The sequence below is a fragment of the Anabas testudineus genome, chromosome 13 (assembly GCF_900324465.2).
Source record: "Anabas testudineus chromosome 13, fAnaTes1.2, whole genome shotgun sequence".
Classification (NCBI taxonomy): domain Eukaryota; kingdom Metazoa; phylum Chordata; class Actinopteri; order Anabantiformes; family Anabantidae; genus Anabas; species Anabas testudineus.
The window spans coordinates 19,632,297-19,771,816 of NC_046622.1; the positions used below are offsets into that span (position 1 = coordinate 19,632,297).

Sequence of the window (139,520 nt, forward strand, 5' to 3'; positions counted from 1 at the left end):
TCAAAGTGAGTTTACCGGCCTGGAGCCCTGTGAGAGCACTGAAACATGATGTAAGTAACATCACCTGGGAAGGTCAGCTGGACTACACACAGTATCTTAAACAGAAAGTGTTTCAAAAGATGTGGAGGGATATAAAGGGACTGAAGGACTCAATGTGCTGCTCTCTTCTGCTTTCTGTAAAAACTGTCTGAGACAATTTTCCATCAATTTTCACTGTTTTGCCAAATAAAGATCCAGCAGTTAGTATTGCTATGACATTACAGTTTTTCTCAGTCGCTTTAGTACAATTCTCAGATCAGAATGAAATTCTCAAAACTATTTGTTCAGTCTTCACATCATGATGTCACTTGTGCACATCATATAAGCAGTTTCTCACTTCTTTGAACAAGTTGCAATTGCTTTGGTACGTCCATGCAAATGATTATGTACAATTCTCTGCTCTTTGCTACATTATCAATTGTTTATGTCATGTTGATCAAAATGTATTATATAGTTCACTGTGCAATAGTCTTACTCCTCAAAACACCTAGTCATTAGTTCATCGTATAAGTCATTAACTGCAAAATGGTTGACCAAGTTGTCATGATGTGACAAACATATTTCTATACATCTCCATTATATGTTTTTTTCTAAATCTGTCCTGAATTGGTAAATTGCTCTCAGGTGACTTGACTTCCTCTAACAAAGGTGCATCTCATTGACAATCAATGGGCAAGTATATACTGTATATGGCTGAAGCACAACACAATGCTCTATGTCTGACAATGGAAGGACAAGGAATTGCATACACAAATGACCCTCCTGGCTGCCATGGATGCAGCGTGTGATGACATCACAGCAGACGCCTGCAGAGGCTGGATAAGACACTCTAAAAGATTCTTTCCACGCTGCATTGCAAGAGAGGATATTCGCTGTGATGTGGATGAGAATTTGTGGCCTAACATACAGGAACGACAAGAGGTGTAGGAACACCACACCAATTCCTACTGCACTGCCTGTACTGTTTGCAGTGGGTTTTTTCTATGTTGGTATGACATGGCCTGTCACCAAATTACAATATAAACAATAAAAGTGTAAATGTGAATCTTGTCCAGTCTCTTGCAATCAAACAAAAAGGTGTAACTTACATTTTACAATAATTGTCATCAAAACTTTAGCCATAGTTTATATCAGAACCTCCCTCTAAAGTACACAGTTATATTGACAACATGACTAAGTAATTTGACTGTCTTGTTCGTAGACAATGACACAAGGACTTGACATTCTGATGGCACTGACATGTTCAATGACATAAAGACTTAGTTTTGAGAGATGAACTAAAGATTTTGAGCAAGTTACAGGCTTTTGCAAGAAATCCACAGTGTTTTGCTGTTTGTACAAATTGTTTTGAGAAATGCACACACATATTTGCAAACTTCAATTCTGATCTGAGAATTGTACTAAAGCGACTGAGAAAAACTGTAAGTTTGGTGGCCCAGTGGCCAAAACTGGTGCTGCAGCGACTATGAGTCCCTGGTGTGGAGCAAAAGTCAGACTCCCTGGATTTCAAAACTCAAAAAAGGAATTTTGACAGCTCGGGAAAATGGAAATGATGGAACAGATTTAGCAGGGAACCGGGCAGGAGGGACCATTAGGGCTTCATTAGGGACCACAATTAGTTTGAAATGAGTAAATTAAGAAAACACAAGGGAGTGATTCTAAAGATCTGAATTAAAAGCCAGAATGCCTGAATGATATTTGGTCTCAAAAGTGATTTCTCAGCAGTGCAAAATCCAACGTCTTGATAATTACAGTGCCCTGTTTCTTCATGCCATCGTTTTATTTTTGTGTCCTCTACGAGAGAATCGTACGAAGCGTCTGACTCGTGTGGTCTACTGCTTTAACCTTTGAGGCATGAGCTCATTTCTGTCACTGATGAGCTCATGCTGCAGTGTCTGTGTTTACTCATGGCCACGACTGCTTCTTAAAATAAATAAATAAAAACATCTGACCTAAAATTCCAATTTGATATTGCTAATGGTTTTAATCACACCTCAGTGGGTTTTATTAGTGATGTTACCCTGTATGCCCTCATGGCGTCATTGTTTTCGTGGAGGAAAGCCATTTTAAATCTTTTATTGTGGATGTCTTCGTCTTCAGCACGCTGCAGACTTTGATTATGTGATAGTGACTTCATACCACTGCGTCAGCCTTGTCAAAGCGCCATGTCCACATGTCCTGCGGGGTTTTTTCCAGAAAATCACATTTGGAGGACGAGAAAATTCCCTCTGTTTCGCTTTTATTATATGTCAGAAGTGCTGAGACACACTGACATGGTCGTGTGCGTCCTGTCCTTTTCTCCAAGTGTGCTTGGTACTCAGCAAGGGAAAAGCCAAAAAATAATACAGTGAAACAATCCCATTGTACAGGAGAAGACAAAAAACCTTATAACTCTGAGAAATAGAAAACCTGCTGAAACACAGGGACAGGATTTTAGCCTGAGAGGAAAACAATGTAAGCAGATGAGAGAGAAAAGGATGCTGCCAAATTTGTCAGCAGCAGACGTGGCACGTTGGGCAGAACTGTCATTCAGCGGTATTCTGGGCCGCTCAGGAACCGTGGATCTACAAGCGAGCCGAGAGGTGTGGGAGGGAGGGAGGACTGACAAGAGACGGAGAGCAGGGATCTATTCAGAGAGCCTCTCCGCGCTCTGACTGAGTGACAGGGCGGCAAAGTGTGCGAGACGGCTGTACGTTCAAGTGATTTGGAAGGACAGTAGTGTTGAGCACGTTGTGTGCTCGTGTCAAGCAGATGAGAGGTGTCAAACTCGCCTCTCGATGTGTGCGCGTGCATGTGTGTCAGTGCACTGTGGCAGGAATGAAAAGAACGACTGCGCCTGTCGCTCGAAATCCATTCGCACACATTCACATCTTTTTCATCTTTTTTTTTTTTTTGTGCCTGCATCAATAATAATCGGCATCAATACAATTCAATTCACAGCATTGTCACCAAAATGAAAGGGGGGGGGGGGGGGGTACAGAGAAATAGGGGAGAACATGCTATGAAGATTGCTAAAGAAACTGGGCTGGTAGAGGACTGAAATAGCCTTTGGCGCAGTATGACTAAGACTTTAATTGCAGAGGGACAGACATGTGGCCCTCTATTGTGCGTGTGTGTGTGCGTGTGTGTGTGTGCGTGTGTGTGTGCAAAGTGAAGCTGTTTCCTTATTCATATCCAATACAGCCATACAAAGATATTGCTTATCATGCAGTTTGAAAGAAAATTGTTTCAACACTGTGTCTTCCCTGCTCTACCTGTCAGTTGGTTTTCAGCTTGTACAAGTATGTGTGTGTGTGTGTGTGTGTGTGTGTGTGTGTGTGTGTGTGTGTGAGTTGTATCCTTACACAAAATCAAATCGTGTCACCAAACACCCCTACATTCCTGCTTCCTTTGTGTCTTTCACACTTTCTCTCCCACAAGTAACATGTTTTTTTTTTTTCCCGATGCGATCAGCACCACACGAGCGTCTTCTTCTGCCTCTTTCGCTCTCAACATCTGGCCTCTGCACATGAGATTTTCTGCCACCAGATGAGTCAAGCCCGAGCTGCAGGGTAAATGGCGAGACTGTTGTTGTATTGTGTGTATTTGTGAGTGGAAAAAACAGAGAGGTGTGAGCTTTGGGACTTGTGCCTTGGCTGTAGGAAATCCCAACAGTAAGTAATTATCTCTAATTGCAGCCAGCATATTGCTAATGGCTCTCAGTTGTTTCTGCTATTTACCTCAAATACAATGATGAATCAGTAGCTGCAGGGAAAACTGCAGTGAGGCAATGTTGCCGCAATATCAGGACTCATCAGTGAATCTGTCTTCACGTGGAACCGGTGAAAGAATATTCATTTTGTAGTTTTGGAGAAGCTCCATCACCTCGGTCCCTGCAGCAGTACGAAGACACTGCAGTGGAAAGTGAATGAGTTTGTCACTCTCTCACACACACACACACACACACACACACACACTTTTTCTCACGGTCACACATTCAACTGCAGACTCCACTCCATAGTTATTAGAGAGGAAGTGATGCTATCACCTCTTCCTGTTGGAGTGTTGGGTTTGTTGGTCCTTCTGGTGTGTTTGCAGTACATTCAGTACCAGTGTATGTGCTGGTATATGATGATGGGAATGAGAATGTTTTTATTGCTTTGTATTTATTGAGTCATTTGTGGACTGTGGTTTTATTTCTTTTTTTCATACAGCTAACAAGGCTAAAAAACAGATGCAAAGTGAGACTCAATGAGGATCCCACAGATTATGGATAATGTTGAATACCCATAAGCCCACCTGGCGGCACAGCTTAGCTGAAACAGCATCTACCTAAAGTGCTCTTCTATGCCCCAGGCAATGAACTTCTGTCCTCTGCAGAGCTAAAGCAGGTGTGGGGGTCACTGCACCATGTGAGGCAAGATGTCAGTATTATCTAATTAACAGGTTCGTTAAGCAGCTTCGAGAAAAGTAATCAGATGGGTTCAGCGGAGCGGGGGTGGGGGTGGTCGAGAGGGGTGGACTGGACTGGGGGTTCAGGACAACTCAGCAGCAGCAGCAGGTGGTGGGGTCGGCAGAATGGCGGGACACATGTACACAAATCAAATGTTATGAGTAGATTGTGGTGAAGAAAACAGGGTCTATACGTTTTATATGAACGTTTGAACTGTGCTGCCTGTGTGGCTCTAGATTTGGAATTAAATATATAAATTAATTAATGTATAACTGCAGCTTCTCCTGCATTGAAGCTTATGACCGTTCTGCACATTTGATTGCACTTGAATCCTTTCGCTGTTTTTTGTGGGTACAGATCTTAATGTATGCCTCCTGAGTGGAAAGATTTTCTTAAGAATCCATAGAGTCCCATTATCACACGGACTGTCAGCCCAACTGCACTTAAAATTACATAATTCACAGCAGCATAATAAGCTCCACGTGGGCTAAAATGAATTCCACCTTCAGATTCTGTCATTCTTAAAAGACAGTGCCGTTGATGTGCTGTCCTTCGTGTGTATTTCTATGTTGTACACCTTCAGAGCAGTTTCTTTTGTCGAGAGCTGATCGACAGTTTATGGACTCCAAAAGCAAGCAAGTTAAGGATCAGGTGGGCTGAAAAAATGCTAAATGTTCATGTTGTTTTGGGAGAAATGGTGCTTTTGATTTGGCATGCGATGACAGAAAGGTGCTCTAATAGGCTTATGGGAATTTGCTCAATCACAATCAATGAATCATCCTAAACTGCATGCTGCCTCGCTTGTGCTTTGCTATGTCCCTCTCGAAACATGCCATCTACTGGTTATAATTGGCATTATACTCTATTTCTAAACCATCCTCCTAATCTATCAAGACATTTCAGCCTTGACCTCCACATTTGATCCATTTCTGTTCTCCCCATTCATGCCCACTAGTGTCATGTCTCAATGTCACATCTACTGCAACATGCCATGCACGATGACATCATCATCCCGGGGCAAATAGCCAATGAGCTCCCTCAGGGGGGAGTCAATCGCGGGTCATCGCAATAATTCCAGCCAATCAGCACAAGCCAAAAGGCCTGTAACCATGGTGAATAGCCTGGGTTCAAATATGTGTATGTGTGGCAGAGGCCCCCTGTGTTGTTTCCATATGCACTTGTGTACATACACAGGCCCGCTGCATTAATGATCATATAGTGTGTGTGAGTATAAGTAAGAGGTGACCACCGGACATATATTAATGAGCTGTTGTCCAGGTTTGGTAACATATGGTGGATGCATTCATAATGTGCTCCATACATGTATTAGACGTGACGCCCTCCAGCATCTAAATGTATTTCTACACGTCCACGTTATGTACTCGCTTTTTTTCAGCTGTTGTAACTTATAGCGATGGTAATTACAGTCGTTAGCTCCCTGTATTGTTCTCCGAGAGGATGGATGAGGAGACGTGTGGGTGGCAGTGACGGGTGAGGGGAGGGGAGGCAAAGGACAGAAAACAGGGAGAAGGAGAAGTACACTGGGCTGTGAGTCAGAGGGAGAAAAAAAAAGAGGAGAGATGAGCGAGAGAAAGAGAGAGGTACACTGAGAAAAAGGTCAGCGTGTGGAGGGATTTTTATTTTACTATGTGAGAAGAAGCACAGGAATGTTGTGCTCATGCTCTCTCTCTCTCTCTCTCTCTTTCTCTCTCCCTCTGTTATGACTTTAATTTTCATATCTAGTTGGGGAGGGCTCGAGCAGGCCCAGAGGAAAACTGTGCTGCTCGCAATTGTCTCCTGGGAAGTAAAACACATTGCTATTGTGAGTGCACTGAAGTTTGCTTATTCTCCTGCCACAGGTTTGGAAGAGTTTCAGAGCCTGAACTGGGCTGTGTGTGACTGCCTTTAGCAGATGACGTGCAGTGGAAGCAGCTGGGAGTCTGGGGTCTTACCCAAAGTCTTTGCTCCTTATATGACTACACATTTAACAACATCTGTAGAGCTATCAACAACTACAACATTTAATCCACCTGGTGGTGTCAGTGCAGTGGTGGACAGGGCTCAGCATGGACCCTCTACCCCGTCTGCAGCTACTCAGCGGTCCACTGTGATCTGATGCTTGGTGCTTGAATTTTTTCACCTGTGGTGACCACTGTCTTCTTCACTGCTGGTATTAATGTTTTGGCTGATTTGATAATATTCTCATTTAAGAGTGTTTTGACTTTCAATCATGCAGATCATGACCACCTGAGTTCCATCTTTATTCAGCTCAGTGCCAATAATAGACAAACATCATTACATTTAAGATACATATTTATTGTTAAAGAACAGGAATTTCAAAATAAAGTACTGTTTAAGTCAAGCTAGAGCTTGGTATTTGGTATGTATGGTCACCTGTAAGAGATCCTTCATACAAAGACTGTGAAGGGGAAAAAAATGTTAAGATCTTAGAATATGATTAAAGTGAGTCAAGAAGACAAGACGTGATTTCTCAGGAGCTACATTTCAGACAGATGAAAAATTGATCAAACTCTCGTATCGGTGTTAAAACAAGCTTACCAGGAGAAACAGTCTAGACAAAGATAAGAGCTTCAGAATTTTCTTTTCCTATGGGCCTGACTCACAATGCACAGAGAGGCCCGACTCAACACGAACACCTATTAAACAGTGTAAACATTATAAACAGTGGGTTTCTGTGAACTGCGTTTGAGTCGTAATGGCAATTTGAATACAACATGTTGGTGGCTCAGCTTCTTGTTTCTCCTGCTTCCCCCGTTCATTCTTCTTTCTTTGCCACGCCACCATCATATTGAGGAATCATCTGACCACTACATTCCTGACTCCCGAGACTACACACTCTGCTTCAATCCCTATTGTCTGCGAGTGAGCTGAATTATATGCTGCACGTCTTTGCACACTCAGCAGCCACAGTCATCCAGACTTTTCAGATTACACAGCTCTGACTTCTGCTGGTGTTGGATGTGTTTTCTCTTACATTTAGTCATTTTGACTTTTGAAACTTTTATCCAAGCTCTTAATTCTCAATAACCCACAGAAACAGAACAAAGTTTTGTTTTTGTTTTTCATTTTAGCAAAGAAACGCTGCCCATTAAAAACTACTGATTCTCCAGATGATCCTGTCACTTCTGTTGCCATTAAATTGTGCTCCGAGCACTGCAAATGTAAGTCTGTTCACCCTCTTTTACAGAAATATCAGAAACCAAAATAAATAAAAAAAAAAAAACAGTGGAGGAATGTTTTACCTAAGGAACACTATCAGTATCATTGTATGTCATTTTCAAAATAAAATAAATCACATTATTTCATTCTAACTTTAATGGCACAGCTGGTAAAGGTGGATCTGATGAAAGTATTACAGGCCTAATATTGAAGTACCTACATGTATCAACAACAGTACAAGTGCAATGAGCGTTCTATGTTTGAGTGAAATGGCCCTTTAACAGTCCTAAAAGCAGTGAAAAAAGTTCCCACCTGAACTGAGGCAAAGAAAAATCCTGAAACTAGTTGACCTCGTTTGGAATAAGTATTTCAAACCCTTAAGTAAGAAACATGATACATGGGAATTGTTGCAGAGAAGTCACTTAATGCAAATGCCCTCAGTCCGTCCTCCTTTGACGTGGCATGTCGTAGCGTTTAGGGACGCTGAGGGGACGTCAATCGATGTGAGAGACATTGCGTGCTCTAAGACAACATGTTCCAGGAAGTACTTATTACATCTTTTATCTTTCTTTAGGATGAACGCATTGAACTTAGTGGCTGTTTCCAGTGGACCAAAACTGTGGAGAGGCGACAAACCTGCAGGGAGCACTGAGCTGCATTGCTATTCCGAGCCGGTCAGCAGGGGAGCGAGTGATTACCTGCAGCAGATAGCAGACATGACTCATTTGACGATAAACTAGAGCACTTAGATATGTAGACGCGATCTGGTGTCATGACTAAAACACAGTTCTGAGTCAGGAGGAGGGATGCAATCGTTGGCTTTTCCTTTCCTCTTCTGTTTTTTTATTTCTATTTGATTCATCCACTGGTTCCTGACACTCGTCTCTGTTTTCAGAAGAGCTCATCTCACGTGTTTGCTTTCACTAGAAATCTTATCATAGGCTGTGCAGGAAATGATGCAACAACACTAGTGTGTCAGGACATCTCTCCACCATACTCCACAGCCAACACCACCTCAGTTCACCTCAGTTCACTGACTCCTGACCTTAAAGAAGCAGAATTAAATGAAATTAAGGACTTTTCAATTATATTTTCTGTTCTGTCCCATTATTTCAGACAAGCAGTCCGCATCAACTGGAGGCCAGAGCTCAGTGTGTAGAATAATTGTGGTTTCTTTTTTGATTTACTGTCCTTCCCCTTTGTCTTCCCATTTTCATGATTCTGCTCCACAGAGATAATTTGTTTTGTTGCCTCCTCACAGTCAGGAGCATTGGGGTCTTACAGTGGGAGGTGAGTGTCTTGTCAGAGGAAACATGAGCAACATATACCTCCTTTAAACAATACAACAGGATAGGCACTTCCTCTAGAGAGCATAAAGAGGACGGATCACGGGGGTCGCACGAGGTCTGCATGACGGATACTAGCATTAAAATCATGATGGTGGCTGTTATGTAAATGTTCCTGATGAATGCAGTGGTGGTGATGACACTGATGCTGCTGCAGATTTATGTGGAACGATTTGAAGGAGTCATTTGGTAGTGTTGCATATACAGATGATAAACACATGGGCTCGCAGATGAGAATGGAACAGACGGGAATCATAACAGAATCAGAGCCAGTGTGTTTGCACATGCAATATTATAATATATATCACTTCTGTCCTCTCCAGAACTGGAGCCACACAACCTCCTCTCCATGATGGAGACCTGGGAACAGGTGAAGTACACAAACACACAGGAGGGCAGACACAGGACAATTAAAAAAGAACAGCTGACAGACAGTGTACATAGCGGATGTTCAACTTCTTCATATTTCCTCACTGTCTCGCTGCTTTCATGTGGCTGCTAATGATTTGCAAACACGACAATTGCGCCCCTTAGCGGTCAAATACGTTAAGCACCGGTGAGTCGGGCGGTGACGCACGATCCATCAGTTACTAACGCACTGCTCTGGCCCTGTTGTTTTCCAGTCCCTGTTGTTTTCACTCGTCCCTCCTCGTAAGATTATGTAAATTGTTATTGTTCTAATAAAGAAAAAAACAAAAGAACAGCCTGATCAGTGAATCTGACTGCTCAAAGCTGTCATCCACTGACTAATGCTCCAGGAACGAGAGGAACGGCTTTTACAGCCTATCTGTGGCCGTTTTGAAAAAAACATTTAGTCACACATGATTTCACCACAGTCACAAGTTGCACAACACTTTTCATATTGAAGCGGGAACTGAGAGCTGTAAATCATGGCGCTGTTTTTATTTATTTATTTATTTATTTTGATTGCAGTGGGTGGGTGACCAACATAGGCACAAACGTAGATGTTTTTATTTGCAAATCACTGCTCATCATCACAATAAAGACACTAACCATCAGTGCGCACTGGGCTGTTTTGATATGACAGTGCTGCGGTTTGTCCAGATGTTTTTTTGCTGCCACTGCCCCTCACACACTCTCGGCTGCTTCGGGATCATCTGGGTGAAGTCAGTAACTGCGTGTCTTTGCCAGAAACACACACTATTTATCACTCCGTTGTGTAGAGAAATCGCAATGGCGTCACAGACCACGCGATGGCGCACAATAGCAAACGGTCAGCTGTGTGCCAACAGTGTTTAAATAAATAAATAACATACAGATAATGAAATTATATAATCACTATAACGTGATGTAAAGTAAAACAACGCGTGTATTAATGAAAGTAGACTTTTTTTTTCATTCATCAGTCCAAAACAATTCTTGCTCCACTAAACTATTCCCCACATTGCGCAACTTTTTTTTTGATTTTCCACTCTAAATGAAATACGCCACCTGTTCCTCTATTACCGTAGCCTGCAGGTGAGTTCCTGGAAACACGGGCGCTGGTGCTGAAGCTCTCTTGTGGCCCTCCGTCCCTCCATCCATCCCTCCACCCCGGCCGCGCCTCCTCCCTCCTGCTCACACTAACTCCACAGCTGAGCCAGACGCGCGTCAGACGCGCTCTCCGTGGCGCACGCGAGTCTCCTCTCGAACACGGACAAGTTCAGTAAACTTCACTAGGTCATCTGCGCAGCTCCAGCTTTTGTTTCTACTAACTTTATTTTGGTTTCGATGACGTGCTGGATTAAAAGTGTCGACTTTTGTTCTCGCAGCGCAGGTACAATGACCGCATTCTGCTCCACAGCGACTGATTAGAAGTAAGTTGGACCCAACGCTTTGATCATTTAATCTACTGAAAAACCTTTTTCTTTCACAGCCGGATCGAGAATTCTCTGTCACACAGTTCATAAAGGTAAATTACTTATTTTTGAAGTAATACTTGCACGAATGTCCACAAACAGAACTGGGATGTGATGTGATACAGAGGATAAAAACAATAGTTAGTGTCTGAACTCAGTGACACAGACCATTGTTTCCCTTTTGGAATATTACAGTGGTTGCTCACAGCTAACAATATCTTATGAGCTTTGTGCTTGTAATTAGGGCATTTCACCAGAGTGAACATATACAAAAGGCTTGTCAGCTGCCTTCACTTCCTCAGAAGTGTAGAAGTGTAGTTCTTGAAGTGTAGCTGCCACTATCTGCACTGAATCTCTGTTAATGAGTAAACGTTGGGAACCTGGACACTGCACTGACCTCTCTGATACTGGTTGGTAATCCTCTCTTTGTGCTTATCTCTAGGGTTTTGAACAGTTCTCTACAGAGCTGCAGTGTTTGAACTGTGACCCGAGGTTACTCTGTGACAGATAAAGACGACAACACAAAAAGTGTTTCCGACCATGGATTTCGGCAATGATGTCGATCTGTCCAATAATAACATCACTCCTTTGTGGAAGCGCCGCACAGACAACTGCAAAAGCCCCCCGGACTCAAGGAAGCCTAAACCGCGACCTGTCAGTTATCACATGAACGGGGTCATGACGACAGACTTCCCTTTGGAGGACAACAAGTGTTCATTCACCCTGAGCCAGCCTCCTGAGAGAGTGGTGGTCACACCCCAGTGTCCAGACAGGAACACTGCGGTGTTGAAGCACGTTTTACACAAACCGGCCAGGAAATCCCGAATTGTTCGAAGCATCAGCATTGGGCACCTCTCCAATGGACGCTTCTCGCTGCCCAAATTTAGGTCTGAGGAGAGCAGATCTGCTACACTGGACAACAGAGTGTATAATGGAGATCGAACTGAGAAAACCAGCAACGGAGAGACAACAAGTCCTGAAAAGTGTCTCCAGGACCCTCAGAAACAAATTTCCAGTTCATTTACTCTAACCTCACAGAACGACCAAATAACATTTGGGGCGGATTCACCCTCTGAAGTAGGTCCTCTTAACCGTTCCTCTCCTGTCCTGTCTCCATGCACGCCAAATCACAACCACTACAACCACAATGAACTATCCTCGTCCACTTCCAGTCCATCTCCTCCAGCCTGTCATACCCCTACCCCCTCTCACAGCTCCACCTCGAGCGTCCTCTCCCTCTCTTCCCTCGCCTCCTCAGACCCCCCAACCCCACGCTCCCCATCACCAGTAGAGAGAGGGCAGGCGTTCCACAGGCAGTCCCCGTCGTCGCCTGCCTCCTCACAGGACACCAGACGTGCCTCTTCATCCTCTTCCATCTGCTCCCCTTCACCCTCTCCCTCTCTTTCCCCAGCTCCCTGTCCTTCCATTGTTCTCAGCACACACAGCCCTGCTGCCCTGAAGATGGGCACCCAGCAACTCATTCCCAAGGGTTTAGCATCTGATATCCGGCAGAGCAAGGTGGCTCCCTCGGGGCTGCTGGGATTAGGGGATCATTCCAAGCGAGCTTTGAAAGCCCTCAGTATGGTGGAGACAGGAGCCTACTTTTCCACAGGAGGGGGCCCCAGTGAGGGGAAAGAAGGGGAAAGTGAGAGCCCAGGGACACTCAGGAGAGGCCTGAGAAGTACGTCCTACAGGAGGGCAGTTGTGAGTGGAGTAGAGTTAGATGCGCCTTCGGTAGATTTCAGGGCCCATCGGGCTTCACAGCCTGTCATCAAAGCCCTGAATGGGGATATTCCAGATTCACCAGTCATCCCAGCAAGTCCTGCCACTCTAAGCCCCACTAGCCCTGGAACAAACAAACCTGTGAGCTCAAGAACCACAAAACCTGCTAGCCCGAGGATTCCAAAACTCCCTAGTCTCCGAACAGAAAAACCTACTGGGAAGAAAAAGGTGGGTAAAGCTGTTGGCGCGCTGACATACAGTACCTGACTGGCTTTATGCAGGAAAAAAGAAAAAAGAAGGTTATCAGTTATAGCTGCTCTAGCAGACTGATATTCCTCATCATCATAGTCCATCAGGTTAGGTTTATGTTTGATTACTTTACATGGGTTTAAAGTATCTGGAGGTAAAGTCCATATTGTAAAATTACAGCACAGGCTGAGTACTTTGGAACAAAGCAAGCGGTGGCAGTAGAAATTCCGACAAGGCCATACAAGGACAGTTAACAGGAGACATGACGTGATGTTAAACCATGCCCACGCATGCACACTTAGATACACAGTGGCACTGGATTTAGACAGGGGTCACTGAAGGAGGTCACCATGAGGGTAAAATAGTTATACAAGTCTGTGTGTGTGTGTGATTTATCCAAATCATTACATCAGTGCTGTGTTTGCCTTTCAGAGCCCAGATAAGAAGAAGGTTTTAACCATTCAGCGTACGTTTGACAGCGAAGGTGAGAAACACACTTCTCCCTTCATTTTATTTGATTTACTTTCCCCCCTCAGAGACAAATCAAAACATATCTTCCTTTTGAAACACAAAAATGTCATTTTAATGGATGTTCTTGCCTGAAAAATGTGTTTCAGAGGAGGAGCTATATCAGAACTACCAGGAGAAGGCCTTGCACAATGACTCCGATGAAGATGCGGATTCCAGACAACCCAAACCTGATAACGGCATCGTGGTGCAGTACAGACCCATACGCACCTCCTGGAGCCAGCTCAGTGTGGTCAGTCAGAAAACACGCACATATAGACAGGGCTGTGGTAGCTGGCGTTCTGCTTTGTGCATCATTCTCACTCTTTCCCGACATTACAAACGATCATACAGCACGTACTGTACGCTCAGTGCTGTGGCATCTTGGAATGCCAGCGCTCCGAAGAATGCTGTCGTATCCAGTTTGGCCACAGTCCATACCCATCCTCCCACTGTTTCTGCCTTCCTCGAACGCCTCGTTCTGTTTATCAGGGAGCACAGGAGCATTTTGTCTATCGCTCGGGTGGGCAGGGAGACAGTCAGCCCTACCCACAGGAAGTCTCCAAAGAACTGCTGGGCCTGCTCCCATTGAGTTGGCGAACTCTTCACACATGTCAGGCTACAAGTATGCTTAAAATGTTTCCTCTAGAGAGACATCCAGTGGCTTTGCGTTACACAATATAGTTAGGGCTCGAAATAAAGGGATGAATAGATTGATAGAATGATCTGATTTAATTTTCTACTTAGGCATTTGCTTCTGTTTGTTTACTCACTGAGAAAAGGACATGTGGGAGAAAAACAGGCCATAGTTCAGATGGAAGTCATTTGCTGCTAAGGTAATGATATTCACACACAAGATAATAAATGCAAAATTAGATTGAAACTAGAGAAATGATCTCTGGTTCTTTTTAAATTCTCGTGTATGTCAGAGAACACAGATGTGAATCAGATTATGCCGAGCTACGAAGAACTGAACTGAGCTTTTCCATCACAGCTGCTTTACAGCTGTGAATCAGCTGCGGCACGAACGCGTCTGCCCAAACACTACATCATGTGACAATGTGGAGAAAATGCGTGACGTGAAGCTGGCGGTAATTGAAGGATATTTCCAGCGAAGCTCAGAACCAGATATACAAGCTGTGCTCATGCGAGTCCTGTCCTTCCAACAAACCTCCCCTGGCTCAGCTCCTCCCTTCTCTCTCACTTACTCGGGAACACCTCTCGCCATTTGGGGTTTGATGACACGTCACATCCCAGAATTATCACATTTCCCGGATTCCCGCATGTATTTTCTCGGAAGGAGGTTTTGTTGCATTTCCAATGAGGAAACAGAGATTCAAGCTGCATAAAAAGGAAACACAAATTGATTTTGAATAATGAGGCAATTTAATTGTTTAATTCCAGTTACACCCAGAGAAACTGCAAAGCAGGGTAAAGTTCACTTGGCACAAATGAGAGTGAAACTTTTCAGCTCTATATTGATCGAGGAGATGACACGCAGCTCTTCCTCTCCTTCTTTTCACCATCACACATTTGTGCCTGTCTCTCTGACACCTCTGCTTGTGTGAGAGAAATACACCTTGAACTCTCTAACTCTGCAGCCTCGTTCCCAATAGTCAAAAAACAAACCAAAACATTCGAAACACAACTCTCCTGCACTTTCTCTGAGTCTTTCTCTCTTATCTGGCTTTAAATGTAAGGCTAAAATAATGGAAGTGTACAAAGGCTCATGATTTTATCAAAGCTGTCTCAGTCAAAATGTGGGTGTATGTGTGCTACTGTTCATGACATTTGCTCAGCGCCTCCTGCCAAATGTACTCGTACATGTATTTGTTTATCCGCTGGTTCCCGCAGGTTTGGCAGAAGGAAAACTAGGAGCGATAAATAATAAAATGTACGTATGTGTGGATGGAATAGAAAGGAAGAACCAAGAGATTTGTTTGGTCTGCCGGCGGGTTTGTTTGTTCTCAGTGTTTGCCCAAGGCTGCGGTGTAGATAGTAGAGAAAAAGGAAAGCTCCTCCAGGAGCAGTATCACTTCCCTGTGCCTTTATACCAAAACAGGATGAGAAGCTAGTGGAAGCAATGAAAGATGGGCTCTCTGGATTTCTGCCTACATGTGCCCCAGGTCATACTGCTTATATTTGGAGAAACGTGAGACGGAGGCATGTTGTTTTTTTGTTGTTTTTTTTAATTCAGCCTTACTTTCATTCTAACAGGCTGATTAATTCAGTGTGACACACCTAGTCCATTCCAACAGATTGCTTTCTTCCAGTGTTATTCAAATAGTTCTGGGCTAAATCTCGCCATGCACACACACACACACACACACTTCTTTTAATCACACACTTTTAGCAGCTGCCTGCTTTACTGTTTGCTGTCTTAATGTTTGTGCACAATTTACAAAGTCTGCACTCGCCGTGCACCTCTTCATTCAGTTAAGATCTTTTTTTTTTTTTGTTCAACAACAACTTCATCGACTCCCCGTTCAGGGTGGTATGCCAAGTGCTGCTGTCTTTGTGCTCAGGGACAACTGTTGCATACATGCAAAGAGCACCGGATCCTGGAAAAATGATGTAGTCAAACATGTTTTCATGACTTCTACGTTTGTTCTGATTTTCTTTTTTTCTGTTTAGGTAAAGAAAAATGGTCTCTCTGACCGTATGAGTCAGGAGGAACGCAAAAGACAAGAGGTAGGAGTCATATTTAATACTTTATATTTTCACTTCACAGTGAGCACTTTTTATTTATGAGCAACATGCACCAGTGAGAGACTCACCACACACTGAAACAGTAGAAAAGCTCATTTGGTGTCTGTAAACTCCAGTAGACCAATAAAAAAGCCATCAGAGAGCTCAGCAGGCTGCAGACTATTATGTCTTTAAAGCAAATGTGTTGTTAAGGGGAGGTTCTGCAACGCTGAATTGGTTGACAGATTGATGTTGGTGCTGTGATGTGCATGGGAGGCTCTTATTTAATAGCATGTCAGACACGATTGAAACCTGCAGGTATGTTAGATATGTTCATGTTGGAACCTTCCTCATACAGCAGCTTACTGTGTCAGGGCCGAGTGGGGTAAGTGTTAAACAAAGGACAGTTCTCTCACCATTCCTTTTTTCTCTCCTGCTCTCAATCAGGCCCTTTTTGAGTTGATCTCTTCAGAGCACTCTTATTTGCACAGTCTGGAGATCCTGATCCGCATGTTCAAGAACTCCGCAGAGCTCAGTGATGCCATGACCAAGACCGAACACCACCACCTCTTCTCCAACATCACAGACGTCTGCGAGGCCAGCCAAAAGTAAGTGTGTGTCGACTTTCGATTGTCTCTGTGTATGTTTATAGGACACTCTTTGCTATCAAGGACTTAACTACCTTTGGTTTTTGCACTCTTGTTGGTATTTTAGGGCTTCGCTAAGCCTGTGCGTCAGTGTTTGAGGTTTCTGGTTTTAACTAATGAGCTGGATCATTGTCTTATTGAACTGCATTTAACAGGCAATTGACTGCACTTATTCCACACGAGGTATGTCTGTAAACACTGTTTACTGTGTGTTGATACTGTTCTTTCAGCCCGACATTGTTTTCAGTGTTTGAGGGATTAGTCGTGGGCGGTACTCGGCTGTTTTCTGCTCTCGGGTGTATGTGAGGTTGCGTGGTGATAGGCAGGAAAAAAAAGAGCCGGGGAAGGAGCAGAGGGGCAAATTAAGTGAAAGAACAAAAGAGCAGTTTAACTATAATTATGGCTGCATTGATTATTTCTTCTCTGCCCGAGAGATAAAGGCAGGATGGATTTGTCAGGGTTGTTCTTAGTAACAGCCAAAATGTAAATAAAACTCTGAGTTCCACCTGTTACTTGATTTTTTTATAGTGCATGTCTGTGTACTGTTTGATGGCATTCATGCCCAGGTAACAATGAATGTTTAGGATTCCCCTCAAAATGATTAAACATTCATGTATGAGAGGCGTGTGTGCACCATTATTTCAACAAATAATTGACAGGGAAAGTTTCTGACCCGACCTGTTCTTTCCTGGCTTTAGCTGTGAAGGCACTTTGAAATATGACCCAATTTCTCCAGTGTTTTCCATGAGATCACGGTTTATTGTGAGGGAGGTTTCAAGATTATTAGTATTTTCTATATTATCATTCAGTATTTATCACAGTGACGGCATCAGGTATTTCTCCCAAGTCACTGAAAGCAGTGTAGTGGGCTTTGTAGTGCCCCCCCCCCCCCCACACACACACACCCCACACGCCCTTTGTGCAACTGTTCATGACATTTGCTCAATGATTCCATGTCAGGAATGCACCCCCACCCCCCCTCCACAGAGAGGAAGACCTCACCCCTTGCACACAGTGCATCACCTGCATGCGCGTTTGACTTTAGGAAGCAGCTTCTACAAACATGACTCGCGGCTTCGCGAGGCTCATTAGGCGCACTCGGATTGATCGGCACGGGCGGTATTTATACATTTATTTGGGCCTCGTTTGCTTTCAGTGAATGACACTATCTGTGAATTCCTCTACAATTCCTCACATTCCTGTGTTCAGATGTGCTGCAGCCCATCGCACTCCCCCCTTCTCATTCCTAGACCACACATTGATATGATACTTCACCCTCCCCACCTAAATACTTGAATAACTCTCACAGAAAACTGGGGGACATAGCTCTACTTGCACCTGCTCTGTATATGTAAATGTGTATAAGTATATGTATATGCATGATCTGTAATGCAGGACTGTAGTAGTAGAAGTATTTGTTATGCAGGTGTGTTTTCGATTGCATTTCACTTGCAGATTCTGAATATGACATACCTTATCATTAACATAACATACCTGAATACTAAAACTACAAACAGTGACAAATAGCATACACCTGCAGTATTTGTCATTCAGCTTTAACTGATTTGCTTCAGGAGGGAATGCAACCTGAGCTTGAGGATCCTTGACCTGTTAAAACCCCCAGTACGCCTTTAGGACGTGGGCCAGAGGACAAGGCAGTGTGTGTGTGTGTGTGTGTGTATGTGTGTGTGTGTGTGTCTTTTGTTATCCTGTGTAATGCGCCTCCTTTAGGAAGGTTATAGTTCAAACTATGAGGTCAGGCATGGACATGTAGTCATAGCACTGTGTGTGTGTGTGTGTGTGTGTGTGTGTGTGTGTGGTAGGAATGGGGTTGTGTAGGGGTACTGTAGGTGCTCTTGCAGATGAGCGTACGCTCATTCCAATTGGTCAAGGTCAGCGTCCTGTGCCTGTGTGTCCGTTTCCTGTTTGTCACCTCGGAGAGCACACGCAAAAACACTTATTCTCTTGAAGTTGGACATGTGGTGCGTCGTTAAAGCGGCCATCTGGTGGTGCTCAGGAAGGGGAAAAGCCTCTGTGTTATGGTTAATGGCGGGCTATGTCTATTTTAAGAGGCGGGGACCTGCACTGTAGTGACACTGCAGCAGGTTTTAGGAGAAAGGTGATGGCCCTTCCTGCCTTTGGATCTGTCTTTGTGTCCTATATCCTCACCACTGTTGCATGACTCATGCTTTGACGCGTCGGTCTCCAGCTGCAGCCATGTATGGTATGAATCCGTGACCCACTTACTAACGTGTTCATCCTGTCTTCAGGTTCTTTAAGGAACTGGAAGAAAGACACCAGCAGAACATAGTGATCGACGACATCAGCGACATCGTGTGCAGGCACGCTCAGTCCAGCTTCGACCCTTACATCACATACTGCTCCAACGAGGTCTATCAGCAGAGGACCCTGCAGAGGCTGGTGTGAGTGACCGAGCAAACGCACACAAACACATGTTCTTATCATATCTTTCGTGGATTTGATCCAAAGCGACTGTTCTGACACTTTGACCTCGCACTTCTCTGTGTATCATCAGTCGATCCACTTTCTGAACAAGCAGCCTCCCTTTCAGGTCCACGAATCCAGCTTTTAAGGAAGTGCTGACCAGGATAGAGGCCCACCCAGACTGCAGAAACCTCTCCATGATCTCCTTCCTCATCCTGCCCATGCAGAGAGTAACTCGTCTGCCCCTGCTTATGGATGTGAGTGTGTTCACGTAGGGTAGCTTTGAAATAACAAGACTTGCAGACTTGACTGACTCTACATAGTCATACAGCAGTCTTAACCAGTTCACCTTCTCCTCTTTCTACCTTTTTTAATGTTTTTTCTCCAGTTCTATGCTTCCTTTGGCACCACATTATTCTGTCCCTACTGTGCCTCCCCCCTCTTCCTCTCTCTTGTTCTACTTTCATCCCCTTCTCTCCAGTCTTCCCTCAGTGTATCTCGGGGGACTCTGGGGTTTATGCTTGTACACTCAGAGGCTTCTGGATCCTGAGAAAGTTTGGTTTCACTTCCATTTCTTCCCACAGCTTCCTTGAGGCATCAATATTTTATCAGGCTCTTTATCGAGTGTGGTGTGCAGTGGATTGTTGTGCAGTTCTTTTTGTGCATTCATTTGTTTTGCAGGTTTTTAGAGATATGATTTAGTGTAACTGATCTATGGTATGACTTTTTGTGTTGCAGACAATTTGTCAGAAGACACCTAAAGACTCGCCACAATATGAAGAATGTAAAAAGGCTTTACAAGCAGCCAGCAAGGTCAGTGGCTTCAAGGAGTCGGAAATGTTGTGCACAACTCATTAGGAATTTTATGTTGTTATATTTTCTTAAACCTCCATTGCATAATTCTTCTCTAGAGAATCCTAATGTAGCTATACTTCTTTAATGAGAGAAAATCACTTTTATTTCCCGTCTTTCTTTTACTTGATAAATTGGAGCTCATTAATTATTCACCTCTTTTCCAACAACATGAACTAGGTGCAAGTTGGGGACAGCAACAACAATTGTGCACTCACTCTCTTAACAAGTTGTTGTTAGTGGCTTTGCGAGCTAACATTTTTTCTTTTTGGATAATCCCACCCCCAGCCCCTGTCAGTAAGTACAAGCAAAGAGTTGGTGCTGTTCTCAAACCAGTTTCCTGGCTGAGAGCCGAGACCTTTAAAATGCAAAGAAGGCAAGATTAGGCACCAGCTCTGAATTAGCCTTGGTGGAAAAGAGGTAATTGTGATGAACAGACATTGTATGTGTGTATATTTATGTATGTGTGTGTGTGTGTGTGAGCAGGTGGTACGGAAGTGTAATGAAGGAGCTCGCACAATGGAGAGAACAGAAATGATGTACACCATCAACTCGCAGCTGGAGTTCAAGATCAAGGTATGGACATGGTGTCAGATGGTGTCAGATTGGTACAATGGTTGGTTTTGTAGCAAGAAAATAACAAACTCGTGCACTCACGTGCAGATGCAGTAACACGCAGAGTGCACTTCACTCACGTGCTGTGTATCTATATATGCATATTGCACACAAGGCTTGGCAGGCTCAAGTGTGTCTAAGTAGTATGGGAAATAGCTGTTGGCATGTTTGGGATTCACAGCTGGTCTAAGTACAGTATTCTGCATAGCCAGCTGTTCACACATGTACACACACCAGTTGTGACTTCCTGACCGCTTCGAGATTACAGACGTTTTTAAAAAGCCTTTACACTGAGTTAGAGTCTCCGTTCTTTTCTCATCCCATTATCTTTTGTTCTCTTCCAGCCGTTCCCACTGGTCTCGTCCTCCAGGTGGATGGTGAAGAGAGGAGAGCTGACCGCCTTCGTGGAGGAGAACAACATCTTTCTCAAGCGGACGTCACGGCAGCAGGTTTATTTCTTCCTCTTCAACGACGTCCTCATCGTCACCAGGAAGAAGAGGTGAGACGGCACGGTTCTCTCTAACTGTCCTTGGCGTGCAGGCTTTGCTCATAACTCATCTGTTCTGGCATGTTGATGGTGAAAGTGTAACCATAAGCCGCTGGCTGGCTGTATGTGAGTATATGACAGAGTTCATATAGTTCAGTTCTAAGAGCTGCAATGCAGGGCGTGTGACATTGTCCTCGTGTTTTAACACGTCGAGGGAACTGATTCTGTTTGGGCGAAAAATCCTGTCTTTGTTTATAGAATGAAGTGAAACTATTAAACTATATGAAACAGTGGCACAATTGCAGTTCGAAGGTATTATCAGGATTCCTGAGGTGGTCTTCTGTGCAAACACACTGGACCCCCACTCTATGTTTGTTATGCTAGACAGGTGCAGCTTTCTGAACCTGCTACAGCTTGGCATTATGAATCTGAGCTTGTTGTTATCAGTTTCCACATCTTCTGGTCCCATGAGTCATCTGGAGCTAATAGACCTACTCATTGTCAACAACGTCAGGGAATCTGGTTTTCCCCTCTCGTGTCTTTTCCTCTAGTTTTTGGCAACACCACGAAGCAAGAGGACTTGAAATGATTTGTTTTTTTTTATTTGCGTAAATGGGCACGTGCACTGGTGTGTCTGTCTCTTCCAAGAAGAAAGTGAATCCTTTCCCGTCCATCTCGCTCTGCGTCTGGAGCTGGTGGTCCTGACATTTGCAGACTCAGACTCCGGATTCAGAAAAAGAAAGGAAACATTCCATATGATATTTTTCTGGGAATTTGATCCAGGATGGCTGACTCCAGCAGCGTATGGTGCCAGGCCTGTGTTTGAATGAGGGATTTAAGAAAGGGAGTGCTCAAAAATGTGTGTGAGTGTGCGACTGAATGGGAGAAGCTGTTATAATATTGGTTTATGCTGCGGGGAGTGCTGGAGCCCCGCTGTGGCACGCTACTCTACTGCACTCCATCCGTAGTAATCAAAACAAAAACACGCCCGGGATACACGAGGCTAGCCAGGCACGGCCGGGTCACAAACCCTGCTAGACATAATGGTGTAATAGCTCTTTCCTTGTCATTATGACTAGCTTTCAAACAGCAAACCGTGCCTTGTGGTCGAACTCAACAGGGCAGCGCTCTTGGATCCTTTTGGGCATTTTGCAGAAAGCTTATATTGCATGAATAATACCATGAAAACCAGGCTGAAGGAGTGGAAGGAGGTGAAAGCCACAGAACTTACGCAGAGAAAAACATAAGTACAGTAATACTGTTACTGTTAGCCTGTGTAACTCGTGGGTGATATACAGTATATCTATTCTATAATGTTAGGATGCTCTCTGTGCAGCTGTCTGCCTAATGAGCAGCTATTTTGCTAATTGATGTCTATCTTTGTTTTTGGACTGCTTACTGGAGGAAATAAAAGACTTTAAGTTCTGGAAAACAGCAATAGATTTTTATAATAATAATTTGTTTTCTACTGTTTACCAATATTTAGTAGTTGCCAGTTAATCAGTTAATTAAAGAGCAACTTTAACTCAGTTAATTGGTCAATCTGCTCCTTCAGAAGTGGAGAAGAGATATTGTAACAAGCAAGTTGAGAATAAGTTGGTCTTTAATCAGGGAAATTACTGTGAAATTCAGAAAATCAACCTTTATCAGTCCACATACTTGTTCATGTGTGTGTTGTATATTACCCTTTGCTAATAATAAAAGTATGGGCAACATGAAGGTTTCACTAAGGTGCATTCGACTTAACAAATGTGCCTATTTGATCAACTCTGAACTGGATCCAAAGTGGAACCAGCCCCATGTCAGACCGGGCTTTTGTCACGCAGCAGGGGGAGAGTGTCGACCTGCTGCACTCTGGCTCACAGGAACACTTACATAACACCAGGTCCACACCAGCTGGCTCCTCTCTCATCTCCACGTCCCCCTTTTATTCCTGCGTGATGCTGGGCATCATCTAAACATTCACTGTTGTTGAGGTTTCCATCCCACCCTTTTCCTCCCCCCTCTTCTTTCTCCTTCTCCTTCCAGTAGTCACTGCCTTGTGGTTTTTTTTTTGTCCATCCTATATTTGTGCATGCATGTGTACAAGTCTATAGTCCAAACATGTTCTGTTCTAGTAATCTCTGGCTCCCTCTGTTTATTTGACTGTGCCGTAGTCTCAACACTCCTACTTTGCACCATAATCCTATCATGTGTTTGTGTGAGTGCATGCTCGACTTGGATTTGTGTTAGTTCTGCTTATGTGCTGAAGAACTGGTTGAGCACTGCTGTGATCTATCTCCAGCAGTCCAGCACAATTCGATTGTGTGTGTTTGCGTTTCTATGTAGATAGCTGGTGAGAAGGGCGCACTCTGATGTGCACAGGGATTCCTTTCTCCAGTTTTTCACACCTTTTCCCTATTTCAGCATGGGATTTCTCAGCTATCTATCATTCCTCTGTTTAGCAATAATCTGACACTGTACACCCATGTGTACACATGAGAAAACTCTTCCCACTAACACGCAGATTCCTCACCCATCCCAATCCCCGGTGTCACGTTAACAGCATTCCAGGCATTTTACCTTTAGGGCTGTCAGGACATAAAAAATGCTGATTGACCCTGAAAATCCAGCTAAGAATGTTTTATTTTAATTTGATCTCCAAACCATATCTGTGATGAATGTATTTTTTAATTTGTTTCCCTAGAGCTGGAGGAGAAGCCAGAGCCTGGCTCTGCAGCTTTGCAATTAACAGGCAGATATTACAGTGGTATCAGTTTTCTCAAAGACACAGTGTATTTTCCATCTCTGTCAGTCCCCTCCCGCTTTCATCTGCTTTTATCGGATTGTCTGCACTCTCTTTCCCTTCTAAGAAGAATTAGTTGTGGGTAACAGGCTGTAACTTGAGTGACCTGTGGACAATAAGGGCCGAGGGTAACAGTTAAACCCTGTTGATATCCTCCCAGCCGTGACTGGATTCTCAAACCACGTCCAGAGCTTGTGTGTCATAATAAAAGTGAGTCAGTAAGACATGGACGGATCCACAGTTCACTAATGTTTGTTTAATGGTAACCTTTGTCCCTGCTTGTGTGTGTGTGTGTGTGTGTGTGTGTGCGTGTGTGTGCACGCGTGGCTGTACTAATGCATATGCTGGCTTACAGTATCCTGCTCAGTAGCTTCTTCGCTTGGCTCCTGTTCCAGTTTCAGCTTGATAAAACACATGCGGGCTGGACTCGAGCTCCTGTTCTTCACAGCACTGTGAAATCACAGGCCCGCCCACACACACAAACACACACACACAAACACACGCTTGTTTTTTTATAGTTATACGAGGACACTCGCTGATGTAATGTTTTCCCCTCTACCTGTAACTTTAATCATCACAGCTGCTGTAAATGTCCAGCCCTAATCCTCAGCCCTAAAGCTACCCTCAACAAAATTACAAGCTTAACCCTAAAACTAAGCCTTTAAAAAAAGTCCTCACAATAATTTACATAAACATATGTCTACATGAAGACACATATATACACACACATATATACACACACACACACACACACCCTTTTTTCCACAGGTTCTACCTTGTTTCACAATCAGCTCCAGATGTTTCAAACCAACTCTGTGCTCTGCTTGATACGGGGTCACGTCCAGACAAATGTAGTCATGGGAAATGCAGGCATGAACTGGAGAAACCAGGGAGCAGCTGACTGTGTGGAACCTTTGACTGGCACAGAGTCAGCTGATTTATTAATCCAGGTGAATTTGATTAGCCGCACAGTCCATAGTCTCTCTGAGGGGGGTCTGAGGTAACGGGAAACTAGATCTGGGCTGAAAAGACCGAGCTTAAATTAGTCGCGTGAAATGAAGTGGGTACACAGTGATCACAAGATGAAGTGGATTTCAGTGAGTTTCGGCAGTTTCTTTTATTTTTAATGTAATCGTTCCTCTGAACCCGTCTTTCCCGACTGTCTGTAGCAGGATCGCGTTCATCCGTCGTTGCCACTTCACCACTTGCTCAAATCGCTCTTCACACTCCAACTTGTTTTGAGCTCAGATGAGACGGAGTGAAAAACAGTGGCTTGACAGATTTTGCAGGATGTGGTTTCTTATTGTTTAAAACCAAGAAAAACAACAACTTCTAAACTGCAGGCACAGCTCCTTTCTTGGGTACGAGTTCGTCTGGTGCTTCTTTGACTGTTCTTCTACACAGCACGCCAGTAGCTCTGTATTCTGCAACAGTTATCTGTGTTTATGTGTCACAAAAATGTTCAGGAGAGTAAATTGTGTGTAATTAACTGTTGTGTTATACAATTATTGTAGTCCTGTCTATTTTACATCATCTGCCACACTTGATTTGATCTCCAACAAATAATTCACAAGCCGCCCTGAATATATGACATGAAGCCTTATTAAACAGTTTCTTTCCTCTGTCTTTGTCAGTGAGGAGAGTTACACTGTGATAGACTACGCTCTGAGGGACGAGATCAGGGTGAGTTCCTGCCAGCCGGAGGATCTCAACCTGTCACCTGTCCGGAGCACCTCCAGCATGCTGAGCTCCCGGCAATCTGGCGCCAACCACGTTTTCCAGCTGAGTTTCCGCAGCAACCACTCCGGCGACAAGGTGCAGATGATCCTGGGGACGGAGCTGCTGTGAGTGCTTTCTTTTGTAACCTTTGTCCCTTTTAATGGTCCCGTTTCTGTTTCACTTATAGCGTGTTACAGATTTACGAGACCTGCTGTTAAGTGTGAGTCACTTTTTCCTTCAACGACATCAGTCCCACATCATTTTACAGACATATTAGTAGGACTAGTTTAGTATTTTATGTGTTGGTTATTATCTTCACCTTCATGTGTTCATCTGTGCTTTTAAACTCAAAGCACCCCTCTCTCCTTAGCTCCTGCTTCCTAGTCTTGTTTGGACCATTGTTGGTCACAGGGATATTTTGTTACATCCATTCTCAGGACACAGCCCGAGCCTCGCTGTTGTTTTCGTGATCACAGTGTTTATTATTGTGCTATACAGTCTGCAGTGGTACTGTAACGCAGACTGGCTATACCGGATAATTGTTTTGTTGACTGGGAGCCTTGTAACCTTGCCATCTATTCTAGGAAAGCACCCTCATTTCGTTTAAAGTGTGCTGGTGTGGAGCTGAAATGCGTCGCATGTGCAGCTTTTAATGATTACTCACACATCTGACCTACAAATAGATTCAGCTGGTCTGAAGTTCATGCTCGTAGCTGTGTGTAAAAACCCGCTCGCTCTCTCGTTGTACAGCAAATAGACAGAAAAGCGGGGTTGTTCAAAAGGGTTATGTAACCAGCACAAACAGGAGGGATCTGTCATGTCCCGGGCTTCGTACACGGTTTATTTGTTCTAGTTAGGCAGTGCAGCCCATGCATGCACACACGCGCACACACACACACACACACACACACACACACACACACTTTAAACTGGAATTATTTGCTGCGTTTCAAAGCTTTGTAATAGTGTAGTGTTTTCATATGAACAGGACCGGTTCCTCCTCATTCCTGTGCAGTTTCAGAACCTCCCTCCGTATCCTCATTGCAGAAGCTGTGGTTTCTCAGCTTCACTGTACAAAACATTCAGATGGCTTTTATGTTTTTCTCTAGCTTTTCTTCAATCGGCCAAACGTACATATGGGCTTATTTTGTGATCCTGGACATGTTTCGATTTAGATTTTTAGCTCAAGTAAAACAAAATGTAAATATGAATATAAAAGTTCAGTCAGTGGTTATTTTCAAGGCACAAAATCCACATTAACAACAGCTGAGCACATGGTGGAGTTGCATGAGGGATGAAGACCTGTATGTCACCGTACACTACACTACACTACCATCTATCATAAATGATTTGAAAGATAAGCTGATTATTTTTTTATAAATTTGATCAGATTTTCACCAAACTCACTGTGGAATATCGAGTAATATAGAGTACTAGGAACTGTCGTTCCAACAGTGGGGTATTGTGGGGGGTTTGGGGCTGCTTTGCTACCATGCAGGGGAAGAATGAACTCCCACGTTGATCAGAGTATCCTACAAACTAAGGATCCTGTCAGAGTGGTCGACCACCAGCTACAGCTCAGATGTTTGTTAGTATTTGTGACTTTGTTGAAGATCAGATAATATATTATGAAAACCAGGACATTTCACATACTTCATTTCTCTTCCCACTGTAACACGTTTGATCTTCAGTCAGTCGCAATAAATTGAGACACAAGGAAAGCACGCACCTGTGTTTGCTCCCTGTAGCTACTGCAAATGAAAACCACTTTTCTTGTTCAGCATCAGTGTGGATCATTGATGTGAGCTGCTGAGCTGTGAAACCTGGACAAAGCAGCTGGAGTAATATTGTTAAGTGTGACGGCTACGGGCATGTACAGGAGGCAGTGGTAGTTATGAGTTCAATGTGCTTCCAACTGTGTCTTTAGAAGATGCCCATGTTACCCCTCCATGAGGGGGGGGGGGCAGTTGTGGAAAGCCCCTAAACTCCATGCTTTGATGGTGCAGGCTTGGAAGCCTCACTATCAAAGTGTGGGATGAAATGTAGTGGTGTGTGTGTGTGTGCAGCGCTCCACTAACTGTAGTCCTGAATGAGCTGCAAAGAGGGATCTCTGGGAACTGTCCATTGTTGGTGGTTGCTAGGCACAGTTTAAGCTGTTGCCTAGCAGCAGCCCATTGTTAAGTGTGCTGTTTCCCACGACTATCCCTCCTCCCCTACTGTTGCTTCAATCTCCCCGACTCTTCCTCACGGTCCTGTGTCTGATCTTTTAGACAGCAGCCAGTGTTTGCACTTCGTTTTTGATGACTACGAAATAACTTCCTCGGGCCATTCATCCCGATATAGTGATCTAACCCGACATGACACTTGGAAGTGGTGCTATATTAGCCATTAGTCTATTTTCAGACTCTTCAGTTTGAGTTAAATGAAGCAGTGCAGACACACAAGGGGGTATTGAAGCTATCTCAGAAGTTAGATGGAAGGATGGACAGTGTTGGAGCCACAGCTGATATTTTTATCATATTGGCCGTAAAAAAAAAAAAACTGTAGTTGTCAAGTTCACATCACTTGTGATTTTGACCAACTCCCCAAAATCAAAACATTCAATTCAATTTGATTTGCAGAGATGAAACCAGCAAATGTTTTTTTCCACTTTGGCTTGGAAAATTGAAAACAAATAGTTTTAGCACTACACCCTAGATATTCTATTAACAATGAAAACAAAGCTGGGACGAGTGTTCGACTTCTGGCTCGTGATTAATTGAATACGTTTTGTTGATTAATTTTCATTTCATCACAGTGTAGTGGTGCATTAACTATGCTTTGAGTCCCCACTATTAATGCCCTTTGATTTAACTGACTGATGATTTACAGACCTGTTTCACATGTTCGTGTCTTAAAGAGGCTGAGAAGGCTGTTGCTGATTGCCGTCAGCTGACTTACTGTCCCACTTCACGGGGGCAAAGGCCACAACAGTGCGGCCCTACAGTACTTGGTGATTTCTGTGGAGCGGGCACGCACCACTGGTTCTACACAATTCTGTGCTGCGCTGAGAAGGATGTGGCTATACTGCACATATTGTTCACTTAACCACTGTATTTAAGCAGCTTAAAGTTGGGTTGCAGTGTGACATTCCTCACATTCGGCAGGGTGTGGCCTGTGTTGTTGTTTTGTTGTCGTCTTTTGTGGAAATGAAACTGTAAATATGGATTTCTCTACGTTGGTCAGTGTGGGTGACTCTGCTTTCACTTCCAGTTGTTCTCTACCTGCCTTCTCTGTGTGAGGACTAAGAAACATGCATGCAATAGAGTGATCTTTGACCTCAGCAGAGTAATACATCTGGAATTCAGACAGACAGCTGGACTGGAGATGGCACAAGGACGCCTGTGTGTGTCCGACAGTCTCTCTGGCATTGCTGACGACTCTCTTCTCTTGTGTGTGTGTGTGTCCTCTTCCTATTCTCTGTATCCTTTTGTCTGGATGCGCACATGTCCGAGCACCTTCCCCCCATGACCCTGATGTTGTGTCCTCTCCAGAGTCTATGAATAGCGCTTCTCTAATAAGGAAACAGAGCAGCTACAGAAGTCTGCAGCAAAACAGTTCTGTTAGTCACATATGCAGCTTTATCACAAAGCGGGGGCCGGTTACATAACCTCTTCCACCAGGGGAGGGAGTCTGTACTTGGGCTGCACACTTTGGCATGGACTTTGTCGCTCTGTCTGCTTTTGTTTATGTGTTTTTTGGTTCTATTACTACAGCGTGTCTGCTTTCGTTTATGCGCTAATGTAAAACTTGCAGATGGGAGTTGTTCCCTTTTCCTTGGAAGTTTCCCCGGCTGCTCCATGTCAGGTGTCCTGTTTTTGTCAGAAGAAGGAATCGTACCCAAATGCCGCACCGACCTTAAACACTCACTTCCCCTCCTGTGGCACTCCATGGCCTTGGTAGAGCTACTTCAACTGTGTTTTGGTCTGGAAAGGGCTCTGTCTTTATACAGCCTTGGCAAACAAAACCACCTGACTGTGTCTTTGCAAGACAGGTTAAGTAAAAAAAAAAGAGGAAGGGATTTGGCTAAGAGTAAACAGATTTATGTGTGTGAGCAGGAAAGGGTTGGAAGGGGAGGGAGAGGTGAACCTGAAATGAGATGAAAAACAGTGGTCGGGTGGTAATTTTTAAGCTGGCAGAGGCAGGAAGGATGGAGGGAGGCTGTCATCGCTCTTTATCTGCTTGTGTGAAAGAGGTTTTACAGTGCAGCAGCGAGGCCTCTTTACTTTTCAGAGCTGAAACCAGAACCTCTGATAAACTTACAGCATCATTCTTGGTATTCTCTTGCTCTTTGGGATGAATGGCTAAAGGCAGATTTACAACCATGAATAGACGGATCCTGTACAGGCCTGCAGGCATTCAGACGGAAAGAACGAAGCGCCGCTCGTGCATATGCAGCAGCCTGCATGTAAACACACTCGGCATGCGCACATTCATAGTTTCAATGAAGTATTTCAGCTGTTGAAGCGTGAGAAGGTGAACTGATAGTGTGCTCTCTGTGCGCACGCATGTATCTGACCTTCACCATGCGTGTCCAGCTGTCAAGAGCAATGACTAACAGATGCCGTTCCCACAGAGCCGCTCTCAGTACAGAGAAGTAGCTGGGACGTCCACTAAAGCATGTTGCTGTGCGGTGCAAGTTTGCTCTCATGGGATGTCGAAGCTAGTTAGCGCACTTTCAGCCTGCGAAGTAGGCGGGAATATTTAGAAATGGTGAATCATCAGCATGCTCGATTGGCTTCGGTGGTGCAGGTATTAATATACAACATTGTTCTTTTCTTTCCACGCCACACATTATGGCTCTGTAGATACATGCTGACTTACAACAAGCTCACGCTGCAGAGCCGCAAAAATAAACCAAGTTAAACTCGGTCAGTAGCAGAACAGACTAACTTGAAACAAAGCAAAAGACAGTAGTGTTAGTAAGTTTCAACTTTAACATTAAACCTTATTGTGTTGATGTGCTGGTTAGACATTAATATGGCATTGTGGCTAAATTAATGATTTTATTCACAGCAGTGGTCGTAAAGGTTTATGGTGATTACATCTCATCCAGTTAGTGTGAAAGATGACATGACCCAGTATTTTACAGATTGTGCTGCCTGAAAAACATCAGAACACAATCTGAACAATGGGAACATAATAATGAGGTCTGACTCATGGGACTTGCCTGTTTCAGGTCCATCTGGGGCCCTTGTGAAGAGGGCCCACACAAATACCATTCAGCCTGTGAAGGTCTGTGCATGTTGCACCAGTCGGGATCGTGCAGGCCGATGGCACTGAATCACTGTGGGTCTCAGTGAAACCCCCCACCGCCCTCTGGCTCACTTCCTGAACCCCCTTTGTCTCCCCGCCCCCACCGTTCTTCCTAAGTGCTTCTTTGTGCTCTCCATTCAGTCGTAGCTGAGAACAGGTGAAATCAGAGATGGACTTTAGTGGAATCTGACCTGTGCAACTCCACCCACTGTTACTTTCATGAAACGCACATGAGAGAGAGAGCGAAAGCAAAAGCAGGTCTGTCCCTTTCTGAGAATCAACCTTTGTGCCTGTTCTTGCCTCTTTTCTCTAAAAAGACTGGAAAAAAACAAACAAACAAACAAAAAAAAACACACCTCTGTTCTCCCTACACCGATGAGACCAAGATGAGGGAGGGAGGGTTGAATTTAACTTGCATTATCAATAACATGTGAGCTGTTTGGTTAACCTGCACTATCGAGCTTTGGGAACTGTGGAATTAATGTGGCTCTCCACTGCATTCAGAACTCAGTCAGTAGAGTTCAATGACCTGTTCATGTGCTGTTATGTGTGTTGTTAGGAATGAGCGCGCTCGATGGATCAGTGCCCTGGGACAGAACGGCAACAGCGACAAGAGTCAGGACAGAACCAGTAAGCTCCAACTTGACTCCTCCTTTTAGCCTGTTGCACCACCTTGTGGTCATTTGATGACACGCTCTTGCTGTGTTTCTCAGATTAATTTCACACCGAATGGCGTGTTGATGATTAATGTGTCTTGTTTCAGATGTGATGCAGGTGGAGGTGATCAGGACTTACACAGCCAAGCAGCCAGATGAGCTGTCCCTGCAGGTGGCCGACGTGGTGCTGGTCTCACAGACTGTAGAAGGTGCGTTAGCCCTCGCTGCCTGTCTCACCTTTACTGCTCACAGTCTCTGTGTAGCTCCACTCACCGTCGTTAGTATTCTTCTCGTTTTACACTTTGCTGTTTCAAGCACATCCTTTCATCGTGCTCCTGCGTAGCCTCCACTCCTTTTCAGTTTCTTCTTCACACAATGGACTGAAAACCTGTTTTGATGATGATGTTAAATCTACACAAACACGACGGCACTGGTTTTCATTTCCCATTTGGTGACCATAGCAACTGACTTTGACGTTAAAAGAACAGACGTCAAAAAGCAGAGAGAGAGAAAGACATATCACATGCTTACGTTTTCATTTATCAATGCCATTTCTCCTCTCAGGCTGGTATGAAGGAGAGCGGCTGCGCGACGGAGAAAGGGGGTGGTTCATGTCTTCGTGTGCCGAACCAATCACGTGCCAGGCCACCAAGGAACGCAACATGCAGAGGATGAACCGCCTACAGGGGTTGGAGACTAACGTGTGAGGAAGAGGAGCTGGCTGCTTGACACCACAGCAGGGCTTTTCTCAGCTGTAGTGACCCATTGACACGGCGGTGACCTGCCTTGTTTTTAATCCGTGTGGGACAAATGAGTTCAGTAACAGCATCAGTGACCTGCCTTCAGAAAACAAGTGGATTAGGATCGAGGCTGCGTGTCTCCCTTTTAACAGTGGGATAGAAACGAAGCCACAGCTCAGGCTTCTGCTCAGCATCCACTAAATCTCACTGAAGTTGAACAGCAAACACTGAATTCACATCTAACGCAGTGGAAGAACAGAGATTTCCTTAATTACTGATCGGTGCCTGTGTGGGTGGGGGTGGCTTCACAGCGAGATCTGTCACATTCATTAATTCCCCGGTCGGTTAGAAAACTTCACACCCACAGCCAAAGTGACTGCTTTCAACACCCTGCTACATAACAGCTCCTGGTGTGAGATGTGTAAATTTTGTTACCCCACCCAAACATATTTTTCTGAGTATAAGTGACGTGCAATGTATTAACAGCAACTCCTGTGCCGCTATGGTAGGTAAACGACGGCAGCCTGATGTCTGCTCTGTTAATGAGGCACAGGCCATGTGATTAGGAGTTTTGCCAGTAACGATGTAACTATGGAGATGTTGATTGTGAAAGTGATAATAAGGCAAGATGGTGGGATTGGCAAATCTTTACAGAGTGTTGGTTATTGTACAAATTCTGTTGGCAAGTCGAACTATTACAATATTTACAACACCATCCAATATGGTGGAGAGAGTGAAAGACAAAAAAAAAAAAAGAATGCTACTTTTCTGAGGCCTGAGGCAGAAGAAGTGGTGATTACTTGGATGATAATACATATCACAGTCATCTGGGAGGCGTAATCACATATGTCATGCATGGGTTAAGCAGAAGGGACAAGCATCTGTTTTCTACCTTTCTGTTTGTCACCAGTTAATGTCACTATCATGAATCAGATCCTGCATTTGTGTCACAAACGCCATTATTCTCTCCATCCACTCAATGATTTGGACAGCCTGAAATATCACACAGCCAAAGGTGTTTATATAAATACCCACCCTCCCCCTTTAAGATTTATATCAATGATGTTATAGTGGCCAGCTGAAATTAATTTGTGTGTGCTGATGGGGAGACCAGAAGGAACGAGCGACTCTGCCCAGCCTGGCTTTTAATGGGATTGTCCAGCGTGAGTCATCTTCTTTAGTCTTGCCGTGGCCAGCTAAAGGAAATGAATGGCTTAGTCGGAGTGTGATGATAACCCCATCTATCAAGCCTACTGCCCCGGTCAAAGTGACAACCACAACTGTTAGGCTATACAAAGCGAGGTATGACAGCAACGGGGCCAAAGCATCCTCAAACGGACACGAGTATCCAGACTCTACAGAGAGCAGACACAAGCTTAGCAGTCACTACTCAGGGAAAATTAGCTATGTGAAACTTAGATCTAATGCTGCCTTCGATGTGACAGCAGACGCAGGATATTTCCAGCTCCTACATGGAAAAGTAGGACAGAACATTCCTTGAAGTCAGAGCTCCCACTGGGAAACTCCTGAAACCAAATTCAAGGACCCCAACTTCACTGAGAAACATCAGCTGAAATGTCAGCGTCCATCCAAAGCAGATCTCACAATAAGATCCATTTACTTAGACTATGTTAGTAAATGATATTTGTAAAGGTGCAGCCTGTAAATTCAGATTGAACTGAACTGAACTCTGGCACCTCCTATATTTGCAAACTGTTGTAAATGTTCTGTATACATGATGTAAATATGTAAAACAGCCTGAATTCCTATATGATTGTTTTCCAAATATATACTGTATAGATTTATATTGCAGCAACCTGCTTAGTACAAAATACATTTATATTTTAATCGGTCACTGTTAATAAAAGCTTAATTGCTTGAAACCTGTCTCGTCTTCCATCTATTTTCACTCCTCATATTCCAATGTATTTGGAACAATATCTAAAGCACAGATTAAGCAGAAACTTGAATCAAGCCTCACTTTTTTAGATATTTATTAACTGTTAGTTGTTAACTCAGATATGCAACTGTGTGCTGTTGAAGGATACAATCTTTTCAGGTCTTCATTCAACCAAAATGAAATCAGGTCATTTTAATAACTAGACTGTCAAAGCTCAGAACCAATGTTGTTAGCCAATCATAAAACGGATAATGGTTCCCATCCAAAATCCAGCAACATCAGTACATTTCGGCTTATTAAGTCAGATGATGGTAAGCAAAGAATTTCGTGGTACATCCTTTATTTATTGCGCAGTCCATTATATCCATTAACTTAAAAAAACAAGAGTATGAGTTATCTGTACCAACAACGAACAAGATAAACACTGAACAAAATGGCTACTGAGTGTATTCCAAGGTGGATTGGTCCTTGCAAAATAATGACCAAATAAACAAAAATAATGAGAGTCATTCAAGTGCATTTTCCAGTACTGCGTTTGTCTTTTCAATCTAGTCCTCGTCGTCATCGGCGTCGTCATTGAAGTAAATGTGTTGTCCTCTCGGGGCAGGCGCCCACGCTCTGCCATGACCCTTAGTGCTGCCTGTAGGCTTCTCCTGGGTGGTGATGAGGTCTATGATGGCTGTGATGACAGCGCAGTCTTTGGACTGGCGGTTTTGCCAGTCCACAGGAGCCGGGTTACGGATTTTCTCCTCCAGCAGAATGTCCAACTCTTTCTTTAAACTCTGTGAGAAAAGACAGGGAGGAACAGGTCAGTCAAGTTCCTCCCACCACCTCAGAGATTAGTCCACGCGCTCGTCGCTTACCTTCACGAGGTGAGCGATGCGTGCCGGCGACCTGAAGACGATCCACTGGTCCACGGCGATGGTCTCCTGGTCCTCATCTTTCTGGATGGTGATGTCTCCGCCGAAGAACAGCAGCGAGAACGGGGACACCTCGGTGCAATCGTACAGGAAGATCTAAGGACACGGAAAGAGATGTTGCTATGGCAGGACCACGGGAGTATTAGACAGAACACGCTGATGCTCGGTGACAGCGAGCGGCATCATTATGACACACTGTGCCCAACAGCTATTCTGTGGTGTGGGCTGAAAGTGTCCCATTAGTGAAGAGAGCCTGTGCGAGTTTGAAATGTGTTCCAGTGCCTTCAGTGTTAGGAGAAATGTCATCTTGCCCTGTGTGTGAATCTCACTGATGTGTTACACTCATTTTCCATCCATTGTCTACCCTGTGCTAAACTGACAGATGCTTATGCAGAGTAGTTTGACTACTGATCTCCAATTGAAAAAAGAAAAAAAAAAGTGGTTTTCTAAAGAAAACATTATGAAAAGAAATATTTTTCACCAATTACTGAAAATTCTCAATGCTGAAGAAAGGAAATAAAAGCCACAGCGACTACACAAGCAGCAGACTGAGGTCAAACGAAATCTATTACAGCTTTGAAGGTAACAGACAAAAATGTCGGAAATTAGCGTCAGACAGAGGCAGAGAAAGGTGGAGGATATGAGAGGGAGGTGAGGGAAGGAAAAAAACAAGCCCAGAGAGAGCAGAGACCACTGCTTTTGCCCCATGAATGTGTAATGTAAAGGACCATGAGGGGCAAGTGCATCAAACAAGATAAAGTTTACCGTCATCCCTCACTTCTATTGTTTGTTTTCCCCGTTTTCTTTTTTTTTAAATGACCTTGACAATCTTCCACATTCAAAACCTTGGTTTTATAATACACACAAATAGATTTAATGGTGGCAGGAACAATGGTGAAACCCAGCAAAACACCTTTCTTCATAAAGACGAAGGCAGTGAAGTGAGAGACAAAGGCAGGCGCAGCAATCAGAGAGGACATGAAAGGTGGTTTTTCTGCCCAACGTTAACATTCACAAAGGGAGACAGCAACGGAAGAACAAAGACAAACAGATGGCAGAGAGAAGGGAAATGGGAGTCTGAAGAGAGGCCAAAAAGAAGAGAAAGAAGAAGGGAGAGGAGAGAGGGCAGCATTGACTGTTTTACCCCCCCCCCCTTTACCGCCACCACCAGCTCTTAGGTTGTGTCTGGAGGCTTTGAAGCACGAGAGCCTTTGAGAAAGAGTTGAAAGGCAGTGTTTTAATCAAATATTCATTCGGTGTAAAGCCGGTGTGGCACCACCGCCAACCTTTAACCGCTGATCCTTCTTTCCACTCGTGCACCCTTCAGAGGGACAAATGCAAAAATCAAAAATGCGCACACACACACACACACACACGCGCGTGCGAGCGCAGTCACACAAAACATGCACACAGCAAACACGGCACAATGGGCTCTCGCGTCACCCACGCCTACTCACACTGCTCGTTCTCATCTTCAGGTGGTAGATGAGCCACGTGTAGTTGAACTCCGTCTCTTCAGCGTTGACAGATTTCGGGTGGATGCACACCTTTCCATCAGCCTGGGTGTACACTTTAACCCTGACGGAGAGAAGAAGGTGGAGAAACCAGCATTTTATCAGTGGAGATTTTTCATTCAGCTCTTACATGTTTGTGTGCCCCCAAATTTGGTTTGAAGGTTCGTTATCACCAGACTAAAAGATCAAATAAAGCAGAAAGTTCTAGGAACAACCCATGCGGTGCCTCTGACTTGTTAATACGATATGTAAAGAAAGCCTCCTACCATTTTGGCACAACAAACATTTCTAACATGAAAGTAACACGGCGTTCTCGCATTCTGCGTGTCATCCTGACAAAACTGAACAAGCTGCTTGTACAGTGGCCTGGTTGAAAAACAAACAAGTGCTTCATGGACCAGTTTAATCGTGAATTACTGCCGAGCTGTGGTGCAGATACGTTATTCGGTATCAAAACTGTTGAGAATCACTTATGCTAAGGAAACGACCCTGGAAATTTCACTGTGCGACTGAGTCTAAAGCTGAACAGACAAACAAAAGTGACAGCCCTTCTGCGAGAGAGAGGATCTGTCTCCCTGTTGCGTGCATCTGTCTTTTGCACACAGGTCACAGCCACCATCTATGACAGTTGCCCGAGGGCAGTTTTTTCGTGACTGCATTGATCTGCAGCTGAAAAAAAGCGCCTCTGTTTTTGACAATTTCCATAACATGGTCTCTGCACAGCCTCGGGTAATTGTCACAGAAACCTTCCAGAACTCTCACCTGAGAGATCTGATGAGATATTGCAGTGCGAAGGCTATTTTTCTGTCTAGAGATCAATAGGAATGGTTGGGCACTACTCTGTCTTGTGCTGTGCAGCCGTTTCCTGTCACTCATTTGTGCATCTCACTTTCTGAAGTGGCGGACTCACCCTGGCCTCTTTTTGCTGTGAGATGGTCTGATCGTGGCCACCTTCGGGTACAGGCCGGCTACAATCACCGCTTTAATTAACTTCTCATTATCTGAGGAAGGAAGTGAGATTTAAAGAAAAGAAGAAATGAGCACTGCTACATTTACATGCCTCAAATCTAATTTTAGCATTTCTCCACAGCCTGCTTTTAAAATTCATAAGGATAGCTGAGTCACAGCCAAAACAACTCTCCTTTGTTACCTGAGTTGACGTTAGATTTGGGGTCCTTGGGGTCCTTGCTGCTGACAAAACCTGCATGCATTAGATGTTCGGCAAACTGACCCTTCATGTTGTGCAGCATCTGAATAACACCAAGACAAATTAAGCAGGTTCTTAACTGTCAGTACAGAACTCCAAATGAAATCGAGAACTGCCTACTGGCTTACCTGGAGTGTGTTGGCAGACAAGAAGTTGTCCCAGCAGTACTCCCTCTCATACCTGGCACCACGCTGTTTGGCTTCCTCCCAGCCCTGGTCAATCGATGGATGAGAAATTAAAACAAGATCCAGTCGTACAGCAGACAGAGATGAAAGAAGATGTTTTACCTGGAATGCATTGACAATTGTGAGGTGGTCACTCTTGGAGTTTCTGGACAGCGTTTTTCTCCTCATGTCTGCCATCTTCTCTTTACCCTGAAAGAGGGAACATATCTGTAAAACCTAACTTTACAATAATAATAATAATAATAATAAAAACAGAAAGTCGAGTGGAAAAACGTATTGAGGTCTGTGTCACTGCTGCTTTCATGTGTGTCGGTGCCCTACCAGGGGTATGAAAAAAGGGTCTTTGAAGCTGAGTGAAGCGGCGATGGTGAGTACAGGGCTGAGGCAGCCCAAAAGAGCCCCGAACAGGATGAGTTTACCGATGTGAGGCTCCACAGGCAGACGAGCCAGGTGGAAACCCAGCGCTGTCAGGTTCTCTGAGCGGTCCAGGGCGTTCTAACATTGTCACAAAAACACAGATGAAATGCACTATTTACTCATAAAGACAAGGTGCGCTGCTTTATACAAGTGAAAGAAATGAATCATGCCACCATCTTAATAAGGGCTCTCTAAGTGCTGCACCACAGTCTTGTTAGCATGAAATATTGCTCACGTTTTATCTTTTAACCCTGCTAATAAGGTTCCACTAAAAGACCTACATTTTTATTTCCATGTTCCTCCTCCACTTGAGGGTAAGCCACAAAATATCATCCTTGGAATTAAAAGCTTTGTAGATCATTCTTCCTGACAAGAGACCTTGAAAGCACATGCTCGGGTCAGGGAATAGTCTCTCTTTCCATAACAGTACTTTTCCTCAAATGGCTACAGCACCTTCGTTGCTGGCACTCTAGATGTTGTGTAAAAACAGTTAAAATAAAGCTGAAACTATTTGTCAATAATTTATTAGGTAGTCAGCAGAGGATTAATACTGCATCATTCCAGTGCCAACTTTTCAGTTGTAAGAATTTGATGTGAAAGGAAATACATCATCTTGAGACTTTGCACTGTTCATTGCATCTGCAATATGATGTAATTCAAAGTTTTTCTACTTTGCAGATAGATATTTTAGTATGGGGGGGGTGAATACCATTCATATACATTCACTACCCAAATTTGAACCATAGCAAGCAGGTAAAAAATTGCTAAAGCTGGATATCATCTAAGAAAGTAACTGTATTTACTAATGGATCTCTTTCCTCTTTCTTACCAGGTCTATGAGGTTCTTGATGGCTAGATTGACGGCTTTGTCAGTGGGAGGGTCCAGGGCTTTCTCCAGGAATCGAGCTATAGAGCCAAGCTTCAATATCTAGGCAGCATACATTACATTACACATTAGAATCAAAGGCATGTCATTGTTCTCACGTTAAATGTCTCAGTTTTTCTATGGGAGTTAGTCCCTTAGTCCACACTGAACTGTGCACAATAGATATACATGTATTAAGATCTCCTTTAATGAGCTTTACGTGTGCCTTTTTGCAAGCATGCTGAATGATGTATGTTTTCATATACTGCTACTTATAAGATGTACGTGACCAAACTACCAACACTGTGGAGGGTTAACTGCACTAACATGCTAACTAAATGTCGGGTTGAGCACAGAATAACTGTGATAATCGGAGGTGATTTTCAGACTATCCACCTTCTCTAAATGTGCATTCACTTCCATATCAACACGTCTTTTTTAATATAGCAAACATCAACCTCCGGCTGGCTGAAGTTTTCTATGTCTGACTAACAGGGTGGTGATGGAGTGTTTGTGCATTTGAGAGTCTGCTCAGGGTTAGCGTGTTGTCAGTGCTTCTCTCACTTTAAGGACAGTCTGATGCATTAGTCTGCCTCTCACTCACTGGCTCAAAAAAAAAAAAAAAAAAAACCACATTGCACACATACTCAAATACATCCAAATGAACGAGTGGAAGACAACACACTCAAAGGCATATCCAATAAAAACCACTGGTGAAAACAATAATAGCAAACACTAGATCTGTGTGAACTTTGGCTTAATGTTCCATTAGCAGTGGTTGAATTATGTCTGAGTGCAATATGAGGATTTACAAAGAGAAAGCAAAAAAAAAAGTGGAAGGGAAAAAAATAGTAAGCTACCAAAAAGAAAAACGGCTTTTTATGTAAGAGCAGAGGAGAGATTAGAGCAGGGGGGCATGAGTCAGCCAAGGATATTCATCCCTCGTTCTCATTAGGCTGGAGAGGCTGTAATTCAACGCAAGCTCAAAACTGCAGGGCTGTCCTCACACACCCCCGCCCTCCCCTACCCCCTTTACTCTCACAAAACTCATTCACAGCAATCTTGTCCTCATCTCAACCCAACCAAGCCAACGCCCATTTGTCTCTCTCTGTCACTCTGCCTCCACATACACAACCTTGATTTGCAGACAGAGCTCCTCCAGTGGTGTTCTCATAATTTCGGGTAACTGATAAGCATCCAGCAGGCTGGCCCTGAGACCATTGTACAGATGATAACACTTCCCTGGGCACACTCTGGATATATGTAGAGAAGGAGAGAGAGTTTGGAGAGGGGAGGAAGGGGGGGGAAAAAGGTCATGTGTTATATCGGTCCTGTGACAAGGGCTTAATTTAAAAATCAATGGGATGAAACCGCACACAGTAAGCAGCTCCTGCTAATTGGGCCTTGCTCCACTTTGATGTCAGAGCTAGCTTACAGAACAGACGTCTCGAGTCTCAGAGTGAAACAACCTGGGAGAGACTATACAGTAGTTTGCCTTTCCCTCTGTTTACAGGCAGGAGGCAGGAAGCAGTAGGCTGAAGGGGAAGACTGACAGAGAGCTGAGATGATAAATAGAAGGGAAAATAAGCCTCTCAGATTGGTACTGCACAACCAGAGGCGCTGGGTCTGCGGTGTGGTCTCATTGGAAAACATGTACAGAAACCCTTGTGCGCAGATACACACACACACACACACACACCTACCTGCCAGCTCGTCCTTTCCTCTGTTTGGCATTGGCCAGGCTAACCCACTCGGCTGTCATGGTGCTGATGTTGTTGTTGGTGTCGAAGTTGGTCTCCTTTATCTTCCCTCCATCTATCACATAAACAACATCATCTATGGTGATGCTGTGAAGAAAAGTGGCGAGAGGAAGAAATAGACCAAATCAGAGAGGGGGGAAAAAAAAAACACTTCAAAGAAGCCTGTCAAGAATGCTTAGCTAGGACTCTCACGCACGCAATCATTCCCAAGTAAAAATAAAATGTAGAGCCCTTCGGTAGGTTTGGAGTCTATATTTAGTGGAGTGATGTGAGGGGAGTGCAGACAGCTTCTTAATTTGCTTGGTTTGTGTCTGTGTGTGTGTGTTTGTGTGAGACTGTGAATCCATTAACAAACTGCCTGTCAGAGACTCAGTGTGTTCCATCCAAGCCAATATGACATGTTCGTAATCAATCCAAGAAATGTATGCTAATTACCCACAAATCTGTTATTAGCGACAGAGAGCTACTGCATTACAAACACACACACACACACACACACACACACACGCACTACTGAATGTAGCGGCATCATCACTTTTTTTTCCTGTTACTGGAAAATATAAATACTTTCAAAGCAAATAAGTACAAAGGCTGGTTAAGCCAAATGACACACACACACACACACCTACCTGGTTTCAGCTATGTTGGTAGCTATAACAATCTTTCTAACTCCAGGAGGAGGTCTTTTGAACACCTGAGAAGAGTGATAGAGGAAGATGAGATGCTGATATCTGCAGGCACAGACAGATCCGATCAGAGACACAGACAAAGAGAAATGAAGGATGCTGACCTGCGTCTGATTAACAGTAGGCATAAGGGAGTGCAAGGGGATGATAATGAACCGCTCTGAAACACAACACAGGACACAAAAGGAAATCTCAAGCAAAGCGCCATTTGTGCACACAAGTGTGAGACTGCATGATTATGTCTAAAAATATAACCACAAATATCCTGGGAAATACTGAGAGTGCAGTAATTTAGCACCGTTATTAATCCACAGTCCCCTGCAAAAGTACTGGAATGGTGAGGCCAATTAATTAGTGTTCACTGTACACTGAAGACGAGGTTTTTAAACACATTTTGCCTCTAATCCATTGTTAAACTTGGCACTGTGTTTTGGATCATTGTCTTGCTGCATTGTCAAGCTCTTACCAATTATTTTTGATGTGTTTCTATATAAATTGGAAGATCTTCAAATGTTTTTGTACAGCTCTGAATTCATTCTGCTGCTTTCATCGCCAGCTGTATCACAAATAAACATCAGTGATCCTGGTTCAGAAGCAGCCGTGCACGTCCAGGCCATTACACCCCCTCCACCGTGTTGACAAAACATTGTCAACGGTGAAATGATGCAGTTCTGTGTCCCCTCAATTACACCAATACCAGCAGGTGGGACCAAAAGCTTTAGTTGAGAGAAGTGAGCACATCTTTAATATTTATGTACAACATTTATATATACACCAACATGCCATTCCAATACTTAAAACTAAAACTTTGACAAAGTACTAATATAGACTTGACCATATTATTAAAGTGTGCTCAAATGAAGTGGCTGTGATTAGTCAGAGTTTACCAATGTTTATGATTTCATGCACTAAGGCAATCACTCCAAACACAAAGCATCAAAAATGAAAACCCAATCAAATCTAATTAATTCTGGATGGCAACTTCATAATCACAGCTGTTATTAAATTAAAGAAAAATAATTGATTTGCAGCCCTGGGAGTGTAAGTGTGTGCTGAGGGGCTAAAGGCCAGAATTGACCTCAAACACACACTCTTATGATTAATTTATCAAAATCTAATACTTTTAAAGGTAACCTGCCCTCAGGTTTTAGACATAAAACAACTGACTCATTCATTTCTGTAGCCACTGCCATGTTGCTATTTTACAAAAACTAAAAACCTTTATTTAAAAGGTTTAAATAATCATGTATGTTACTATGTGTGTACCTGATCGGAACATCTGCTGAGCCACGAGCAGGTCATTAAGACTGCTGATGTTGTCCCAGCCAGGCAGGAACACCAAAATGGCTCCTTCCTGTTAGACAAAGACACAACACAGCACTTAGCAACTGAGACACGGTAAGCAGCAGGGCTTCAAAAGAAAAAGAAAAGCTGCCAACTGAAACAAGCAGCCATTAGTTGGAGAACACCGAGAAACAACTGAACAAGGTCCTTGTGTCGTCCTAGCTGAGGAAGATGGAGAGGACTTGCCCTGAGTTGCCAACCTCAACATTCGGCAACACAATAGTGACTGAGACTCACTGCCAACATCATTATGACAACACCATCTTCCCAGCACAGCCACTGCTTCCCATTAGCTCAGAAATACACTCATTCCCTCAAAGCAGTAGCTGCAAAAAAGGCGAACCATTTAGTCACCTGGAAAATAAAATGACACACGAATCCAAGCTGAGAAAACATCAGCAGGATAACAGATGCTGGAGGCTAATAGAGTTGGAGTTTTTCCAGTGGAAGTTAATCTCTGCACGTTCAACTGTCTGACACCGTTTCGAGCGATGTCAGCAGTGAGACACGTATGCATCTTTGGGTTGCTGAGATCAGCTTGAAAAGCTGTTTTATTAACTGGTCAGAGCTGTGGATTTTATGAAGGTATGAGGGTTTCTGAGGGTGGTTTTACACCGCAAGAAAAAAGACCATTCAGTTTCAAATTAAACCCGTAAACAATGTTACTGTAATATTTGTTATTGCTCTGTGTTTGACTTATGCTTCGCGCTTCAGTGTGGAAACAGGCGACAGCTGAGACGAGCAGACTGCTGGCTTTGGCTGAAAGTGTTGTCATGGATTTTTAAGAACATAATAAACTGGTGTACAGAGTTTAATGTGTCAGATCAATAATACAGATTAAATACTGTACTGACCCAAATTGTCGGGACAAACAGACGGGAATATTTTCATACTGTTAATTATATGGAGATGTTTCTGGGTTTAAACTTTTTATTTTAAACCATGCTGTGTGTGACCAGTCGATGTCCCACACAAGACACACAGGTCATTCTACTCTACCTGTGAAGCTAACTGTGTGTAAAGCCTTTTTAGCCATCAAAAATGCCACTAAATGCAATTTCTCCATGGAATTAGCAGCCAGAGGTGTCAATCAAAGGTGACGTGTGGTTTAAAAGATGGTAGCTATGCTGTGTGTCGCATACCAAATCACCTCTAAAAAGCAATTTTCACTAGCTGCTTTATTTCAGAACAGCCAAATGTCCCTGAGTATATATAGGTCAGTGCACGCTATTATGACCACAATTGATTGGTGTCTCTTAACACAAATGCATAAATACACACTGTCTAATAACATTCTAATTTCCCAAATAATAAGGACAGGAAATGTCTGATCAACACACACAAAGAAAAACCAGAGGAAAATCTAACTCTTAGGTTATCATCATTCATAGAAGAAGTTTATTTCATCACATCAAAGATCTAAATTTAAACAAAAATGATCCTCTGGATTATATTAAGCTGCTATGAAAAAGGCTTTAGAAGGACTCTGCTATTCATTTTACCAGAGAGCAACGACGGGAAGATGAAGAACAGACATTAAAAGTAGCTGCAGGCCCTGTGCAGCTCTGCCTTTTAATTAAAGCTAATTAGTATTACCAGTTCTCTACCACTGGCACCAGCATGGGACTGTATATGTGTGTTAATGTCTGTGCATGTGTGAAAGAGAGAGTAGGTGGAGCAACATCCAGGCAGCATGCCTAGTTACTACCTGACAGAAACATGCTCTCTCACACACACACGCGCAGAAAAAGGCTCTGGTTAATTCCAACTATAAATCAAGTACAAGTACCAGTACAGCGAGCTTTGAAGTGCTATTCTACTATTTCACATGCACACATACCAAACCACCCACCCACACACACACACAGTTGCACCCAGCAAGCAGTCATTAATGGCTGTGTGTCTACCCCCTAGGTGTCTAATCACAGATCCTTGCAACATAATTAACCAATCATCACAGTCAAAAGCCTGGCAGACGGCCTGTATCCTTGGTTCAGCACGCCGTCACGGCAAATCATGGTTCCCTCTCGGCTGCTGCCGACAATGCCACAGAGAATCAGCCGGTCGACTGGCTGAGGGTGGTCGTGACTGATAGAGATACGGCTTCATATGGGAAGGGATAATTATTCTGTCTGTCTGCGTTAGTCACTCCTCATTCCTGGGCCTTCGACTCTTTCTTCTGCACCTCTCGCTGTTTTTCCACAGGCCTCAAACTAACATAAGTAAGTTAAGCTAGTTCCACTTCACTTGGAAAAATACTGGAAAAATGAGAGCACGCCGTCATGCCGTCACTACTCTAAGGCTACACTCAATGGTTCAGTTTGTGATGTTGTGTTCCTCTGTTTTCAGTCTGATTTTACACAGCTCTGTAACCAGAAATACAAGAAACCTGAAGCAAATACAAAGTGGAAGAAGTGACTTTTTTTTTTTCTTCAGATGAACAACACGTTACTGCGTCTACTGAAAAAGTTGGAAAGAGAAAAGAGGGAATAAACGTGAACTGGGAGAGCATCTGTTCCAGCACCCGTTAGCACACATCTGCTGCCAGGGTCTGTGTTATGTCCTCTGATGTAAAGTCGCTATGTGTTTGGAAGCGAACCCTCCTGTTCCTTCCACCTAGCCTTCACGGGAGGATACTGTTCTTCTCTCCTTTCTCCTTTTGTTATTTACTTTTATTTGATATTAAATCCATCTTCCACTGGGATCACCGCTCTGTCTGCTTTTCTTTGATCCAACATTTCAGAGATTTGTTAGCTTACAAATCTTAAAGACTAAATATTTGTGTTTTTTGTGTTTTCCGAGCAGGATTTCTAGGCTGCTCTGACACATAACAACTACCCTGAAACCCCATGTCTATCTCTGTCAATGATTTACTTAATTAAAAAATATCTTTCAGACAGCTGCACTGAAACCGCACTGAAAGGTTAAACTCACGTCCTCATTGAGCACAATATGACGGATCAGTGCCACAATCAGGTCGAGGTCGATCTTGTCGTCATTGTCCAACATCTCCAGTGCAGCGATGGTGTTGTCAGAGTATCTGTAAAACAAATGATAATAGACAATACATCAAGACAATAAATGTGCTTTAATGTAGCAACAAATTGTTGCAGAGCTTCCAACTGGTGCCACACTTGTTTTGGCCGTCACCCCGGGTTACAGCTACAGGAGATTTATAGATTTATGATACAGACAGGAGTTTGTTTTCTCTCTCTCTCTGTCTAGATGCTGTGATGGTAAGATCAGTGCCTACAACTGAATTCAATAACTGTCATCTGTTTTTCTATTTCTTTTCCTTACAGACAGCATATTAACTTTAATTTCTAGTGTGGCTGGTTAGATTTAAAATTCATATTATACTGACAAAAATAAAAGTTTGTTTTTTAAACTTCTAAATCTGAAAACTCTTTTTCCTGAGCTGTGCTTCTAATGTGAGACTGACAGGTCATTAATGAGCCCATCAGAGCTGACAGAATGACTTGTTATTGTCTCTGTAGAGTTGAACTAAAACTGTTGTGGTCTTTCTGTTAGTTTCATGTCATTTCTCAGATAGATCAACATTCAGCACAAACAAAGTTTGCTATTAGTCACCTGATGAGTTGACTCTATGACAGATTGTAGTTAAGTCACATTTTAATGGAATATTCTATTAATCTTTCAAAAATAAAAAATAAATAATAATAATGGGCATTAAGCACTCCTATCTGTGTGAAGCAAAGGAAGGCAATGTGCCGTATGAGTGTATGTTAGTGAAGGCAGTGCAGGAGGACATCACACTGTAACGCTGTGCATTCAAGCAGTGTTTGTGCTTGAGTACATTCCCTGCAGATAACACAGATAAAATGCCATCGATGTTTGCCTTCTCCCACATTCACGTTGTGACACAGAGCAGCAACACCAGCAACAAGCAACGCAACACGATGCAAACAGTTGCACTAAGTGAAGAAGAATGTTTGTGGAGCGTTATTGAGAAGAGGCTGACACCTCAAGTAGATCCACTTCCCCCAGAGCTGTGCCTGTTATATTTTTAAAGAGCAGAACAAGAGCATTTGTTTTGTATTTTAGTAGACATTGCAGCCACTAACATTTTAATGCAGATGTCGAAACCAGTGCTTAAATGACAAATCTACCCAAGGCTCAGGTTTTTTTTTCCAAAGCACTCAGTAAACCAGGTCTCTTTGTATATAGCCAGTACACATTTAGCTTGTTACAAAGCCAAATCCTCCAATTTCCCACCTAAACAACACATTTATCAACCTGGCAGCTGCTCCCCCAATTTAACCCTGTTACTCTCAACTCACCTGCCCTGCAGTGTCCGAGCATAACAAGGCCAGCTCTCCTTGTACTCAGCCTCTTTCTCCTCCTTCTCAGGTCTGGAGTGGCGCCCCTGCCAGAAGCCTCTCTTCCATGAGGGACGACGGTCCTGATTCTGGGGACGATACCTGGCAGACAGACACCAACCGGCTTACATTAAATGAAGAAATAAAATGAAAAGGATGTAGTGGTCCCATTTGAATCTATGTATTTGTGCTTGTGTGTCAGGTGTGAATGTCTTTGTATGTTTGTGTTTGGGAGTAGTGCTGTTCTACCTGATCTTCTCTACAACGTCCTCAAGTAGGAACTCCTCCACTGGGAACGTCAAACCAGGAATATGGATCATTGGACAGTTATCTAGAGGGAATTAGACAGGGTGAGATGGAGGAACACACAAAACCAGTAAAACTGCAGAATATTTGCAATTAAACATTTTGATGAATTGACTACCAAAATATTTAGAAAACTTCTCTGCATTGAGCGTGGCACTCATGAGGATGACTTTGAGGTCGTCCCGGAGGTTGAGTAAGTCCTTCACGATGACTAGCAAAACATCTGACTGGAGGTTCCTCTCGTGGATCTCATCCAACACCAGGTGGCTGATACTAGACAACAAACTAATAGGAAAAAACATACAGGAAACAGGTATAAATGAAGTTTGACTGGTCAAAAAGCTGTATGTCCTGACTAGGCCTGAAAAATGGCAACTGTGTGTTTATTATGGCTGTAAGATGATATTTTTAGCTCTATTTGTTGAATATTTTCTCTTGTTTTCTCTCTCCCATTTTGCTGCATACACCTTGAAGCACGTCGCACAGAAGCAAATTGATTTCATTTTTACTGGTGCAAGTTGCATCTTTATTAAATATTACACCTGGTTCTGCTTAAAGAGATTTCCTGCTGATTTCATTTTAACAGTTTTCCCTCACTTTTTACAAAATGCCATGTAATCTTCACTATCTAAAGTTGGCATTAGAAATGTGCTTAGGCTTAGTTAAAAAAAAAAAAAAAAGGTGTCATTTATCCACAGATTTTACTGTAATTCAATCTGACATGCGTGACATCTGCTGATATCTAAACCAGAATTATACTAAAATACTTGTTTTTGTGTCTGTGCAGCGGATCTGGAGAACTGAAAAGATGAATACATCACAAATGTGATGGACGGACACAAGCGGTCACACCAAAACTGATGGAAGTAAACGTACAGTGGTGCTTCAGACTTTTTGAGCCTTTTACTATTTTCTCTATTTCTGCATAAATACAACAAAGAGATAAAACTATATCTATTATGGAAATGATCAAAACTCTTAAGTATTTGTTTATGCAAAAAGTGTGAGCTCATCAATTCATTGGAGTCAAGTGAGTCAATCAGAGCTGTGGAAGAATCCAGATATGTTTTGAGTCACGTTTAAGCATGAAGACAATGACTGTCAGCATGTACTGCAGCTGCTATGTAAATACACCTTAATGGCAAAAAGTTGCAGCATTTTGTCAGACAGCTCTACTCTTAACATGACTCACTTGAGTCGTGCCAATTCTCCAGGAGCATGAAACAAGACAAGAAGAAAAGCTGGCACCCTCACTCGGTCTCTGTGGGTTTTTTAAAAAACTCAAAATGCAGGGATGAGTCAACAGTAGGTGTGTGTGTGTGTGTGTGTGTGTGTGTGTGTGTGTGTGTGTGTGTGTGTTTGTGTGTGTGAGAGAGAGTGTGTGCGTGTTCACTGCTCTGACTATGAGTATGGGGGTCCATACTAATGCGTCTTCCACAAACAGCAGAGTCAAACACAAATCAGTGGGGATAAAAGCGAGTGACACAGAGGGAGTAAGAGAGGGGATGAAGGACAGCTGGAACAGAGACGCTGAGAGGAAAGGCAGAGAAGAAGAAACACTGGGAGAGGATGTGATGAAGATGAGGGAGCAGAGGTGTTGGGGGGGGGGGGAGAAACTCACGGGTCTGAGCGAAGCCACTGAAGAATAATGCCTGTTGTGCAGTACAGGACCGAACCTTGTCTCCGTGGTAACCGGCTAAGAAATAGGAGAAAAGTCAAAGTAAAGACTTTACATTTTCCAAATGAAACAAATGAATACTGGTATAAAGTGAAGCCAAAGGTTGGCAGAATGGGCAACTTTGGTGCTTAAACATTCTGAGACAGCAGCAATGACTTCATTTTCAGCCTGTTCAGAGAAGCAGACATAAAGCTGACACTGAGGCTGCAATAAAATGTTGCTGATGCAGAAAATGGTGTCTAATAAGTAATCTAATTGCTTCTAATAGACACTTGTGCTGAGACTTTGCATAAACAGTCAGTAATGGAAGATTTTGCATTGAACACCAATCATCAAATGACTTTCTGTTTCATTTAATTCCAAACAGAGCACAAGCTGCATCTCTTGTGAAACGTCTGAAAAATGCATTTCACTGGCAACTGGACATAACATGGAGAAAGTCTTTTTTTTTATGAAAACTTTTAGGAACAGTGTTTTTATTAAAACGAATCACATCAGCAGACGATATAAACGGTAGAGTTGAACGGTTGAACAGTGGCACAAATAAAACCTTATTGATAAAAAGATTGTAGATACAACACCACACAGATAACAGCATCAGCGTGCAGCATGTTTATTTTATTCCAAGAAACTACTGAGGGAGAAGCTTGCCGGGGGCCAGAAGCTGTGGCTGGACTAATCTGCTCAGGGGCCTCAGGGCAAATAGAAGCTGCTGGGCCTCTCTTGACCCCCACCCCGCTTCCACCTCCTCCACCTCTGATCCTCCTCTCTGTGCAACACGAACATTCTGTCTATAGTCCAATACTGCCTGGTTTGCTGTATGGTTATTTGATTATGTGAGCACAAACTACACTTTATCAGACACATTTGAAGCACCGTTCCCCTCTCCAGCCTAAAGGACCGTTAATAAAGCAGCCACGACCATAAGGCTCAAATATAGATGTTCAGTACCAGTACCACCTCAAACTACACCCATACTTAAATTCAACCAGAGGAACAAACTGAAAAGGAGCTTCTGTCTACCATCAGCTCTACAGCCTCCACCACCTCTGTGTGCAACAGTTGGAAATCTCAAAGATGAGAAAATATACGATCAATCCAATTTCTTTACTTTCTCTGAAACGCTTGCTACTTAATGTTTGTTAACCACACACATCATTTGCTGCACTACAGTCTACAGGTTTAATTGAGTGGCTTCACTGACTGAGATGTGTAAATGAATACGCTGGTTCCCCGCAAATGCAATTGATCTTGGCAAAGACGAGATTAAATGTGCTCCTGCCAATTTGTATTGAGTTTCATAGAAATTGGCTGCACACAGATGAGAAAACTAAGTTTGTAAAGTGTAACTTTTTTTTTTATATTAGCGTCTGTGTGGGGGAGCTGACACATCAATAGAAGTTTAACAAAGCTTGAGGTACAAATTGCCGGTTTTTGCATATACCCACTGAGAGACACCCGTGGTCTCAATCAGTGACAGTAACAGTGGGCAGTGACAGCACAGCAGAAAGGAAAAAAAATCCTCCAATAGATGCCTATTTAAACTGGCTAGACTTTAACTTTGGTTTAGTTATTGTTTTCACTTTGAATCACAACCTCTGTTACTTGATGCAAGTGAAGAAAAAGAAAACAGATTTATAAAAAGGGCTTCAATTCAGCGTCTAGCACCTTGTTATTTTTTTCCAATGCTTTCACAGCCAGTAATCAATTTCTCTGTCCATCTTTTTAAATCTCAGGCTGCATATTAGTCTCCTTTCATATCACGCCTGAGTCGCCTCTTTTCCTACCTTTTTACTCTCATTTTATACTCATCCTCTTTTATACTCAGTTTTATATAACTCACTCAAATAACTATTCGCTTGCTAAGTCTACATGCTGTTCAAGTGCCTTTTCCCAAAGTCCGTCTCTTCCAGTGTGTGTGGGCTCAGGTAACCATTCCCATATACTATTACTACACCTAAGCAGAGGTGCATCTTTTCAATTCAACATATGCGCCAGTAAAATCTAGAAGATACCTAACCATTCAACCACACAGCAGCCATTCATGCCTTTTATCAAAGGACCACCTGAGTCCATCAATCTTTGACCTTGTCCTGTGGTTACAACATCAGGAATGTAACAAAACATTTGTTTAAGATCCAAAACATTCTGACTCTGACAAAGTTAGTTGATGCCACTAACTTTCTTCTAGCTCCAAAAAGACTTAAATGTTGGCTCAAATTGGCTCCAATGTTTTTCTCCATTCTTGGAAACAGACAATCAGGCCACACCAGAGCTTCTTTTAGAAATGTAGAATCAGACTGAGATTTCTTAATGCTGAAATTATTTGTTGCTTCTCTAACCACTACACCAACCAGTACTGCAATCATTTACACATCAACAGATGAAAGGATTTCCGTACCTCTGCAGGCGGATTTGGTAACCACAGGAATTTCCATTCCCTACACTTTCTGCTCTCTCTGCTGCTACACGCTCTGCTACCTGAGAGGAAGGACACACATACAAACAAACAGTCAGGAGCACAGTCAGCACTGGGGGAAAATAGCCATCAAACCTAAATGACGGATGCAGGACATTACCAATGACCATAACTTAGCAACTGCATCTTTCCTCAGTATGCACACAACAATAAATAATCCAAGATGGCAGGCCTGGAGATCCTGCAGAGTACATACCGAAATTGCGCTGATGCGACGGGGCTGCGTGCAGACCACCCGGCACATGGAGCCCATGCCTCTATTGATATAATCGTCTAGGATAAATTGGGTGACCTGGGTGGTCTTTCCACAGCCTGTTTCCCCGCTTACAACAAGGACACGGTTGGCGTTGATCAGCTCCACGAGCTCCTGAGGACAGAAACATGTGAGCATGATAACACACTGTGTAAAATCATAACACAAGGGTTTCACACTGTCTGCTGAGAAACATCTGAAAATCAAAAACTCACCTCTTTTTTTCCATAGGATGGTAGCTTTTCCCTGAATTTCTGAACACAAGAAAACAAGCAAACATTTATAAATACTGAATAAAATCAACAGCAGATGTTTTGTCTGTGTGACTTGGACAATATGTACAGTTTTGGTTTTTCCACACATCTGGATAATTCTAATAAGCACTGACTCTGTGCATTGGCTTGGCAGTAATTCAATAATTCCTCATTTCCCCATTTACACAGCAGAATAATATGACATTGATGCAAAACTGACAGATTAAATGTAGAACAAACGTTAAAAGGTTTATTTGATTTCATAAACTAATCATTTTGGATTTAACTGTATTTCCAACCGAACAATGTTCAATACACTCACCAGCATTTCTTGGTACTTCGGATCTGATTTCTTGCTCTTCAGATCTCTCTTTAAAAAGTCGTCCAGTGAACCATCTCTGACTACATCCTGAAATAAGAACTCCAAATCTTTGTCTTTCATTTTCAGTTTCTGTTTCTCCTCCACATCCTCCTGCTCATCATCATCCCACTTGTCTGGAGGCTCATCTTTGGCAACTTCTGGTGGGAAGCAACTAAATAAAAGCATTAAAGTTTGTAAATATATTCTATGTAGTGGATCACTAGACAGTATTTGTTGTTCTGTGATTATTAATTATTACATCAGAATTTTGGCAAATCTTTCTTAGCATGTATCTGACTTGCTTGCATACTTACCGTTGTGATTTGTTAGCTGCTTTCTTCTGACCCAGGCTGACTTCCTCCTCCTCATCCTCAGATTTGATCTCAACCTTCAGTTTTTCCTCTTCAGGCATATCCCCATCAAAGTAACTGCATAAATAGGCCTTACTCGTCAATTAGAGCATACTTGTCAGTTTCACAGCTGGAATAATTACTGACACACCAGGAAGTTTAACCCTGTCTATTCTAACGTCCCCATCTTCTTTATTATAAGATTCTGTGATGATGCACGTCTCAATGGGAAAAATGAAAATGCAAGCTGATCTCACCAATGACCACTACTGGTAGCTCCCTGCCAGCTGTTAGACGTAGAAGCTCTTGCGTCCTTGCCATCTCTCTCTGGACCAGGTTGGTCATTCTGGACAGAGTTAAGCAGCTTGGTAATGTGCTGCTCTCTGACTTCATCCATCTGGACCACTGCTCGCTTCAGAGAGACATAAGAAAAGTGGAAAGTTCAGCCATAATCTCACAGTTAGCCCGACCAAACGTGACAACAGCAATATTTCATAGAGGTTTGAAAAATCTCGTCCCACTGAATTAGTCAAAGATGTATCAGGAAAAAACATTACTTCAGTCATGTGAAAACAAGGACATCCAGCTTTAGTCAATGACTGTAACAGCTGCACCTTCATACTCACATCAATAAGTATATTCAAAAACCATTTAATAGACAACAACTACAGATTTCTGCATGCCATTTTATTGTAAAGCCTCTTTGCTTAATATAATGTCAGGTAACATCAAAATTAAAGCAGTTTTATTCATCAAAACTGAAGGAAATAACATATATGTGCAAGAGCATGCACCCCGACACAAACCCATACCGATCTCCGGTCGGCCTGCTTCCTTCTCACGGCTCCGTATCTTGCGTACCACAGTCCGATCTCACGGCCTTTCAGGTGTGGAGGAGGTCGGTCGTGTTGTCCACTTCCTCCCCGGTCCTGGTCAAAGTCGGAACTGTGTCCCCTCGGACCTCCACCTCCACCTCCTCCTCTGTCCCATCTCTCTCTGCTTCCATCTCTGTATCCTCGACCTCCTCTTCTCCCTCTCCTCCCACCTCCACCTCCACCTCCACCTCCATATCCATAACTCATACCGCCGTCGATTCAAAGTATTAAGTTCGGTGTCTTGTAGCTACACGCTAACACTAACGCTATTTGCCTTCACGCTGTGTTGGGGTAGATTTGTGGACCAGAGACTGAAATTTTGAATATAAAGCTACTGCCAGATAAGTTATTAATATATGAATGGATTAATTTCTGTAATTCTGCTGCTGTAAAGATGTAAAAGTGCTCGGTCTTTCTCATCCGGTGAATCGCACAGTGATGCCGTTGAGAGTTTCAGTCGCCTAATTGTGACGTAGAGAGCTGTGATTGGTTTGTCTCCCTCCGCCCTCCACCACAACACATCTGACTGGACCCAGTGCTGCACTCAGGTACACTACTCTACCTGCCTGTTGCAGATGTTATGCTACTTAATATTTCCACTCCTTATTGTTTGAGAGGGAAACAATGTGGACCACTTGTTATTCAAATGTCGTTATTTATTGATCATTATTTACTGGTTACCTTTAACATACAGTAACCCAAAGAAAAAACATGTGATAGGCTTATGTGCCTATTTATGTCTCTATGCATCTACTATAAATCAATAATGTACTGTACATACAGTACATTTTTCTGATATTATCTTTGTATTTTTTACTACAGTTCTTGCTGCTGACTTTTTAATGCAGTATTTAAGATTATGATAATTTTACACTTAAGTTAAGGATTTGAATAGCCTGCTTCTATCACCAATACTAATTTGTAGGATGCTGCACCTATTGAATGATCCTGACTCCACAAGCAAATGCTGTTGTATTGAAATGTACTACCTGTTTAAGAAGCACATCTTTAGCTATTAATCTATGTCTAAGAGTATATCTATTATTTCAAGTCTTACATCATTTACATTGCTGAAAGACACTGGCTAATCTCCACCAGGGCAGGCAGTTTGGTTGGGATCTTAAAGCCTATAAAGTTATTTATTTCTGAGCTAAATGTATTATTAATAGGCCTCTGAAAACATTTTCATTACAATTACAATAATTTCATAGGCACAAAAGGCATAAATTACTTCACGTGCAAACACAGATTAGTTTAAATGGTAAACAATTATTTTAACTGAAGAGATCATCATAAAGAGTTTTATTGCTATTTTAATGTACTTATACTGCAATTCACTGCATGCCAGAACAAAAACTAAGCCATGAAAAGGGAGACTGACCACCTCAGCAGCACTCCAGCAGGCCTTTATGGTAGAGGACCAAGACAGAAGCCACTGCACCACTGACAAAAAGGGATATGACTGTCTGCTTGGAGTTTGCCAACCAACAAAGAGAATGACGGGGGAAATATTACCCTTCTGTGCAGAAACATTATGTCTCGAATACCCCAGACATCGTGTGATTGGTGAATAAAGGTGGTGGTGGCACCATGCTATGCTGATAAGTTAGAAAGACTGGTCAAGATTGAGAGAACACAAACACAGAGGGTTTACTGGAGAAAACCTTTTGTTCATCCATTATCTAAACCACTGATGCTGTTAAAGGTCATTGGGGAGGTGGAACTGATCCCAGCAGGCACTGGCTGAAAGGCTGTGACTCCATTCACACTCACGTTTACACCTACGGGCAATTTAGAGTTAATACTAAGCCTAATGACAAGTCTTTGGAGTGTGGGGGCGAACCAGTAATACCCAGAGGAAACCTGCATGAGCAGGAGATGTGAGCTCCATACAGAAAAGCCCCTGTCAATTTCACTGTATGATTTTAAATATATTTGGAAAAAATATAATGTTTTCACCTTGTTATCATGGTTGTTAAGTGTAGACCAATGGCAAAGTGTGCAAAATGGAAAAGGGTCTGAAAACTCACTATTTTTAACACTGCATTTGTAGCTGCACCCAAAAACACAAAACCTTTCTAAAGCTCATCAGCTTTATCGAGGACTCATGCAAGTTTAACATCTGGTTTGCAGAAATTCTACCTGCAGCAAATAGGAAAAATATGGACCTCGTTTGCTTGAGCCTGAACGTTTTTACTCAGGACAGAAATATTGAATATTTGGTTTCTCTCAGAATATAAATCATAGTGTGAATAGTCAATTTCTGTAGCCTGCATCCCTGAAGAAGCAAGCAAGAGCTTGAGTTTTTAAACAACGCCCTGAAGCTCTGACGCTCCACACCGAGGCACATATATGCACACAGACAGAGACAGCCTGTGCCGTCAGTGTAACCACTTTAACCGACTCACCCTGCTCCCAGCGCTAGAGAACATCAGGGAGTGACCTGCCGTCTGGACCTTAAAGGTTACAGTCAAATGAAAAAGATCTACCATGACTACTGCAGACTGTATTACCTTAAGGCTCTGCAGCATGATGGTGAATATTGGCTTTCGGCAGATTCAAAGCTGTAAAACACCTGGAGCTTTTCAGTTGAAGATGATCTGACAGATCATTGTTATGGTGTTTTCTCATTTTCATTCTTCACTGTACACTCACTGTTTGTGGATGTTCCCGCTTATAGCAAATATCTTCTGATGAGCTGATTTTGCTCAATATTCTCTGATTTTAAATTGGCTGGAAAACGAAATAAGTGAAGCATGTGTTCGCTGCTGTTCTCTCTCTCTTCTTCCTCTTCTCCCTCTTATTAGTGTCACAAAGCAGATAGCAAAGATAAGTGAATAGACCGGGGAATGAAATCTGAAGGTTCTCAGAGTTTGTGCATGATCAGAATAGATCCCATCCTCAAGCTGTGTGTTGCTGTCAGCAAATATCATGCATTGAGAGGAGAGTTCGTCCTTTCATGTGCTGTTGTCATTCAAGGTCTCGGTCCCTTTATCGACTTTTCAGCAGTAGAATGAAAATCTGTGCAGCTTATTCATATCCACTGAGTCATTTTGTAATTAGAGGAATGTGCAGGTGAACGCAGATGGAGCCGAGGAATATGATTTTCACAGTTTACAGTATCTATTTGTCTCGGCGAAATGATTTTTTTGTCACTTTGAGTGAAAGATGAGCCTAATTCATGTAAAATTTGGTTTCCGTTATTCTGTGAGGAATTTGTTTTTTCTCTGATTAAATCAACAGCTGTCTCAGAAGTAGCCATGTATCTATCTTGCCAAGCGAGATGGGGACACCTAATCCAATTAGTGTCATGTAACAATTAAAATGTGCTATGTCAGGTAACTTTACTGAGGCTGCTTCCTAGTATGTAGACCATTTTATCAAACCTTCAGTCTTCACATCGCCTTCTTAGATCCGAGGTTAATAACAATGACATGCTGTATTGATCCCCTTGGGGAAATTGTTGCTTGAAATGCTGCAGTAGTCTTCTCCAAGTACACCAATAACATGTAGCCAGGAGGAAGCTGGAGTCAAACCAGGACCTGAGGTTTATAGATGACCTTTCTACCAACGGAGCTACAACCCATCCTAAATAAGGTAAGCATGAAACATTACCTGCTCACAACCCTGGATGTGGAAGCACCAACCATCATTGATCACAGGGTGGGGCCTGGAAGCCTGTTCAAAGCCTGCTGGTCACTCTGTTGTGTTGTTATAAAAGCATGCTCACCTGCTAAAATAAATGATTTAGTGTTCGTTTGTCTGTGACTTTCACAGCATTACACAACTGTGTGTTCAGGCTTCTATAAGGAAACACTTGAGCATCACAAAGCCTGTCTTCAACAAAAAAAGAATCCACTGGCCGGGTGGTTGAATAGATGATATTGTACTTCTGCAGTCAGGACGTGAGGAAGAATGATTAGCTTTTCATTTCATTTACTTTCTGAAGCAAATAAATTCTAATGCAGATCTGAGAAAAGTTCAGGTTAATGAGCCACAAGGCCAATTTTTGAACGTGAGGAGAAAATGTGACAAGGCAGATACTAAGGCAGGTACTTTAGAGTCAAGCGAACAGATCCAGATTAATACAATAACGACTGTCTGTGAGAAAACCTTGTGTGTTGCTTGTGTTTGTTTGACAAATGAAGATCAGCTACAATAACTAGCAACGACAGTGCCTTGAATTATTCTCCTTTTGTACTCAGTTTAATTGCTGAAATTGTGCATTGAAAAAGAAAAAAAAAAGCTATCAACCACGATCGTCTAATATTTGGAGGGACTCACGAGAATTGACCTGAGCCACCATCACTTTTGTCTGCGTCATTATTTTTGGAAATATGTCAGTGTATCAATATCTCAGCTGGCTGCTCCAAAACGAAGCAGGTGAGGGATTCAAGATGAGCTGGAGCCACAGAGAAAGCACTGCAGAAAAAAAATGTGAGGAACTAGGGGAGCAAAAGTATAAAAGAAAAACATGCTGAGCTCAGATGTGTGAGGAACGACAGGCGAAAACATAACAGAGTCTTTTGAACGGTGGAGGAGTTGTAAAAAAGGAGGAAAGAGCTGTTCCACATGCTCCTCTCATGTTGTTTTCATACAGTCTGGGCTACCTGTGATGCATACAAATGATCTCTGACCCTAATGAATCATTTAACCAAGATGAAAAAAGAAAAGCTTCAGGTTTTAGCACACACTGTTTTGTTTTTGTTGTTTTGTTTTTGTGGTGTGTGTGTGTGTGTGTGTGTGAATGCGTGCTGCGCGCGCTGGAGGTGTCCAACTACAGGTCTCAAGCAGCGCCACCGACGCTGCAGATTTGATGCAGGCTTCCTCGCACCTCATTGCTCCAGCATAATAAGAGGCTGTGAGTGGGAGATGAAAGTCCTCAGATCAGAGAGAAAAGATAAAACATTAGTAATAGCTGCTGGTCAAGGCCCCTGATAATTACAGTCTATATCACTTTACTTTGGTTTTTGGTGCCATGTGTCATTTTCTCAGTTTCCGTCTTTGCTTTCCAGACTCCCTCTCTGCTACCACTAATACTCTGTGACTGGGAATGTCTGCATGTATACAAAGATAAGATATAATGAATCATTTGTGATGTCACGACTCATACGCTAATAGGAGCACAATAAAAATATGCCTCAGCTGGCTAAAGCGCATGCCATGTAAGCACAATGTCCCCGGTGCTTCAGCTGTGGATTGGTTACATTACTGTTATCCTAAGGGCACAACACTAGGTCAGTCTCTTAAGTAGGTAATTCTTGCACTTCATTTGCTTTTATTCTGCAGTAAATCCCACTTGAGCCTTCTGCGTATTACCCAACGAGTCCGAATGATTGGCAGGAAAGAGTAAACACTTGTGCGGCTGACGCGCAGTTCCTAACTCTCACATACACTTTATTGATCAGCATGAATTATGTGAACACTTAGGCAGAAGCCGAGCCACAGTCCTGTTCAAAAGTGAGCATAAGCATATAATCGAATTACTCCACTCTGTTGAGCTGCAGAGATGAGGCCCTGCTCGGCTGGAAAACCTTTGGCACCATTAACAGCTGCAAATGGTTGACACCGAATTCAACTTTACATTCATTATGATTCATACGCCTGCGCGTTATTTGCTTTTTTACAATTTGCCCAGGAGCACTGGAAATAAGAATGCACTGCGATCTCGATAGAGGCAATTTTCTGGTATGAATCTTTAATGACAACATTCTTCAATAGGATGGGACACGTCGCCGCTGATGAATATCATGGGCTCACTAAAAGACAATTGAAGCGCCCGCAAATGAAGTCCAAAGTGCCGCCGCTGTGTCGCTGTCAAGCAATCGAGCAGCTGACATATAAAAGACACCATCATAAAACAAACGTACATACATATATATTCTGAAATGAGACTGTAATACTTATTTCATTAAGCTGCTGCTGTTTGTACACGTGTCTATATGTAAGTGGGCACCCTCTATACGTAATGACGGCTCTAGTGATGCAGCTGAGTGACACTATCTGTGAACAGCAAAACATATATGCCTCTAAAATAGATTCACAGTCCATGTAACCTGTCAGAATGGTTCGGAAATAGCAACACTGTCTGTGAAAATGCTGTTCCGATTCTGAATATATGAATGTATTGTATAGGGAGTGAGAAGACCTCAGTGGCTCACTGATTGGATGGGCAGTGAACTGATGACACCCACAAGTGGCTGTTCAACGTACATTCATATGCTGCCTACTGTAGTAAGATATGCACCCTGTCACTCATTTAAATTCCACTCCACGTGCACGAGGCCCTGCGTATGCCCAGGTCCCCTCGAACCTCTTCTTCAATAATCTCTCCTTCAAATGCACGGTGCTGCCTCTCTTGCCGTTTTAGATTTCCACCGTGGATAGCGGCCTCTCTCTCTCTCTCTCTCTCTCTCTGCCTCTCTCTCTCTCTCTCTCTCTGGGTTGATAACAGGGTAATACTTGACGCGCACACAGCAGCTGCTACGCACAGAAAAGGATAAACATCATTAAAAGAAATATGTGCAAGAGAAACACATTCCTACAAAGGGAAATGAACACTTATGGCGGTTGATATCACAAACCATCTGCCCTCATCTTCATGGGCGAGGCAAATTCTCACACACAAAAAATGCACAAAAACACACACACACACACACACACACACACACACACACACTGGGATGAGTCACACACATGGGTCAGGTGACCCCCTCTCCTCACAGCTGAGTCAACAGTGACGTCGTCTACAGGAGCAGCTTCATATCAGACATCCACCCCTACCTCCCCACGTTTCTAACAAGCTGCCGTGTGGTGAAAGTCTTACAGGAATACAGATGCTCTGCTGGAATACAGTCTCTCCCTCCTTTGGCTCGTCCCCTACCTGACTTGTTTACCCCTATTTACTACTACTTGTTCCTTTGCAGTCTAATCTATCTCTATGTACTCTACAGACAGGTGATGCGTGTGCTTTCATTATACTATCTAAAGAGGAAGTACAGGAGGAAGCAAACAGACTAATAGAACAGTCTTGAGCAGAGTCTCTATTTGGATCAGTCAGTTCTGTTGAAGTGGTGATCAGAAACGAGGAAACGTGGAATGATTAGGAAATCTGTCTTTTACTCCTTTGTTGTGAGGAGCGTCACTCCTCCCTCTCCCCAGCTTGCTTTCTGTAGGCCTCGTTGAGCAGCTGTATCTCCTCGCGGTACCCCGAGCTCTCCTGCGTCTGTCGCCGGCTGTTCTGCCGGTGGGCCTCCACGGTGTCGGGTATGGTGATATTGATGGTCTCCGTCTCAGGGTTGCCGCTGCTGGGGATGAGCAGCGAGTAGGAAGCCGTCTCGCCCAGGTCGCAGGAGACAAAGCGGTTCTCCCTCCGGGAGTAGCGCAGCGACGGCGAGCGAGCGTGGGTGGAAGATTGGCTGATGTTGGAGATGATGGAGACGCTGTCCATGGCCTCCTCGTTGTCACAGATTTCCAGAACCTCAAGGTGGATCTTGACATTGGTGTCCCCGACGCCAGCCCCTATGCCCATCCCCATTCCGATCTCCATGCCCATCCCTACGTTGCTGACATTTATGTCTCCAGCCTGACCTCCTGACGCTGGGTCATCTGCACTGGGCTCATGGCCGACCGACTTGGAGCGATACACCTCCACCTTTAAAGCAAGGAAGCATTAATATACAAGTTAGTGATACACAGTAGCAATTCACAATGGAATCTGACTTCTAAAATATTTCCTGAAACTTCGGGTAAAAAGAATTAGATTGATGCCAAACACAATTTGAAAAACAACTTAACAATTTACATGGTGAGGAAACAGTTCTTAACACCTGTAAAACCAAAGCTTGACACGTTAGACTGTGATTTAAGTCTCAATGACATGAACAAGAAGGGAACCCAGTCAAAAAGTCTTGGGGGACATTGCAGTGGTGGGGGGGCTGTTACCTTCTTGGCGTTGTTTGGCGAGATTTTGAGTCCATCACTGCTGACCTCATAAGTGGAGAGAGAGAGGGTCTTGCCCGTGGGTGCCTGCAGAGAAACGGTGCCCTGAAAGGCGCACAAGGGGATTGACAGACCCCCTGATGATCGCTGCATAGGAAAACAAAGAAATGTTCAGTGGGCATCAAGCACAGATTGTCCATTTAAGCAAGAACTTGTCTTTACTACAATCTGTGACGACCTTTGGAGCTTTGTTCCCTGAGTTTAAACTCTTCGTTATTAAAACTTCAGCGTCAATCAAACTTCTTCCAGCCTTCTTTTCAGTTTGCCACCTTGTTTTTTAATGACATGGCTCATTTATATCACGCTCATTCTTAATCATATTTCATGTCCAGGCATATATTTCTACTGTTTTCATAGAGATTAATTAGCCACGCTGTACATCAAAATCGTCCTGTGTCAACACAATGTGTTTGAGAAAATGCATATTGCTGGCAGGGGAAAAGGAGAAGTATCCAGCAGTGGGAAGAGTGTGGCAGGTCTCATTAAGCCCTCTAAATTATTTAGATTAGTGCGACGCAGTGATCTTATTGTGACTATGACGCACAATAGATACGAAGAGGATGTCAATCTCCTGTCCTGCCTGCCTCTGTTTTCCTGTCATTGTGTTTACATCATTATGAATGGAGAGAGAGGCAGAGATAAAGAGGGACCATGATGCTGAGCTGGAAACACATTGTCAAGTAAATCGACTAATGCTGAGAGCCCATCAGTGTGGGAAGTGCACTGATGGGCGTGTGTCCCGGGTGCACTCTGCATCTATTCACATGACTTTATTACGCATAGTGTCAATACACTTTTACAGTGTTGCTTTTGTGGCACAGCCCCGTGCAGCGAGTGACCATGACATGTTGTGCAGGCATTTATGGCCTCCAAAGGATGAATCCAAGTCATTCTGGTGATCCTTAACATTCGTTTTCGCGAAACGTGGACGGTTCCAGGGTGTCAACATACAGTATTACACCTATTTAAATTAGCAACAGTGCTGTAAGACACAGACACTGATGTCTACAGAGGCTGACATGTTTGCCGTATATTGATCCCGGGCACGTTATTTCCTCGTCTATTCAAGATCAATACTTTTTTCATTCCTCACCTTGCAGCCTCAGTGGTGAGAACAACATTGTTTTCACAGATGTGATGTGTTCTCTATAGGGTTTCAGTTCACTACATCTGAACGCACGTTAGGTCTTCATTTCCCCTCAGGCGGGAGGGAGATGGCTTGTGAACGCACCTCCAGGGCTGCGCTCGCTAACAGAGAGTGTAAAGTCACCGAGAGGGTAAGGATGTCTTTAAGCTCTAATTCCGCCTCTCCCTGTGGATGCTGAGGGCCGCAAGAGATGACAGCAAAGAGGAGAGATGCTGGGTAATGACATCCACCCTGATAACGAGGAACAAAACACAGCCGGGAAATGCTATAGATCACAAACTATTAGGACTTGGCTTTCATTCGGGGTTTTGATTTTGCGTGCACACACAGTGCAGTGATACCTGTTGATGTGTGTTGGTAAAGTAATGTTGATCTTTATGTCTTTTGCGACTGCATTTGAGAAAAGGGGATGGTTGCTATGGAGGTATGCAATATTTTTTGTCATTGCTGTTTGGCTGTGTGCACGTGTGTGTGCATGTGTGTGTGAGTTTTCAAGTTAGTTTGTATGTGCCGTGTGTGTTAGTGAATATACATTGTGTGACTACACTTATATATACCAAACCTAATCAATGGTTAAGGCCTAAAGGAGCATAATATACAGCGTTAGCTAAGAAACTGAGAAGTAGGACAAGCACACACACACACACACACACACACACAAGCCAGCAGTGAGTGTCTGAGACTTATACATGATGTAAAATGAGTGCCAAAGCCAAGCTGTGTAGATGCATGCTCCATGGATTTTCCACCCTCTGGTGATTTCCAAACCAGACTTATAAGTGGAGCAGAGACAGAGAAGAAGTGAGACAGAGGTGCCTGCGTTTGCATGCATGTTGGCGCATCTCTTCATGTCCCAGTTAATTAGTTAGAGAGAGTCTGCATCCTGCTCATAACGTTATTGCTCTAAAAGTCACAATTACCGTTCAGTCAGTTTCGACGCTAACGCCCGTGGCGGCACTGCTGTTTCTCTGGAACGGAACGAGGCTGCTCTCTCATCTCTGTCTGATATCTTCAGTGCCAGGATACATTAATCATTAAAGGCGTCTCTCTTTTGTCCTTGTTTAACAACTCAATTGCAACACGGGCACACACAAAACACAGAGAGAATTAACCTACTGGTATTACGAGAGCACAGGATGTCAGAGAAAATAAAAGAAAAGGATTATAATGGATTAGTGGATCGTGGCTCACGTGTCTGAAGCAAAATGTCTTAAGCAGTTTCCGTTTAGTGCTCTTTGACTTTGCATTGAATTGATAGAGCAGTTTCTCCGTGACTAACTAAATCATGAGCTCAATGTCTCGGCAGACAGAACACTGCACTATACCCTATGTACAGATTACTGTGGAGATCCACACTGTGTGTTTGGTAGAATTCAAACTAAAATATGCATTAAAAATTAATTCTGTTGCATTTTTCATTCAGTTGTCATTTCAAATTCATACCAAATTGCAGGTAAGCACAGAGAAGTATGTCAGTGGCTAAATCTCAAGAATACTGATGCTGGAAATGTAAATACTGTCTTTAAAACCTAACTAAAATCAACAAGACCAGATCAATGAACAGAGCTGAGCACTGGCAGCTGGTTTGATTTTAGCCTGTGGAGCAACTATGAATGAATATTTGGCTTTGAGAGACGGACAGGCTGAAATTTGTTATGAAACTGCTACACTGCTGATTGTATCTTGATCAATTGCACTATTAGTCACAGTCCATTGAGGCTTAGCAGAGATAAAGATGTGCAGAGGAGAGGAGGAGGGGAGAGGAGAGGAGAGGAGAGGAGAGGAGAGACTGTGGGAGAGGGGATTTTTTACCATTCTATCTAAATCACGTGCTGCTCCCAGTCTGTCAGTTTGATTATAAAGAGGCGTAATCATGGAAGTGGAAAAAAAAACAAAACAAAACAAAACGAAAAAAAAAAAAAACACCACAGAGACACGGACCAACAAACAGAAAGTCAGTCAGGCATTCAGACAGACACCACCATAAAGCCCAGCTGCATAAAGACTGCATCCTAGTGCAGGTGCACTGTAATAAGACAGCATTTAATTTCCTTTTAGAACAAAATTCAAACAGAGACAGAGGGAATGAGACACTAATCAGACCTAAGCAATCACCTCTGGAGAACAGCGCCTAATGCATGCTCATGCAGAAGTTGTTTGCCCAGTTTAGGAAAGCAATAGACTGTGATGTGGAAAAATCACTTAATGCCAGTCGTAAACCAAAGGCAGACTGATATCATGGTGTAATATCGGGCATCTAATAAACTGATTCTGGACCTTCTGTACCTGTCTGGGTGTTCTCTCTGATTTACTCCTGCACCACTCCCAGTCTGTCAGCTCAATTTTCCGACACTCCTCGTGCGACAGCCTCCTCTCCGGCCCCTCGAACACAGACGATGTGTCATTGTGATCCTGCTCCCGGTGATTAGAAGGCAGCGAAGGGATGCAGCAGAAGTCGTCATCGTCTTCATGACGCTCGTGGGAAAGTGGAGGGCAATCAGCCAGCGCCTCTCCTCCACCGGCCACCGCTTCCAACAGAAGGTCCGAGTGAGAGGAGCTGTCCGCTGGGCACGTGGTGCTGAAATCAAAATTAGGCCCCAGGCTGGACAGCCCACCGCTTTCAAGTGCATCAAGACGGGTGTTAGGGAAGTCACAGTTAAAGAGGCTGTGGTAGGCAGGCTTCTCAAGGGACGGACTGTTAGGAGACACAGTGGCGTGAGACAACTTGTACACTCCGTAGCCTTGTTGGAAGGAAAGGTTGAACTCAAACCTTCGTTTCATCGCTGCCAAAGCATAAAAATAACAAAATAAAAAACTGCCTTTAAACAGGGGTTTACTCTGTAGACACGGCACTGTTGGTAAATGTGTATTACATCACGGGCCTACCTGAGGGCTCCTGCGCTGGATCCCGTTTGCAGTTAATGAAGCAGCCACATGGCATGTGGATCCAGCGCTCAGACAGCACAAATAATGGAGTGACTGCAGGCGCGAGCAGAGTGAGAAAGAAGCTCAGAGTCTCCAGGGACGAGCTGCGTGCGTTCACTGTGTGGCGCACCAGCACCAGAGTCTGTGAATGAAAGGGAAGGGGAAATTAATTCACTGAGGAGTCAGTGATTCAATATGCATGAGAAAGTTGGGGGTGGAAGGGGGGAGGGGGAGAAGACACATGAATGAAAAGAAATCCCACACATCCTTCACCCTTCCGGGGCTTTTTTGGGGCTTTTTATTTTCTTTAGTTTTGTGACATGCTGCACGTGTAGAGAGTTGCGACAGTGCACTGTGGACAGGAGTACTGCTTTTCAGTGTTTGTTGTTCATTTCTAACAGCAGCACAGCAGTAGGTGCAGCATTGTGCTTATATTGATCTCTACAACTAGAGGTTTCTTTAGCCACAAAACGAGACATCTGCAAACGCAAACACAAATAATACTTAAAGAGAAGACGTTCCTAAAAATCACACTTTCCAACTTGCTCTGGATTAATCCTCTCTTCTCTTGTTCATATTCAGGGTTGTAATTCAGGAGTGCCAGTTCTGTTTGTCTTCGTCTGCTGCCAAACAGGATTTATCACCTAAAATTCTTTTTTCTCAACTCTTTTTGTTTGAGCACGAACAACTGTTGTAACAGCAGATCTGTAGCAATCAAGCGAAAATAAAATTCACAAGTGCAACCTGGGATTTAGTTCGACACCCTTTTCGTGTTGACTGAAACCTGCCAACTAATGTTCTCGAGGCCTTCGGGGAATGTTAATTTAATGGGACGCTGGCTGTGACTAAATCATAGCTTGGTTTAAATTAATGAATTTACTGAGACTGAGACGAGCCTACTATTGATACATGTAAGCTGCTGTTTCCCAAAGTAGCTCCACGAGACATTTGTTTATAAAGCATCACATCATATAAACAACATAAATGAAGGTTTGAATTTGTGCTATAGCTGCCACAACAACTTAGTCCATATTGAGAAGCTAAGTCACCAAAATGAGACAACCAGGAGGTCTAGGTGAAAGTGGTGTTATTCAGTACGGTTCAGTACTGGATTCTCATTTTTCCTGGCACAAGTAAGATTTTTTGCCAATGTAACGAGACAGTTCCACTTGTTTGAACTGTAATCTCATATATCTTCTGTAAAAGAAATGTTCCAGTGCCAACAGGGTCTTCACATTCACACTAAACAGGATGATTTGAACTGGAAATACTGCACAGACCCAAAATATAGTATATAAGTCTATTAGATAAATTGTTTCCAATGTTTTCAAATGGCAGGTCACTCAGTAAAAATCATTAATCTGTTGCTTTTGGCTTCAGCTACTGTAGCTTTTGCTTTCGCCACGCTGCTTACCATCATTGGCATCCACAGAGTAACTCGGACGACAGCCAGGATCATGGAGAATCGCTTTTGTGCAAAAACCGCTGGTGTGTCCCCGACAGCAGCTGCTCTCTGGCCTGTGACGGACACTGGGGACAGACAAGTGTCCTCTTTCTCCCTGAGCTGTGTCCCGCACGAACTTGGGCTCAGCTCCTTGTAATCACCGAAACTTTTATTGAGGCTGTCCCGGGAAAAGGACTGGAGATCACAGAGTGGAGCAGACCCGCTCAGGGCTCTGTCCATCTCCAAATAGCTGGGGTACAGTAAGGTCCTCTGGGGCTCTCTCGAGCACAGCAGCTGATATGTGAGGGGGGTAAAGAAAAATAACAAGCCGCAGACACACATGGTGTATAAAGAGAAGAGCAGCAGGATGTAGAAACTGTCGCTCTCTGGGAAACAGCCGAGCGACGCCGGCGTAAAGCTGCCCCATCCGCACAAAGGTAGCACACTGACGGTCAGGCTGACCGCCCACACACCGGCGATAGCCCACACCACTATGAGGGGCCGGCGGACAGACTGAAGCACTCCAAATCTCTTGGTGACATAGAAAGTATAGGCTGCTATAAGGCAAGCCTTCATATTGCTAGAAACCCCCTGGAACACGTACAGAAGTCCGGATAAAGTGCACAGGCTGCCCGACCCCCCACCTCCATCTGCTTCCCACTGGAGGAGCATGAACAGGGAGAGGGGGACCACGCTGAGCAGGTCGTCCACCGACATGGAAGCCACAATGAGACACAGGGACGTTTTTCTCCTCATCCGGAGGAGAGAGAGCAGCGAGTACACACCTCCGACAAAGGTAACGGCGGCGATAGTTACGCACAAGCCGAAAAGCAGCAGGCGAATTTGTCTCTCCATCCCCGAGGGCTCCGTCTCCTCGTAGGTGGCCGTGGAGAGGTGGCTCTGGTTGGGCGCCGGAGAGCTAACGTGCGTCGTGGACATTTTCAGTCTATCAACTTCTCCGTGTCTTTGGGCACTTTTTGTCGGTCAAAGCAAAGTTTACCGCGTCGCAAAGATACGAGGAGAGCACAGCACGCACCGCATCTCTCAAAAAAAAAAAAAAAATATGAATAAAAAATACAATATATCAAATCAGACAGTGGAGATCTTGAGGCAGACACAGGTCAGCATCCTTCCCTGAAACCCCTGCGAACGCACGCGTAACCAAAGCGTCGCCTGGAAGCCTGTGCCTTGGACGTGGACCCTCCTGGTACCCTGCTGGCAGACACTTTGTGTTCAGCGTTCAAACTGCACACACAAGCAGGGCACCTCTTGTCTCCAGCTGCCGATTACGCGCTGTCGTCATCACCGTTTCCTCTCACGGCATTTGGGGTTGGGCCAAACGCGGTCCAACGTTACTACTACCGCGTCTCCGCTGCGCTAGGCTGCGTTTTTATTTGGGGTTAGGCTCAGGCTACTTCACTCCAAACACTAACATCACCTCCCCATTTCTCTGCCGGTTTCCCATCAACAATCTTTCTTTAAATAATGAACATAAGTGAATACAAATGAAAGAAAAAATGTCTTGATGGATTTTTCCTACCGATGCAAATTTGTGAGGGCCCCATCACTTTGTGGTTAATTGCATTTGGAAACCAAATTGACCATCTACACAGACAAAGTGTGTGTGTGTGTGTGTGTGTGTGTGTGTGTGTGTGTGTGTGTGTGTGTGTGTGCAGCCAGTTTCATCAGACTGCCTTTCCCCGTTCTGTTCTTAAAACCTTTTCAGCTCAATGGAGGAAGGGCTACATGCATTAGATATGATGTGAGTGGGGTCTTGTGACCATACACTGTAGGTGGGACGCTCTCTGAGCCGGACTGAAAGCAGAGGAAGTTTACTGTACATGCATGGGGATTTGTTTGTGTTTATTTAAGGACACGTTCAAGCCATTGAAAGTAGTTCAAAAGAAAAGTTATCTTAGCCTGACTCATCCACGTGGACTTATTTGTCACCAGAGACGTGTTTTAAATGATAATTGAATGAGTGATTACATTGTAATTAAAACAGTCTGGTCGTTTTATTAGATAAGGGATAAAGGGAGATGCAACCAACTAGAGAACCCCCCCCAGTTACACAGCATGTGACCCTGTGGTTGGACAGAGGCAGATTAGTATGTGTGTGTGTGTGTGTGTGTGTCTTTCTATGTGCATAAATCCTATACTCTGGTGTGGAATTGGCCTTGGCTTGTCCTCCCCTGTGGTGTTCAAGGATTTTCAGGCTGAAGGACTCCAGGGTTTGTTTAGATGGTTCAGGGGGGTTCACTTTTGGTCTTGGCAGCCCATAGGTACAAATGATACTCCATGTGTAGATGTCTGTGTTTCACTGGGGATAGATTTGAGGACTGATGCTGTTTATGCAAACATCCACGTGGATCAACGCGATGATAGACCGTGCTCCGTCATCTTCTCCCTCACTGTGTGACACATATGCTCAGCTCTCTCAGCTACGTGCTGCACATTAATCACTGCGTATACAAACATGACTGTAAGTGCATCTGACTTCTGGTAATTGAATTAGAGTTTGGTCTAAGTGACTTACAGCCACTCTAATGACTGGACTCTTTCTGGGGCCACAAGGACACAGAGAGGAGCATAAAAAGGACAAAACACAATCAACAGGAGTGCATAAACACAAAACACTGTCAGACACATGAACCAGCTGAGCTTCGCATCGCATAGCAAGGTGACCTACATTGCGTGTCTGTTTGTGCGTGCTGCATGCAATAGTTTGTAATTGGGATAAAGCACGAGGTGAGAGTGCAGCTCTGTGCAGGTCGACTTGTGCACTCGCTGAGGAATAGAGAAACCGGAGCTATTAGAAAATGTAAAAAGCTACATTGGTAGTTTTTCATGGATGGAAGACTAAAAATAAATGTCAGGTTAGTGATGGACTGAAGGAAATCCATCACAGATAATAAGGATATTAAAAATGAAGCATGAGACGTTTGAAAAGAACTGAAACAAACAGATATATACATATATACATTATGAATACATAATTCAATTGATTTAATGAAAATCTATTTATATAGCACCAAATCACAACAGAAGTCATCTCATGGCACTTTACATTGTTTAAGACAAAAATAAATAAATAAACACACACACCATCTTTAGCTTTGATTACAACAGGCATTTACCTGAACAACTGCAGCAACCCCAGATCATAGCACTACCCCCACAGGCTTGTACGGTAGGCACTAGGCATGATGTTTGCATCACTTCTTACCCTGATCGACCATCAGGAACAGGGTAAATCTGGACTTGATTCATGCCAATAATTTGACCCTTCTGAAACAGATTAACTCACTGCATCAGTTGGGGTTAAATAACTTGTTGCCAGCTGAAACATAATCATCCATGCAGTAAATATCCAATGAGAAGCTCTTGATGGGCAGTGTTTAACTGTATACAGAAATATATAGAAAACCCAACAACCCCACTTGAGCAAGCACTGGGGAAGAGTGATGAGAGTAATAAACATGTCTCTAAGATAGGAGTGGTAGCACCATTCCTCTGATCAGCCATTTGATGTGCTCAGTTCAAATGGTCCATTCTAGACACTGATCAAATGTCAACAGCAGATTCACAAACAGAAACAGGGTAGCACCATGGTTTCTAGCGGTAATATCCCTCCTCAGCTAAGTAAAATTAGATCAAAGAATTATGTTCCTCCATCTGTAGACTGACACACATCCAGATGCCCCTGCCCACTGCCACAGGATATGAAGGCTAGTCTCGGGATGCACGCCGTGCCAACCTGTTTGGAAAAGTGCCAACAATAATGGCATTTTCACAGTGTGCAATGGGAAGTCCTTTTGTAGAGAGTTAGCATACAATGAATCAAACAAGACTTGCGTTAACATAGAAAAGGTGTTTGCTGAACACTGACGTTTACATTACACTGTCTCCTTCCATTACTGTGTCGACTTCAGTAAGCATTCAATGGACTTGCATGAAGTCAAATGAAATTACATTTAGACTAATGAAGCAGGAGTTGGATTGGAGAATTACAGCCTTCTCACAACATCTAATAAATCATTCATGCGTGATATTGGCTTGGAAATGAAAATGAAACCCTGGGAATGGTTTGAAGTAAAACCTCATTGTTTCTCTGCTGTAGTTGGTCTGGACTGTAAAACAGCAGCAGTAGATCAGTGATAGATGACTGTAATATTTTGTATAATTTCCCCTTAAGTGTATAAATAATGCTCTGTGTTGTATCTTCATACATGTTTGCACAAATCACACAGCTCACATTACTCAGTTACTTACTGGCCTCTGGTGGTGCATTTGAAATTCAGCACCACCGCCCACACCTGCAGGCACATTCGCACAAACACACAAAGTGTAAGTGCATCATTATCCTAAGTCACATCAAATATTAATGACGCAGCACTTGACAGGCAGATACAGAGGCCGAAACAGAATGGAAGATTGTATTTGCATCTAAGAGAGAAGTAAAACTGAATGAGGAAAAGGAGGGAGAATAGAAAGTGCCATGAATTTATAATGCCTTAACCCTCACATGGAGAGCATAGACAGTGCATGTTAGGACAGTTGGACTGATAGCAAAGTAATCACTTCACTCTTGGTGGTTAAGTCCCAATCAATCAATTCCCTGCTGTCATCAGAAGCTGTGGTCAGAGCACCCCGTCACGGTCTAATTTAGCTTGTGTGTAAAGCACATTTTGTGGAAGCAGGTGAGTGAATGTTGGCAAACATAAACATGAGTCACGGTAAATGCTAATATGTGTTTGCAAATGCATCAGCAGGTCTAAAAGCCATAGATGTGGTGTCTGTCAGCTGGTTTGGATGTTTTCTGCCCTCTGCTGGCCAAACGTTGATTCATGCAGTTTGACGTTATTCAATTCTTTCAGTGTTAGTTTATACTACATACTGTGCAATCTTTATTTTTAACTTTGGCATTTGCCTTTATTTGGCGAGACATTGGAGAAGTGTAAACCAATTGAGAAGCAGTTGGTTTACGTGAAGCAACAGTTTCCTGCCTTCCTGAAGTGGTTGTGTTGCAGCCGGATACATGCAGCTTAACTAGCTGAGCCACCAGGACGAGATGAGGGTGTTTCACTACATCACTACATTTAAATACGTGAAAACAAAACATAAAAATTATAAATCACAACATACCATTTCGCAAACGAGCAGATAAACTGAGAGCTTAGCCATTCCTCTGACATCTGTTACACCATAGATTACTGTGTGAATATTTAAGTGCACAGGTGTTTGTGTGTGTATGTGCAGAAAAATTCAACTCATGGCTCAGAAAAAGTTTGCAAAATGATGCAGAGTACATTAAGCCACAAAAACACTGCAGTTAAAGAGTCCAACACTATTTTACCTTCTGCTCCCACATGTTGCAGTTTGCACCACCGCTCACTGCATTTGAATATTTGATAGTTGTCCAGAGCAGTAAAAGTGACTAATGGTGTAATACTGCGAGGGTAAGAAAAGATGGCAACCTGTGAGTGAGCCAAATGGATGTTTGTTAGGAGATATGAGTAATACTACCCACATAAAACAACTGTTCACTGCCTACTTGTGGAAAACAGTCTAATTTAACTGAGATTAAGTTATAGCGTGTAACTCTATACAAGTAAGGAAGACCGCCAGGTGTTCACTGTGTTGGAGAGAAATGTATGCCCTCAGTAAACATTCATAGGTCTGTGCAGAGGAGTGCTGCAGCTATTATTGAGGGTTGTTGCATAGCAAAGCACTTTAGTTTCTAGTTTTGCATCAAGGAGGAGCCGTAAGATTCTCATTTTGACGCCAACCAATATCCTTCTGTTCAAGTGGATCAGTATGTGGAACACGCAGAGGCCAAAATGGAGCATAGGATTATTTTGAACAACAAAATATTAACCACACATGGCAAAGTATAATGCTGTAAATTACTTTTCCAGTAAATTGCTCTAGTTAGAAAGTAGCAAAAAAAAAACAACAACAAAAACCCAAACATTATCATTTTCAGTGCGATTGGATTTATTCAGGAATATCGTATTGAATTCCATCAGCGTAAAAACTGTGCAAAGTTTTCATGTTCTGTGCTAGAGGAGCACTCCGTCCTCGGAAGGAATTTCATTACATCTGGCACCGCCGTTTGCTCCAACTCATGCATAAACGTGTTGTGATGAGAAAAGCTGGGATGCTGTTGTAAAATCTACATAAAAACAGAATGTAATGATGTGCAAATCTCATTTCATTCACAATAGAATGAAGAAAACACGTCTGATGTTTAAACTAAGGAAACGGATTATTTTAAGTAAAAAAACAAATCAGGTCATTTTGAAGTTGATGGCAAAAACGAGTCTGGGTAGTATTATTTTGAAATACTTGGACTATGTGTGGATGCAACCTTTCACAGACGAGTGAAACCTCTGCACATCTTTACTCCACCACTTACTTCTCCAGCCTTTTGTTGTTCCACATTTGAGATGTGTTGCTGCCAAGAAAATACTTTATGAGTCTATGAGATTTGCATTTGCAATCATTGCATTTTGCTTTTATGTAGATTTTACACGGTGTACGTGGGTTGTAACGCTCAGAGGACTGGAGTTTCACTTACTGCAGATTTTTAATAGTAAAGCTGCCCACCTCTAAAGGTATTTTACATAGTATTGGAATCACTACTGAGGGGCTGCTTTATTAATGAAAGATGTGGAAAGTGTTTCTTTACCTGTGGTGGAAAGAGAACAGAAACTCAGAATGAGGACTGTGGATATTATTCCACCTTGTGTTAAAAAGCACTTTGAGAAAGAGAAAGAAGTTTGTCCAGCAGATGGACCTGTTGCACTGTGGAAACGCTGGCCTGCGTGATGGACCAGCTGTGGACCTGAGCCCAATATTAATCATAATGGACCACTCAGGGGGACGCAGGTGTGCAGAACGTTGCCTTAAGCTGGTATCAGTGAAAGACAACAGGAGTTATGACATGCATCTGGCTCCTAAACCCGGCCCTACGCAGGATTGTAACCCCACTGTTATTATGTGGGGACGCTGGCGTCACTCCCTCGCTGCAGAGGATAATGTTCAGCTTCAGGTGCACAGACAGAAATCATCAAGACAGCTGACGTTGAAGAAATATGACAAATGAACTATCTGTGTCCCTGATCTCCAAACCTGTACCACACTGATCAGCGTAATGAATTCCTCCAGCACGCCTGCGTTAATTGAATCAATTACATGAAAAAAGAAAGAGAAAGAAACGAGAAAAAAACAAGCCGCAGTAATTTACAGGGATGGTGGTGGAGAGAACATTAAGGCAAGTCTGGTTTGTCGGCATATTTGCACAGAGAAATGGATGATGATAAACTATAATTTGTTTTCTTTGTTATTGGAGCGAAAGACAGCATTCAGTGACAGACGGGAGGGGATATAAAAAGAGAGCATAATAAGGAGGTGATGTGACAAACCCATCTGTTTTTTTGTGCATGTGTGTGTGTGTGTGTGTGTGTGCGTGCGAGTGCTGAGTCTTGATTTCCTTCCCCTGCACATTTGCATGATGTGTGTATATTTCTACATTAACAAGCAGACTGGAGATTTTCATTAAGGAACCATTAGTACTTCTTTTTCCCCTGTGGGGCCCATTTCACCAGTGCGCTCTCATTCATTGCTCTGATGCAATCACCATAGAGAGGCAGACAAAAAGTGGCAGCGGGAATGGCTCACTGTCACAGGGATTCAGTAAACGGCAATAAATCTGGCACCTCTTTTAGAATAAAATGGCTCTTCCGCACTTGTCCGCTGAATGGGGTTTTCAGAGATCAGCTTGCAATGAGGCGGCGAGGAATAAATGATGAAATGTGGCTGTTCATTAAATAAACATTTGTGCGTTTTGCAGCTGAGAAGAGCTCAATGTCTGAATTATCCAAAACAAACAGATCATATAGGACTGAGCCCTGGTCAGAAGGTTTTTTTTTTTTTTTCTCGACTGGCATGTGTACACCAGCATGGCTATCATCCACACACTGCTGACAAGCATGGCTGAGCAAACTTTTAAAAAACCTTTTCAAGCAGGAGCGCTATCAAGCTGGAGCGCTCTTCAAAACACTGTGGAAGCTGCAGCATCTGCCAAACAAGTCAACTGGCAGCAGATTTTTATCTTGGGAAGTATGTTTTCAATCTTGGTCTTTCCAATCCAGTGAGCATCTCAGACGGCGAGGAGCAGTCTGGCTGGTGTTAAAAAAAAAAAAAAAAAAAAAAGATCTTTCTTTTGAACATCACTAAAAATAACAAGTGTGTTCACCACAGGGGGTTCATGGCTGAGAGTGCATGTTGCTGTGCTTTCATTATAGAACATTAGAGGGCAGTGGCTTTACATAAAGCATAAAACAGCATCCACATCAGCCAGAGCCCTTTGAAACACATCGGAGAGGCAGGCTCAGTAGTTAGTGTTAGCAAGTCTCTCTGTGCAGCATGCTGTGTGCTTCACCTTCATGGTGCCTTGACGACCTTAATCTCCGCATCATTTCCACTACTCATCACTTACTGCTGAAAGTTGGAGGAAGATGGGGAAACAGTATTTGTCCTCTGGTGCAGCAACAGTGAACAGCAAAAGGGGGCAGGTGGACAGTCTGTCCGTGTTTGTGCTGACTGTCCAAAGTCAACGCTGTCAGAGAGTTTAGAAACGCGGGGAAAGGTAGAGGAAAACTGAATCTGTTCACCTGAAGAGATGAGCAGCAATGTCAGCGGCGGTCGACAGGTTGTGTTTGTGCGTCGACAGATAAATATTGCTTGGGACCATGTGATGTCACACCACACGAAGGAGACCGCATGATGCCGTTCACGAGGGCATTTGTTGCAAAGTGCAGCCGTTAGTCACACAGCAGAAAGCCTCAACACCACTGCTTTAACTCTCGGTGGTTCTCTGCAGCCCTACATTCAGATCATTACCTGCTTTGAGTCAGATTCACCCTCTGTAGCTGGATTAGGGTGAAGCCCACGTTCGGCTAATCTGTGTTCAAACACCCTGTGCATGTTAAAGGAATATTCTGCTTTATTTCAACACGGGGTCGTTTCTGTGCAGTAAACACGCTGATTGCGTCTCTTTGCACTCTCCAGCTCCTTTGTAGAGATCCTGGGGAAAAAATGAGGACTGGCGGAAAACAACTTAAATCAGAGCAACCAGCGCCAGCCTCCTACAGCTTTTCAAATAAACATGAGTTGTTGTTATTTTTTTTGTTTCTTTTATTTTTTTTTTTACATGACTGTCTCTGAGTTCAAGCAAAAACAAACCCAGAAAGCAGCCGCCTGGACGAGCCATTATGCTAACTCACAGAGATCTGCACCATTCATCCTAAAAACGCTTGTTTACTGTCAGGCCGACTTTTACTGCTGCTATACTGTCTTCAGTTGAAAGGAAACACAACAGTCCTTTAAAATAAGGCTACGGCCATGTGGTGCAGCTCATCGTTAACATGCTGTCATGTTTAAATCAGACTACGGCTCTAAGAACTGCTGGGAAGCCTAAACCAAATGAGTAAGGCTGTACCTAATCAACGTTTAATAAATCATTTCCTAATGCTGTTTTTTTGCTTTGCCAGGTGATTAAAAGCACCTGCAGCTGGCGTGGTGGTTAATAAATGGTTAATAAGTTGTTAATTAACAAATTAAGGTGCCGCTGCAGCTCTTTCCGGAAGGGTTGATAGTCATATAGTCCTATCACTCAGTGGGATTGCCACAAATTGCTAACCCGTATTTCCTCTAATGAATGGCTTTTGACCGATGCGTTGGTACGTGCATTAATAAGTGATCCGTCAAACATGGTGTTTAACAAGGAACACGGAGAGCACAAACTGTGTTGCTCGTTATTGTGCCAATTAAGTCAGGACTTTTTCCTCGTTGTTTAAACCTCGAACAGGCCATTTGTGTACAAAGACAAACTGTACACTAGTGGTACACAGTGTAGTGGTTTATCAGTCTTTGAGAGCCCAGCACTGAGGTGCCAGAGGGCAAGAGAGTACACTCAGGAGAAGGCATGCTAAGTGGCCATGACAGATGAGAGCTATCAGCGAGCATTCTTCTGGGTCTGGTTCAGACCGATTCAGAGAGGCACACATGCATGAACACAACAGTGCACAAAGAGATGCACCCGCGTTGTTCGAATAAACAAAATAATGAACGCTTGCGTGTGAAATAATGCACCTTTAGTCTTTTAAAGCGTCCTGTGGGACACAATTGAGAGCAGGAGAGGTATTGTGAAGGTTTCGGGATTCACAGCAAGCTTGGCAGAGGCAGATTTTGGGAACAGCTACACACAAGTAAACTGACAAGTTCTTCAGCGCAGCACCCAAAGTACAGGAAACAACACATTCTGTATCAAAGTGTGATTACTGGGAAGAACTGGATCCAGGACAAATTACCACACCAAGCCGGAGATCAAAGGTAATGCAGCAGCAATCAACTTGACCTGCTTCACCTCCAGCTGCCAGTGTGTGAGGGGTTTGTGGATAGACGAGGGCATGTGTGGTAGATGTGCAGTAAAGAAGGACACACACTGTCACTGATGTGAAGCACCTGGCCGCTTTCCATTAGCCAGTATTCATTTCAGAGCTGCAGCTCAGATGTGACATTTCATTTGAACCTGTGCCACCTATCTGCAAGGAAAGTAACAGCAGCAGCAGCAGCAGCATTAGCAGCAGCTGAGGACTGAGGGTCGACGTGTTGAAATGGTTTGACAAAGAGTTTGTGAGTTACAAGCCTGGCTCTTCAGGGGCTTCTCATCCCAAAGAAAAAACAAGTTACAGTCACTCTATACAGGATTTATATGTGATTATTGTGTCTTTAAAATTATGGGTTTAAGAAGAAAATTGATCATTCTTGGTAAGAACTGGCAGCACGAAGCTGCTTTCAGCCCATTCCTAGCAATAATCATCAGGCTTGATTAGTGGTTTTGATTGGTAGCTGTGTGCTCTGTTCCCTTTTTGAAAGTACCACTGAGCGCCACCAAACATAGAGCGGCATCAAAAAGTTAGTATTTAGACTGAATCAGTACAGCCCTCTAGTTTATTTGAATGGAGCCAGTTTGTAGATACAAGAACCTGAGTTACTAAAGAAGGGGGCTTGAGCAAAACAACACTGATGATACTAATTGAGAAGAGATGAGTATGGGTCTCAGTGCTGCACAGCTTGAGTTGCTATCAAGTACTAAGTATTTAACTGACAAAGCTTTATTTTTGAATATTAAACTAGTTCAATTCATCACTTAATATGCAGGTTAACTATTTACTGACTCTCTAACTGCTTCTTTTTGTTTAACTGTTTGTTATTAACAATTATCAATGTGCTTTTAGTTTTTAAATTAATATTTACAGATTTATTTTATCCTACACTTAATGTAGAGATATAGTTGTTATTGTCTCTGATACTTATGTGTTGTTCTTGTCTAACATGAGATTATAATATTAAATTATTTTTCTGCACCCAGTCAAAGCTTTCTGTGTTTAGCTTGAATCAGGATCCAAATTGTGCGATGACAATACACTGATATTTCTTTACTGAACGTCTAGGGGAATATTTAGATGGTGGACTGCTGACAGTCCGACTGGAATACACAGTACTTTCTACTTTAGAGAGCAATACTGACTGAAAGCAACATGAGCCTTACTTTATGTTACATTTTTACAAATGTTGATCTGTCTGTCATTGTGTCAGCTGTTCTGTTGCATCTTCTTGTCACAGTGGATCGTAGAGGCATTTGTCATATAAACCCTTTGATAGCATCAGATGACAGAACGCTACTTATTGTATAGTGCTTCATAATAATGGTGGTGTACATTAAAGCGGGTACCTCAGGTTTATTTATTTGTCTTTCACATCACTGTGAAACACCTATTTGTCAGATTTAGAGAGAGACAATGGGACGCTGGGACTCAAGAGGAGACAAACAATTGCGGCAGACAAAATTAACAGTTTCCTATAAACCAGAAGCAAACAGACTTGCAAAAAGTCCAGTCAACCAAAAGCAAGCAGGCATAATGATAGGCAAAGTCAAGAAACACGCCGAGGTTGATGAAAGGCATGCAGTCTGAGCCGAAGTCCAAAGGGAACAGACCAAAGAAAAATCCAAAAACCCAGAAAGCAGGTCCAAAACAGACAGGTAAGAAAACAAGCAGACTTGAAACAAGGAAGTATGGCTCAAAGCTAAGCCTGGGTAAGGACAGTGAATGATCTGTCATAGAACAATGGAAAAATACAACCACAGTTCCAAAAAAGGTGGGACGCTGTGTAAAATCTACATAGAAACACAACGTAATGACTCGTAAATCTCCCAAACCCATATTTCCTCAGTTCCCAGGCGTTTACAGACTGTTGGCTAAAGAAGCAGGGATGCTCCACTGTGGTAAACATGGCCCTGTCCCAACTAAACATATGCTGCTGCCTTCAACGTCAAAATAACTAAATAAGTTTTTAGTCATTTTAATGGATTAATTTAATTAGCAAATCACTGCATTTTTTTTTTATTATAGACATTACACAGTGTCACAACTTTTATGGACTTGGGGTTTTAGATGGTAAATATATTCAGAGGATATCTACAGAATGAGGAACAAGTGGCTGACGCAGACCTTAGTCGGGCAAGTGTGCAGATGCACAATAGAAAGACTTGAGGTTATTGAGGGCATCTTGTGTGAGAAAGAAAGTACCTACCCTGACTGAACTGCAGGTTTTGTTTTTGAAATAGTTTTAAAATGTATTTTTAGTCTTGTGTCAGCATAGAAAACAGGTGGTTAGCCAATACTTGTTGTTAAATCACAATGGTTAGCGAGCGCTGAGAGTGAACCAAGCCGCTAATGGCCACAGAACTAAAAGATGCTAATTTTGAGTGGGTGATAAATCTCATTTCACTTCACCTCTTTCACATTACACAAACTCATTTGATTCATTGTTAATATAAAAACATCCATTAGTGTGGTTTTAAATAAACCTATAAAAATAAATAGGACATCAATTTTAGGATCTGCAGATGTGGACATATTTATGGGTATCCATTAGCTAAGAACAACCAACAATGTTCTCTGAAATAATAGAAATGTAAAGAAATAAAAGACATAAACATTTATTTTATATAATACAAATATGAAAATGCCTTAGAGAATGACCCAGTCATTCAATCTTTTTAAATGGAGAAAACTAGGCACTCTGCTGTTTGGTGTCATCGTGTACATCACACCGAACACGGAGTGGAGAAAGGGGAAAGTTGTCTTAAGAAATCAGAAAAAAAATGATAGACTGGCCTGTTAAAGGTAAAATCAGTTTGATGTTCCTGTGACTAAAGTTGCAAATATTATTGAGACGTTTAAGAAGGTTCATGGGAGTGTGGCCAACCTCCCTGAATGCAGCCACAAGAAGAGATGAGCATGAGTGAAGGATGAGCTCCAAACAGATAGAGACTTAAGTTTAAGGTTGTGCTACATCAATGCCTGATTGAACCATCACTTGCCTTTTGAGCGTCAGTGGGCTCCACGGAGGACTCCAACGTTGAAAGAAAAAGAACAAAACAAAAAAAAGACAGAGTGGAATTTGCTAAAATGCATACTGACACGCCACAGTGCTTCTGACAGAGTGTCCTTTGGACAGATGAGACAAAGCTGGAACTTCACATCAGCAAGTCACATCAGCTCTATGTTCACTGATAAAAAATTGAATCTTTCAAAGAAAAGAAACACCCATACCTACTATAATGCACTAACGAGGCCCGCTGGTCTGCTGCGTCTGGTGCAGGGTGTCCGTCAGCAAAACGTACTGCTCAGTGTCAGCAAGCTCTGTCTCAGTCTCAGGTCATAATAATGGATCAGGACACACAAACAAACACGAACAAATGGCCTAGAACTATACTGGACTGCTCTGATGCGGCCTTCTAGGAGCCCTGATCTGCATCCCATTCAACATCTCTGGAGGGCGCAGAAACATGCAGCCAGCCTACCCACTGGCAAGTGCAGAAATGTCACTCAGAGCTGCAGTGATTCCCTCTAAAGGCTGTGCAAGAAAATCTCAGTTTAAGTGTACCGTTCATTCTGCCCAGACTGTTTTCATTAGTTTTTATTATTTAAAATATTCAGATGAATATAAAAGCAACATCTGATTTGCATTTCTTTTCTTTTCGTTTTTTTTTTTTTTTTTTGCCTGTATTACTTTTGGCATTTTCAAAGTAATTTCAGAGCAAATTGTGGCCTCTTCCCTTTTCATGAGGGATACCAAAGAAATATGTTCATGTCTATGCGGAAAGCTCTGTCACCTTTCATTCCTTTCCACATTAGCAGATTTCCCCACAATGGCAAAGCAAGTGCAAGCAGCTGGAGAGGACAGTAACGGGAGATGTCTCCTGAACTGTGACTCCTTGTGCATAGAGGCTGCAAAGCTGTTAACCATAAAGGCAATGACGCAGGCCAATGCTGTTCGCATTAAAATCGAGGCAAACGCGTGTCTTGTGCACGTGATGTTGGAAAAACCTTGAGGATGTCAAAACAAAAATGCACAAATAACAGATATCAGAAAAATATTAGATTTGTGACATGTGTGGACATGTGTTAATCATGTTGTTGGGGACGAAAAGCGTGTATGTGAGCTCCCACGTGAAGACAAGCCGGTCTCCGCAAGGTAAACTGTTCAGTGTACTGGTTGGTATACATCTAATCTGATGAGGTTTAAGTTAGTGGAAATTATCAGGGAATGATGCAAAAGCTAAGTGGTCTGTGTGTGTGGGTAGACACTGCTACCTAATGTATTACACATGCTGTATTTCATACTAAGTCATACAACTCGCTGGAAGGACTGCAAAGCAATACCAGTAAAGAATTGCAATAGAGGAGTTCTTGTTCCAATTACTCATGAAAAAAACGCTGAACTAGTCTGGAAAATATTGGGTAAGTTTTGAACTGTTTTCCTCTTTCTGTCATGTTTTTCTGTCCACCCTGTTCCTGTTCTTTGCTGCCTCATGTGCGGCACAAACATCACTCTGCAAGTCTCTCTCACTGAGTGACAGCAGTGAGGGTATTAATGTGTGTGTAGTATATGCGAGTGCTTCTCTGTGTGGGTACGCGTGTGTGGTTTTGGACTTTGGTGCTAGGTCGTATGCGAGTGTGTGTGTGTTTATGTGCGCCGACAGCAGACTTTGAGCAGAACTGGACAGCCCGTCTGTTGCTGATAGGAGAGTTACTCCCCTGACAGTTCCTGAAGGGGGGGGGGGGCCGCTGATAGAACAACCTATCTGAGTGACCTTGATCCGAGCCAAAGAGCCGCCGTATCTCGCCTCCTCTCAAGACATCAAATGATTTTGGCGTCCCATTAAAAATAGGTTGAAATGCTGACGAGCCATGTGGTTCTGCAGTGACCGTGATTCACAGTCATACTGTATGTGGACTAAATGTACAAGTTTTAGTCATGGTGTGTGCTTCTCTGGAACACATTATTCATGTTTGGGAAGGTGATGTTAATGTTACACAGAACTCTGACAGTGAATCATATTTCAGTGTAAAGATATCATGTTTTTTTTTTTACATATGAATGACTCTGAAGTAAAATCACGTCTTCCACAAGTCATGGAGTCCGTGTTTGGGTCTAATTGCTACTCTGTGTGTGTTTTGGGGTTTGTAATGGCTCTGGTTGATTTCACTGACAGGTATCTCGAGAATGATGCACGGTGCGTGTCCCTAACTACCGTATGTCTGTGTTTTGCACACGTGCGTCTATTTTTTGCAACAAAAACCTTGTTTAATACCTGTGTCACAGTGGGCACAGCGCAATTAAAATCCAATACTCTCCAGGAGTCCATAACATGCTGGGTTTACCGACGGCGCACAGAGCTCAAATGGCCAACAGAGAAGGGGCAAAGGGGATTTTATTTGAAGCGCACGGCAACAAAATGAAGGAAAATATGATCACAGAGATTGCACTGCAGGCAAATGTGAACATCTTTCAGATGCATTGACAGGCAGCTTCTGTGAAAAGTGCTGTCAGTTCAGCTTCACAGATATTCGAGAGATACAAACACAGATGGAGATTCCTCAGAGCGGGAGCGTGCTGTTCGTCATCAGAAGCCAATGAAACGTGGATGGTAGGATGTGACACTAAAGTAGGTATTTATCCTTTAAGTGTGGAGTACATAATTGGAAACAGCGCTATAATAAGAGTGCACACAGAGTTGAAGATAGTGCGAAAGCGGTGGAGTTTCCCAATCACGGCGGGTTTTAAAGTAAGAAAAGCGTCAGATAGAAGTGCTCTGATAATCACAGATGTGAAAGTGAAAACGTAAACACAGTTTGCAGTGTTTACCAGAGAGCTATGTTTTTTTTATTTATTAATAAATGTAACACTGGAAAATAGTTGTATTATGTGTTAGCTTCTGCTCCTGAGAAACTCTCAACACATCCCTGTTAAATATATAAACGCCCATCAGCAAACACAGCGACATCAACTTATCTCCTCCCTTCCTTCCACCCAAACGAGGTCATTTCGTTTTTTCTCCTCAGTGATGTATTCTGCTTGACTTCATCTCACTTGAATGCTAACTTTCGCTTTCAGACCCAACGTCCCACAGTGTTTGCAGAGTTAATTGGTTATACAGAAGTGACCCCGCGGTGAACTTTGGTGTCCACCCTTGAAGAGGGCAGGGGCCACGTGCGGCTACGCACTATCAGCACCGAGGGAATGAATCAAAGTACAGGGTGTTTTTTTATGGAGGCCAGATATGACCAAACGTACATACGGAAGATAATCAAATGTCTAAATGTTGACTAAAACAACACCATTACCATAAGCAGGCTTAGTGAATTTCCACTCTCACACATGTATTGAGTAGTTACTACGTCTGTATACTGTTGTGCCCAACCCAGGCTATGTTGGTATGGAGATGTAAGGTGGGGAAAAAAAAAAAAGAGTCATGCTCAACTATTTTTATTGCTTGTATTCCACATGTATTGACATGAAGATATGCAGCTCTGCACTGACAGTGTTGGATCCAGCATCCATCCACGTGATTTAGTCCACACCGAGAGTGTTTATCAGGAGATTGAGTTGATTTTTTTAAATGATATATTTCCCCTAATACATCAAAATTAGGACTGGACTGTAAACACCATGACATCAGCTATGCAGACACTTTTTAAACAGACATTAATTCTAAATGTTATTTTGCGAAGAACCAACTGATCCTCTAGTTATAGTTCTGTTAAAATGTTACTATTCACTTATTCAGTGCAGTCTCCAAAGTGCCTATATCTGTACGACACAACGATTTGACACACACACACACACACACACACACACACAGTTCAACCACCAAATGCAATTGAACGCCCCGTGCGTAAGCGCAGCGCATCACCTCATCTCACTGTTCACCTGGACCTGCGCCCTGCAGCTATTTAGGTGCCGCTGACAGGGTCACTTCTAAACGCCGCCCGACGGAGGAGGCAACGACAGGGAACTTCAGAAGGCTACTTCACCGCCTCACTATATGTCACAGTCTGCATAAATATGGGATCCCCCCACTGTGGAGAACACACTTGACCACTTGCGCAGCGCAAGAGTCTGATGTATCATTTGAATCCAGCGATCCTCTCCGGGTGGATGTGGGGTACAGTACAGTAGTTGTAGAGAGGGGTCTGTGCGTGTGTTTGTGCACTCCTAGATTAAAAAAAAAAAGCCAAAGGAAGAAGAAGAAGGAGAAGAAGAAGGAGAAGAGAGGCGAGATCGCTTTCTGCCTTGTTGAAATCCAGGGTGAACGGAGAGAGATCGTCTGGTGCGGATCGATCAGCACTTCGCGCTCCCTTTGTGGATTTAATGGCTGTTTGATCACTGGATGTGATGCCCATATATATCATCGACCGAAAATTCCCCGACACATCTGGTAAGTCGCTCTCGTAACGCCGGCTGTGCCACATATCACCTTTCTGCCAGTGTGTGTATGGGTTAGTTTGTGCGTGTGTGCGCGCACGCGCGTACTTTATTTCTGCGTGCGCTGCGCGCGTGTGCCGGCTCGGCGACACGGGGCAGCGTGCACCAGTTGATTGTGCCAGACCCCCCACCCCCCCCACCCACCAACCTGCACCCCTTTGGAGTTCCCGACGTGCAACAGGAGAGGGGGAGCTCGGACGCATTTAGCCGCTTCTTGCTGGGCTGCGCTTCAGCGCGTGTGCAGCAGATGAATATTTTTATCAGCAGAGTTTGAACACCAGGCATGCATTTCATCCTATCACACAACACTCCCATCTTCTGCCACACTACACCAGCTAGGGACACCTTAAGCTTACTTTGGGGTTTTGGCTCAACTGGATCTGAGACGCATGAGCAGTGGTGAGGTTTGAAGTTCGGTGCTGTGTCCCTTTACAAAGTTATTTATCCTCTTCTATTAATACAGCGATAAAGAAACACTGGGAAAGCCATTTAAGAGGTGGACTTCATTTCAGCACCTCTCCAAAAAAAAAAAAATTGGAAGTAATTGCAATGTTCAGTGTGCAGCTACTAGGCCCACAGATGAAAATCATATCCCAGAGAAGCTGCTATTTTAAGTCAAACTAGGCCACATCCTTGTACTTCTTTGAACTCAGGTCCATGACACGTTCATGCTTATATGGATGTAGGTTGTAAAAAACAGTGACTGATAATGACAAGTAGTCTGGCATCGACTTGTGTGTGTTTGGGTGCGCGTGTGTGTGCAGACACATGGGTGTTTTCAGGTGTCTCGGTGAATGATGGGTTTAATTTTGAAGGAGTTTGTGAGGTCTCACAAGACTGTTAATGTTTTATATATATCATGACAGACAGGCGAGCGGAGGAAAAGACAAAGGCGGCGTTAAGACTTTTGGTATTCCTTTCATGAACCATTATCTTAAAAAACACAGACATGACAGTGTGTTGCTTCCTAAACGTACCCGGGGAAAACATCAGAGCCACATTATCAAAAGTTAAAGACAAAAAAAACAAAAAACACACAGTGACTGCAGCAGGAGAAGTGTCAGCCCATCTTACAAAATCACAGAAGTAACACAGCCTTCCTCCCTCACAGAGAAAACGAGCTCTAGATGCATCAGTGCCATGCATATGTCATCATGTTAACAGGTTCCTTAATCTCTAAATGTTTCAGTTTGTGCTGAGCCGTGTACAGAAACAGCCAAATGTGCATGAGAGGGACGTACAGTAAGTGCTGCTCCAGAGTCAAACCTAACATGCCTCAGCACACTGACAAAGGGGGAGTCACTTAAAGATGATTTAGGACGTTCATTTTTGCACATTCCTTCTCTGTCTTTATGTCCCCTTTGCTTTTATTTTTTAAATAAATGTCGCAGGCGTCCCGTTTCCTGGCATGCGATGTGTCAGGATTAGAGCGAATGAATATAATGTGCTGCCTCTCTCCAACGCGTTCTCTCTGTGCACACATGGTTTTATTAGAGCTGTGGGACTGCTGTCACGGTGATGTGTTTGCTTGCAGATTTAAAAACCAAACAAACAAACGAACACCAAAAAAACAAAAAACAGCAAAGTTTGTGGCCTCACTTCATTTGCACAGAGGTTGACGGGAACTGCTGAGTAAAGTATCAACTTGTGTAATTCTTCTGTCTCATCTGCTGTTTTTAGGTCTTCAATCACTCTTTTTCCTTCCATATTTTCAGTTTCTGACTTTAGTAAAATGAAACTCTCCCAAAGAAAATCCTATGACCCCACAGTGAAGTCATGAGTGCTGCAGAGCTGCTGTGGAGCCTGCAGAGAGTTGTGGTTGGTGTGGACAGTAACGACCAATTACCAGGCTGGATAATGACCAGTGTGTCGGGTGCTCACTTTACCTTTCACTATTGTTTTGTCATTAGGAGGAATGACAGGGGGATTTGACATCGTGTGCGTGCTCATGTGCACGCGTGTGCGCGCAGCCGTCGTGTCTGCTCGTTCAAAGGAAGCCAAGAGACTCTGTCCTCAAGGCGTGCGGCGCTCTCATCTCAGCCTGCACGCACGGGGACCCACCCATCTGCACAGGCGCCTCATGACACCAGCTTGTTAAAGTGTGTGTGAGAGCATGTCTCTGGGCGAGCGTGCGCTCGGGAACACGGGAGTGTGGCATCGGTGAGGGGATTAAGGATTAATTGCCATCAGAGAAAGGCTTAACTGCTTGTTGCATGAACTTTATAAAGTTCTCACTTGGCCCCATCACACTGAACAGTGAGGAGCAGTGGAAGCAGGTGTCTGTTGTTCTGTGTTTCTTTCTTCTTCTGTTTCTTCTTCTTTTCTGGAGTGTATTGCCACCAGAGGGTAAGGACTTCCATTGTTCTCACCTTTTGTTCCAAGGCTGCTTTAAAAAAACTAACTGTTTTCCTATCACTGCAATGTGTTTTTCCTTTCCCACTCACCAGTTGTATTTTTAATCTTCAGCTCGTGTCTAAAAAAACCTGGAGACTTAAAGAGAATATTTGCTGAATGAATGTCAAAATGGACTTTTTTTGATTGGAAATGCCAAAATCCTAACACACAGTACCGACAGCTGCAACCAGCAGGATGCTGAGTGACTTCAAATTCATTATTAATATTACCATTTTGACAAATATGTTTTCAAAACTCACACTATTTGTGGCCAAATGTCAAATTCACAAAAGCTTTTTTAGATTGTGCTTTTTTAAAGGACTGAAAACGACAGCTCATCCTCACTTCTAAGAAGCTGAAACCACCAGTACCCGCTTGATAAATGGTGATTAATAGATTGTATGAATATTTCAGGTGAGTTGATACAGCCGGCAGCTGAAGGAGGAGACCTAAGAATGACAGAGACCAACCCCCCCAAGTCGGCTAAAAAGCCCCGTTGGACCTCACTGGAGATCGGCCTCATTACCATTGTCTCTTTGCTCTTCATCATCATCGTCGCCCTCATCATCCTCTTTGCCACACAGAAGACCGGTGAGTGCTGCAACTCAGCAGAAATGAAAAACATGTGAAGCCTTGAGTGAGGTCCTGGAGGGACTGTTGAATAAATCCTCAGCGGGCTCATGAAACCTGACAAAAACCACTGCGAGCAAAGCACATGTGTCATTTAATTAAAAAATAGTTTGGACAGCTGCTGAGCGTTGAGGACATTCCTCCGTGTTTCTGTCTTAAGTGAACCTCTCAGAACGTGAAAAGAACTGCCTCCTGAAACTAAACTGTGTAATTACTACATCACTTTCAGCTGAGTTCAGGGTTAATGTTAAGCATGAAGGAACCCTGACGACGAGCAGCATTTTGTCCAAGTGAATAGAAGATAAATGGAGCTGCGTGCTTTGAGGGTGTAGTGTGAAAGTACGACCACTGAGCCAGAAAGAGGACTGAAGTGCGCAGAGGTCCTTTATTGAGTTTGTGTTCTCAGCCTTAGTTATGACACAGTGCAGCTGAAAACGTGGTATTTCACATTTGTACACATTCTGTCATGTATATTTAGCTATAAATGTCCTCTATTGATCATAAAAAAGTACAACCACAGTGAAACAGAACAAACACAGCCTCTGTCACTTTCTTGCCATGCCACCTGAACCTGCTTCAGATCATCAGCGCAGCATAAGTATCAAACATCAAGTTTTCTAATCATCCGTGGCCCGACCGGCGCTTACAGTAGAAATCGGATTTGTTAAATATTTATTGAACATCACAGCCTGATAACATGATGAGCAGTTTAATTAAGTCCAAGGACAGCCGATCACTGTGATGGATGAAAAACCGTCTGTTACTATTGAATGAATAATGACAATTACGAGCTCTGCAGACTAATGGTGGAAAATTCAACAAAGACGGAAAAGAAAAGCTCCTGGCAGAGGATCGGGTTCAGCCGTACACACCCAGCAGGTTGAGTGGGCATGTAGGTGCTCGTTGAGCCATTATTACCTTTTGCAAATCTGTGCTTGATAAATATGTAAGCTGCCATGTCAGGGAAATGAGGAACTCCAGTGATTCTGCCTATGTTTGCACCTGTGAGCGCACTCACCTGTGTGCACATCACGTGCGTTCACGCTTGATGTACTGTAGTGGATTTAAGGTCTTTTTTGGAGTTTTCTACTATGTTGGTTCACGTCAGATTCTAGTTTGACTAAGAGGGCCTTAATTGTTCCTGACAGAGCGAAAGCACCACTTCAAAGTAGTTTGTCGATACATGTACGAGAAGGATGACGAGGAGATGAAAGGGCAGAGAATGAGGATGTGACATAATGACTGATGAAAATCCCTCTGAGCCATGATGTGTTTTCTGCATTTTCTCTTAGATGAAATCTGCACCACAGCTGATTGCACGCAGTCAGGTAAGTATAGTGTTTGTTTGTTTGTTTGTTTGTTCGGGCATTCTCTTTATTTTCTCACTCTGAAGGCTTTGAATTCTCTCAGAGGAGGACGGGTTGGGAAAATAAAGATATGAGCTGAGGATTTCACGCCTAGAGAAAATGGCCACTTCAGCTGTGAATATGTTAGTGATCTTCTACAATCACAAACTGTCCCATCAGCAGAAAGATGCTGCAAAAGGTTGATTTCCCAGATCGTCTGTAGTTGATTGACCAGCTGACCAGCGGCCTCAAAAGTTCTTTAGTTAATCATTTATGCAAATAAACCTTGTTTCTCCCTTAAATATAACATTATATGTCATGACCTTATTCTGAAAGTGCATCACATGAGAACATTTTATGCTTCTTAAAAAAAATTAAAGATTTAAAACTACCTCTAGTTTCTAGGAACAGATGCCAATTCATTCCTGATGCATTCTTGGGGAACCAACGTCCCAATTCAGTCAGTTTTGACAGACAGCCTTGTCACAAGAGATCCCTCTGCAGCCTCATGTAATTTAATTGCAGCTCAGGAAAGTTTCCAGTACTGGTGCTGAACTGAACCCATTTGCTGCCACTGTGCTGCTTTCCTTCTGCAAATGAATGCATATTAAGTTTTTCACACAGTATGTATGAACGGCACGTTGGATTTGTTTAAATGTTATTGCATTTGGTATACAGTATGAGATTTTCTCACTACTAGAAGAGCATGAGACACTTCGGCAGGGGTCCACGGCTTAAAGGAATAGTTTGCTTTCCTGTGAGTTAGATAAGGAGGATCAATTCTGCCTTAAGATTTCAGCCAGCAACCCAGCATCTAGTTATCTTAGCTTAGCATAAAGACGGGAACCTGGGGGAAACCTCTAACAGAATGGATCAGTGGAACGGCGGAGCTGAAGCTCATTAGTTAGCACATTATGTCATGTTTGTGTAATCCATATGAAAACACAGCGTAAAACGGACACTTTGTGGTTTCACGGGGGTTACATGCGGGATTACTTTTTGGCCACGTGCTGTGGCTTCCTGCAGTCTGCACGGGTTATCTGGCAACCTCAAAGTGATTAGAAGACTGGCCTTGGCCAAGAAATAGGCAGCATGACGCAGCGCTATGCTTCTGGTACAGATAAGACGAGCAAGACACAACGTTAGCGATATGAAAATGGAGTTTGGTAGCACCTGGAAAGCTACTAAGGCTCAGTGCTGATAGGTTGGTGCAGTTACCTTCAAGCTAAGTCTTATAGCCACTTTAAATGTTTCTTCTAATATATACTCGTTAAGCAGACAGTGCATTCAGCAAAACATGTAGTTAAAGGGCAATTCACAAGTTTGTGTAAGACGTTTCATCATTATCATCCATCATGGTAAATTTCCCATCATACCTTATATCCTGCAGTACATTCCAGCCAGCGAAGTATTTTCAGTTCTCGAAGCTTGTTTCCTTTTTTTGTTCCTGCAGCGTCTCGTCTGATTGAGAACATGGACGCTAGTGTGGACCCCTGTGACAACTTCTACCAGTACGCCTGTGGAGGCTGGCTAAAAAAGAACATCATCCCAGAGACCAGCTCTAGATACAGCACCTTTGACATCTTACGAGATGAACTGGAGGTCATCCTCAAAGGTCAGAGACCTGCATGCACAAACACAATAAAGACACACACCTACACTCACAAACAAAGATCCAAGGACAGAAAGGCCAACACAGACGTGGGGGGGGGGCGGTGACTGAGGGGTGTGAAAAATATGGTGCCTATTCATTAGAATTATAATACTGTCTTTAGTGAATGACAAGAGCTGTAATGCACCATCGAATAGTGAGCCTTTTCTAGTCCACTTGCTTTGTGAGAGGGCTGAGAACAGCTTGCTTCAGTTGCTTCAGAGCATGAGCTAAAGAGGACTGTACTTCAGGGACTACAGCTCTATAGATATCACAGATGCCATGGAAGTTTGGCGTCTCTGCTGCCTGCCATGTGAGCTGAGAGTTTGTCAACAGAGCTGGCGTTATCCGTGTGCGCGCGTGTGGACATTGCGTTCAGACTGTGCTCAAAGACGTCAACACATGGCGGCGAGAGAAAAACCCTCCTTGCGAGTTTTGCACGCGTCCCTCTCAGGTGCAGCTTATAGCAAGCTTTGCCGCCTCGTTAGCGTCTCCCTGTTGCGTGGCTGATACGCAGAGGGTCAGCTTACACCGCAGATGTGTGTGTGTGCTCGTGGATCTGTATGTGTGTGTCTGAAGGATCATACTTCACCTCAAGATTTCTGTGAGAAGGCCAGTCGAGTCCTGAACAGCAGGTGCTAAATCTTTTACGGTGTGCGGACCTTCCACGGACAGCCGAAGCTCTTCGCCTACCATAAATTTACAATTTATATACCCGTACCTTCCACTATAATAAAGACAGTGCAGACTGGCTGCAGGGGGAACAGAGTGATTCACAGAGGTGAGAAAGATTGATCCTTAGTGGGGAGGAAAAAACAGGGTTTAAAGTGCTCCCTTGTGGACTCAAATAATTTGCACCAGCCTCGAGCACTTTATCAGTCCAATTTCCATGGAAAAACACATGCAGTGTTGCATCTTGTGGCTTTTATTCCTTTTGCAATGCTCTTGCCTTGTGCTGTCCATAGAGGAGATGCAGATCCGTCTTCATAAGGACAGACCTGACTGTGCATGGCCTTTCACAACAAAAGTACCGAGCACATCAGCGTGTGACAGGGCAGAGGGAGCTCTTCTGACACCGTTCTGACGTTTTCCCTTTTGTGCTTTGTACTTTGAATCTTGTTCTCCTCTTGTTGACAGCTTCTTAGCGTCCTCGCTTTCTTTCTTTTTATTCCTCAATAAACACTTTTACAGATCAATATAACATTCATTAGGGTTTAGAGATTGCTTTTAATGCAGCCAGAATTTGTTTAGAGCTTTTGCTCAGAGGGGGGTCTGTAATGGTGAAAGTGCATCTTTATTCATTCGGAGCAGCGTAATTATAAAAGTGCGTCACTGACATTCTGGCTCATATTCTCGCTCATTGATTTGCTTGTATGACTCAAAATTAATGCCTAGATTAAAATAATAATAATAATAATTTGACACCACTGAGACTTTGCATAAAAAATAGTCCACATAAACTTCTTTTTTATTCATTCACTCCTGTCGTGCTCTATTCGCCCTCTCTTCTTTGTGGCAGTTTAAACACCTATAAAAACCACACACAGGGGAGGAAAGGGAAAACAAACATTGCTCAGCATTTTTAAGCATTTTAAGTTGTTTTTTTTTTAACTGTACATAGCTCATCTCTGTGTGAGTGAGTGGCATCTTTTTCACTTTACTATACTTAACAAGTCTTACACTGGTACTTGCTGCCTTTGTCAAAAGAGAGAGAGGAGACAAAAAACAAAAATCCTCTTCTTTAATTAATAAGCACATTTTGGGCAAAGTGCAGCGGTTGATGATTAGGAATCATTGACTCGACTGCTTTGACTCTAAACGCTGTGTTTACCACAGAAGCCAATGGAACATCCACAGAACTGGTCCCAATCATCTGACAGCTCAAATCCCCTCCAAGCGCCATGAGTGTTGTGCTCATTCTTTCACGCTGTCTGGCTTTCCAGTCAGAGTTGGAATGTCTCAGACTGTACCGAAAGCGCACATGTTTAGGTTTGCTTTGCGTGTGCGTTAGGTGGAACGAGAGTGTCGTGTGTTTAAGATTGTTCTTCATGCATCAGCCTGAGGCACTTGTGCATTTTGCTGTTTTAAACACTTACATTAGCAACTGTAATGCACCAGCTCTCGAGTTAAACCTTTTCTTAATGACTGATGCGTGTCAAGGTGTAGGCCCCGGCAGTGCTGTGACCTCTGTTCTGGAAGTGACACCAAACACGCGACCTCTGTTCCCAAAGCCGCCTGCTAAGATTTTACCGCTCGCTGATGGACAGGTCTTTTTCCTGTCAACAGCTGCGGGGGCCTGAAAACACCTGGCCACCGCATTGCCCTAGGCTACATGACAACAATAAAAAAGAAAAAAAAAAAAAGCAGTCATGCACGTGTATGTGCGCGAACAGCTGTGTAGATTTGTGGCTGCTTGTAAATGCTGCTTGTTGCTGCTTGTTGCTTGGATTGTTCTCTGCTGCTGTAAAAGGTCATAAATGATTCATAATGAGGATCTTTATCCTGGTTGTGACCACAGCAGTGTGTGCACGTGCGTGTTTTCCACTTCCCCCTAGCCAGGTGTGGCATACTGTGCAATAATTTGCCCAACTGACTGTGAGCATTTTAATCACTAACTAGTTTATCGTTTGAAGGAGAGAAATACGACAACAGGAAAAGGAAGAGAATAAAAAAAAAAAGGTGAAATGAAAGACAAAAGGGTGTGAATGACAGAAGAAGAGATACTCACAGACCAGGAGGGAGGCTTTGAAATAAAGATCTCTGAAGTCAGGGGAGGAAGGTGTGTTGAGAAAACCTTTGACCATAGGTCAGGAAATGTGAAACAGCATGTGGTAGCCGTCTCCAAGCTAAGCCCTATGTGCGTTTGTCCATCCGTGCATGAGCACGTGCATGTGACTTCTATGAGTGCGAGCACACTGCTGCCCTTCTACATTACACGAGGCGCTTCTTGCTGGTGTCGCCATCCCTAAAGCTCACTGTGCAGAGAGAAACCCAGGACAGCACCGACGCTCGCTGTCTGAATGTTTGTGCTGCGATAACAAGTCATCGAAACAGAAGTCACGTCAAACAAAAGAGATCACGAGAAAACGTTTAAGCTCAACAGCTGGCTCGTGCGACCTCTGCCGTATCTAAATTCCAGTCCGAGCCCCTGCACCACAGCATAAATATTGTATTTCTCATAAACATATCAAATAAAGATAGCTGACCAGAGTTTTGTGTCCAAGTAAAATAATATGAATTTTAATGCCATAATCCTCGGCCAACAAAAATAGATCGAATAAAAAATCCTGAATTGAATAGGTTTTTGCCAGCTAGGATGCCTATGACTAAGAGGCAAGGTTTGGACCTCCTCTAAGGTAATAATCTCCTCTGTTAGCTGTTTCACTGGAACACAGCAAACTGATCTTTTGTATACAGTAAGACCAGCCAAGGGGCATTACTCTGACTGACAGCATGGCTCTCAGTAAATGACAAAATCGATATGTATATATACATATATATATATATATATATATATATATATATGAGAGGTGTAGTGGAAAATACAAGAGCTGCCCAAATTCAGTGGGTTTTTTCTTTGCATGTGGAACATATACGTCCATTTGCTACCTGTACATTGAAGGTACTTCTGCAACTTACTCCTTGCTTCACATGGTTCGAGTTTGGGAGTGCATACAGTATTTGTGAATGGTATTAAATTTCCTTCTGCCTTCCTTATATTAAAATATCCCTCTGTGTCTAGATGAAAAACTCCAGGAGTCCAGGAGCGGACTAAGAATACACACTCAGTGTGATGACATGTGGGATGAGTCTCTGCAAGTTTTTTTTTACTTTTCTATAGGTTTACATAGTTTCTAATCATCATTTAGTATCTGGGCAGTGTGGGAAATCATGTTTTATGTTATTGCAGAGGGCTCTAATATGTAAAAAATGTTTCCTGTCTGATATATTTGCAAATCAGAGAAAAAACTGCAAAAAGCTTATAGTTGCTCACTGAGACCATCAAATAGCATCAACATATTTGAATTCAGATTCATCTATAGCTCTGTAGCTTGTAATGTATGCATGTATGTATGATCAATTGGAAGCAAAACAACTCCGAACAGTGCAGTCAACAGAGGCAGTCAAGGATAAAATGGCAATGCAGGGAGGAAAAACTCAAAATTTGGATTCAGTATCATGCTGAGTGGTTGGCTTCAAATTGACGTGATGTCTCAAACAAACATCAGGTGGCACAAAATCCATTCTCAAATAAATCCAAGCACACGCACACACAAGAGGCCAGAGAGAGAGAGAGAGAGAGTGTGTGTGTGTGTGTGTGTGTGTGAGAGAGAGAGAGTGAGAGGGTAAACCTTTGCTGTGGTTAAACATTAGCACCAGGCAGACAGTAATCCAATCACACACACATGATCTGTGCCCTTTTGCAGGAAGCGCCCTGTGAAGGGTCCCCATCTCGGGACTTCATTAAGATTAAATGAGCACATAAATAGTTCACACATGATAATGAGAAAATGGGAGGATTAGAAAAATGAAAGGGTGGAAAGAGGATGAAATGAAAAGCAGTCAAGCGAGGGTTTGAGTAAGAGAAGGGAAGGAATCAAAACACCGAGCAGATGAAAATAATTAAAAACAATATTGAATTAAATGTAAAATATGTGGGTTCTATTAAGTATGAGAGTGGGAAGAGGGGGTTTATATGAATTATGCACGAACTGAACTGATGTATTAAGGTGTAAGGTGGTGTAAGACACCATGAGCTCATATGACATCAAATAAAATGAGAGATTAAATAAAGGGATAAACCACGCCTCAAATATTCGAATGCTTTATCTACTTGTCATTATTGTGATTAGTTTGTCAGTAAGTTCCAGAAAAAAATAAAGATAAAGAAAGAAAAAACGAATATTCTTCATCTTTATCTTTTGATCCCAACTCACTGTGACGTGAGTGATGTCTTGTTGGACTCCGGGGAGAGTTTCCTGTCGGCTGCTTGGGTAATTTCAGATCCATCCTCTTTCCTGTATTGATCCTGAGAGAATCCGCCTACGAGCGCATCTAAATTTCACAAATGAACACGCCGTCTTGGATCCTGAACGTTAGTGTAATTACAGAGCAAAAAACAACAGTGTGCCATTTTGTGAGGGATATCCACCAGACCGTTTCTAGGATAGGGTCATTAATTTTAAGGAGCCTTCACTGGCTGCCTAACTACTCCCAGCAAGACATAGTAGGAAATATTACTTCTACTTCCCAGCTTATAGAAATAGAAGGAAATAGTACAGTAAACCTCTGTCAAATGGTGAATTGTTGCTTCCACGCTGCAACTAACTGTTAATAATTGACCTTGATGTAGCTCAGGGTAGATGTCGAGGTGTGGTTTGCAAATGTTGTGATGCTCCAGATTTCCCTCTACCCTGCCAGTGTGTCATCCTCCACTACCTGCGACACAACTCCAACGCTTAGCAGTCGGCAAGATGTTTTTTTCTCTTGCTGCTCCTTTTCCTCTCCAAAAATACCTTTTGCTGATTGGGACCAAAGGAGTTCTATTTTAATACACTAATACACTTGTTTCCAGAATACACGGGGCTTGTAGTCTGCTGCGCCCTTCTGATGGTGGTGATTACGGTGACGATGCTGGTAGGGTTTTCTCTTCCTGACTCTTCCTTATGAAGAAGGTCTTGTTTGTGCCGGCATCGCTGCACAGTGGATCTCTGTGCACCAGCACTTCTGAGTCTGCTGAAACGTCCTTGAGATTTTTCTTGGTCTTCTTGATCTCATCTTGACATCCACGGCTCCTCTAAACTGACGCCTCTAAATTACATTTCACACTATGGAAGCTGCAGACATAAAAAGGTTGTTGCCGTCTTCTTGAACACTGAACCGAGCCTAATCATTGTGGCTTAGTTTTGCAGCAGAATTAGTTTCAGACATGTTCAGTTGTATTCATTGTCTTCTTAAGGATCTTGAGCAGCTGGTACAGCCCGACATAAGTACCTTGACTTGGTAGATGTCAACAAATGGCAGCTTTGTGAATACAGAGACGCTACTGCTAATTAAGATTTATATGATTTTACAAGTTCGAAACTCACCCCAATGAAGCACTGCTTGGAAATATTAGTGCAGACAAACAGTCATGTAAGAGCTCTCAGTTCAACTCCCTTATCTATTAACTTAATTAGCATTTTCTGCAATGTGGGCACAGGCATGTCATGGAAACACATAAAATAAACAGACGGATTATGAGACTGAGGGGCTCTAGGCATGGGAGCCCAAAGGGCCAGCGCCAAGGCTGCGCACCCACACACTCACACGCTTCTCAGTATCCCCCTCTCTCTCCCCACGTCCATAGCACAGGTACACACACACACACACACAGCATCAGTTAGACATATGGTAGCCTGCATTTATTTGCTGTTTAACTGCAGCTCAGGGATGGCTTCCTTTTAAACTAATATTAACTTGCAATGCTTTTGTCTCAACTGCATTTTAGGCAAGTCTGCATTACATTACACTCGGTGAAGCCCAGAAGCATTCAATAAAATAACTGCCTCTCAACCACAAATGAGTTCAGTTCAAGTCATCAGAGAGCGCACAGACTAATGAAAATAAGTGTCAACAAGCAAACCGACTACCTTTTAACAGCAAGTGTTTAAAAAAAAGGATACTGTAAATGTGATTATTTATAAAATAATCATAACTCATGTGTATCCATGAGAAAAGTACCTTGAGCTATTTTTGCACCACCTATGGTTGGAATAGAAATATGATAACAAATTCATAGCACATCTTGCATTAAGTGTGCATACAAATGAAATACCATTAGATATAAAAGTAAATGTGCTTCTAAAGTCACTTTACCTGTGAAATTCATAAAAACACTTTATAAAAAGTTCCTTTATGCCTTCCTTCTAAATTAGCATACAAAATTGGATGTAGAGGACACATATCCAGATATATAGATGTACCGTATATGTTTTTATAGTATCTTTTTTTTTCTATATGCTGCATTATTAAATTTGCTTGATGCAAATTTCTTTTTAAGAGCCACACACATCATGAATCTACACGCTTTATAGTAATAAGCCACATTTCTCAAATATCAGGGGACACAAAACATCCAGAAAATCTATCTATCTATCTATTTATCTATCTATCTATCTAATCTATACCTGTTGAGTAGGTGTGAGGACAGTGCACACAGACTGTCTAACACTGTCACAATGATTTTCAGTGAACGCCTAAATTACTGTGTGGGCGTACGCTTGAACCTTGATGAGCTGAGTTTATTTAAGCTCACCCTTGTGTTCTGTAGGAATGGTTGCACTTTGAAGCCACAATATGTACTGCGTACTGTAACTTGGCACCTGGAGGCAACACAGCAGAACTGTATTGTTGGTCCCATTCTCCTCCCCCTCAGTTGAACAAGTTTACACCCCAGCACTTCACTCATTTTGATTAGCTGTCTAGCTAGAACACTGTCTAGCCTCGGGCTGAGTTTCCTGACATCAGTATGCCCACAACAGGTGTTGAAGACTCAATAAAACGAGCGCTAGTGTTCACTCTTGTTTTCAATCGGCCTTTTTTCCGGCCGCACCTTTAGCTTTGCTGCTCCTTCTACCTTTTGCTGACATGACTTTCCAACAATGAGATCATAAGCCTTGTATATGACTATTCTAATTTGTAGTTTATGTGACAGCACTGACCTCTTAAACAAATAACACACACACACACACCAAAAATCCTACAAATCTACAAAACGAATCCTGCAAACTTTTAATATCCTCTCAACATAATTCCATTTAATCTAGTCAAGATGTACAGCTGTCATCTGAAAAGGTTACAGCTGAGGAGAACAAGCATTTGTTTTCCGTCAGCTTCATAGAACGTGTTTGTACATGACAGCTTTTTTCCCTTTAAATCCATTAACAACGTGTTAACATTTTCTCCCTTTGAATAATTTCATATTGTCTGCTTTGTCACTGGCTGCTATTATTTGCTTTTGAAGTCATTACTTTTGGTTTGAAGGCATCTTCTGACATGAGGACAGACAACACGGTTTAGTTACAATGATTAAACGCATGTGGACAGCAGCTGGATTTTATTTTGTAACCACAAAAATGTAAAAAAGAAAAAAAAAACCTTCAATGTACCTGCGGTTATTTCCGCCCCTCGCTCATTCCCCCCTTCCCTCTGTCCACATTAGCACATCTTCACTCATTCCTCCTGCGTTTCTCTCCTTCATGCTTTGCTGTGTTTCTCTGCTCTGTTTGTAGGTGTCCTTGAAAAAACAGACGAGCGGGAAGCCACTGCTCTCACCAAAGCTAAGACCCTGTACAAGTCCTGTACCAATGAGAGTGAGTCAGCAGGCATCAGATGTCAACAGTTACTTTGGTGTTTTTCTTTTGGGAGCATTTTTCTCAATGTCATAATGTGTTTGTCGACCAGTTTATTTAATTGTCCAAGAGTTATGAAACTATGACATTTTGTATCAATTGGATTAGTTTCAACTCAAGTAAATAAAAGTTATATTAATGTAATAATTGTCTTTTAGCCTTGCAGCTTTAGGTGCACATGACTGGTTCAAAAGCATTTTGGCTCAATAGTCAAATAACCTCCTCTATTGTGCCCTAATTTGCAGATAGAAAATTCTTGTATAACAAGGCAAAGTTTACACTTCTCAAACCAGCTTTTCCCCTGTTTGTATCTTCATTCAAGGCTTAATTGAGCTCAGAGGAGGGGCTCCTCTGCTTGACATGCTGCCTGATGTGTTTGAGTGGCCCATCGCTGTGGACAACTGGGAAATCAACTACGGTGGAGTATTCTCTTCTTCTGTTCTTTCGTACAATCACACACAGTGGGTGGACTATACCGTACAGGCTGTGCCTTATTTCAAATTCCAATTCGCCCCATCTCTGTGGTTTAGGCAAAACGTGGAGGCTGGAGGACGTCGTCGCCAGGCTGAATGAAAAATACGGAACTCAACTTTTGGTTAACTTTTTTGTTGGCACTGATGACAGAGACTCCAATTCGCACATCATTCATGTAGGTGTGCAACTGTAGCAAAAAAAAAAAAAAAAAAATCCACATTCATACACACATTAAGAGAACAGTGTGTATGAATGTAAACACACACACACACACACACTTGAAAATAACCACCCACCGATTTCTTCACTTTGACTTCTACAGTAAATGTTTTCTCGTCTTCTTCTTTGCCAGTTTGACCAGCAGTCAAGCCTCGGCCTCTTGTCCAGAGATTACTACGCTTGCACTGGACCCTACGCAGAGGTAATGTAGGCTTAAATTCACACACACATACACACACACACACACACACACACACACACATGCTTTTAATATAATTAAGGCTTTCAACCATAGCACAATGAAAACCTGTTTGTTTAGCTCTGGCTCAAACTGTGCTCACATGGGCCACTAAGTCTGAATTCCATGTCTCCCGGAGTTTGCTCTGGAAAACAGGACACCTAACAAATGATGAGGGCATCTAGCTGCAACATCAGTACCTGCGTTAGATTGGTATTTATGTGTACGCTTACAAGCTTTATGAGCATGTGTGTATATAATAAATAGTAATGTCCTCTGAGGCAGTAAATGATGATTAAAATCAAAGAGGCAAAACAAAACAGATCTGCTTGTGCTTCAATCCGGACCAGATGTGTGTGTTTGCAGCAGACATCCTGTGCTCTGGTTTTACTTTACACGTTGCCGTGGACTTGTGATTGATATGCAGAAAGCAGCACTTAGCTGCACTAAGCTTGGAGGGAGGGCTGAGCGTGTGTGTGTGTGTGTGTGTGTGTGTGTGTGTGTATCTGTGCATGCTGTCACCTCCGGTTTTTGGTCATTTGCTAAATTAAGTCCAGTGACCTCCTTTCCTTCCTGTTAAGTAAAATCAACATGTGTGTTTGACAGGCATGTCGGGCCTACGAGCAGTTCATGATTGACCTGGCTAAGCTGATCCGCACTGACCGGAGCCTTGCCATCAATGAAACCCGCATCAAAGAGGAGGTGACGCGAGTTATGGACCTGGAGAGGGACATCGCCAACGTAAGCGCACATTCACACGCTGCATTCTCCTGACAGATGTCTAAGTCGTTAGTGAGAACTGAGAAGTTCGTCTAGTTTCTAAAAAAGTGCGGCTTTTTGAGGACCCGTCAGCAGGAGGCCGTGTTTTCCAGCAGCGATGCAAATCTAATCTTCTATCTCAGCTTCACACAACAGGAGGTTTGTGTGAGAGAAAACAACTTTTGACAGTATGACCTTCCACTCCGCCGTTTGTCGCCCAAACCTCTCTCCTCCCTGTGTATCTGTGGCTCCAGTCAGGAGCAGCTGCTGCGTAAAACAAGCTGTTAACCAGCCTGATCCCTACAAAACAACTCTTCTCAGACATCAACAGGTTTCCCAGTCCACGTTTGTCATTCAGTGGCACTCCGTTCTGCTCGCTGCCACGCTTCACTTCCCCCCCACTAGACTGCTGGCTTTTACAAGGCAGTCCAGGCGTGCGAGCTCTGACATTTACAGACCTGAAGCCTCCTGAGACTCAAATGCGTGTTCTGCTGCCGACTGCTCACTGCAGTTGTACACGTGTGCCAGGAAACAGGAGGATTGTGTTGTGACAGCGTTCCTGATGTTCAGCTTCTCTGTCTTGTTCTCTCCAGGCTACTGATACTCCAGAGGACCGCAACAACCCAGTATTGCTTTACAACAAGATGGAACTGGGAGATCTGAACGCTAACTTCACCCTCGAGGTTGAATCAAAGGTAAAAATAAAGTAACTCTAAGAATGTGTTGTTTATTTTTTTCACCTTATTTCTTTTTTATAACATTTCTTTTCTCCTCTTTGCCTGTGCTTGGACATGTCCTGAAGGTATTTAACTGGAGCTACTTCACAGCTAAGATAATGGACACAGTGAACATCAGTGTTCCTGACACGGAGAGGGTCATAAACTACTCCCCCAACTATTATAGAAGACTCAACCTCGTTTTGGCCAGATACACCAAGAGGTGTGTGCGTGTTTGTTTGTGTATGATAGCTTGTTTGTGGGGGTGGGAGTGCACAACATGACCTGAAAACAGCTGCTCACTGATTACCGATCTTTCACAGCTTGGTGTGAGTAAGGAAGTCTTTGTGTTCTCCATTCTTCCTCTCCTCACAGGGATCTGCAGAACTACATGGTGTGGCGTTTTGCCATGAACATGGTCGTGGGCCTGAGCAGAGCTTACAGGGACACCAGGAAAGCCTTTCGCATGGTACACCTACAACATACACCTGACAATAAACGTCTCTGTGGATAAACACAATATTGAATGTGAAATATGTACCGGTGTTACAATTTAAACGACAAGTCAACAACAAAATACAGAATGAGACAGGCTTGATTAGCTAGTTAATTTTGTTGTGACCAACATACTGTAAGTATTGTGCATCTATTTCCACACTGCAGGCATCCACATGTTTTTATTCATGTTTCAATTGAGGATATGCAGAAGGGCACATCTTACACAGTAAGACAGTACAAGACATGACGGTAACTGGACAGTCACAGCAGTGAGACAGAGCTCTCTTTTGTTTGGTGTATTTGCCTGAATAATGTGAAGAAGGGAAAGAAATGCAACCGCCTGTGTAACTGCTTCACGAGAACAGCGTCAAGAACGTTGAAATAAACATTACATACAGTACCTTTTGATGTATGAAACAAGAGGCTGGTTTATTTTTCTGGAACATGCACAGTTGGTGCTCTAGGACTGCAGATAGTACGTATGGACACAAATCTTTGGCCTAAATAGACAGCCTGTCCTGTCCCTCACAGCCTTGGGTTGTGACAAGATTAAAGGGTCATCTATGTTAAGATGAAGGGTTGGGGTTAGTCATATGAAAATCTTTACCTATATCCTGTAATAATAATAATTACAAGTTATTATGCAACAAGTGTCAAGACAATTCAGGAAATACTCAAAATGTCAACTATTAACAGTCAACACCTTTAATTAGTAGGATTCATCTTCTGGGGACCATGAATACCTGAAAAAAAAACCCTATAACAGTCCAATGGTTGAGCCATTCCTAACTGAGTTATACAGTCATCCCTGCAGCCATGCTGCTAGTATTTCTAAAAATAAACACGTTGGTGCCTCGATGAGTAACACAATGTAGGACCTCTTAAATTATTCTATTCTGCAGTTTTTAATTACCAAAAATAGCAGCCAATCAGCCGGGCGCTAAAAGCAACTAGATGGTCACACTTGGCTCCATTCATATATTTCCACTTTTAAAACTCTCACCCTCCTCTTAATCTAATCATTTCCCTCCTGCCCTATTTCTTAAAGTCCTAAGTGTAATGGTAATGCATAATGAAGGTGCAAATAAAGAATGGCCATGAGCCTCTTTAACCAATGTGCTGAGTGGTTTATCCTGCATCTCTAATTGATCTGTGCCTCGTTACTTTCCCTGCAGGCTCTGTCTGGTACAACGTCAGAGGCAGCAGTGTGGCGACAGTGTGCACTTTACGTCAACAACAACATGGACAACGCTGTCGGACGACTGTATGTGCAGGAGGCTTTCTCGGAAAAGAGCAAAGAACTGGTCAGTAGATAGCGGAGTGTAGCGCAAGACGAAACACTAATACAAGTATCAGGAGAAACGTCTTTATTATTATGTACAGTTAGCACCATACATAACTGAATGATATGTTTTCTGCTTATTAACGCAGCAGCTAGTTAAGTATCATAATGATTGTAAGGGAATGTGAGAACCGTTGAATCTCGATATTTTACCACAGCTGCTCTATCATGCCTTCCTGTGTTCTTCTATCTGTATCTATATAAATCATTTAATCCTCCATCACCAGTACATACAGTATGAGAACATGTGTTTCAGGAACATCCCACTTAGTGTATTTTTGTCTCTTACTCACCAGTGTTGTTGTCACCTTTGTGTCTTGTGTCTGCACCACAGTGCTGGATTTTTTGTTTTTGCTTGCACCATTGAAAGCAACTGAACAAAGTCTCCTTGTTATCATGCCCACACCGCCCACACTATAAATCTCAACTCTATTTGCGTGTGTGTATGTATGTGCATACTTTTGGCCCCATGACTGTCGGTGTGTGAGTCAGATTGCGTGTGTGACCGTGTGCATCTGTCGTAATGCAGAGTGTCTCACACACTGTCATCTTCTGGATCTCTGCCTACTCTAGCATGTGGATCTTGCATCGCACCCTGTGCAAATGTGTCTGTGAGTGATTGTGTATGTGAAAAGCGACGCGCACCTCTTCTGAGCGTACTAGTACATATGAAAACCTCTCTCCCACAAATACATGACCATACTGTAAGTACTGCACAGTGGTGGTTTGTGAACTCTTTAGATTTTTCTCTGTTTCTGCAACTGAGGGATGTTGTATCGCTTCTTTGCATGAACTGTCTTCTTCAGGTCCTGAAGGTTTTGGCAGGATTTGGCGATTCACTTGCTGCATGATCCACTTCGCTGTTGAGTTTCAGTTCATAGATGAATACCTTCACATTTCAAATCCTTATCTGTGATGAGAAGCCATCATGGTCCAGAGGCAGCAAAGTAGAACCAAGTCATGATACTGGCCCGCTCCCAGTTTTTTTCCAGTAGGCTCCTGGCTTATCCACATGGTCTTGAGCAAACAGTTTTAGGGCAGCTTTAAAGCCTATTGAGCAACAACTACGCTTCTTCTGTGGTCTTGAGGAATCTGCTTTGTTTGAGCCATGACACACTTCAATGAACCATCAGTCTCTGAGAGTGAAGACCCAGATTTCTCTTCTTTAAATAAGGCAGGACCTTATTGATTGAAACGCCTGATACTGTTTTCTCCTTCAAATGAACTGATAATTTTATGGGTTCACATAAATTCACTGCTACACACAATTATTAATGGTTGAATCTTTTACCTTAAATTATTAAATACATCAACAAGTGTAACTTTAGTCTCATTAGTTTAATTATTTATCCAATGCAGAAATAGAGAGAGTTCACAAACCTCCAAGCACCATTATACAGTATATGTGTGTAAATGTGCCAAGTTGACCTGCAGCTGGAAAAGTGCACGTCTCACATACCAACCTTTTATCCAGAGAGAGCAGATATGGTCAGTAGTGACACTAGTACTGAAACTAGGTGCATTAAGCAAATAGTCTGCTTTTTCTTTCACTGCATCTCTTCAAGGCTTACAGTTTTTAGATGCATTGAGCCAATCCAATATTATTTTAAAATTCTTAAATGTGTTGAACATCAACACTATTTTGTTTATTATGTGGAGACAGAGTCAAGGAAATGTAATTGTATTACAGTGGAATAGTGCTCATATGGGAAATTTCTAAAGCAGACCATCATCGTACAGTTGACATGCAAACAACCCTGCATTCACACAACCACAAACATCCATGCACACAATGCCAGCTCACATACACACCCACATGCTGCATGCTAAAAGGTTTTTGGAAAAGCTTGTGGCAAACCACAGCGTGTGGTCCGAGTGCAGTGTTATGCAGTGTGTTAGCGCCGGGTCTGTTGATGTGACGAGACACTGGAATGCCTTTGTCAGCTCGCTGTGTTCTCAGACCACAACTGTGGTTCTGGTACGGTGACCTTCGTTGTCACAGCAGTTTTTACATTTTCATCCTTCCACTTTGCCTCCATTGTTTATTGATTTCAGTACTTTTGAAAAGAAAAAAATCTGTTTTTGCTTTCATTGTGGACAAAAATCTTGTTTTTACTGTCTGATGACCATGGCACAGTACATGGTCTGCACAACACTGTGCCAACACAATGGCGTCAGTCCGTCTGTCTCTGTTGTGTAGGCACGTGCTCGTAAACATTGTAACTCAAGAGCAATACGTTAAACCTCCACTCCAGGTGGAACTGATCTTTTGATGTGGATTTTAGAGCAACTCGCTGTGGGAATTTGCATATGAAAGTGGAAAATGTCAATATCTTGACACTGTTACAGTACTTCCACTTCTGTGCTATGTGAAACTAATATGCTTACATAGAAATATTTGTTCTGGGCCAAAAGCCTGCATGTGCCCAATAAAAATAGCAAATGTACCTCTTTTATCATTTGGATTTATTGTGATAATCTTACCAACAGAAACCCAGAACTGTTGAATGCATTTAAAGCTAAATGCCAGTATTTTAAATATGTAAACATGGCATCTGTTTTTATTAGGAAGTTGGATTAAATAGGTGTAATGTACACAATTTTACCTACAGTAACACATACAGCCGATGATATAATAACTGCACAAAAATTACTTTACTTACTTACATTATTTATAATGTTACATAAGGTCAGAAGGAGTGTAACCCTGAACATTTACATTGACATGTGTTGTGATGCACACTGTAAGAGGAGAAACATTCATTACATATCAGTGAAATATTTCTGGCTTCTGTCTCCCTGTGTGGTATGTGCGTGGGCATCAGATGGAGGAGATGATTAAAGACATCCGGGAAGTGTTCATTAGTAATCTCCATGACCTGACCTGGATGGATGCACAGACCAAGAAAGCAGCTGAGGAGAAGGTATTGCTTCTAATGGACTGATTGATGCAGTGGAATGTGGTCTGTTCTTTGGGAAATGTGATGACTAAGATGTATTTTTTTCTTTTCTTCTACTTTTCTGTAGGCCCGAGCTATTCGTCAGCGGATCGGGTATTCTGACAACATCATGGATAATGAATACCTGAACAATGAGTACAAAGATGTGAGTGTCCGAAATTATGCAGTTGAGAATGTTTTTTCTTCTTTCGCTGTGTAAACGTAGGAGAATACAAAGTGGGTTCATTGTACCTGCATATCAGTTCTGTAAAAACATCTTGGCCAGTTCTTGACTTTATGCGTGCTTTCGCTGGAGAATATATGAACGGGTGTTGATAGCTCTCATCACTGCTAATCCTCCTGTTTCTGTGGCTGTGTGTTGGCGTTAGCTGAACTACAGTGAAGAGGAGTACTTTGAAAACATCCTACAGAACCTGGAGCATGTGCAGAAGAAGCGCCTACGGAAACTCAGAGTCAAAGTCAACAAAGAGGAGTAAGAATCCCTGTGGGTTAGGGTTAGGGGGTTAAATCAATGTTCAGCAAACACACTTTTTCCAGATGTGTAGTAAATCACTAATGATAAATTACTTGTTGTTATTATGGTACTGATGGTGTGGAACACAATCTTGTATTTAGCACAGTGCTTTCCCACACAGGCTCCTACACCAAGCACGGCAGGAACGCTAATATTAGCCTTGGTATTATTAACAACAGATTGATGTTAATGCCTTTTATGGAATGTGAATTGTGTTGCGCTATAGATCACCTCACCATACCGTTCTTTAATCCTCCAGGTGGGTGACTGGAGCTGCTGTTGTCAATGCCTTCTACTCATCCAGCAAAAACCAAATAGGTATTTTCACATGTGCAAACATATTCAGTTGCAAACATACAGTACACGTGTTCAATGATTCAACAGGTTATGCTTTGTAATGTTCTGTAAAGACTAAACTAGTTTTCCCTGGTCTCAGTGTTCCCTGCAGGTATCCTCCAGCCACCTTTTTTCAGCAAAGGCCAGACTAAATCTCTCAACTATGGTGGCATCGGCATGGTCATCGGTCATGAGATCACACATGGCTTTGATGACAATGGTATGATTTTTTTCACACTGTTGCTTTCTGTTGCTTTCCTTTCCAAAGGCCGCCTTCATTGATCTCTACGTGGAAATATTTGCCTCTCTGTAACTGGTCCAACTAAAAAAAAAAAAAAAAAAAGGTTAAAAGTTTTCTAATTATTTTTCAGTGCATTAACTTTCATTGGGTTATGGGAAGTTATTAAGCTTAATTTCAAAGACGTCAGGTATTGTTCTTATATTTAGCCTCCTGGACACATATGAAAATGAATGAAATGGAAATGTTTAATTAACATCACTTGCAACATTTGAGTGCACTTCCATATAACAAGACAACAGGTATTGAGGGTAGAATTGTTGTTTTATTGATTGATTCTAACCAGTCAACCCTTCATGCTTCTGGCCTCTCTTTTTTAGGGCGTAATTATGATAAGGATGGTGACCTGAAGGACTGGTGGACACCAGACTCCACTCAGAGGTTTTTGGAGCTGTCCAAGTGCATTGTTGACCAGTATGGCAACTTCTCATGGGACCTGGCGAATGGGCTTCATGTACGTCCTAATAGATCTCTGTCCTTCTTTTTAAATTTAATGTACATGTATCAGATTTTTATCAAATATTACCATAAATCTTGATTTTCTTCTTCTTTTTGCTTTACTGTTGCTTTTGCCAGCCTATTCATTTTTCATTTTTCTATCTTTCTCCCAGTTTTGCAGCCTCATCTCTACTCTGCTTCAGGTGTCTTTAATATTTTGTGTTGACATATCAATCCCTCTCCCTGTCTTCGTCTCTCCCGCTCTGTTCTATTGCTTTGAACAATGCTTCTTTTATCCCCTGGGAAAAGTACAGTGGCAAGAAAAACTATGCTAAACCTTTTGGAATTTTATGGTTTTCTGCATTCATTTGACATAAAGTCTGATCTGATCTTCATCTAAGTCAAATTATAATGTGCCTAAGATAATAACACAAAACAATTCAGATCTTTTATAGAAGAAGTATGTGAACCCATGGAATTAATAAGTGCTTGACACCTGCACATTGTTCAGGAAGAATTTTTGCCCATTCTTCCTGCAGAGCTGCTTCACAGTAGCTCTGTCATATTCCATGGAGATCTCATGTGTGTGGCTCTCTTCAAGTCACTTCATAGCATCTCTATTGGGTTGAGGTCTGGGCTCTGACTAGGCCGGATTTTGTTTTTCTGAAGTCCTTCTGTTGTTGTTGTGCTTCAGTGTTTGATAAACTTAGGAATTCACCTTTCCCCTAATCACTGCTAGCTGGCCAGGCCATGATGCAGGAAAGCCAAATCACTTTGGTTTCAAATTGGTTTCCTCCACCATACTTTACAGTTGGGATGATGTTGTCATGATGATATGCAGTGCTCTTTTTATACCAGAGGTAGTGCTGTGTGTTCTTTCCAAATAGTTCAATCTTAATTTCATCAGTCCACAAAACATTTTGCCAATACTGCTGTGCAGTGTCATTGTGCTCTTTGGCAAACTTCAGACATGCAGCAATGTTCTTTTTAGTAAACATTGGCTTCCTGTGCCATAGATACGCTGGTTGTTCAATGTTTTACGTTCTGTAGACTCATAAACACAGATGTTAGCCAGTTCTAATAATACCTTCAAATCTTTGGCTGTCACTCATGGTTGTTTCTTCACCTCATGTGTTTGTTGTGCTGTCGTTTTGACTGGTCGCCCACTTCTTAGTAGAGTAGCCACAGTCCCCAAGTGTCAATTTGTAAATTGTTTGTCTAACTATAGACTTGTAAATTTCTAAAGTCTTTGACATCACTTTGTTACCCTTACCAGCATTTGGTAAAGCAACTATTCTTGATCGTACATTGTCTAATAGCTGTTTTTGGTGAGGTGTGGCTCACATAAGCTTATTCTTTTTGTGAGAACCAAACTCAAAAAGTTAGAGCGGTTTTTGTCAGTTGGAGTAGCTCTAGTCTACACCTCCAAACTAATTTTCTTTACTTTCTTAGCTAACACCTAACTCCAATAAGTCTTTGAGGTTTTTATGGTTGTTCTTTATAAAGACATGAAAGATCAGACTATTTTTAACTTGAAGATCCAATAACATTTTTTTGACAAATTAAAGCAGAAAACCACGAAGTTCACATACATTTTTGCCACTATATTTCTAGTATCCTGAAGAGTTCTATTTGTGATTTGCTGACATACAGACAAGATTTACAGTCTCTGTGTTTTCCTTATGTCCTTTCTCTAGTTAAACGGTAACAATACCCTCGGGGAGAACATTGCTGACAATGGAGGGATACGACAGGCATATCAGGTAATCAGGCTGAAAACAAAGGGGGAAACTTGGTTTAAGAACCTTAGTGTACAGATATGAGGAGGTGATTCAGTCTGTTGTTGTTCTTCCTAACAGGAGTTGACATGTCATATGATCACATCACTGACTAACACATTAGCTACATAGAAATTGTTTTAAAGTTGCTTAAGTGAGAACAATCAAAACAGAATTTATAAAAATACATGCTTCGTTTACTATGCTTGTTTTACCCTAATCTTACCATTGCATTACATCATGTGTCATTACTGTAGGCCTACAAGAACTATGTGAAAGAGCATGGAGAGGAACCACCACTGCCTGGCATTGACCTTTCCCATGATCAGCTCTTTTTCCTAAACTTTGCTCAGGTATTAGATGATTGGTTGGTTGGATGGATGGATGGATGGATGGATGGGAAAATTGGAAGCTGTAGCAGTATGTGGTAATCACTGTCTTTTTCAGGTGTGGTGTGGAACACAACGACCAGAACAAGCTATTAACTCCATTAAAGTCGATGTACACAGCCCAGGAAAATTCAGGTAAATTCAAGCCTTGACAACAGGACATTTCAATCAAAGGTAACATTCTAACACAGCAATAATCTCCTCTGTTTTATCCCAGGGTGCTAGGATCCCTTCAGAATTTCCCAGAATTTGCCAAAGCTTTCAACTGCAACAAGAGCAGCTACATGAGCCCTGACAACATCTGCCGCGTGTGGTGATCCACACACCCCTGGGATGGAGACTGATCTAATATGGGTCATCCCTGTTCCCTCTATAGTACCTCTCCCCTCTGACTGTTGCAGCATTCGTGGGTGGCTACAGGAAAGTGAAAGCTCCCCCTTGACTCTTTAGTAGATGGACCAGGGCTGATGGAGTGACACTGCAGTATGCACCTCGTTCTGAGGACACCGCTCGACTGTACCCTCACAAACAGACGGAGAACTGTCCCTCCGACTCCTCTGATACTGTAGTTCATTCAATCAGCCTGATTTTTCTGCTAATGACTGGATACAATCACTGCTTATGTTTGTTCTGTTTTGTATTTTAAATCAATTTTCATGTTAGTTTAATTACTTACTTTGTCACTTGTGAGTCCGACAATATGTATACAATGGGAAGAAAAGGTATGTGGAATGGAATTTCATGATTTTCTGCGTTCATTTGTCATGAAATCGTATTGAGAACAACCATAAAAACCTGAGTGGAAAAAGTACATGAACACTTGTATGTTGTGCAACGAGCACATTAACACTAAGCGAAAATTGGCAAAATTATGTATTAAAAAAATTCTTCAGCATAATGTGAGAATGTCTGTACGTCAGGTGATGAACACATGAGGTTTTTATGGTTGTTCCTAATAGATACATGGAGGATCAGAAATGTATTGTTTTATTATTTTAGGCACATTATATTTGTTGTTACTCATGACTCAGATGAAAATCAGATCACATTTTATGAGAATTAATGCAGAAAACCATGAAATTCAAAATTCACATACTTTTATTTACCACGGTACGTGTTTCAGTCTAGAGAGGGACAGACCGACAAATGTGCTCAAATCCACTGGGAAATGAAGACACTACACACCCACCCACATATATACACATAACAGGGCTGAACCACTGTACTGTATGTGGGACTGAATTGTATCCCTCTTACAAAACCTCAGCTGGTTCGGCCTGTATCTACATGCTGATATGTGCTACTATCTACTTGGAATTTACTCTTTGTTAAACCATAGATTTAAATTAGCTAAATTATTACAGGAATTACTTTGATGAATAAACCAGAAAGTATTTAACCCGCAACACATATTACACAATACTGTTCTATATCTAATGCTAAGGGTCTAAGTGCAGTTGGCAGATGGCTGGTCCTTATTAGCAGTATGTCAAATTAAACCAAAATGAAGTTTTGCCTTTAAGATTAAAACTGGTCATGAATCACTGAGCTGACAATCTCCAGATACCAGACATTTTTTATACATCCACAAAACCTCCTGTGTGTCTATATGGATGTACTTGTCAGTCATTGTGATCACTGCCTACTGTCATACTGTGGTACGCATTATACGTGCTGTTGTGCTTCTTTGCGTGAGAGCGTGTGTAGTGGTGAGAGAGTGAAGCATATCAAAATGCATAACCTAATTACAAATGTGATTATTTTCTTTCTTGCCAGGAGTCAGATGAAATGACTGATGCTTTTCTTTTGTTATTCTACAAGGAGCAGCCGAGTTAGTTTAGCTTAGCTCAATAACTGGAAACAGCTGGCCTGACTCTGTCCAAAAGTAAAAGAAAAGAAAAAAAGCATTGCCTACTGGCACCTCTTAATATCACTAATTAACACATTATATCCCATTTGCTTAATCAGTACAAAAATCCAAGTGTAAAAACCCTTTCGTGGCGTCTCTGCTGGATGCCTGGCAACTACACCGTGGCAACACGACTCCAGGATGTGATGTCTTACACCTCAGTCTTTGTATGGATTCAGGGGAGCTGTTTTTCCTGTTTCCAGTCTTTTTGCTAAGCTAAGAATGATACGAGAGTCACATTGATCTTTCAAGCTAAATCTGTGTCTTGACAAAAAAAGGATATTTTATAAAATATTCCTTGGAAAAAGTGCAGTGATCTGTTAGTTTCATCACACAAATGCACTGTACTGTATTACCTATCTTTCAGACAATGTATCAAAAGTCAAGTAAGACAGAACTGGAGGACGAGTCTTTTTGCTGGAACTTTAGGAATCTTGCATTTTCTGCATGCAGAAGACTGCATCAAGTCAGTGGATCCAAATGTTATATGGCTTTATTATCTACATCAAATGTAACTGGGGCTATGATACAAGGTTGTTAATTGTAGAAATTTTGCTTTAGCCTTTTTAGTATTGAGTGTAAGATGCACCATGTATGTTATGTAGACTACTTTATCTGAACGCCCTCCATGTTCAACCTTTATACAGTGTTGCTTACCCTGTTTTTTCTTTTGTTGTTTTCACTGTCTGTGCAAGTTTCTGTCTCTGTCACTGTCACTTACTCCCTCAGGCTTTCTTTCTCTCTCTCTCTATCTCTCTCTCTCTCTCTCACACGCACACTCCACCTGTAGAAAGACAGATATACCTCAGTTGCCTGTATTTAGATACTTTATAATAATGACTGATAATCATATTGAGGAACCTTTTTTTCCCCTTTCTCAAAATAAATCTTTAAAAAAAGGAGTCTGAGTCTGCAGGCGAGTCATCCTACGAAGCAGTGTGTGCGCATGTGTTGTTTTCAAGCATCTAAACACATCTGGGTGCAAACGAATGTTATATGAGGTCTGAAATGTTCCTCATTCTGGCTGATCCACAAATGAGAAAAACAAACATTTTTAAAGTTACAGAATGCAGCTTTTTTTTAAAAAAACATTGTTAATAGCTCTATAATGTATATAAATATGTGAAGGTGCTGCCAAAGCCCTCTGAGGCACAGACTCACAGTCGGGCATTTGATGCCCTGGATGGAATTATTTTGTGTGACATACTACAGCTAGCCTGATTCCCAGATGTTGCATATTGCAGGTTTAAACGTTAGACCTAAATTGGACACTGCATAACAATGTCACAGTGCGGCTGACGAGGTTCTTACTAAAAGGTTAAACTCTGGACACACATTCCTACATTTGGTTTCACTGATCCAGTATTGTTGACTTAAGGAGATAATTAGGAAAGTGTGGGTTTAGTTTAATTTTGTAATTCCCACAGAGGAGGAAAAAGAAAGGTAATTTAAAGGTTGCATTAGTTCAAACTCTATCTGAGCTAATTGGACCTTTAAGTATTGAGGGAGTAGCTGCCCACGGAAGTTAGTCAAAGGCACAATGCAAACTAATGAATGTGTACCATCTTACTGGCAGCTCCCAAGCTGCGCACTGGTAAATATACCCCATGCTGTAATGAAGCGGCAAGCACATTTCCTGGCATGGGGAAGGCTTGTACCCAGGTTGAAACTGGAGAGGTAAACCGTCAGGGAAGAACACCAAATAAGAAAAAACACTTCAAAGGGTTTGGAGGTGGAAGAGAGAGCCAAAGACAATTATGACCCACAGGATGTATAGGCCATGGGTGATGAGTAGGAGCACCCGAAATATATCCAAACTCTGAAGCCAAGTGTCAAAAATATCCTGAGGAATGGGGAGCATAGCACGGGCCAGGGCAAACACACTTGTGCAAATACACGAACTGTAAGGTGGAAAGTGTGTGACCTTTATTTTATTTGTCTGCATTTTTCAAAGATATTACGACAACAGAGAAAGTTCCATCAGTGGTTAATGGCGCATTCTTTCAACAAACAACTCAAATCTACCTCGGATTGGTGGAGCCAACCACCGGTATTTGTGGGGAATAGCTCCACAATCCACAAAATGTGGTAGTCACGTCGGTAGATAAAAAAAAAAAAACTAAAAAAAAAACTGTGACACATATTTCTTAAATGTTTTCCAAATGAGCATGTATTCTTTATACTTCACAAAAGTAAATAAATAAATAAAAACAAGCCTGTGCGAGTGTTGAAGTGAATGGGAGACCCATTCAAACGCCGTCTTCAGCTCAATATCAGCTTCCCCCTTTTTGCTTTTGCTGGCTTGTAGCACTTTGGCAAATAACTGAAGGTTCACACCAACCACTTCCCTCGTGCTCTCGCCCTCCCCGTCATTAGCAGCGACGCTAGCTCACATCGCAGCTAACATTACAACACCTCAGCATGTTCGCGGAAGGCTGAATAGAGTGTTTTGCATTTTGAACACTACACGCCCGCTTATGTTTTATCCTGAGGTAACACAGAGCACGGGGGATGTGCGTGGTTCTTAAACTTCATAAGAATAAGACACGAGACTTATTTGAAAATATGCGTCTCAGTGGAAAAACATAATTAACACTTCTGCACTTGATGCGTGAACCTTTTCTCTTGAAGACAGTCAAAGACAGTCGAAGGTGACACATGCTAGAGCTTCTCCTGTTTATGTTCTCAGTATAAAGTTCTGCTCCCCTGTGTTGCCCTGTAGTCATAAAACGACTCAGTTTACTTTCATGTGCACTTTGGGCGACCCTTACAGTGGGTCCGGTGGTGTGTGTGTGTGTGTGTGTGTCTAGGGGGTGGGCTGGGCATGCAGTCTCAGGAATGCCTATCAGTGTGTGTGTGTGTGTGTGTGTGAGGCAGTGCTTGGGACAGTGCGTGGTGTCTGAGGTGTGTGAAAAGGGCAATATAAAACACAGTGGTATGTGGATGTTTGCTCATATCACATGTCAGTGAAAGAGAACACATGCACAAAGGTGCACACGTGCGTATACACACACTGTACATGTGCACGTCGTGTATTAGGAACAGAAATGGGGAAAGTGTTTCGGAAAGGCAATTAGTCGGCACCACGCTACTGCTCACTTGATTGATGGGAGCTCTCACTATGAAGTGCACTCTCACTGCGCGCTCATTGTTAAAGGCCACTGATAACCACCACTCTGATTCTGAAGAGGCTGAATTTTTAGTTTTTAAAAAAAAAAAAAAGTTGTAATTGCCTGTAAAACCAATACTCTTTAAGGCACTGCTAAAAAAGGGGAAATGAATCACTCTGTCCTAGTATGCCCTCACTGTTCTCACTGGTATTCTGGATTTAATGCAAAACTTACATTGAAAGCATGTTTTGATTTTGTGAGCAAAGACAAAATAGAACATTGTTTAATAAATAACACACTAGAGGTATGCCTGTCAGATTTGACACTTTGAAAATGCAAGCAAAACAGTGAGCTCCAAGCATTCAATTAATCAATCAAATGACTGTTTCAGCTGCTTTCAGATCCTCTGTTTTGAAGCATAAAAAACTGCAACACAAGAGTTGCCTCACCAAAAGTTAACTAAAAGAATGATGCTAGTGGAGCCGACTCATTCCCTCAATTAAAGTTGTGTAAGATGATGTTGGTTTAATAAAAAGTAAAGAAAATCAATATTTTAATATTGTAAGCTCCAGACAACCAGTGCAATGACTTTGAAACAGGTGTAATGTGATGCATTTTGGCAGGAGAGTTCTGAATCGTTTTTTTTTTTTGGCTAGACCAGGTAGGAAAGCATAGCAATAGCCTGCTGGATATAAATGCATGCATTAGTGATTCAGTGTTGCTAGAAAGAGAAATGGACATGCTGTAGCTGTATTTCTGAGATTCTACAAAGTAGATTTGGTGTGAGCCCTAAAGTTTGGTTCTGAATTAAAGATGACAATGAGGTCACTTACTGTACCTGCTGGTTGCAGAAAGCCTTGAATACAGCCTTGCACAGTGGGCACCTCACACATATGCAAGTAAGATTAAAAAGCAGTGGACCTGAAATCAATCCCTGAGGACCATCACAAGTTCTGGAGAAGTTCTGGAGAAATTTCAATAAAAATTAGTTCAAACTGTTCCAGACAGGTCGGTGTGTGATTCTTCAGTCTATCTGCTAATCATCTGCAACAGCAGCACACACATCTATTTATCTTAATGATACCAAAGCCATCTCTCTACTATGATAAGCACAAACACCAGACAGTAGCATTTCTAAACTGCTCTTTGTAACATTGAAATGAATTGTGTGTGTAACAGTTTCTCAACAAATCCTACATACAGTTGGAAGACTGAAGCCTGCGGCTGGTTAATGATGTTAAATTAACACAGCATGTGGAAGACTTCAGTTTTTTAACTATTTTCCTGTAGTTAAAAGAGGCAGGGTACACCCTGAGCAGATCCAGTCTATTAGTTGTTAGTCAGATCTGTAGGTCATTCTAATGTGCAAGACATTCATTGTCACAGTTATAATGATAAATGTGGGGCAGAAAAGGATAAGGCACAAAAACAGGTTTTTGAAAAGTCTGTGTTTTTTCTTAACAACTTATTAAAGTAAAAACAATGACTGTCGGTTTGAAACAGGAAACTCTTATCTGCCTCCTGTGTTTTGTCGCCCACACGTCCATTCTGGCCTCATCCCTACACACAATTTGTTGCTTTTTATACTCAATCGTCAGGAGTCTGCTACTGCTGTCATAAATATTATACCTGCTAGAGGTTGCTTAATTATAACACAAATCGATGGTATGCACCTTTTGGCCTGCTGGTACTTGCAGTTTTCCCTTGCTGAAGCATAATTATGCCTCAGTCAATGCAATCAAAGCAACTGATGATGGCAATTTAATTGGTGTGATAATATTTTTAAACATCTGCATTGATATCATCTGCAGGATTACCAAGGTGATCAATGGTGTTCAAAGCAGTCCAGGGTTGCTAATAGTATCAAATGAGAAACATAACATTGCAGAGCAGTTAGAACAGATGATACGGTTATACTGAGCCCGTAAGATATTAATAGATTATTAGGATTATTTTAAAAAGCGGATAGAGAGTTTTGGGGGTCTATTTATCGATCCATTCCTTATCTTTACTGCTCATCCTGGTAAGGGTTGCTAGGGTGCTGTCCAGTTTGGCACTGGGCAAGAGGCAGGGTACACCCTGAGCAGAGCCAGTCTATCACAAGATTACAGCATTATGCTGTGCTCAAAATCAGAAGAAAACTCCAAGGTCAACATCAGTTTCAGTATGAATTGCAGCTACACCCCCACCCCCACCGCATCCCTTTTTCCCCTCTCTGTAGGGATCGGAGAAAATGAGGAAATGCCCACAGCAGAGTCTGCACTGTTACACGTGTTTTCAATGATCAGTCATTAACATGAAGACAAAGAGACACATTCAATATTTACAAATGCCCAATACAGACAGAATGAAAATGCCTATTCAATATCTAAACATCACAGTGATGACTACTATTCACATATTCACATCATTTTCCATTAATGGCCAATTTGCTTCTATTAATTCACAGTAAATTTCAAGTGATATCTGAAGAATATGTATACCTGTCTGCCTGAGCCTGTAGAAATGTCTCCCTCTGCAATCAATGTGAAACAGTGACATCCTGTGGTTGATCAGCATATCTGCACTGGTCATCTGAGGCTGCAGTGATAGATATATATAATTCATATTTCCTCTTATGAGTGGCTCTGGATCTGATTTATTTTTCACATACTGGCTTACTTACATGCTCTGTAAATCACATATTCTTGTAGCTGGTGTGGTTAAAGTCGTGCTTGTTTTTCTCCTCACATACTGCAAACAGCAAATAGTTTTAATTATTTTTTTTTATTGAATTTGTTACATTTGTTCAGTAGCGCAACCCTGACTGAGGGTATTGGATAGTAAGAGAGACTATCATTGAGTTATTCATTGAACCTCTTTTAGTGGGAGACAGGTGAAAGATCAGTTTCATTACTTTTACATCTTAGTGCAGTCAGTGACTCTGGAGATCATGGGATTCTAATTAACTGCTTCGAGATCAGGAGTGGCGTGAAGGCCACTGCACTTAATTGGTTCAGCTGATATAAAGTGTCTGTCACAATGTTGAATGTCACTTCTCCTTTGACACGCAGGACTTCTCTAGGTTACAGGCTTTGTTGTGCTGTCCATTTCAGTGCCCTCTTCAGGCCAAGTAACTCGTAGGCACGCTAGCACATTCACTGAGTTGTTTTTTGCAGTGTTACCCATTATGACACACAGATACAGTAGGCTCCAGCAGCCCAAACATCATATACCATAGGGATAAATCTAGCAGATGTTTAAAATGAATTTAGCTCTTGCACAGAGTGATGAAATTTTTTATCTCAAAGAAAATCACCCTGAGAAAATAATTTGCCTTGACGTATTTAGTTTCTTCCATGTAGCAGCTCAGTAGTTGTATAAGATCCCTTTACTCCAATTGTGGTTTTTGGTATCTGAATTTATTTTAGGGTTTTATTGATTTTTGTAAAGCACAGCTGGAGCTAGCCTAGAGCTCCTGCTATAACAAACTTGAGAATTCCCTACATGTAGGCAAACAGCATCGGGTTCTCGTGCAATGCTTTCTTTAGGTCCCAAAAACAAGTTTTAGACCAAAGGAGTCATGACTTTACCCTGAAAACCCCTGGACTTTGAAACAACATGCCTTAGGCCAGGTCTGAGGCTATGACTACAAACGGTAGTGGTAGTGGTAGTACGAATACTGACATGTCCAGTGTTTCAAACTCTATTAGAATATTGAAAATAAGTATGTTTTTGTAAGACATTTAAAGAAAATGTCATCTTTAAAACAAATTATTAAACTTAAAATTATCTGGATCATTACTATCACTATGACTAATTCTGTCATTTATTAACATTTTGTGACACTGTTTGTTGGCTAGAACATATTTTCTGTGAAATTCATTCTGCTGTAACACCTGACAGTCTTTTTATTAAAGCACTATGTTGTAGGACAGAAAAGCCAAACTGGCTGGCTGAAAGAGAGGGCAGCGTTTCTTGATGAGTAGTATTTTTTTGTTGTTGAAACAAAATGGACATGTTAACAACATAACTGACGGAAGCTTAACTTAACACAAGCCTTTCTTGCACGTGCACGTGCATGAGGCAATGTACGTATTATCAGGTGTGCCTGCATGCACATGTGCTTGTGTTTATGCATGATGCATGTGTTTCTGCTAACCCTACAGCCTTGCTGTGCTACAGGAGGTTTCCATTTGACCCTCATTACCCTGTCAAAGTGATGATTGCATCTGGTGCACATGTTCAACATAACACAGATTGTACAGGCTTATTTGGCCTGTGTAGACTTATAAGACTTATAGCTCCTACTTACTGGAAAATGGATGTGGCACCACCTGCAGCAACATCCAGACAATCTAATTCCCTGTTATTAAATGCAGACTTCAAAATGGCCCTTAAAGCTGACAGTGTTACTATTACACCCTTGGAGGGTAAGCTATAATGGCAACTTATGAGCTGACATGTCAGGCAAACTGGAGTCAGATTGCTTCGAGCTGAACTCCAAATATTGACTGAAATGTTGGAGAATGTGCTTTATTCAGCTTAGGCTTGGGTTCGTTTATGAGCCCAAAGTAAAACGGTACATCAAGTGCTTGCATGAAAAAAAACTAATTATCAGCAGTCTATAATAATTAAAAGGGTGTGAAAAAGTGTCATTCTCCACCCAATTTACTCTCCATTGTCTTTCTCTTCACAGCGCTTTATCACCATAAGCAAGTCTTCTTAAAATAATAATACAAAACACGGACTTGTGGTAGCCATGGCAACGACATTGCCAGTCCTAACACCCAATATTTTTGATGCTCAGCTGTGTGACATGAATACACAGAGGACACACTTACATACAACATATCCAGTTATTTTATGTAATTGTAACAGAACACTGCCTGTTTCCCTGTAGTATCACTGCTTGAACTCTGCTGAGTGAAGTGGAGCAACCTGTAAAACTGAAATAAAAAAGTGGCTTATTATATATTTAATCATAGAGTAAGATTTCTAAATTGCTATGCCTGAAAGACACATAATTTATACTGTAAAGAAGACTATTTGATATATTAAGCTTACAGGGAGAAAACAACAAAAATATTCTTATATAATTAATTTCTAACAGGGCAGACAGTTATTCATGTCAAAGAAAAAATTCTTTAGGGCTAAACATCATTACCATTCGACCATGATAGAGATAAAATGCAATCCATTACTCACTTTTATACCATCATTTGTAGGTCTGCTGAAATAGCTCTCAGCATTAATTTAATAGAAAAATGATATCAAAACATAAAGATGATCTTTTCTTTCTTGTGTTGTATGGTAGTTAAAATTAATTTCTGTGATGAATTCAGTTTCCCCCTTACATATCTTTTTTTCTGCCAAAGAAAGAGAATCAAAATCCATTAATACAGTCAACACACAGGCTAAAGCAAATTTTTAAGCCCACAAACATTAACTTAAACAACCTTAGGTGTTTAAAGGGGTTTTAATGTCAACAATAAGAACAGTAAATATATACACAGCAATAAATACAGTCACAAACAATGTGGACAGGTAAATAAAGTACATGGCTATGTCTTAGGTACACAGGATAGGTAAGAAACAGGTGAAAACACAAATTTATACAACCTAAGCAAACCATCAAATAATATGAACAGGCAAGTAGCTTGATAGGTTGGCAGCATTGAAATGTAATTAGCACTATAGCATTAGCTCTAGCAGGCGAGCAGCATGGATGGATGTTTTCCAATTATCATCAAGTTTTTATGCAGCAAGTAGCACGAGCATGAAGGGGGAGGGAAGTTCCTGGGAGAGCTACGAGAAGTCGACACGAGAGTCTAGGCTGATTAGCTGAAGAACTGCAGCTGGGCATGGCTGGTGCTTGTGGTAAAGGAGGTAAAGTCACAAGGGACAGTGAGTGAAGGGCAGTAGGTGACCAGGCATGCCAAAATAAAGTGACTGGGCAGGCAACAGATGGATAACAGAACTGTTGCAGTCTGATTTCAAGTGTTCATAACCCCTACCCCTAACCGTTACCTGAACCCAATTCTCACACAGCCTCCTGAAGCTGTGAGGGCCAGCCAACAAAAATGCATATGCAAATGAAGTCAGTATTTGTTCAGATATTTCAGACTGGGGACCAACATCACCATCCTCAACAGCCAAGATGCTTATTTGGCTAAAATACACTGATATTACTTTAGAAGTGTTTTTTAACCCTTCGGCTCTTTAGGCACATACAGACACATTTTATATGTGAAGGACACATGCAAGCATTTAAAGACAGTTTTGTACCCAAGCAAAAATGAAGACAAAGTAGACAACTGCTGTGCAACCGACAATCCATCCAACCATCAGCAAAACAGAGAAGAGTTTGTGGGACGAAGCTCTTAGACCTACAGAGACAAATATAGAATCAATAACAAGGTGTTGGGAGGGTGTGGAAAGATTTATTGAATTTAACTCAGGCTCTTTCTCTGGGTGAATGTGGTTTCCTACCTCTTTTGGACATGGAACCTCTCTCCGCTCTAATCTTTTTGTTGTGATGGGTGCTGTGCCAGGCTTCATGCGGTGAAGAGTTGACGTCTGTGTCCGGCAGGGCAGGGTGAAACAAATCTGCTGGACTTGGAATTAAATCCATTCTTAGCCTGTGATCAGTCCCATCGATCTTTAGCTTGTTCCCCTCACCTCAACATTCACAAACAGAATTATATCACTGGCAGAAACTTAACATTTTTCCCTCGTCCTCTGGAGATGTGCATGACCATTCTCGTCTCGTCATCCTTTTCTCTGTAGAGCTAGTCCCAGCTGTGCTAGGCCCTGGGCTCCTCTTCCTTTATTCCCCTGGAGGAACTGCTGCAGCTGGGGCTGGCAACTTTGTCTCTAGAGGGGATTCTTGGTCCTTTTCAGTCAGATAAATACAGTGGGTCAAAATCTGAGCTAAAAGAAAACAAATAAAATGAATGTAAATGAAATGCATCTGTTCAAAATCTTTAACAGCTGTTGTGTTTTGTGTTACTGTTGGACAAGGCCTTGTGTTGTAGCTTGGCGATAAATGCAATGTATCCCCATACCAGCAGCTCTAAAACTCAATAATTTACGCCCTACATGTTTTTAGGTTTAAAACATAACATATAAAACAACAGCTTCTTGTTGCTAAGTTATTTTTCCCCTTTGTTTTTCCCCTTTGTGATAAGCTTCAGATTCATGTTGATCTCTCTTCAAGAAAGAGTTATAATTTTGAAAATGGCAGACAAGAGGAGACGAGGAAAGCTGTAATTACTGGAAACTCTTAAAAACCAACAAAGACTGAAAGAGACGAGCAGACATGAGAGAGATCAGGTGGTCGAGAAAGTGGAGAGCATGGGAAGAACAAGAGGAAAGAAAGGAAGAGAGAACAGAAAATAGGACACTCGTGGTGTAATTAAATTAATACTTGTCACTGACAAGCCCTGCTTCTGAAAATGACAGTTCTCTCTTTCTCCATCTATCCCCTCTTATCTTTAATAGGCCTCTCTTATATATTTCTTATGCTACTCGAACATCTTCACAAGCACCCTCACATGTCCACGCAGCCAATCATTAATATGCTGAATCCTAAGCAATATGGGGTCAAATTGATTGCACGATTTCATTGAATTGCCCTGCTGTCACTGAAGAAGGTGGCTGATGACGACCATCAAATATCCAAAAATCTACATGGGTGATCTGGATGAACTTTGAAAACAAGTGCAAAGTGATAGTAATAAGATAAGTTAAATTACAGTTGCGTCACCTATTTTGAAATGGTTATCCCTGGCGATGCAAATGAACACACTTGGGTTTTCCTCCATTACCGTGTTAACTCCAACTGAATGTCTCTTGTATTCTCCACCTTCAAAAACAAACTAATTTTCTCCTCCTGCCAAGCTTGAATCTGATTCCTCTCCCATGTGGCAGTGACTTCTGTATATCAGATGCTTCGTCCTCCTCTTGTATCCTTTGGTGTGTCGAGAACTGACCCACAGCCACTTTCGTCAAGGCAAGTATTACATCTGTGTAACTCAACTGAGGTAAGACTTTGTGTCAGAAAAGAGAATAAAACGCTAAATTTACGAATTGTGCTTTTTGCTTGTTCCGTCAAAAAAGTGAAAGGTCACAATTTTTCTGTACAGGTTTGGCTCTTACTTCACCTAAAGTGGTTTCCTGTATTTAGATACTTGTGTTAACTAATCAGTGCTGTTTGTCCTTCCTTCTTCACTGTGCTCATATCTTCCAAGTGATGCACATCTGTGCTCTGCTCGTCTGCTGCCTTGCTGGAATTACCCACAGGGTTTATGGAGGGGAGTCCTGCCAGCTGATGGTAAAGTCTATTCCAAGTAGTGTTTATCAGGCAGGAGATTTAGTGATCGGAGGCCTGTTCCCTGTTCATGTTAAGGCACCTCCGCCTGAGTTGGAATTTCAGAGTGAAAACAATAACACTTCCTGTGAAAGGTATCATTTTAAAGAAATGATTATGCTATATATTATGTTATATGTATTTTGTTGAACATGCCCTTATGAAGACTGATGATCATCATGTGATTTTCCTGTGTGCAGTTTTCATCAACGAGCTTATCGCTGGCTTCAGGCCATGATCTTTGCAGTAGAGGAAATCAACAATAACACAGACCTCCTACCCAACTTCACCCTAGGGTATCTGGCAGCTGATACTTGTTTAGCTGAGAGCACCACACTGTTAGCAGCCATGGCTATGGTAACTGGACAGGAAGTTGATCTGGCAAACTCAGAATGTGGATCTGGACCTGTGGTGCCAGTTATTGTTGGTGACCCACGCAGTTCAGCCTCCATTATTGTGGCAAACACCCTTGGGGTGTTTGATATACCCATGGTGAGAATGTATAAAACACAATCATGATTCATGTGCTTGTTAGTTTTGCTGTGAAATACTGTATTTCATATGTCACTCCTCTCTGCTTGCACGTCTTTGGGAGAAACAGTGTTACATGTCTGCTTCAGTGAGAGTAGCTAATGGATGCAAACCCAACAGCTGTCCCTGTTTAGTAGACAAGATCTCTGTGGGTTAGTGAGAATTTCCTCTGGCTGCTTACGTCTCAGAGACATGAAGGTTAGCTTTTAGAGATGCTTGTGATATTGCCTTTAACAAAAACACTGGCCTCAATAATTGAGTTGAAAGTTGAGAAAAAGTATTATTGGGAGTTGCAAAGCTGCAAAAAGCTACTAAATAGTTAAAATGGGTCAAATACAAAGAGAGTAGAGTTTTGCTTCCGAACGAGTTTCCATTTCTGTTTTTCTCTCATTCTCTTGCTGTCCAACAACCACATATTCTTCCCAGGTAAGCTACTTAGCCTCCTGTGGGTGTTTGAGTGATAAGAGGAGGTATCCACTGTTCTTTCGTACAATGCCCAGTGATGCTGCAGAAGCGAGAGCCATGGCTGAGCTGCTGCGCCTCATGGGGTGGACGTGGGTGGGGCTGGTGTCTGCGGATGATGATTTTGGCAGATTTGGGATTCAGATGTTAATGGAAGCACTCAGGGGAACTGAGGTGTGTGTTGCCTACCATGAAGTAATTCCAAAGGTACAGTAATGACTCATATTGACAGTGTGACTACATATGCCCTCCCTAGTTGTCTGTTTCTTACCATCTGCTGTTTTCTCTTTTATCCTTAATATTGCTAATTTCCATCTGAAGGACTATCCAAAGAAAACAATGCAAAGGATTGTTGAAACCATCCAGAAATCCACTGCCACAGTTGTGGTAGCATTTCTCATAGATCTGGATGCAAAGGTTTAAAATTTAAAGACTTAGTTATGGCATTCTTTGGAGAATAGACACACTCAGAGTGATACACCTGTTCTTCTGATCTCGTTGTCAGGCTTTGTTTGAGGAAGTGGTTGAACAGAATGTAACAAACAAGCAGTGGATTGCTAATGATGCTTGGGTTACGTACAGTATCATCTCTGTCCCTCATAACATTCCCTCCTTGGCTGGAACAGTAGGGTTTGCTTTACGAAGGGCAGATATACCCGGACTAGGACCCTTTCTGACTCGCCTCAATCCCAGCCTGGCTTCATTCAGCTCAGACCCTCTCCTGAAGGAACTCTGGGAAACATTGTTTGGATGCTCTTTTAGTGCTCGACTGGGAGGGAAATTGTGTTCAGGCTCAGAGGTCATAGGTAAACAAAACATGTAAAATAATAAATCTTAACATTTACTTTATTTTAATTCACTTGCAATATTTGTGTCTTTTTAAAGGAACTGTCTCTACTTGTTAATGTATCCTGTGTAATGACTGACATGTAGGCATTGGGGAGAGTGTTTATGCAGATGTGTCTCAGCTAAGAATCACTTATAACGTCTACAAGGCTGTGTACGCTATCGCTCATGCAATTAAAGAAATGCTGGCCTGTGAACCTGGAAAAGGTCCCTTCCTGGAAGGCCGGTGTCCTGATCTGCAGAGATTACAGCCTGTGCAAGTACATTAAATCCTACAATTTTTAGATGTCATACATGTTACAGGCTGAGGAAGAAATTTAGAACAACCTTTGTCTGTCTCAGATAGCTCACTACCTGCGACAAGTGAACTTTTCAACACCTTTGAAGGAATGGATGAACTTTGACAAGAACGGAGACCCGCCTGCTTCATACGATATCATCAACTGGCATGTGACTCCTCAGGGAGCAGGGGAGTTTGTCACTGTTGGCCATTTCCTGTCCTCTCAAGGGCCAGACGGTCAGTTCCACATTAACATGGACCGTGTGGTGTGGGGAGGAGACAGCAGACAGAAGGTGTTAATCTTTATCTTATTTTGTCCGTCATTAGTCTGTTTTTACTCATTTAGACATACTCCAGAGTCTTCGCTTGTGATATAACTATCTGACCTGATCCCAGGTGCCCGTGTCTGTGTGTAGCAGTCCCTGTCCCCCTGGTACAAGGAGAGCTGTGCAGAAAGGGAGACCTGTGTGCTGCTTTGACTGCCTGCCTTGTGCTGATGGAGAAATTACCAATAAAACAGGTACTTTGAAGAATAAATTACTTACTTTACTTTTTATTTATTTACTTTTTTGTGCAAATATTCTACATACTGATTCAATTTTTATTTTGAATAATGATACATGTATTAGCAGCCACTGTAGACTTAGGTTTCTATAACAACTCTATTTTCCTAATTCCTAATGAATGCCTTGTTATTGTGCCTCACTAATAATAAAGGAATTTAGGAGCTAATTCCAAAGCCTAAAGAATTTTGTTCTTATCATTTTGATTATTATTATTGTTATTGTTACTGTTAAACATGTTGGACTTTCCACCTGTATCAGGTTTTGTGTACTAGTTTCTGTTACTTCTGTTTCTTCTACAGGATCACTGGAGTGTATTCGGTGTCCTGAGCGGTTCTGGTCCAACTCAAACCACACAGTCTGCATTCTCCAGCCGGTGGATTTCCTTTCTTACAGTGACACCATGGGAATCATCCTTTCCATTGTCTCAGCTGTTGGGACAGTACTGACAGCTACCACATTTGCCACCTTCCTTTACTATCGACACACACCTTTGGTAAAATGTAGCACCATCCCAAATGATCTACATTAAAAATGATCACATTAAACACCTTGTGATTTATCTGTGTGTGTCCTTACGTTAAATCTCTCTCTTAGGTGAGAGCCAACAACTCTGAGGTGAGCTTCATGCTCCTGGTGTCACTCAAGCTGTGCTTCTTATGTGCGCTGTCTTTCATTGGACAGCCAGTTGCTTGGTCCTGTATGCTGAGACATACACTGTTTGGAGTCAGCTTTGTACTGTGCATCTCCTGCCTACTAAGCCGCACTGTGGTGGTCCTGGTGGCCTTTCGTTCCACACTACCAGGGGAAAACCTGATGCGTTACGTTGGGCCTGCTCAGCAGAGGTTGGGTATCTCCATCTGCACCCTGGTACAGGTGCGGCTACATTTAATTATAGCAGCATACAGTTGCCTTTACGGCTTCATGTATCAGGTCATTTTTCACTACTCTCCTCAATGTCAGGACAAGTTCACTTATATAAATAGAGATTCACTTTCTTTTTTAAGTTCTGAACCATTTTCTGTCCATAATTTAGATTTCCAAGTATGACCTTTCCAACTATTCTTTATTTTGCCCTCTCCATTCAATGAACTAACCCGAATGTCCCAGGTGCTGATCTGTGCTCTGTGGTTGACCCTGGCTCCTCCTCGGCCTGCAGAGAGAGACATTATGGACATCTGGGGACCCAAGATCATTCTTGAATGTGCTATGGGCTCTGTTGTGGCATTTTCACTTGTGCTGGGTTACATTGGCCTACTGGCCTGTCTCTGTCTCCTCCTTGCCTTCCTAGCAAGAAAACTTCCTGACAACTTCAATGAAGCCAAACTCATCACCTTCAGCATGCTGATCTTCTGTGCTGTCTGGGTTGCCTTTGTCCCTGCTTACATTAGCTCTCCTGGGAAGTACACTGTTACAGTGGAGATTTTTGCCATCCTGGCCTCAAGTTATGGCCTACTGTTCTGTATCTTTGCCCCAAAGTGTTTTATTATTCTTCTGAGGCCTGAGAAAAATACCAAAAAACATCTAATGGCCAGATAAGTCAATACCTAATACTTAAAATGGGAGTTATAAAATGAATTATAATAAAATATCTGATTATAAGAACTGTATGGTATCTAGACTCATGTCTTTTAAGGAACTAATAAATGGATATTGAGATTAACATTATTTATTGTCATTTGTTTTAATGTTAACAATGTACATCTTATTTGACTATAATTTTTTTTGTTTATCAAAGATACAACAAATACATTTAACCCTGTTTTGGAAGAGGTTATGTGTTCTTACACTCTGACGCTTATTAATTCAGAATGAAAGTAAGCTGGGGTATGGACGGAAACACAACATAAAACCAAAGTCATATACAATTTTCATCTATAATCCAAAAATGCTTTGAAATGTATGTATGTAAAATTTAAAAGACACATTCCAAAAATAGTGAAATCATTTTATTTGTGAACAGTTTACAACCAAACATGCTGTTATCTGCCTCAAGACACAATAAAAATGATAAATGGTCTGCATATAGTACTTTTCTTCTTTTTCAGTAGTCAAAATGCTTTACAGTGCTTCTCATTCACCTATTCAAACACACACTAATGGCATAGCTGCCATGCTAGCCTGTCCTACCAGAAGCATCTTGAGATTCAATTTCTTGCACAAGGACACTTCAGCATATGACAGAAAGAGCTGAGAACCAAACCACCTACGCCACGGATGGTGGATGACCAATTTACATTCTGAGCAACAGAATGGGACCAGGTCAATTTAAGGCCTGAATTGCAATTGAAGGCTCTGGTAGCTCTGAAATGGCAAGCTGAGTTCTGGTCCTTTTGGAAACTGGGTTTGCATAATGTCTGACGTATGCACCGTGTTAAAGAACCCTCCCTCAAAAGTGTTCAGCAGTGTATGTAGTACCCTGACTATCCACAACCTTGTAGACTCTTGGATACTTGTATCTTGGATTTTTCTAAAGATATGTGCTATTAAAACACTAACTGGCTAATGTTAACAGGGTCCAAAACACCTTATCATGCTGCAGTGATAACAGATCAGCTGACTTCTGCTCTTAATTTCTCTTGCTTGAACTCTCCTAATGGATTGTCAACCAATCGTGTCTTGGGCTGACACACTTTCCTATCCTAGTAGCAACTCTATCAGGAAAAGTATCTATAGTCCAAAGTCAAGCAAGCACCTTGGAAACATACATGTCAGAAACAATGGATACCTGTAAAAAGAGAGACAAGAATGAAGAAGCATAACTATGGGATAAAGCAGGCAAAATGAATGACTGGAATTTATTCCTGCAACTCAAAATGGAACTCAGTAGTAAGTACGGTCCCCTACCTGCATATAAGCATGTAGAGTCCACACTATGTCAGGGCATACTCTGGGGTATCTCCTTCCAGATTTGGACTCCCAGACTGTCTGAGGTGTAACTTAGTGGTGTGATGAATCAAAACTATGTCCTAGGACCTTAGGACCCACTACACCAGTATGGGGTCTGACAACAGGTCCAAGGATTTCCTCCCAATAGCAACTGGCACTCAGGGTGTCGTTTGCATGTAGAAGTCTGTGCATGCCTCCATGGATATGCCTTCCTAGACTATAACTGACCCACCAACAAACTGGTCATGCTGAGCAATGTTTCTGGCAGCACAATGTTCCCCATGGCATAATGTTCTCCAGACACTTTCATGTGGCTGGTTAGTGTAGTGGTAACATCACTGCCTCCCATGTGGGAGACTGGGGTTCGAATCCCAGCTGTGGCCTAACACCAGTAGGGGTCCTTAGGCAAGACCTCCTCACGCTCACCCTGTCTACCTTTGTACCTTGTAATGACTTGTAAGTCGCTTTGGATAAAAGCGTCTGCTAAATGACTAAAATGTAAAATGTAAATGTCTGTCACATGTGCTCAGGATTAACCTGCTCTCATCTGTGAAAAACACGGGGCGCAAGTGGCAGACTGGCAATTCTGGTCTTTCAAAATTTCAGTGGCTTTAAAACCATTGGTTTTACAGCCAATGTTTTGGGGGTCATCTCATTGTTTCCACTCTAGTGCACATGCCAAAGCAGATGAAACTGATTAACAACCCTCTCTGCTACTAAACTGACCAGATTAATATCCCAGAAGTTTAACTGACTTGATGCTCTACTCCTATTAAAAATGTTTTTTTTTTTATATTTTTGAGCAGTGTATATTTGGAAATGCTAACAACCATAAGTGAACCTGAATGCTGGTACTGAAGTGTTCTGTTGTGATAATATACTATAAGGCTTTTGTGACATTATGGAGCTTTAGCATGTGTTTTGTATGTAGAGAGAGATTTGTAATTCTATTTTAGATTTTACGGGGTGCCAATAGAAATAAGATAATATTAAAATTTGTATTTTAAGAAGTCACAAAAATAGTTAAACTAAGATAAGATACTGCATGCCGCTTGTGTTTGAAGACTGTACTATGAACACACCTGAATCTTGAAGGTCTAAGTACTAGTCAGTCACTATGCAGACTTAAATTTTCACCATAAAGTCAAAAGACCTCTCCAGGCAATACTGCAGAAAGATAACTGAAAAAGCAGTTAGGGGACGGTTAACAAAAAATGACACTGAACAATTCTTAGGGAACAGTTAAAACAATCGTAAAGAAATAAAGGCTATACAGCATGTGCAGAAATTTGCCTATAACATGCTGTTCTCAAAAAATGAGTTACCATGCAAGAAGGGGACTATTGAGGGAAACCACTCAGACAACTGTGACGCTTCTGGAAAACCTATAAGCTGATATGGGAGGGAGTGGGAGAATACTTTTTGTGAGCAGCCGACAACTCAACAACAATAATTCCCTCTGCTGCCAATGTTTTAACAACCTTTTCACAGGGCTTCACAGAACTGCACTTTCCCTGGGGCTTGCGCTTATCCCTTTATCCTAAAAGACAAATCCCTTTCAGAGTGGGGTCATTGTTCTGACAAGCTCTCTTATCTCCCCAGACCCTAACTCCATAGCAGAGATCACCTTACATAATTACAGACAGCAACTCAATCATCCTAAACTGATCATGTGAACTAATCAACTAAGGTAGAGACAACAACTAGACCTCGTCGTATGGTGTATTTGCAGGCTGTAGGAGCAAAAAGGACCATTCTCATGCACCACTGAAAGCTCCTTCCCAGCTTATCTATCTATGACGAGTTTATATGTTACATTTAGTGTCCTGAATCTTTCACTATGAGAAACTTTGATTCTAGGTTTGTATAATTCACGTGGCCTGGACTCTTTGGTCTACAGTAGCTAACTCTTGTTTTTCATGATGGGCAAAGGCTCTTAGACCATTGTTTATTTTAAAAACATTGCACTAATGTCTTTAATTTCTGTCTGTGTCTAATGTCTAATGTCTAATTTCTACAATCCCTAAGTAAATGTCAGTGCTCATTAGACCTCTAGAATAAAGAGACACGCTGTCCTCCCTGTCACACAGGAGGGTTACATTTCACACATCTATTAGGCTGCATTCGGTTGGTCCCTAAAAAGGTTCATGTTTAAGAAATGCATCCCTTAAACCCTCATACTGATTTCTAAGGACAAATATTCATCCCATTTGTTGTCTGTAACAAATTCCGTAACTGAAGCAGCTCATCATATGCAGTTGTTGCAGTGTAGTGTTTTATCCGGGTTTATGTTGGTGTGTTTCCTTCTGTCACTCTCTATTTTAGTGACCACATAGCAGATGCCAACACAGGAGGCAGCTAACTTGTCACCCCTCACCACCAACTGAACTCCTCTCTGCCTCCAAATTTGCCTCTGCCAGCTTCTTCAGATATTCACTCACCAAACTCCCTGAGCTTACTAAAGTTGCATGAGCCTGATTTGCTCACTCACTTGTTTGGTTCCCATTGTTACCTTCGTTCGGACACTCCTCTGTAGATCCCATTCCACTGTCAGGATGGTATGAAGACAATGACCCACTTAGATCTCTATGCCCTTTCCCCACACTTCTTGGTGCAAATAAACCTTTATGTATATGTCAAGTATGAGTGTTTCCTTCTGGGTCCACTCATAACACATTTTTATAGAAACAAGCCACAATGTAGAACAAAGGGTTTTAATAGCTACACCCTACTATTCATACAACAATTGTGTAGCAACTAATTGTCACTCAGGATACAGCTACTAAGGTTCTTGCAGCTTTGTAACAAACATTTCTCATATGGTCAAATGAATATGCGGTGAGGCTTTGGACACACAAAAGCACATTGACACACATTGTCAGTCAATAGGCCCACAAAACCCACTTTGAAATGGGTTTAAGACATGCTTCAGGAATAGATAAAATAAATCTATATGGGACACTCAGACATTTTTCTCATGCAACTCCTATGTTTATCCACATAAAACAGGAAGAAGGATTAGATGCACTCAGTGTTATTAACAAATCTACCCAATACTGCCATCTTGTGATCAAAGTCAGACAAAATGTGTAAGACCCAGACAGGTCACTGCCAATATACTTTACATCATTTTTTCTTAGATAAAACAACACAAGACTATACAAGGACGACAGAAAAGAATTTATAAATTCACATCTTGACGCTATGTTAACATAATTTGATCTTATTAACATACCACCTGGCTATACTAGAATATAAAATGTTGCTATTGAATGTGCTGCATGTGCCTGTGTACATAAATGGAAATAAACATTTCATCATACTATCAGCTCATGAGTCAGTGTGATGCCACCCTGACAGCACATCATAAATAATCACTCATCAGACAGTGCATGTGTGAGTTTTTGTGTTACACGGTGTGAGAATTATGTGCTCTAACACATATTACTCAAGCTAAGAAATTCTGCATTTCTGTCTCTCTATTGCATTTTGTCAGCACATTTCTTATCCGTCCTCCCATTTCAGATAAACCAAACATGGATCTGACACCTAATTAGATTAGCTCAGTGACTCATAGCATATCACAATAAAGCCATCATCACTACAGCTACTACAATTTCAGGGGATTTTTGAGACCTTCTGATCATTTGCTGTCCTATATAATTAAAGCAACCACATGGACCCAAATGAATGGTGCTATTATGGCAGAGGCCATTAGTTTCTGCTGCAGTTTCTGTGATGCTTGTCACCTCTGTGACACTGACTCTCACTACATAATAGATGAAAGAAAGTTGGAGTAAAAGCTCCCAGATAAGTCTTGGTTTCCAGAGGGGAAAATTACAGGATAGAAGCATTACGAAGGACGTGCCATCATTGTGCAAGATATACATCATTTGTTTGGGTCTGTAACTACATAAAGGCATTGATACATACATTTCCTGTACCCCTTTAAAACCATGTTCTGCCATGCAACATTCGTCACTGTACCTTCTGATTAAATGCAGTAACACTGCAGCTAGATGTTAATGTTCATTTTTGGTGTGGTGTTACGGACTTTATATGGATATTAAGTTGTGTATTTTAGTTTACCTGTGAATACTTTTAAATTTTACATGACTGAAAGATTTAACCTAATCAAAATGTTCTAATCTGGTTACCTTAATTAAATTAGGAACATAGTGGCTGTGCACTATGAACAGAAATTAATCTGCGGTCTGAGAGCCACTGGAGTTTGTCTTGCAGGAGAGAGGGAACATTACACAGAAAATTACATTACAGTTGCATCATCTATTTTAAAATGGTTATCCCCTGCAATCTGAACAAACACACCTGTTTTATTTCTCCACTGGCATGTTAACTGCAATTGAATGTCGCCCTTTTTTCCTCACCCTTCAAAAACAAACTACTTTTCTCCTCCTGTTAGGCTTGAATCTGATTCCTCCCCCATTTGGCAGTGACTTCTGTATATCAGATGCATCCTCTTCCTTGTTCTTCTCTTGGGTGTCAAGAACTAACCCACAGCTATACTCAAGGCATTACTGAGATGACACTCAGTTGACATTGTGTTTATGGCAGAACACTTAATTTGATCATGTTGTCTGCTGTGTTTCATCAAAACAAATATTTTTCTAAACAACAACCAACCAACAAACCAACAATTTGTAATTTTCACTCTTGCTTCATCTCTTGTTCATGTCTCACATTAACTAATCAGTGGTGTTTGTACATGGTCTTTCTTTCTTCACAGAGCTCATATCTTCCAAGTGATGCACATCTGTGCTCTGCTCGTCTGCTGCCTTGCTAGAATTACCTACAGGGTTTATGGAGGGGAGTCCTGCCAGCTGATGGTAAAGTCTATTCCAGGTAGTGTTTATCAGGCAGGAGATTTAGTGATCGGAGGCCTGTTCCCTGTTCATGTAAAGGCACCTCAGCCTGAGTTGGAATTTCAGAGTGAAAACAATAACACTTCCTGTGAAAGGTATCATTTTAAAGAAATTATTATGCTATATATTATGTTATATGTATTTTGTTGAACATGTTCTTATGAAGACTGATGATCATCATGTGATTTTCCTGTGTGCAGTTTTCATCAACGAGCTTATCGCTGGCTTCAGGCCATGATCTTTGCAGTAGAGGAAATCAACAATAACACAGACCTCCTACCCAACTTCACCCTAGGGTATCTGGCAGCTGATACTTGTTTAGCTGAGAGCACCACACTGTTAGCAGCCATGGCTATGGTAACTGGACAGGAAGTTGATCTGGCAAACTCAGAATGTGGATCTGGACCTGTGGTGCCAGTTATTGTTGGTGACCCACGCAGTTCAGCCTCCATTATTGTGGCAAACACCCTTGGGGTGTTCGATATACCCATGGTGAGAATGTATAAAACACAATCATGATTCATGTGCTTGTTAGTTTTGCTGTGAAATACTGTATTTCATATGTCACTCCTCTCTGCTTGCACGTCTTTAGAATAAACAGTGGTACACGTCTGCTTCAGTGAGAGTAGCTAATGGATGCAAACCGTCAACAACAACAACAAACAGCTGTCCCTGTTTAGTAGACAAGATCTCTGTGGGTTAGTGAGAATTTCCTCTGGCTGCTTACGTCTCAGAGACATGAAGGTTAGCTTTTAGAGATGCTTGTGATATTGCCTTTAACAAAAACGCTGGCCTCAATAATTGAGTTGAAAGTTGAAAAAAAGTATTATTGGGAGTTGCAAAGCTGCTAAAAGCAGCTAAATAGTTAAAATGGGTCAAATACAAAGAGAGTAGAGTTTTGCTTCCGAACGAGTTTCCATTTCTGTTTTTCTCTCATTCTCTTGCTGTCCAACAACCACATATTCTTCCCAGGTAAGCTACTTAGCCTCCTGTGGGTGTTTGAGTGATAAGAGGAGGTATCCACTGTTCTTTCGTACAATGCCCAGTGATGCTGCAGAAGCGAGAGCCATGGCTGAGCTGCTGCGCCTCATGGGGTGGGGCTGGTGTCTGCGGATGATGATTTTGGCAGATTTGGGATTCAGATGTTAATGGAAGCACTCAGGGGAACTGAGGTGTGTGTTGCCTACCATGAAGTAATTCCAAAGGTACAGTAATGACTTATATTGACAGTGTGACTACATATGCCCTCCCTAGTTGTCTGTTTCTTACCATCTGCTGTTTTCTCTTTTATCCTTAATATTGCTAATTTCCATCTGAAGGACTATCCAAAGAAAACAATGCAAAGGATTGTTGAAACCATCCAGAAATCCACTGCCACAGTTGTGGTAGCATTTCTCATAGATCTGGATGCAAAGGTTTAAATCTTAAAGAGTTAGTTATGGCATTCTTTGGAGAATAGACACACTCAGAGTGATACACCTGTTCTTCTGATCTCGTTGTCAGGCGTTGTTTGAGGAAGTGGTTGAACAGAATGTAACAAACAAGTGGTGGATTGCAATTAAAGAAATGCTGGCCTGTGAACCTGGAAAAGGTCCCTTTCTAGAAGGCCGGTGTCCTGATCTGCAGAGATTACAGCCTGTTCAAGTACATTAAATCCTACAATTTTTAGATGTCATACATGTTACAGGCTGAGGAAGAAATTTAGAACAACCTTTGTCTGTCTCAGATAGCTCACTACCTGCGACAAGTGAACTTTTCAACACCTTTGAAGGAATGGATGAATTTTGACAAGAACGGAGACCCGCCTGCTTCCTACGATATCATCAACTGGCATGTGACTCCTCAGGGAGCAGGGGAGTTTGTCACTGTTGGCCATTTCCTGTCCTCTCAAGGGCCAGATGGTCAGTTCCACATTAACATGGACCGTGTGGTGTGGGGAGGAGGCAGCAGACAGAAGGTGTTAATATTTATCTTATTTTGTCCATCATTAGTATGTTTTTACTCATTTAGACATACTCCAGAGTCTTCGCTTGTGATATAACTATCTGACCTGATCCCAGGTGCCCGTGTCTGTGTGTAGCAGTCCCTGTCCCCCTGGTACAAGGAGAGCTGTGCAGAAAGGGAGACCTGTGTGCTGCTTTGACTGCCTGCCTTCCCATACCTACCTACTTTTGTGTAGAAACATTGTACATACTGATTCAATTTTCTTTTTTGAGAATAATGATACATTTGTGACTAACCACTGTAGAGGTTTAATACTAACTACAGATAACAGTGAATGTATCAGATTCTGTAGTAATTTACATTTTTTTTTAACTCTTAACATTAAACCACATATTGGAAAAGGCATTTTATTAGAAATCACAAGAAACAAGACCTAAACGAATGCTTTGTTTTTGTGCCTCAATTTTAGGAGAAATTTAGGAGCTAATTCCAAAGCCTAAATGATTTATTTCTTATCTTTTTGATCATTATAAATATTGTCATTATTGCTATTGTTACTGTTAAATATACTGTTAAACCTGTATCAGGTTTTGTGTAGTTTTTTTTTACAGGATCACTGGTTAAGCCGCACTGTGGTGGTCCTGGTGGCCTTTCGTTCCACACTACCAGGGGAAAACCTGATAAATTACGTTGGGCCTGCTCAGCAGAGGTTGCGTATCTCCATCTGCACCCTGGTACAGGTGCGGCTTCATTTAATTTTAGCAGCATACAGTTACTTTTATGAGTGATGCTGAGTGAGTTTTTTTCATGTATCAGGTCATTTTCACTACTCTCCTCAATGTGAGGAAGGGTTCACTTATAGAAATTGAGATTAACTTCCTTGTTTAAGATTCTGAGCCATTTTCTGTCCATAATTTTGATTTCCAAGTATGACCTCTGCTGTAGTTTCCAACTATTCTTTATTTTGCCCTCTCCATTCAATGAACTAACCCTAATGTCCCAGGTGCTGATCTGTGCTCTGTGGTTGACCCTGGCTCCTCCTCAACCTGCAGAGAGAGACATTATGGACATCTGGGGACCCAAGATCATTCTTGAATGTGCTATGGGCTCTGTTGTGGCATTTTCACTTGTGCTGGGTTACATTGGCCTACTGGCCTGTCTCTGTCTCCTCCTTGCCTTCCTAGCAAGAAAACTTCCTGACAACTTCAATGAAGCCAAACTCATCACCTTCAGCATGCTGATCTTCTGTGCTGTCTGGGTTGCATTACATTAAACACCTTGTGATTTATCTGTGTGTGTCCTTACGTTAAATCTCTCTCTTAGGTGAGAGCCAACAACTCTGAGGTGAGCTTCATGCTCCTGGTGTCACTCAAGCTGTGCTTCTTATGTGCGCTGTCTTTCATTGGACAGCCAGTTGCTTGGTCCTGTATGCTGAGACATACACTGTTTGGAGTCAGCTTTGTACTGTGCATCTCCTGCCTGCTAAGCCGCACTGTGGTGGTCCTGGTATCTCTGTGGTTGACCCTGGCTCTCCTCTCAACCTGCCGAGAGAGACATTATGGACATCTTGGGGACCCAAGATCATTCTTGAATGTGCTATGGGCTCTGTTGTGGCATTTTCACTTGTGCTGGGTTACATGGCCTACTGGCCTGTCTCTGTCTCCTCCTTGCCTTCCTAGCAAGAAAACTTCCTGACAACTTCAATGAAGCCAAACTCATCACCTTCAGCATGCTGATCTTCTGTGCTGTCTGGGTTGCCTTTGTCCCTGCTTAGCTCTCCTGGGAAGTACACTGTTGCAGTAGAGATTTTTGCCATCCTGGCCTCAAGTTTTAGCCTACTGTTCTGTATCTTTGCCCCAAAGTGTTTTATTATTCTTCTGAGGCCTGAGAAAAATACCAAAAAAAAAAACAACCTAATGGCCAGATAGGTCAATAAGTGAAAGAATTATTTTTTTTGAGAAATGTATGTTGTGTAGAATCACATTGAGAAAAATGAATGAATTAATAAATGTATTTTGAAGTTAATATTCATTGTTACTTTAATAATGTAAATGTTGATTTAATATTAAACATTAATAAATACAACATGAACACTCATGTTGATCTAACATCTTAAATACAGAAAAATTAATTATTACACAGAACTAAATTCATGGGGTTCTTGCACCTTTTCAATGTTCAACATTTACAACAGATTTAAATAAGCTTGTTTGAGAATGTAAGCTTCCAAACCTTCCCCAGGCTCAAGGAGGACAGTACCGGCTACAATTGGTTAAAAACTAGTTTTATTTCAAGAGGCAGGAGTGTAGTGATGGTAGTGAGTGACAATGATGGTTAAACTGAGGTAAAACAGGAATGTGCACAGGACTGAACTGTTATAAGCAGGTCAGCAACCAGGAAGTGAACTGTAGAGGGAAGGCGAGGATGAACAAGGAATGCCAGGAGGTGAAATCTGAAGCTGACTTGCTTGGGCAGAAGCGTTGACCGAGAGCCTGGGGTCAGTGAAGCAATTAGGTTACGCTGTGTAATGGAGTTAAGAGTCAGAGAAGTTTATGTAGTAAGTTGAGGCAGGTGAGAACTGCAGAGAGAAGATTGACGAGAAGTGAGAAGAAGCTGAAGTGGCTAGGGAGGGAATCCAGCAAGCATCCTACAATCCAAAATCAAATCCAAAAACAGGCAACAGGTCAGGCCAGAGATAATGTTCAGAGGGGACTTACAAATGAAGGCAGGCCAACAATGGTCAGAGGGTCAGGTTAGGTAGCTATCTGACTAGACTAGCTAGAATTAGTGGAAATCCAAGAGAGAAAAGAAGAGCTGCAAGAATGAGAGAAGAGTAGAGTAGAATCAGTAACTGCACACTGGCAAAATACAGTTTCAAGGCAAGGGGTGCCTGCAGAAATGGAAAGAGATCAGGACGTCGGCCGAGGGAGCTTAAGCAGGGGCATAAAATGGACCAATTAGAAAAATGGTCCACCCAAGTCAGGATCACAGTCTTGAAG

The 139,520-nt window shown here is 42.3% G+C and overlaps 5 protein-coding genes across 7 annotated transcripts; 3 read left to right on the forward strand and 2 right to left on the reverse strand.

Moving 5' to 3' along the window:
• Positions 1 to 10,567: 10,567 nt before the first annotated feature.
• On the forward strand, positions 10,568 to 33,018 carry LOC113174554 (rho guanine nucleotide exchange factor 26). 2 transcript variants are annotated; one of them, XM_026378626.1, is made up of 16 exons: positions 10,568 to 10,774; positions 10,874 to 10,909; positions 11,299 to 12,806; positions 13,260 to 13,311; positions 13,445 to 13,587; positions 15,969 to 16,025; positions 16,470 to 16,630; positions 18,940 to 19,092; positions 19,242 to 19,371; positions 19,853 to 19,927; positions 20,453 to 20,542; positions 20,926 to 21,080; positions 25,488 to 25,697; positions 31,427 to 31,497; positions 31,631 to 31,732; positions 32,088 to 33,018. In XM_026378626.1, the coding sequence occupies exons 3-16, from the start codon at positions 11,397 to 11,399 to the stop codon at positions 32,228 to 32,230; spliced, it is 2,952 nt and encodes a 983-aa protein (XP_026234411.1). In that variant the 5' UTR covers positions 10,568 to 10,774; positions 10,874 to 10,909; positions 11,299 to 11,396; the 3' UTR covers positions 32,231 to 33,018. The 2 variants fall into 2 exon arrangements, with proteins under 2 accessions (XP_026234411.1, XP_026234405.1); XM_026378620.1 differs by lacking the exon at positions 10,874 to 10,909 and having other exon boundaries at positions 10,568 to 10,814.
• A 1,228-nt stretch (positions 33,019 to 34,246) lies between these two features.
• On the reverse strand, positions 34,247 to 54,406 carry dhx36 (DEAH (Asp-Glu-Ala-His) box polypeptide 36). Its single transcript, XM_026378608.1, has 26 exons — positions 53,895 to 54,406; positions 53,340 to 53,494; positions 53,047 to 53,160; positions 52,694 to 52,904; positions 52,333 to 52,371; positions 52,061 to 52,231; positions 51,787 to 51,866; positions 49,329 to 49,403; positions 47,826 to 47,992; positions 47,651 to 47,732; positions 47,363 to 47,503; positions 45,996 to 46,101; positions 42,984 to 43,071; positions 41,822 to 41,877; positions 41,661 to 41,725; positions 40,975 to 41,118; positions 40,407 to 40,524; positions 39,236 to 39,334; positions 38,311 to 38,484; positions 38,092 to 38,178; positions 37,933 to 38,016; positions 37,748 to 37,847; positions 37,508 to 37,598; positions 36,541 to 36,661; positions 35,027 to 35,179; positions 34,247 to 34,945 (listed from the first exon to the last, which is right to left on the reverse strand). Exons 1-26 carry the CDS (start codon positions 54,162 to 54,164, stop codon positions 34,712 to 34,714), a joined length of 3,225 nt encoding a protein of 1,074 aa, XP_026234393.1. The 5' UTR covers positions 54,165 to 54,406; the 3' UTR covers positions 34,247 to 34,711.
• Positions 54,407 to 59,629: 5,223 nt separating this feature from the next.
• Positions 59,630 to 68,704, reverse strand: LOC113165922 (probable G-protein coupled receptor 149). Its single transcript, XM_026365734.1, has 5 exons — positions 67,445 to 68,704; positions 65,992 to 66,172; positions 65,392 to 65,888; positions 61,902 to 62,045; positions 59,630 to 61,611 (listed from the first exon to the last, which is right to left on the reverse strand). The coding sequence occupies exons 1-5, from the start codon at positions 68,411 to 68,413 to the stop codon at positions 61,099 to 61,101; spliced, it is 2,304 nt and encodes a 767-aa protein (XP_026221519.1). The 5' UTR covers positions 68,414 to 68,704; the 3' UTR covers positions 59,630 to 61,098.
• Positions 68,705 to 84,841: 16,137 nt separating this feature from the next.
• LOC113174753 (neprilysin) lies at positions 84,842 to 112,940 on the forward strand. Of its 2 annotated transcripts, none has more exons than XM_026378887.1 (23): positions 84,842 to 85,334; positions 88,190 to 88,366; positions 89,698 to 89,733; positions 91,205 to 91,366; positions 99,676 to 99,756; positions 100,118 to 100,213; positions 100,326 to 100,444; positions 100,622 to 100,690; positions 101,333 to 101,467; positions 102,079 to 102,180; positions 102,288 to 102,424; positions 102,577 to 102,670; positions 103,875 to 104,003; positions 106,867 to 106,965; positions 107,069 to 107,146; positions 107,370 to 107,473; positions 107,775 to 107,833; positions 107,952 to 108,071; positions 108,470 to 108,603; positions 110,285 to 110,350; positions 110,623 to 110,718; positions 110,813 to 110,889; positions 110,972 to 112,940. In XM_026378887.1, the coding sequence occupies exons 1-23, from the start codon at positions 85,292 to 85,294 to the stop codon at positions 111,069 to 111,071; spliced, it is 2,313 nt and encodes a 770-aa protein (XP_026234672.1). In that variant the 5' UTR covers positions 84,842 to 85,291; the 3' UTR covers positions 111,072 to 112,940. The 2 variants fall into 2 exon arrangements, with proteins under 2 accessions (XP_026234672.1, XP_026234664.1); XM_026378879.1 differs by lacking the exon at positions 84,842 to 85,334 and adding an exon at positions 87,551 to 87,727.
• An 11,129-nt stretch (positions 112,941 to 124,069) lies between these two features.
• On the forward strand, positions 124,070 to 128,344 carry LOC113173821 (extracellular calcium-sensing receptor-like). The gene is made up of 11 exons (XM_026377405.1): positions 124,070 to 124,218; positions 124,324 to 124,615; positions 125,081 to 125,323; positions 125,438 to 125,533; positions 125,622 to 125,922; positions 126,050 to 126,222; positions 126,305 to 126,535; positions 126,639 to 126,762; positions 127,108 to 127,301; positions 127,403 to 127,681; positions 127,916 to 128,344. Exons 1-11 carry the CDS (start codon positions 124,085 to 124,087, stop codon positions 128,342 to 128,344), a joined length of 2,496 nt encoding a protein of 831 aa, XP_026233190.1. The 5' UTR covers positions 124,070 to 124,084.
• The last annotated feature ends 11,176 nt before the right edge of the window (positions 128,345 to 139,520 follow it).

What these genes read in the sequence shown, in the direction of transcription:
- LOC113174554 (XM_026378620.1), top strand. Translation starts at nt 11,397, where the DNA reads ATGGATTTCGGCAATGATGTCGATCTGTCCAATAATAACATCACTCCT. An exon ending in CCTGGAGCCAGCTCAGTGTG is followed by an intron (nt 13,588 to 15,968) that starts GTCAGTCAGAAA and finishes TTTTCTGTTTAG; the next exon opens with GTAAAGAAAAATGGTCTCTC. An exon ending in GTCTGCGAGGCCAGCCAAAA is followed by an intron (nt 16,631 to 18,939) that starts GTAAGTGTGTGT and finishes TCCTGTCTTCAG; the next exon opens with GTTCTTTAAGGAACTGGAAG.
- LOC113173821 (XM_026377405.1), top strand. Translation starts at nt 124,085, where the DNA reads ATGGTAAAGTCTATTCCAAGTAGTGTTTATCAGGCAGGAGATTTAGTG. An exon ending in GGGTGTTTGATATACCCATG is followed by an intron (nt 124,616 to 125,080) that starts GTGAGAATGTAT and finishes TATTCTTCCCAG; the next exon opens with GTAAGCTACTTAGCCTCCTG. An exon ending in TCATAGATCTGGATGCAAAG is followed by an intron (nt 125,534 to 125,621) that starts GTTTAAAATTTA and finishes TCTCGTTGTCAG; the next exon opens with GCTTTGTTTGAGGAAGTGGT.
- LOC113174753 (XM_026378879.1), top strand. Translation starts at nt 87,595, where the DNA reads ATGAACTTTATAAAGTTCTCACTTGGCCCCATCACACTGAACAGTGAG. An exon ending in GCACTGGACCCTACGCAGAG is followed by an intron (nt 100,691 to 101,332) that starts GTAATGTAGGCT and finishes TGTGTTTGACAG; the next exon opens with GCATGTCGGGCCTACGAGCA. An exon ending in CGGAAAAGAGCAAAGAACTG is followed by an intron (nt 104,004 to 106,866) that starts GTCAGTAGATAG and finishes CGTGGGCATCAG; the next exon opens with ATGGAGGAGATGATTAAAGA.
- LOC113165922 (XM_026365734.1), bottom strand. Translation starts at nt 68,413, where the DNA reads ATGTCCACGACGCACGTTAGCTCTCCGGCGCCCAACCAGAGCCACCTC. An exon ending in TCCAGCGCAGGAGCCCTCAG is followed by an intron (nt 65,889 to 65,991) that starts GTAGGCCCGTGA and finishes ATGCTTTGGCAG; the next exon opens with CGATGAAACGAAGGTTTGAG. An exon ending in CGCCAAACAACGCCAAGAAG is followed by an intron (nt 61,612 to 61,901) that starts GTAACAGCCCCC and finishes CTTGCTTTAAAG; the next exon opens with GTGGAGGTGTATCGCTCCAA.
- dhx36 (XM_026378608.1), bottom strand. Translation starts at nt 54,164, where the DNA reads ATGAGTTATGGATATGGAGGTGGAGGTGGAGGTGGAGGTGGGAGGAGA. An exon ending in CGAAGTACCAAGAAATGCTG is followed by an intron (nt 52,372 to 52,693) that starts GTGAGTGTATTG and finishes TCTTGTGTTCAG; the next exon opens with AAATTCAGGGAAAAGCTACC. An exon ending in TACCAAATCCGCCTGCAGAG is followed by an intron (nt 49,404 to 51,786) that starts GTACGGAAATCC and finishes CCTATTTCTTAG; the next exon opens with CCGGTTACCACGGAGACAAG.